This window comes from Aquarana catesbeiana, linkage group LG06 (genome assembly GCF_042186555.1).
Source record: "Aquarana catesbeiana isolate 2022-GZ linkage group LG06, ASM4218655v1, whole genome shotgun sequence".
NCBI lineage: Eukaryota > Metazoa > Chordata > Amphibia > Anura > Ranidae > Aquarana > Aquarana catesbeiana.
The window spans coordinates 340,146,955-340,256,689 of record NC_133329.1 but is presented as its reverse complement, the minus strand read 5'-3'; the positions used below and the strand labels follow the sequence as shown (position 1 = coordinate 340,256,689).

At 42.4% G+C, this 109,735-nt stretch overlaps 1 protein-coding gene across 2 annotated transcripts; it reads left to right on the top strand.

Moving 5' to 3' along the window:
* The first annotated feature begins 22,635 nt into the window (after window positions 1-22,635).
* DCAF17 (DDB1 and CUL4 associated factor 17) lies at window positions 22,636-89,498 on the top strand. 2 transcript variants are annotated; one of them, XM_073633916.1, is made up of 15 exons: window positions 22,636-22,760; window positions 34,671-34,959; window positions 36,065-36,168; window positions 37,992-38,082; window positions 38,530-38,666; window positions 40,637-40,715; window positions 44,970-45,047; window positions 54,330-54,437; window positions 62,131-62,236; window positions 66,503-66,645; window positions 75,216-75,325; window positions 76,919-77,006; window positions 83,721-83,801; window positions 84,628-84,783; window positions 89,279-89,498. In XM_073633916.1, exons 2-15 carry the CDS (start codon window positions 34,771-34,773, stop codon window positions 89,390-89,392), a joined length of 1,584 nt encoding a protein of 527 aa, XP_073490017.1. In that variant the 5' UTR covers window positions 22,636-22,760; window positions 34,671-34,770; the 3' UTR covers window positions 89,393-89,498. The 2 variants fall into 2 exon arrangements, with proteins under 2 accessions (XP_073490017.1, XP_073490018.1); XM_073633917.1 differs by lacking the exon at window positions 44,970-45,047.
* The last annotated feature ends 20,237 nt before the right edge of the window (window positions 89,499-109,735 follow it).

The window sequence follows — 109,735 nt, the reverse complement described above, 5'->3', positions numbered from 1 at the left end:
CATTGTCCATCTGCACTGTGAAGCGCCGTCCAATGAGTTCTGAAGCATTTTGCTGAATATGAGCAAATAATATTGCCCGAAACACTTCAAAATTCATCCTGCTGCTTTTGTCAGCAGTCACATCATCAATAAATACAAAAGAACCAGTTCCATTGGCAGCCATACATGCCCACGCCATGACACTACCACCACCATGCTTCACTGATGAGGTGGTATGCTTTGGATCAGGAGCAGTTCCTTTCCTTCTCCATAATCTTCTCTTCCTATCACTCTGGTACAAGTTGATCTTGGTCTCATCTATTCATAGGATGTTGTTCCAGAACTGTGAAGGCTATGGAGAAGGAAAGGAACTGCTCATGATCCACAGCATACCACCCTGTCAATGAAGCATGGTGGTGGTAGTGTCATGGCGTGGGCATGTATGGCTGCCAATGGAACTGGTTCTCTTGTATTTATTGATGATGTGACTGCTGACAAAAGCAGCAGGATGAATTTTGAAGTGTTCGGGCAATATTATCTGCTCATATTCAGCAAAATGCTTTAGAAATCATTGGACAGCTCTTCACAGTGCAGATGGACAATGACCCGAAGCATACTGCTAAAGCAACCAAAGTGTTTTTCAAGGGAAAGATGTGGAATATTATGCAATGGCCAAGTCAATCACCTGACCTGAATCCGATTGAGCATGCATTTCACTTGCTGAAGACAAAACTGAAGGGAAAATGCCCAAGAACAAGCAGGAACTGAAGACAGTTGCATTAGAGGCCTGGCAGAGCGTCACCAGGGATGAAACCCAGCGTCTGGTGATGTCTATGCATTCCAGACTTCAGGCTGTAATTGACTGCAAAGGATTTGCAACCAAGTTTTAAAAAGTGCATAACAGAGAGGGCGACCAACTCGCCTAGGAAGGAGGAAAGAGCCGTGCCACATCCAATAAATCAGTAACATAAAAACAAAGGGTTCCCCTAAATGGACTTTCCCGGCACTTGCACAAAGGTAGAGGAAATATAGGAGTGTAGACTGATATACAGTATAAAAGAATATATTTATTTGGTAAAGAAATACATATATTAAAAACAAAGTGGATATCCTAGGTAGCACAATGGTAATACATACTAAACATAGTAAACATCAAACAGTAAACAATGATGAGGTAAACAGAGAGACTCTTTTCAATTCCGACGCGTTTCGGGGTATTTAATATTTATTTGGGTCCTTCTTCAGGGGCATAGTTGAAAAGAGGGGTTCATCTGGATTAATTGAAAAAAATTGATACATGAATCAAATGTTATAATAAAACTACCATTGGATGTCTGTTCGAAGGTTTAAATGATCAATTGATCACCTACCTGAAAGGGTTTCATTGATTAATTCTAAAAAGGAGATTCTTTATGAAAAGGGAAGACCACAAGAAAAGGCAAGATGGAATGGTGGGCAAGTTGTAGTATAGTGGGTACAGGTGCTGTTCTTAGGTAGTAACGGCTAGATGTTAATAAGCAGCAATCACCACAGGAGGATGTACCAGTTCACCCATCCCGCCCGGCCCGGGCGCGCATAGGCCAAAGCGATATACTGGGGTCGAGAGAGGCACCCCTAAAAACAAAAGAATTTTTGAGGTACCATAAGTATAAAAAGGATCCGTTGTGAATGCCTTTAGAAAAAAATTAATTAATTAAGGGACAAACCAGTATGGAAGGAACTTAAAAGATGAGGTATGTGTTCAAAGTACTACAAGTACAAGCAATATTATTCCAGGCTCAATACAAAAAGAGTATACTAAATGTAAGCCAATGAGTAAAAGTTTTGTATGGCTTGTAATGCTAAAGGGCTTTACTGTATAAACAATATTGTAAAAACCAATTTCATGGGGAGTAGATTTGGTATGTGCCAATGAGCGCAAGGTATGTATGGATAGTAATGTTAAGGAACTAAAATGATGTTAACGAATAGAGCATATAAAAGCTACTGCCAAACATAAAAAAACAAAAAAAAAAAAAAAAGCAGCAAAGGGGAAATACACTGGGGACACAACAACAATCCCAGCCAGGAGGGCCCCGGAGGGGTGAGTACCTTAAGTAGATTGCCTGTAGGTTCGGCTAGCCACGCGTCCCAGCATCCGGCATGTAAAGCGCCTTAGCTGGGAATGAGTGGAGCCGAGTTAAGTACTGGACGGGCTCCAATCAGCTGGCATCGGAACGACGCACAGCTGTGTAACGGAGCCTATCAGCTGGGGAGCCCCGTAGAGTCCCCCCGAGGCGAGGATGCGCGGCGCCGCCCCTACCGTGCATGCGTGAGCGTCATGACGTTGGGGCGACGTCGCGCACACCCGCCCCACCGACACGGAAATGCCCAACCGGCGAACTGAGCATGCTCGCCGGAGTGGCAATATGGAGGCAATGGGCGTGGATGGAAGAACGCCCTGATACCTCCCATGGCGCCGCCCTGGGAACAGTCCTGGGCGGCTTTCCGTGCCGGGCAATCGCTCGGGCCACACGCCCCTCGGGGAGGGGCAGAAAAAGTTTTAAAAAGTGGATGATTGTTAATCTGTCCTTTTACTTTTGGTCCCTTAAAAAGTGGGAGGCACGTATAAAACTGTTGCAATTCCTACACCGTTCACCTGATTTGGATGTAAATACCCTCAAATTAAAGCTGAAAGTCTGCAGTTAAAGCACCTCTTGTTAGTTTCATTTCAAATCCATTGTGGTGGTGTATAGAGCCAAAAAGATTAGAATTGTGTTGTCCCAATTTGTGATGTCCTAATATTTATGGACCTGACTGTAAGCTAGTGTCGTCTAGTTCTTGGGTGCCAGGCCGTCTGTCACAGGCTCCTTCAGGGGTAGCGCTACATTACTTTGTGAAGATCCACACATATTTATCTCCCTGAAATCTGTGACATGTATTCACTATGTCCTGTGGGTAGGCACTGCTGTGTCACACCTTTCAAGGAGCCTGCCTTCTGAACTACAGAGGTGCTGAGAGGAAGAATTTCAGGATACGGAGTCTGTACAGGAATCACAGTTTGCAGGCAGCAAGGTACCACGGGATGTGTAGTCCTTAGAAATGGAAAGTAATCAGGAAATACAGGAAGTTGTGGAAATCAATAGTCAGCAGACAGGTAGCACTCACAACATGAAAGGAGATTTTTCAAGTAAGCTTATATTGGATTGTCAAACATAACTATTGTTTTGTACTGTTATTACAAGGCTGATGGTATAGAATGAAAGTGTATTCCATGACTATAGATTTCCTTTAACTAACCATTTATTACTTCATATAAATTAGCAGACCCACCTCTCAATTAAAGTGAACCCGTCACTTTGCCCATTCAGTGTAAATTAGAAGGTTCTCTTGATGGCCCACCTCTTCTGATACTTACTTATTACCCACATGTGCTTGTCTTCCTTATTGGTCTGCCAGAGCCCTAAATAGAAAGCCTAATGTTAGTTGGACAGTGCTCAGGTCTGAAGAAGAAGGGAATTGGGTCACATGATCCTTGGACAGTACTCAGGCCTGCTCGGGAAGGGAGATGGGTCACATGATGAACCATACTCAGAAGTACTGATATTTCACAGGCTCTAATTAGAAAAAAGAGTGTCAGGGGAACACAGGGAAGGAAAGTATCTACTACAGAGAAGTCAGGCCTTCAGGTGGATTTATTTATTTTCAAAGAAGAAAGGAGGGCACACCGACCTTGTTCTAATAAGATAACATTTATTAATAGGTGTAACAGCAGTAGTTATATTCACAAACAAACGTGATAAAAAGGCTTGTCAATACACTAGCAAATGGAACCGTGTCTCTAGAAACCTGCAACCTGGACCGGATGTTTAGGGGGACCAGATGGCATCGCAAACTGCTTACGTGTTTCGAGGGAGGACCCTCTTCCTCAGAGCCAAAGTGTCAGGAAAGAAACCGGAGAAGATATGCCAATATCCATTATGGCCGCGCGAATCCGCACATGCGCATTAGCAATAGGCGCGTGACAGCAAACGCACAGGGTGTTCTGCTGGCCTATATAAGGACTCCAATTGCTCTCATAAATCACTGGATTATCATCAGCTCTGTATCGTTTGTTCCTGTGTTTCTTTCTCCCGTTACTGGTTACCGACCCGGCCTACCCTGACCTGCTCTGGCTTCTCTCCTGGCTCTGAAACCGGCTTGTTTCACGGACCCGCTCTTGTCTGTTCCAGATTTACTTCCTGTGTTTGACCCCGACTTGATCACAACTACACCTCCTGCCTCTGCTTCTGACTGCCTTCCTGTGTTTGACCCCTGGCCTGGCTTTTGACGATGTCTCTGCTTTTCCACCTGTTAAGATCCGCCAGTACCTCCAGGGAATCATTGGCTGTGACCACCTTCTCTGCTCCTGGGTGTCCGCTCCTGGAACTATCAGACAGCTTCACCGGCAGGCAACCCGTGCATCTCTGGGCATAGAACTCTCTGTCTCCAACTCCAGGGGTGCTCTGCACTCAGCCGCAAGGGGAGCCCTCTCGTCACCTCAGCCTCCAGCCTGGTAATTGACACAAAGCGGTGAACCACTGGCCTCCTCCAGTTACTTGCAGTTGACAGGGGTAACTGGAGGAGTCCAGTCATTCACCGCTTTGGCTCTGAGGAAGAGGGTCCTTCCTCGAAACACGTAAGACATTTGTAATGCCATCTGGTCCCCCCCAACATCCGGTCCAGGTTGCAGGTGTCTAGAGACACGGTTCCATTTGCTGATGTATTGACAATGAAACTACCGGTGAGCTTTGATTGAGAACTTATTCTGTTACCAGCCCGCCATTAGCCTGAATCAGGAACTTTCATATCTTCAATAAGGATTGAATTGATGACATATTAACCACTGTCTTGTATATTGGAATATTAGTGTTATTTTTTCATACCTATAATACATTTCAATCCATAACTAATTATATTGAAACCCTGGGTTCAGCACAGGTGCTTTTCCTCCCCAGCACTTTCCACCCTTAATTGCACTATACCACAGATGACTGCATTCTAATTTAAACCAAAAAAATTTTTTCTTTTAGTGGATCTATTTTACCACTATTTGACTAATTGACAGCCTTATGGCCACCGAGGTATAATGCAATTCGCCCTGACTGGGTTAGCCACATGAATATTTTATGTATTGTCTGTCCAATCTGTCTTGTCGTCCGCAACCTCATATGTACCATTGTTGTGATATTAGCATTTATTCTAATGCGATTTTAATTGTTAACGTTTTCTGAATAAAATTGACCTTTTTAATAGAAACCCAGTGACTATATTGTTGCTCAAGGTAACCCCTTTCCAATCCCATCCTCATTGGGCTTATCCCCTCCCCCCACCCCCTTCCTTTTGCATGATGTATTGACAAGCCTTTTTATCACATTTCTCTGTGAGTATGACTACTGCTGTTACACTTTTTAATAATTTTTATCTTTGGTAATGCACAAGGTCGTTGCACCCTCCTTTCTTCTTTATATGTTTCAGGTCTAAGGATACCCATTGTCCCGAGGAGGGCAGCAAGACCATTAACATTCCACATTTTATCCAAAGGGTTGGCTACACAACCTACCTATAGACTAAGGCCCCAAGCGCAGGAGATTGTGTTGTGTTGTTTGGACTTATTTATTTGCCTGACAAGAGGCTCTGACCAATGTGGTCAGTTCACTCCTCTTTCATCATCTATGTGACACTTATTTTTACTTATTTATCCTTACCAATATCCAACAGATGTGGTCTCTGTTTTGTGTTTCTTCAGTTGTCTACATTCGGAAGTCAAAGACTCTTTTTCCTGGCTACACCTTAACATTACAACCGTAAAGGACTTCAATAGGGCCGCCTAGGAGACAGAGGAAGATGAGCCACATAAAAGTCTATATGGCTCTATTGCACAGGTGCAGCCAGCGAAGAGAACCCCCCACAGCTGTATGTAAACCATCAACGGAGCCCAAAACCATTGGATCTTGGTAAGTATAAAGTCAAGTCCATAAATATTGGGACATCGACACAATTCTAATCTTTTTGGCTCTATACACCACCACAATGGATTTGAAATGAAACTAACAAGAGGTGCTTTAACTCCAGACTTTCAGCTTTAATTTGAGGGTATTTACATCCAAATCAGGTGAACGGTGTAGGAATTACAACAGTTTGTATATGTGCCTCGCACTTTTTATGGGACCAAAAGTAATGGGACAATTGGCTGCTCAGCTGTTCCATGGCCAGGTGTGTGTTATTCCCTCATTATCCCATTTACAAGGAGCAGATAAAAGGTCCAGAGTTCATTTCAAGTGTGCTGTTTGCACTTGGAATCTGTTGCTGTCAACTCTCAATATGAGATCCAAAGAGCTGTCACTATCAGTGAAGCAAACCATCATTACGCTGAAAAAACAAAACAAACCCATCAGAGAGATAGCAAAAACATTAGGTGTGGCCAAATCAACTGTTTGGAATATCCTTAAAAAGAAAGAACGCACCGGTGAGCTCAGCAACACCAAAAGACCCGGAAGACCGCGGAAAACAACTGTGGAGGATGACCGAAGAATTCTTTCCCTGGTGAAGAAAACACCCTTCACAACAGTTGGCCAGATGAAGAACACTCTTCAGGAGGTAGGTGTATGTGTGTCAAAGTCAACAATCAAGAGAAGACTTCACCAGAGTGAATACAGAGGGTTCACCACAAGATGTAAACCATTGGTGAGCCTCAAAAACAGGAAGGCCAGATTAGAGTTTGCCAAACAACATCTACAAAAGCCTTCACAGTTCTGGAACAACATCCTATGGACAGATGAGACCAAGATCAACTTGTACCAGAGTGATGAGAAGAGAAGAGTATGGAGAAGGAAACGAACTGCTCATGATCCAAAGCATACCACCTTATCAGTGAAGCATGGTGGTGGTAGTGTCATGGCGTGGGCATGTATGGCTGCCAATTTAACTGGTTCTCTTGTATTTATTGATGATGTGACTGCTGACAAAAGCAGCAGGATGAATTCTGAAGTATTTTGGGCAATATTATCTGCTCATATTCAGCAAAATGCTTCAGAACTCATTGGACGGCGCTTCACAGTGCAGATGGACAATGACCCGAAGCATTCTGCGAAAGCAACAAAACAGTTTTTAAGGGAAAGTGGAATGTTATGCAATGGCCAAGTCAATCACCTGACCTGAATCCAATTGAGCATGCATTTCCCTTGCTGAAGACAAAACTGAAGGGAAAATGCCCCAAAAACAAGCAGGAACTGAAGACAGTTGCAGTAGAGGCCTGGCTGAGCATCACCGGGGATGAAACCCAGGCTGTAATTGACTGCAAAGGATTTGCAACCAAGTATTAAAAAGTGAAAGTTTGATGGATATTGTTAATCTGTCCCATTACTTTTGGTCCCTTAAAAAGTGCCTCTTGTTAGTTTCATTTCAAATCCATTGTGGTGGTGTATAGAGCCAAAAAGATTAGAGTTGTGTTGATGTCCCAATATTTATAGGCCTGACTGTACAAACAGTATGTGGGGGAAGAGGATGTGATAATTTAGGATCGAGCATGGTATATCTCTTCTGCAATAAAGGGACCGCTTGCCTTTTTGTTTTTATTATTCAGACTTTATAAGGAAGGTTATTCAGTGGTTGGATCATGCTTGCATAGCTGGCCACCTCTGGATGTCTGTAGGTACCTATCATTACATTTTATTAAAGGTTCACTTTCACAAATTAGATCATAGACAGCATTAGAAAAGCACAACCACCATGCTTTAGCTGTGCAGTAAACTGTAATACAAATCTTGCCAGCAGAAAACAATAACTCTTCTGAAAAAGAAAGTCAAAGCAAATAATAATGAATGACACAAACACATGGGAGCTCTTGTCTTTTATCGAGCAACAAAAACAACAAAAAAAGAAACAGTTTTCAAAGTAATAATTCAGCCTAACTAACTTGGCATTTGCAAAAATTCTAATATGAACTCCTAATAAATAATGAAGAAACGGGCTGCTGTGTGACTTCCATTTAAATATCAGGTCAGAAATTTTGGGCACTGTTTATGTTTTTTGTACTCTTCTCATCATTTTATGGGTTTTATTTAGTACCTGCTGCAGAAGACACACAGCGGCCATGAATCTGTATTTCAAGCAGGAGAGAAGTCGGGAAATGTCCTTGAGAGATGTGGACAGAACAATGGGCAGCAGCTACTTCTGGATTCTATTTGCATCCTTTGTCTGCACTAGACATGTATTACCCATTATTTATTTTGACTAAGTAGACGTTATTCAGTGCTAGCTCAGCGCCCCTCACTAATTCCCTGTGGCTCCCTGCACTGCCTCCCATATTACAAACACACAGCAATTTCTATTTGCAATAAAAGTGCCGTATGTTTTCCCAGGAAGGTACACAGACAGATATATTATTTTAACTGCACTGGCACATAGAGATACACGCTTCATTCTCCTGTGAATTATGCTGCAAGGGAAAAGTTCCAAACCTTAGCAGTGAGCATAGACACACAAACAGAATACATTCTTGTATAAGGCCATATATACACAAGTGATGGCTTATAGAAGACAGGTCTGAAAAAATAAAAAAAAGAGTGTCACAGAGTGCTTGAGCCCTCTCCTGGCAGGTGCAGAGCCATGACGCAGCATAGTTAGGCCTCTTGCATATAGGAGTAAAAAAAAAAAAAAAACACATTTTTTATTGATCTGAACACAGGTCCATTGTTGTCTATATAACAATGCACACAGCTGCGAAAACATCAGTAACACAGTGATGAGTACAGAGCCCTAAAAAAAAGAATATTTTACATTTCAGTGCAGTAATGTAAACGCATATGTGTGTATATGCATGTGTACGTGCGTAAATTACAACACTGGTAATTAGAAAAGGATGAAAAAGAATTTTACGTATGTATACACATAGACATATTTACATGCCTTTATGCTTGTATATATAGAGCACCCCCTTAGAAGCCAATAGTAACCTGGGTCTCAGGACCCCCATCCTGCACAGCCAGGCACCGAATCTTCACATGCACTCTTGAGTTAGAGAACAGTCCATGACTTTTTTTTTGTTATTATATGAGGGTAATAACTTGGATAGGGATGGGAGGTTATTGGATGCCCATTTGACTTCAACAACTTCAGGGATAACTCTTCTTATATACAGTCTTTATATAAAGCCCCTCTTCTTCTTCCAGCACATGCTTGCTTGCAATACCTAGTTGGAACACTGTAAATACATAGCTTCCAACTGTCCCTGATTTTGAGGGACTGTCCCTGATTTGGAGAAATGTCCCTCTGTCCCTCATTCCTTCTCATTTGTCCCTCATTTTGGTCTGATCTATAAAGTTGTATATAATATGTACTTTTTATGCATCAAAAAGTGTTTCCCAGTGCTAAACCTTTCATCTGATTTCTAAATTGCTGCATTTGTAAACTCCAAAATCCAATATAAAGGAATAGTAGTGGTAAAAAAAAGCACTTGTGGGTTTAACCAATCTTGTTTTTTGTACAATTCTCCTTTAAGGGGGCGTGACAAGGGGTGTGTCCTATTCCTGCATACTTTTGCTGATAGGTGTCCCTCATTCCCATCTCAAAAATTAGGGAGGTATGTAAATACCTAACAGTCACTCAGTCAGATGAAAGCAATGGCCCGTTACAGGCAGGAACCCAAGGCCCCTTAGGTGTGTAGCAGAATTTCAGTGTAAAGCATGCATCACTCCTGTGGCTACTGATCCCAGCACCACCTCTTCAGGCACTGCCAGCCCACCTGGCTGCAGCTGCCTCTTTCACTAACCCTCCTGGCTAACTTCTCCACCACAGTCCTCCAGACTGACACTCACCAGCCCACCCGGCTGACTCTCAGGAAATTTTCCCAGACATGCTGACCTGCTCCCGCTGTCCTCTCTCCTTGCTCCCGTGGCTTCCTCCGTGTGTTTTGGTAGGAACCTTCCAGCACCAAAGCCCCAGGTTAGAGGTCACCCCCCCACCCCCGATTAGGGGGCACCCTCAAGGGCCACCAACAGCCTTCTCAGCACTCCATCTCCATCTTCCACCCGACTGCCCCACCTATTTATGAGGTGGCCTGCCCCCTGCCAGCCCTTCACTGGGGATTGGCTGAGGCCCTCATAAATATTCCAAGCAGCTCCTCCTAACCTCCACCCATTATGTCTGGAACATTTTCCAATGTCCCAGAAAACAGGGGGAGGTACCAGAGAAACTGCTAGGATGAGTCACTCAGCCCTACGTCACTAAACCCTGACCCATGTTCATAGCTCAGGCTTAGCCCTGAGCTAAAACACATTTTTACCTACATTAACAACAAACAAATCTACATCTAGCACTCTAGAGGGTGCTACATACATGCAAAGTCTTTACAGAACATTTTACTCAGGATATTTCTCTGAACAAGATATTACATAAAGGGCCAGTTAACACCAGAACGTGGTGCGAGAATCCTGTGTTCCATGAGCCTTTCCTGCACTGCATTCAAAACGCACTGTTGTGATTTGCAGCAGGTATCAATGTTAACTTAATGACATACCTAACAGTAGTGTGTTTAGGTTTTGTGCTGCCCTAGGCCTGACTAAACTCGTGTACCCCCTAATTTAAATATGACCCACCCTTTCCTGTCAAGGCCACACCCCTTGCTGTTTAAGACCCGCCCTGAAATTTTCGAGTGGGGACCCCAGTTCTGAGGGCCTGGGGAGGGGGGGCAATAGATTACCTTAATTTGCATAGATTTCCTCTCACTTCCTGTTTGGCTATGGGTCTCTGAAATGGGACAGGGATGGTAAAAAATAAACTAACAGGGGCTATATCACTCCCTTATTCTATCCAAAATGAAAAAAAAAAAAAAAGTGTGGCCTATAGTTCTACTTTATGCACAAATTTCTAATAATTTTATGAAGAGGACTAAGAAGATATAACCAATGGTGCAGCAGAAAACATATAGCACAGCGAGGAAGGTTTGTGGTCCAGGATGATAGGACAGTCAAAATTAGAAGCAGTGCCTCCCCCCCTCACAGTTGCGGAATGCCGGCCGCATACCAGAAGCAGTGTGGCCTCTTTATGGGGGCGCTAGACTAATTTGCCTCTCAGCCCAGTCCACCTCATAAGACTGGCACTACACTAACAGTGTAGCGCAAGCCAGCGGGGACTCTTTCCATACTGCCCCCCCTGCAAAGTGCTGCCCTAGGCCTGGGCCTTGTCTGCCTAGGCCAGGATACAGCATTGATCCCTAATGCAGGTTGCAAATGCAGTGCATTTGCCTGCACTGGATCACATGGTACAGTAGTACCATGCATCCGGTTGCTGTGCGTTTTTTAAAGTAGTGCATGCACTACTTTTGGTGTGGTCCATCGTGATTTTATTCCATTCAAATGAATGAGCTAAAATCACACTTCACCTGGATCGCATGTGAATCACACAGGAACACACAACGCTTTTCTGTGCGATTCATGGTGTGAACCAGCCCACACATCAAAACATTTTTATATCCGAGTGCAAGAGGCCTAAACATCAGTAAACTATTAGGTCTGTGCACAAAAGGCCTTAGGTTCCTTGCACATAATACTAATGTATGATTGCTGGATCGTTAGGTGTAAGTCTCTATGCCTGAGAACTAGGAACGCTCCAGCCATCTGCACTTATATACTTAGTTCTCGGCAAAAGGTTTTTCTTTATGGTCGTGCTGCAGTGGTCATCCTTTTGGGGACCCTTGTGTGGGCTGTTCCGAGCTCGAATGGGATTCATCAAATTGATGAATAGACAGTGACAAACTTTACAAACTATCTCTCTAAATAAAATCTATATACATTTTTTAACATTCAACACTGAATATATTTATATCCTCTTTAATAAACGCCTCTGGGATACTCTCCTGAAACATGTCAGGCCAATAGAGGAATTTCATATTCATTCTTGAACTCGCAATATTGTATTTGTATGTGAAATCTTGTTTTTTATGTGCTGTATCAACCATGACTATGTTTCCGATACATGCCTTTTTAATATTTTTCTAAATAAATGACATTTTTTATATATACGATTTTCTTATTGTTCGCCCATAAAGTCCCACTCTACCGGGGGGTACTTGTGTCCCTTCCCTAGGGGACCTCATACAACAAATCATTAAGGGATGTTGGTAACATTATATTAGAGAATTTATTATTTTCTCTCTGTGGTTCACCATTTATATTTTATGATTGCTGGATCGATCTGGCAGAAAGTTCCTGCCCAGAAATGCAAATATGGGCCTTATAGTGTGCACATTTGCACAAATATATGTATTTATACATGCGATTAGGCTCGTAAAGTTCTTCTACCTCTCACAATGCTAAATAATATAGGGTAAGTATGATTTACATGTGTATGTGCACATATTCACATGTAAATTACTAACCAGTAATTCAGTTTTTTGGGGCGTTTTTTTTTTTTTTTTTACTGACCTAAACATGGTGCTATTTTACTGATATTAGGTGCCTGTGTCTCAATCCAGCGATGTGCACAAGGGCCTCGGCTCTCTTCTTATTGGCTGAGACCTCATTGGCTGAGGCAGTAGTGGGAGCCATTGACAGACATTGAGCCAATGAGAAGAGAAAGAGGGTGGGGGCGAGTCGTGGCTCTGTGTGTGAATGGACAGGCAGAGCAACGGCTCAGGAGTGAGCCTGCTCGGGTGCCCCATAGCAAGCAGCTTGCTCTGAGGGCACTTGGCAGGAGTGAGCCAAGAAGAGGAGGATCGGAGCTGCTCTGTGCAGGTAAGTATGACATGTTTATTTTTTATTTTTTTTATTGCCTTTAATATCCCTTTAACTGACAACAGTTCAATCTCTATTTAGGGCAAACAGAGAGGGCTGGCACTTAGGATCACAAGTACCAGCACACCAGCAGCTTTCCTTCTCTCTCTCCATGTGAGACTCTGTATCACTAACCCGAGCTTCTGCTCTCCTCCCCTCCTGCAACAGCCCTTTCTCCTGGAACATGTAGTCCCACAGTATATAATTTTGTCAGGGCTGCTTCCTGGAAACCATATCTCCCACAATCCTCTACAATTCTCTCCAGAGTCTTTAGCAGTCCACATCCTCAGTACACCCCCTAGTGGATGGAGGGCAGCTTAAAGTGATATTAAAGGATGGGCCTTAAAAAACAAAACAAAAAAAAACAAAAAATGTCATACCTGCTCTGTGTAGTGGTTTTGCACAGAGCAGCGGCGATCCTCCTCTTCTTGGGTCCCCCGCCGGTGCTCCTGGCTCCTCCCTCCTCTTGAGTCCCCAGAGCAAGCAGCTTGTAGTGGGGGCACCTGAACAGGCTTGCTCCCGAGCCACTGTACATTCACACACAGAGCCGCTGCTCAGCCCCACCCCCTCTCTCCTCTCTCTCCTCATTGGCTCACTGGCTGTGATTGACAGTAGTGAGCACCAATGGCAGCTGCTGCTGTCTCAGGCAATGAGAAGGGAGAGTCCCCGGAGAGCCAAGTCTCTTGTGCGCACCGCTGGATTGAGATGGGGCTCAGGTAAGTATTGGGGGGGCTGGGGGAGCTGTTGTACACAGCAGGCTTTGTATCTTAATGCATAGAATGCATTAAGGTAAAAAACCTTCTGCCTTTAGAACCACTTTAACACTGACTGCTTGATGTTCTTCAATCGGAGTCTCACCTGTATCTGTGCCTGCTTGCCCCAATCCTCCTCTTCTCTGGGCCCCCACCAGCTCTCCTGGTTCCTCTCTCCTGCCCCCAGAGCAAGCAGCTTCCGGTGGAGGCACCCGAGCAGGCTCACTCCCAAGCCACTACCCTGTGTGTCCATTCACACACTGAGCCACGGCTCAGACCCACCCCCTCTCTCTTCTCATTGGCTCACTGGCAGTGATTGACAGCAGCGAGCGCCAATGGCGCCTGCTGCTGTCTCAGCCAATGAGAAGGGAGAGTCCCCAGAAAGCTGAGGCTCTTGTGCACATTGCTGGTTCGAGATGTTCTCGAAGTACTTACAAATCTCCATAGGCTATGCTTTAACCAATTTCCACCCACCATATAGCAAAATGACGGCCAGGAAATGGTTTCATTATCCTGACTGGGCGTCATATGACGTCCAGCAGGATAAGCCGCCAATCGCGGTGATCGGTACTGTGGTGTGTCAGCATGACACACCGCATCTCCGATCAAGGTAAAGAGCCTCTGATGGAGGCTCTTTACCACGTGATCAGCTGTGCCCAATCACAGCTGATCACAGTGTAAACAGGAAAAGCCATGTATCGGCTTTTCCTCTACTCGCACTGACAGATGCGAGTAGAGTAGAGCCGATCGGCTGCTCTCCTGACGGGGGGTCTGCACTGATTGATTATCAGTGCAGCCCCCCTGAGGGTGCCCACCCAGGACCACTAGGTATACCCACCCATGGCCACCAGGGATGCCCACCATGTCCATCAGGTAAGCCCACTAGAGCCCACCAGGGATGCCAATCATTGCCCATTAGGGATGGTACTCTGTGCCCATCAGTGATGCCTGCCAGCACCTCTGATCAGTGCTGCCTATCAGTGCCCACCAGTGCCCATCAGTGCCACCTATCAGTGCCCATCAGTGCCACCTATCAATGCCCATCAGTGCCGCCTATGAGTGCCGATCAGTGCCACGTATCAGTGCCGCCTATCAGTGCCTATCAGTGCTGCATAAAAGTGCCACCTTATCAATGCCACCTCATCAGTACCAATCAGTACTGCCTCATCAGTGCCCATCAGTGCAGCCTCATCAGTGCCCATCAGTGAAGGAGCAAACTTATTTATTTACAAAGTTTTGTAACAGAAACGAAGAAAACTTTTTTTTTCTTCAAAATTTTTGGTCATTTTTTATTTGTAGCGCAAAAAAAACCCCCAGAGGTGGTCAAATACCACCAAAAGAAAGCTCTTTTGTGGGGAAAAAAATTATAAAAATTTTGTTTGGGTACAGCGTCGCATTACCGCGCAATTGTCATTCAAAGTGTGATAGCGCTGAATGCTGAAAACTGGTCTAGACAGAAAGGTGTATAAGTGCCCTGTATTGGAGTGGTTAAAAATGTTTACAGGTTTCCGTTTTAGAGTTACAGAGGAGGTCTAGTGCTAGAATCATTGCTCTCGCTCTAACGATCGCGGCAATACCTCACATGAGTTGTGTCAAAAAGACCCCAGATCTCTCATTTACCTTTAAAAGCAAAAGTAAAAAAAAAAACATTTTGACTTAAAAAAAGCCAGAGAACAGGAAGTGGCGTCTGAGGTCGCTCCGGTCCTCAAAAGGCATAGAGTCGAGCGGGGGGACCTCTTACCCTCACTTCTTGTCTATCTATCAAACGGATCAGATCGCCTCCGGGCTTACCGACGGCTACGGTAAACCAGAGTCTAAAAGTGATCCCATGGCAAATCCGCCGCCAGGATCACTTTTAGCAGATGCGGAATTGCCCACAGTAAAAAATGATACCAGGGTTATGGCAGCTAACTGCTGCCATAACCCCGGTATTGAACGACAAAGTAATGATGTATATATACTGTGGGAGTGCAAAAAAACACACAAAAACATATTGCAGCTGAGCGCTCTTTTTATGTGACTGAGCTATACAAAAAGATGGCAACCACCCAGGGCTTTTTTTCAGCGGGAACGTGGGGGAACGCAGTTCCGGCACCTCCAGCACTAGGGGTCTATTGTTGCTGAGTGGGGATCTATTGTTGCTTGGGGTGGGTCTTATATTGCTGGGGGTCAGTTGTTGCTGGTAGCGATCTACTGTTGAGGGAGGGGTCTATTGTTGTTGGCTGCCGTAAAGTCTATTGATGCTGGCTGTGAGAGATCTGTTGTTGATGCCACAAGTCTATTGTTGCTTGGGGGGAATTTTGTTGCGGGTGGTCCATTGTTGATGGGGGAATCTATTGTTGCTGGGGGGGGGCTCTATTGTTACTGGCAGCAGGGGATCTATTTTAGTGCTTTTCTTGTTATTATTATCAAATTCCATAAAAATTCCATACAAATTACAAAATTAAACTTGGTTCTGTATTCTCTAAAAAAGGCAGTACTGGGAGATGGGTAGGGGGTGAAACCAAGGAATGGTGCTCGTAGGTGGGTAGGGGCGGAGAAAAGAGGTGACTCAGGAAGGGGGAGTTCCTGCACCTATTCTCTAAGAAAAAAAGCCCTGCAACCACCCCAATTTATAACTAGCCTTTGCAGTAAGATGCACATGGAAGGGCATCGCACTACACAAACAAAGATTTCCCAGCACACTTACCAGCTAGCATGCGAAAGAAACAAATTGACCCTGTCCAACAATTAACGTTAAACACAAAGGTTTTGGTTGCACACATTTGCCAATATATGTGGAAGCCGCAGTGCCTATGTCAAGGCAGCTCTGTGTACTGCGGTCCTACCTCTACATTTTTGAGAGTCTCCAAATTTGAGCATATATAGCAGAGGATTAAAGGCAGGTTTGCCTGTAGGGAGACCACTCCTCATTAAAGGCACTTTAAAGGCTTTTTTATGTGACTGGGGGATGTGTGCGGGCACGAGAATGCCTGTATGTGTGACAGGCATGCAGGGCTGGGAGGAAGGAGGGTCAAATGCAGACAGTGTGAGGGGGATTTACTAAGACTGGAGCAGCTGTGTATGGCAACCAATTAGCTTCTAGAGTTTATTGTCAAAGCTTAAGGCCCCTTTCACACGGGTGCCTCCGCCGGAAACCACTTGCTCAGCGGGGGATCGCTCCGCTGATCCCCGCTGAGCAGGCAGAGGACATGTTCGTGTCTGCTCCACTGTGCAAAGCAGACACAGACACAGTCCCACTCTCCTCTATGGGGAAATCGAATGAAAACGGACCACCTGTCCGTTTCCATCTGATGCTATCGGATCCAATCCACCAGATGGATGGAAAATAGGACCACCGCCTTTCTGTTTTTGGTGGACAGGACTGGATCAGATTCCAGCGGGTGTCAGCAGACATATGTGTCCACTGATATCCGCCACTCCATAGAGGACAATGCAGGGTCCGATCAGGTCCGCTTGAAAAACTGACAGGCGGACCTGATCCGGCAGCCCCGTGTGAAAGGGCCCTAACTGAACAAGCTGAAGTTAGAAGCTGATTGGTTACCATGCACAGCTGCCCCAGATTCTGTAGGCTCCAGTTTTAGTAAATCTCTCCATGTGTGTCCAGGGCTGCTATCCTGCCCCTACACTGAATGTGTGGATAGGGGAATCCATTTTATTTTTTTTGATCAGCTGGTTGGCTTATTATAAAAAACCCCATTAGACTTACCAGTAATGGTATTTCCCTGAATCTTCCAGGACAGCTTACTTAGAGAGATGATTGGCTCCGCCCTCTACAGGAAACACAAATCAGAAAGAGTGTAAAAGGCCCTTCCCTTGCACCTCAGTTTGTATTGAAGATAGAGAGAACCTCCACTATGTGCATAAGGAAGAAAAAACACTCCCAACTTAAGAACACCTAGGCTGTGAAGCAACTTCCAACCAAGCCCTAAAAAATGAACAAAAAGAAAGGGTGGGAATATGGATGCTGTCCTGGAAGATTCATAGAAATAGCGTTACCGGTAATGGGGGTTTTCCCCCTTCATCTTCCAGGACAACTTACTTAGAGAGGGTAAGCAAGATTGCATACCTTAGGGAGGGACCACAGCCTGTAAAACTTTCCTGATGAAGGAAAGGTCCTGGCTGGAGAGCATTTGAACTCTATAGTGTCTGATGAAGGCATGTGAAGAAGACCAAACGGCTACTTTGGATATTTGTAAATAACAAGTAAGGGGGAAGAACAGTGGGAACGGGTGGGACTTTGTATGAAGCATGCAGTCTCAGGGACACCAACTACAAATAGTACAATTACTTATATATATATATATATATATATATATATATACACACACACAATAGGACCATAATCAATAAGATAAAATAGAGAAATGATAGTGGCAATATAACCCCTGGATAGGGTCTAAGATACACCTACGCATGTATAAAGTATGCAGTCTCAGGGACAACAAACTATCAATAGTATAAATATAAATGTTTATTAAGACATCATAGGACCATAATTGATAAGGTAAAAGCAATAATTAATAGTGGTTGTATATCCCATGATTTCATATATATACACATATATATTGATTATTTACATATTAAAACAGTATTTATAATGATGGGGATGACCTCCAGACTTCCTAGTCTGCCAAGTCTGATAGGGAAGAGACCCTGGTAGTGGTGTCACAATCCCATACCACACATTAGGTATAAAGTGTATTAAGTTATAATATATAGGACCAGACACGGCTTCAATTAGCTCATATGTAGATCCAGATACAGCTTCAATTAGCTCGACGCGTTTTATCATTTGGTATTCCCACTCATCAGGAGCAAAGCACATGATAATAATCTAGAACAAGATAGATAGTTATTCAATAATTGACATATAACAGATGAAATTACATACATACAGTGGGGCAAAAAAGTATTTAGCCAGCCACCAATTGTGCAAGTTCTCCCACTTAAAAAGATGAGAGAGGCCTGTAATTGTCATCATAGGTATCCCTCAACTATGAGAGACAAAATGTGGAAAACAAATCCAGACAATCACATTGTCTGATTTTTGAAAGAATTTATTTGCAAATTATGGTGGAAAATAAGTATTTGGTCACCTACAAACAAGCAAGATTTCTGGCTCTCACAGACCTGTATCTTCTTCTTTAAGAGGCTCATCTGTCCTCCACTCATTACCTGTATTAATGGCACCTGTTTTAACTTGTTATCAGCAAAAAATACACCTGTCCACAACCTCAAATGGTCACACTCCAAACTCCATTATGGTGCAGACCAAAGAGCTGTCAAGGACACCAGAAACAAAATAATAGACCTGCACCAGGCTGGGAAGACTGAATCTGCAATAGGCAAGCAGCTTGGTGTGAAGAAATCAACTGTGGGAGCAATAATTAGAAAATGGAAGACATACAAGACCACTGATAATTTCCTTCGATCTGGGGCTCCACGCAAGATCTCACCCCGTGGGGTCAAAATGATCACAAGAATGGTGAGCAAAAATCCCAGAACCACACGGGGGGACCTAGTGAATGACCTGCCAAGAGCTGGGACCAACGTAACAAAGGCTACCATTAGTAACACACTACGCCGCTAGGGACTCAGATCCTACCGGGACAGACGTGTCCCCCTGCTTAAGCCAGTACATGTCCGGGCCTGTCTGAGGATTGCTAGAGAGCATTTGGATGATCCAGAAGAGGACTGGGAGAATTTCAAATGGTCAGATGAAACCAAAGTAGAACTGTTTGGTAGAAACACAACTCATCGTGTTTGGAGGGGAGAGAATGCTGAGTTGCAACCAAAGAACACCATACCTACTGTGAAGCATGGGGTGGCAACATCATGCTTTGGGGCTGTTTCTCTGCAAAGGGAACAGGACGACTGATCCGTGTACATGAAAGAATGAATGGGGCCATGTATCGTGAGATTTTGAGTGCAAACCTCCTCTCATCAGCAAGGGCATTGAAGATGAAACGTGGCTGGGTCTTTCAGCATGACAATGATCCCAAAAACACCGCCCGGGCAATGAAGGAGTGGCTTCGTCAGAAGCATTTCAAGGTCCTGGAGTGGCCTAGCCAGTCTCCAGATCTCAACCCCATAGAAAACCTTTGGAGGGAGTTAAAAGTCCATGTTGCTCAGCGACAGCCCCAAAACATCACTGCTCTAGAGGAGATCTGCATGGAGGAATGGGCCAACATACCAGCAACAGTGTGTGACAACCTTGTGAAGACTTACAGAAAACGTTTGACCTCTGTCATTGCCAACAAAGGATATATAACAAAGTATTGAGATGAACTTTTGATATTGACCAAATACTTATTTTCCACCATAATTTGCAAATAAATTCTTTCAAAAATCAGACAATGTAATTGTCTGGATTTGTTTCCACATTTTGTCTCTCATAGTTGAGGTATACCTATGATGACAATTACAGGCCTCTCCCATCTTTTTATATGGGAGAACTTGCACAATTGGTGGCTGACTAAATACTTTTTTGCCCCACTGTATTGGTATGGGACCAGTCATATAGTAGTACTTACAGACAGGTCTGCTGTGTATAGGAGGCATGGTGAGGTGCTGGATATTGGGGGCCCACCGGTAATGTCAGGCACGGGAACTGAGGGAGCATATAGAGAGAGGTGACCCAAATCCAAAACCCCACCCACGGTGGACAGGCATCCATGGACACCGGATCCATGTAGGGCTGAAAATAAGTGTAAATAATAATGTGCCATTGAGAATAGTGTCAACAGTGACAATGATAATAATTGTATAGAAAGTATATCATAGTATAAAGGTGAAAATAGCAATGGAGATAAGGAATTGGTAGTTGACTGGTAAACATGGTAGAATCTGGGTAGTAAGGGATTGGGAAGTGAGTGGGTAACAATGAATAATTATAGTAGCATGTAGGGGGGGAGGAAAAGGAATAAATAAAATCTACTGGTAGCACCCAAATAACAATGGAGATAAGAGGTTGGATATTTCTTCCCATGAAGCTCCTGCTCGTTCTACCCATGAAGTAGCTAATGATCTGGTAGAATGGGCTCTGATTTTTTTCAGGAGGGGCCTGATTGGAAAATCTGTATGCCCAGAGAATAGTGTCTGGAATCAATCTAGCAATATAAGTTCTGGATGCTTTAGTACCCTTCTTGGGACCACTAAATAAAATCAAATGCTGAGAAGAACCCCTGAATTCTCTAGTGATTTTCAAATGGAAAACATTTGACACTTCTGACATCTAGAAAGCTAAACCTTTCTTCTTCCCTATTTTTGGGGGAGAACTGCAAAAACTAGGTAGAATCACTACTTGTGACCTGTGAAAAGAGGTAGAGACTTTTAGGCAGGTATAGGGTATCTGGCTTTATAATAACCCTGTCCTCCAGGACTCTCAAAAAGGGGTCTTTACAGGAGAGAGTTTCCAGATCCAAGATCCTTCTACCTGAAGTTACAGTTAACAGAAGAGGGATCTTTAATGTAAACCACTTTAATGTAGCTCCCTCTAGTGGCTCAAAAGGTTCCTTGGTAAGTGTGTTGAGGACTAAGGATAAGTCCCAGGGGGCCACTTGTTTGGTTGACCTCGGTGTGGATCTAGATCTTGCCAAGAGTAATCTCTTAATCAAGGGGTATTCAGCAAGCCTATTAAAGAAAACTGACAGGGCAGCAACTTGTACTAGCAGGGTCCAAATTGACAAAGCTTTGTCAACGCCACTTTGGAGGAAATCCAGGACAGAAGGCAGAGAAAAAAAATCACTCCCTCTCCTCCTCTGCCAGGACCTAAAGGTCTTCCAAATTTTCCGTAAATTTTCCTAGTGACTAATTTACGACTACTTAGTATAGTGTTGACAACCTTTTTCGTACAACGCTTCAGTTGTAAAGTTGTAAGATGCGCCGTTCAGCATCCAGGCCGTCAAATGGTAAATCCGAGGGCCTGGATGGTAAAACCGGTAAAAAAAAAAAAAATTTACAGGGTTCCCTGCTTAGAGTTACAGAGGAGTACTAGAATTATTGCTCTCGCCCTAACAATCCCGTGGATACCTCACATGTGTGGTTTGAACACCGACTTTCGTATGCGTTCGCTTCTTCAGACGAGCATGGAGGGATGGGCGCTTTACATTTTTTTTTCTTATTTATTTTACTTTTTTTTTTTTTTTTTTACACTGTCCCTTTATTTTTTATTTATAACTGTTATTCCTATTACAAGAAATGTAATAGAAATAAGCATGACGGGTCCTTTTTATTGAGAGATCTGGGGTCAAAAAGACCCCCAGATCTCGCATTTACCTTTAAAAGCAAAAAAATAAAATAAAATTACATTTTGACTTTAAGAAAAAAAAAACTCCCGTTTATCTGCCCCGATACCGGAAGTGACATCAGAAGTCGCTCCTGTCCGCCAAGGGAATAGAGCCGAGTGGGGGGCCATCTTGCCCTCACTTGACTTCCTGCCTAGCCATCTGATGGACTGGATCATTGCCGAATTAACTTACTGCTCCAGTAAAAGGGGGAAACGTCTGGTAAGCGCCCGGAGGAGGTGACTCCTCTCCCGCTGCCCATAAAAATTATCCCGTGGTGAATCTGCCGACGGGATCACTTTTAGCAGATGTCAAATCACCCACAGAAAAAAAAAAATGATATTCTGTTGTAGAAGCAAACTCTTTATTTTCAATATGAGATTAGCATGCAAAAAAAAAAAAAACAGAGGATCATTCTTCCGATAATCTCATTGTGAGTACCAGGCAGTGAATTGCGCCCTCTGTCAGGTTGTAGTAATCGTCCATACTTTATTGCTGGTCTGTTCATAGATGCCGTCACAATGTTTTATATGGAATACGTTTAAAATTAGTGACTTTCCCTGGAAAAGTGCAGCTCCATGCAGTCAGGTGATCACACCTGTATATAACAATCACTTGCATAGCAGAGCTGTGCAGTACAGAGTGTATGGCTACTGTATACAGTTTATCACATGAATAAACCCACACAGGAAATATAGAGAGTCAACAGAACTTCGTCAAACTGACAGCATAACAATCAAACCGGAAGCGTGCTTCTTTCTATCACTCCGAAGTTAAAGTAGTCCGCAATGCATGCCGGGTACTGTAGTTTTTCAGGCCGCTCATTCAGGGTGGCAGCCTTTCAGAAGACTTCATTTCCCATGAGCAGCAGGGGCTTAACCCGGAACTGGAAGATTGTTGTGTGTTTTCAGTGCTGCTGCTGGAATCGTTCCCAGTGCTGTGTATAGAAGGTGAGTGTGACTGCATAAGTTATGTGTACAGCAGGCTCTGTATTATTATGTCTAGTGGCCTTATTTAATACATTGTTGAAAGATGGGGCTGAGACTTCAGCCTGTCCATCCTGACATATAATGCAATGTTACAGCATCATGTTTTATCTGTGCAAGATGGTATAGTTTTTCCTATACTTCTAAATGGCCATTCCATGCTGAGCTGCACCTTCAGGCCTTCTGTTTTTGCTCTCTGTTTACTTCTGTCTCTCATTTACAAAATGTCAGTATTTTCTGAAATACTTTACAGAGAGGAAGGCCTCATGCACACCAGACGTTTTGCTGTCTCTCCTAGACGCCTTTCCTCATGGCAGTGGTCTTTTGGCAGAAAAAAAATGCCCGACGCTTGTAAACGCATCGAGCACTTGGGCATGAATTCATTTTATTGGCCAAAATATTACATTATTCTGGCTATTAAAATGAATTAATGCTCAAGTGGTAAACGCGCCTAGCATTAATGCGTGTTTAGACATGTTTACGGGTGCGTGTGTGTGCACGTCGGGGCATGGGGCTGCACAAATGAGTGGCTCGATAGAACCCTGCTGGGCAAAGGAGCTACCTTTAAAACAGGAAGATGGGGGCAGCAATAATGGGACCAGCCAAACAAGGAAGAAAATAAAGTTTTACAGGTGTGAAAAGCGGCGCCCCATGTAAAAGACCTGCATTGCTGAAATCTTTAAGCAAAGAATTAAGGTTTAAAATACCGTAACTTCAATCTTTCCATAAATGTTTTCCTTTCCTGGTGCCTATACATGGCAGCATACGTGTCGTTAGTGCTCTGCCCTCACTTATATGCTGCTATTAAAGTGAATCTCCACCCATATGGGGAAGCTCCACTTGTTCGCACCCAACCCCCCCCCCCCCCCCCTCCTTTGCCATATTTGGCACTTTTTTTTTTTTTGGTGAGGGGACATGGTTTTGACAGGAACCCGCTCCCACTTCTGGGTAATATTGCCACCCAGCGATCTATGACATTTCCAGCCCCTCCTCCCGCTGCTTTCTGGATCACCCAGAGGTCCCAGAAGTTGGCGGGACCATTCAGAAAGCGCAGCGCGACTCGCGCATGCACATTAGGAAACGAGCTGTGAAGCCGTGAAACTTCACTTCCTGTTTCCCTTACTACAGATACTGCCGCCTGCACCCGAAGCCGATTGACGAATCGGCTAGGGGTACCGACATCACGGCATTCCTGGACTGGTAAGTGTCCTTATAGTAGTAGTGTCCTATAGTATTTGTAGCTGCTGACTTTTTTATTTTATTTTTTTTTTTTTTTTACAGACTGGAACTCCTCTTTAACTAATTTTATTGGCCATATTAATTATTTATTCTGGCCATTAAAATGAATTAATGCTCAAGTGCTAAATGCTCCTAGCATTATCATGTGTTTAGACATATTTACAGGTGCATATGTGTGTGCGCATGTCGGTGCAGGCATTTTCCCCACATGGGGCTGTAGTCTTTTGACATGCACAAAAGAGTGGCTCGATAGACCCCTGCTAGGCAAAGGAGCTAACCCTTGGGGCAGCAATAATAGGATTTTTATAACAGCTTACCTGTAAAATCCTTTTCTTGGAGTACATCACAGGACACAGAGCACCATAGTAATAACTGTGGGTTATAGGCCACCTTCAGGTGATGGACACTGGCACACCCAAGACTGGAAGTTTCCTCCCTATATAACCCTTCCTATACCAGGAGTACCTCAGTTTTTGTAGCAAATGGAAAATTGTTCCTCTTGCAAGGTATACCATGGACCTGTTTAGGTCTATACCCTAATAAACACCTAAATTTCATCTAAACTCACACTCCTCATACTCCTTATTACTTTTGAGTAGGTTCTTCTTTTAAAGTCCCGCAAGAGGAACAATTTTCCATTTGCCTAGACACATTTGGGATGTGGGTTTATCCTACTGTCTAGACCAACTTAGCACCACCCTTATCTTGTTACAGTTTTTGTAGCAAAGAAATATACATATATCCCAAAAGAGGGGAGGGACCTCTGTGTCCCGTGATGTACTCCAAGAAAAGGATTTTACAGGTAAGCTGTTATAAAAATCCTATTTTCCCAAGGCGTCTTTCAGGACAGCACCTGAGATAGTGACTCCTCCCACCGGACCATAGGAAACACCTTCTTCCTCCAGAACTTATACCTCAGTTTTTGTGTTTCCTCCGGCCCGGAGGGAACACCTATGGGAGTGGAGTCAAGATCTCTTGGGTGCTCCTGAGAGACAGGGCTTCCTTCTCTTTTTTCCTCCGCTAGAGACCCACTGTCCTCCCGTCCTACCCAGGCATCTTCAGCAGTAGTAATCGGGCTCCTCTTCCCCTCCTGGTGCTTAGTGAGAGCAGTAGATTCGGTGACCCGCACAGTCTTAGGAAGCGGTGGCGCGAGTGCGTCGCCACCATGTTTTCCTGCGGCCGCGCCGGAAGTGACAGAGCGGGTCACCGGGACGGCGAAAACGTCATTTCCGCTGTGGACACAGGGGGGAGGAGGTCCGGTGCAGAGGCACTATGGGAGTCCGGAAGCGGCGGGTGAAGCCACGACTGGAAAGCTGCATGCCTGCTATGGAAAAGTTGGCATATGCAGCAGTGGGGACAGGCACAGGCACCAGCAAGGCTCAGGTAGGAGGCAGCGGTTAAAGTCTGCCTTTTTCTCTTGCCTGTGTTTGTGGTTTTGGTCTCTCTCCTTTTTTCTTCTCCTTAGTGGCAAGGGGCCTGTCTGGGCACTAGAGGCTGACTGGTTTCTTCTTAGTGCACCTGTGTGGTGGTCCTTTTTAAAGCAGAGACTGGGTCTCACTAAAAGGTCCCCTGGTTTTTTGTCCCCTTTTGTTTTTCAGGCTAAAAGCTCTGACCCAAAAAAGAAATGTCCTTCTTGCAAGGCCAAAATGTGAGACAATTGGAAAAAAGCCCTGTGCAGGGCTTGCATTACTTCTTTAGTCAAGGAGGAATCAGCTTCTGTTTGTGATGACCTGGTTGCCTTTGTAAAGAAGGAACTATATGCCACGATTCAAACTTTTCATGACTCTTTAGTTAATCCAGCTGCTAGTCAGCAATCCACTTCAGAGTCTTCCCAGGGTTCCCTTTCTATCCCGTGGTGGAAGCTCTACCTGAAGACCCTTCAAGCAGGGAAGAGCAGTCCCCTGCTCCTTCCGTTAAAGACTCGGAAGAGGAGGCTGAGGTGGCCCCCCTCCAAATTTAAGCTATCCCTAGTAGAGGTAGATGGGCTCCTTAAAGCTATTCATGTTACGCTTGGCTTAAGTGAAGAAAGGAAGGAATTATCTCTTCATGACCGCATGTATGCAGGGTTAAACGAGTCTAAGGGACGGACTTTCGTGGTCCATTCGGTAATTTCTGAAGCCATTACAAAAGAATGGCAGGATCCAGAGAGAAAACCTTTTTTTCCAAAGCCCACAAAAGGTGCAAGACCAATTCCTTTATTGCGCTGATCTTTGCCTGGGGCAAAAACACCCTTCTCTGGTTTGTGTCTGATCAGACTTAGGTGCTCCAGCCTTTTTAGTTGTTTTAAGATAGATTTTTCTAGGTTGAAAATCCAACCTAGGCATTCCAGATATTTGACCGTGCTGACCACGTATTTTTCCAAGCGGGCTACCGTCCGATCTACCAGCAGCAGGTCGTCCAGGTATGCCATGACTGGTATGCCATGACTGTTATACCCTGCGCCCTTAGTCTGGCTAAAGATGGGGCCAAAACCTTTGTAAATACCCGGGGTGCAGTAGCTAGACTGAAGGGCAAAGCTACAAACTGAAAATGGTGCAGTTCTACTTCGAATCGCAGATACTTCTGGTGAGCAGGAAAAATAGGCACATCCAGGTATGCATCCTTGATGTCGATTGACGCCAGAAGTTCTCCTCCTTGTGGGATGGAAACTACTGACCTGATTGATTCCTTGCGAAAGGAGCCGCCACTCGGGAACCGATGCAGATCCTTGAGATCTAGAATCGGTCTGGCATCCCCATTTGGTTTGGGCACCGTGAAGAGGTTTGATTAAAACCCCAAACCTTGCTCCTCTGCAGGAATTTCCATGATCACCCCTTGAGACATCAACCGATCTAATGCTAGAAACAGAAACTCCTTCTCTGGATCTTTGGGGACGCTCGACCTCAGAAAACGAGGTGATGGGAATTCTCGGAACTCTAGTTTGTAACCTAGGGTTATTGTGGAGATGACCCATCTGTCCTGAATCTTTTCCTGCCAAACTTCTGAAAACAGCAGAAGCCTTCCCCCCACCCGAGCGAGCGGGGGCGCCCCTTCATAAGGAGATCTTGGAATTCTGTTTTGTAGGCTTCCGCCCCCAGGACTTCTTTTGGCCTGGGCTTGACGTTGTGGTTTACCTCTTGAACCTGACAGCGGGGGGCCATTGCGACTGCCTAGAGGCTGATGCCCCTGGCCCTGGAGAAGAGGCTCGTTTAAAGGAGGGACGTTTACTCCTGTATTTGACAGGTAAAAGGGTACTTTTCCCACTTGAAATCTTTTGGGTGTATTTATCCAAATCATCCCCAAACAGCCGTTCCCCATGAAAAGGAAACCAAGCCAGGAGCTTTTTGCATGGATCTTCGGCAGACCAATTTTTCAACCACAGGATCCTACGCATATGCACTAGCAAGAGCGTAAGGCGAGACGCCTGATGAATAGAATCCTTAATTGCATCAATTGCAAAACATAATGCCCTTGGTAGCTTGGCTAAGTCCTGGGCCTGCTGGACAGGGATCTCTTTGAGAACCTGTTTAAACTGGTCTTTTAGGGATTGACAAATGCCTATTGCAGCAACTGCAGGTTGAGTCACTGCACCTGCCAAGGAAAAAGAGGTTTTCAGTAAAAATTCCAATCTCTTATCTGTTGGATCTCTAAACATTTGAGCATTGTCTACTGGACAAGTTAAACTTTTATTCACACAGGATATAGCAGCATCAACTGCTTGTATACTCCATTTTTTGGTGAATTTCTCCTCCATAGGATAAAGTGCTGAAATCTTTTTTGGAGGGAGATAATGCTTATCTGGGTGCTCCCATTCAGCATATAAAATTAATAGATGCATAGGAAAGGCATGCAGAGCCTGAGGGGGTTTTAGAGACCCCAAAGAAGTAACGGACCTTTCAGCTGACTCAGTTAGGGGCAGCTTGAATGCAGAGCGGACCATTTCTGTAAGGAATTGCACCAGCAATTTCTCAGAATGTGAGGCTGAAAAGGGTTCTTCCACAGTGGTTTCCTCAGAAGAGGAATCGCTAGTCTGTCCCTCTTCCTGATTCCCTAAGGGTAACTCATCCCTCTCTGCCCACTGCTCCCTTGTTAGAGGGGCGGGGGAGGGGGATCCTTTCGCGTTTTCTCCCACTTTGGGTAGAAGATGCGATTAAAGCAGCAAACCTTTCTTCTAACCCCACCAGGGCTGAGGATAAAATGTCCTCAGTTACATAGACAGGGGCTGAAATGTTGGAAACAGCTGCAACACCTAATGGTCCCAATGGCTCACCCTGACCAGCCACTTCTAGTCCTTTAGGCTAAGATTGCATTGCAGAGGCGTAATTAGGGTCCTCAGTGCCCGAAGGTGATGCCCTTTGTCCCCTTTTGGAGGTGTTTGCACCCCCCTTCCTGGAAGGCATAATCCTAAGCACAAAAGCGGAGGTACTAAAAGTAACAAACGCACCACCTGCTGAGCTATAGTCCAGCGAATATGCTGCTATTAAAGTGGAGTTCCACACAAAAATGGAACTTCCGCTTTTCGGAACCCTCCCCACCTCCGGTGTCACATTTGGCACCTTTCAGGGGGGAGGGAGGTGCAGATACCTGTCTAAGACAGGTATTTGCACCCACTTCCGGCATAGACTCCCATGGGAGTCTATGCCTCTTCCCGTCCCGACCGCGCTGTCTGCTGGGAACACACAGCTCCCAGGAGAGAGCGGGGACCACTAGGGATGCGCAGCGCGACTCGCGCATGCGCAGTAGGGAACCGGGAAGTGAAGCCGCAACGCTTCACTTCCTGATTCCCTCACCTAGGATGGCGGCGGCAGCTGGACCCTGGGACAGGTAAGTGGCCATGTATTAAAAGTCAGCAGCTGCAGTATTTGTAGCTGCTGGCTTTTAATATTTTTTTTTTTGGCGGTGTGGGTGAACCCCCGCTTTAAAGCTCAGCCTGATGCTGAGTAAATGTGTCCTGGGAATGCCTGAATGCACCAGCCTTACATGATCTTACTGCTCCTGTGTCCATTCAGCCAGCTGCACTGTATGCTTAGAGACTGATTTATGGGCTCAGCAGCCTTGCGCCGTGTGTTTCAGGTGGACACTGGGTCACATACACGACGCAGCGGTAAGCCACGCCCCTTTCCCTCCCCCAACACGCCCATCTCTTTCATTTAAAGAAATGTGTTTCCCGCGGGCGCCGTTCGGATCTGCTGATCAGCAGATCCAGTGTGGGGAGGGGGGGGGGGGGGAAGAGAGAGAAAAACGGGGAGCTGCCTTGACCCCCACGGGGGGGGGGGGGGGGGGGCGGCGGTGAGTCTGCATAACTCTAGAGAGTACACACCCCACTGCACGCTGCACTTTGCTTTTCTTTACATATCAGCAAGTTCACTTTTAGTGCATCCCACGCCTCCATAAGGCTAGCTTTATACTCATCCAGATTGGGAGTGTCACAGCACGATTTTTAAATTACTTTTGGATCAGCGCAGCACCACATTTTATATCTAGTCTATTGTCTTAATAGGGGGTAGTTAGGACCCTAGTCGGTGCAAGCAGCTTTTCCCGTGTCATTTCATTATTTCTTACATGGTAGCGTGAATAAACACTCTAGATTCTATAACACACATAGTTATTACTATGGTGCTCTGTGTCCCGTGATGTACGATAAAGAAAATGGGACCAACCAAAAAAGGAAGAAAATAACGTTTTAAAAGGGTGAGAAAGCAGCATCCCATGTAAATGTAGACCTGCACTGCTGAAATCTTTACAAAAGAATTAAGGTTTAAAATACCGTAACTTCAATCTTTCAATAATTTTCCTTTCCTGGTGCCTATACATGGCAGCATACATGTGGTTGGCGCTCTGCCCTCACTTGTATGCTGCTATTAAGACACCAGGAAAGACACACACACACATACACAGAATAATCTGGTCTTTACACTTACCAGTTTTGGGATTCTGGGATGAATCCATACCACCCAGAATAAACTTCAGAGAACCAAACCTTGCACTCCAGTTTCTGTAAACTACTTTGGCATATACTGGCATCATTTAAATGACAAAAAAATAAGTAAACAGAGCAGTGATGCAGAGATTAATAAATTAATAAAATGGACTTGTCCTCAGAAAGTGAAACTTTGATATATCATAGAGAACATTGAGAAATATTAGCAGCACAGTGAAGGATTTCTGGTTTTGTCCTACAATCTTCCTGAAAAATAGCAGTGTACTTCATGTGCCTAGGCACTCCTGTATGTTGAGATTGAGGCACTGCTGCCTTTGACTGCTAATGTCTTGAGATTTGGTAATGTCACCACTCACTGTTATCCTTGCTGGAGAGGAAGAGTACCAGAGGTCTTGTAGTGGCAGCATCTCACTGCTTCTGCTTGCTTCATTCTGTTGAGTTGTGCTTTCTGAACTTCTCCTGCTACTTCTTGAATATTACCTCATCCATCACCATATCACCAGCCATTAGGGGGAAATTCTGACGTGTGGAAGCAAATCCCTGCCTGTACCAAGATAGCTGCCAACACACAGAGACACGGTGCAGAATATAGCATTAGGAACAGGTAGAGCTGCACGATTAATAGTAGGGCTGTTACTGATTAAATTTTTCGTGTTTGATTAATCGATTTTTTTAATTTTCTAATTTTTTTTTTTTTGAATCGATTAATTGACGAATTTCGATTAATTATAAGGCACGTACAGATCATGGATAAATCTATGTAAAAAATGGGTTTTGTGCAGTATGGCATAGAATGAGAATAGGATGGATTTGCTCATATTGTCCATCTGAAGGAGAACTTATTTTAAATTTCAGTCATTTTTCTGCAGTATTTGTATTTCATTGAACCTGATGAATAATGCAGTTTTTATGACTGAGTATTCCTCCACTGGTACACCGCTGTTTTAGCTCCCCAGTTCTCAGCAGTCCGGGAAGACCGAACCCCCTGGTTGGTGTGTCAACCGGAAGCGAGGTCGGTGGAGCACAACACGCACAGCGCCTGCGCCTCATCGTCTAACACTTCCTAATGGCTAGATAGCAAATAACGCCAATCACAGAAGGACAAACCTCCGTGATGACGCATCAGGCGGAAATGATGTCGGTGGAACGCAACGTCGATGTCCGTGACGTCACCGGATTTCCGACGGAACTCCCTGAAGACCCGAAAGCCGGCGGAGAGGTGAGTACCGATCAAAAGAATTTTGATCGATCAAAAAAATTAATCGATTAATTAATAGTTAATTTCCACAGTCCTAATTAATAGTCAAAGAATCAGATTGCGATTCTTCCCCCCTCGTGTTCTTAACAAAGCATTTTTCCGATTCTATGCAGCGTTCTCTGCTCACAGCTGACAGCTGTCTAAAAATAAAAATAAAAAATAAAAAACAGGCAGCCTGCCAAGTTAATGACATCATCCCTTCGACAGAGGTAAGGAGAAACATTGTAACATGTCCTCCTTTTAGAATAGATCAAAGGAATGAACTTTGGTCTGTAAATGAGGGAAGTTTAACCACTTAAAGGCTAAACCTTTTTATGACACTTGTTGTTTACAAGTTAAAATCAGTATTTTTTTGCTAGAAAATTACTTAGAACCAAATATTATATATATATATATATATATATATATATATATATATATATATATATATATATATATATATATATATATATATATATATATATTTTAGCAGAAACCCTAGAGAATAAAATGATGGATGTTGCAATATTTTATGTCACACTGTTTTAGTGCAGTGGTCTTTCAAATGCAATTTTTTGGGAAAAAACACACTTTAATGAATTAATAGAAAACTAAACAGTAAAGTTAGACCAATTTTTTTTGTATAATGTGAAATATTTTGTTATGCTGCGAGAATCGTGATCTGTATTCAAGGCAAAAAAATTGTGATTCACATTTTGGTCAGAATCGTGCAGCTCTAGGAATAGGGAACAGGTCAGCTGCAATACTGGTGATTATTAGTAGCACAGCTTCCACAGTTCAAGTTTTCTTTAATGAAGTTAATTTTGACTTTCTGGCCTCTACCAAAAACTTAAATATCAGTGTGGTCCTGAATATCAACATGTTGACAACATTACTGTGCTTGTTTTGTGGTTGACATGTTTCTAAAGTTGGCCACATACAGTTAGTTATTCTTTCACCCAGCGGACTGAATGTTAACTTTCTCAGATTCTTCCATCCACAGAAACTAGGTGGATGGAGGATCCCTGCCTCCCCTTTCCCTACTGGGGTAATTTGCACTGATCACAGTTTGATCACATGTGCCTTTGACAGAACTCAATGACATAATCGATCAGTCTCTTGGCTAATCAAAAAAATCCCCCCAAAAAACTGGGTTATCTATGGCCAGCCTTGACTTGAAAAAGTATTTATACCCCTTGAAATTTTCTACATTTTGTCATGTTACAACCAAAAACGTAAATGTATTTTATTGGGATTTTATGTGATGGACCAACACAAAGTGGCACATAATTGTGAAGTGGAAGGAAAATGCTAAATGGTTTTCACAATTTTTAAAAAATAAATATGTGAAAAGCGCGGAGTGCATTTGTATTCAGCCCCTTTACTCTGATACCCCTAACTTAAATCTAATGGAACCAATTGTTTTCAGTAAAGCACCTAATTAGTAAATTGAGTCCACCTGTGTGTAATTTAATCTCAGTATAAATAGCTGTTCTGTGAAGCCCTTGGAGGTTTGTTAGAGAATCAGTGAACAAACCACATCATAAAGGCAAAGGAACACACCAGACAGGTCAGGGATTAAGTTGTGGAGAAGTTTAAAGCAGGGTTAGGATATAAAAAAATATCCATATCCCAAGCTTTGAACATCTCACAGAGCACTGTTCAATCCATCATCCGAAAATGGAAAGAGTATGGCACAACTGCAAACCTACCAAGACATGGCCGTCCACCTAAACTGACAGGCTGGGCAAGGAGAGCATTAATTAGAGAAGTAGCCAAGAAACCCACGGTAACTCTGGAGGAGCTGCAGAGATCAACTATTAGTCACGCACTCTACAAATCTGGCCTTTATGGAAGAGTGGCAAGAAGAAAGCCATTGTTGAAAGAAAGCCATAAGAAGTCCCGTTTGCGAGAAGCCATGTGGGGGACACAGAAAACAAGTGGAAGAAGGTGCTCTGGTCAGATGAGACTGAAATTGAACTTTTTGGCCTAAAAGCAAAACGCTTTGTCTGGCGGAAAACGAACACTGCACATCACCCTGAACACACCATCCCCACCATGAAACAAGGTGGTGGCAGCATCATGTTGTGGGGATGCTTTTCTTCGGCAAGGACAGGGAAGCTGGTCAGAGTTGGGAAGATGGATGGAACCAAATACAGGGCAATCTTATGCCGCGTATACACGGTCGGAATTTCTGACAACGAATGTTCGATGGGAGCTTGTTGTTGAAAATTCTAACCGTGTGTAGGCTTCATCGGACACGTCGGAATTTCCAACAAACAAAATTTGAGATCTGGATCTCAAATTTTCCGGCAGCAAAATCTGTTGTCGGAAATTCCGATCATGTGTACAAAATTCCACTCATGCTCGGAATCAAGCAGAAGATCTGCACTGGCTATTGAACTTAATTTTTCTTGGCTCGTCGTACGTGTTGTAGGTCACCGCGTTCTTGACGTTCAGAATTTCCGACAACATTTGTGTGACCATGTGTATGCAAGACAAGTTTGAGCCAACGTCCGTCGGAAAAAAAACATGGATTTTGTTGTCGGAATGTGCGATCGTGTGTACACAGCATTAGAAGAAAACCATTTAGACCCTGCAAAAGACTTGAGACTGGGGCGGAGGTTCACCTTCCAGCAGGACATAGACCCTAAACATACAGCCAGAGCTACAATAGAATGGTTTAGATCAAAGCATATTCATGTGTTAGAATGGCCCAGTCAAGGTCCAGACCTAAATCCAGTGGCGAATCTGTGGCAAGGCTTGACAATTGCTGTTCTCAGACGCTCCCCATCCAAGCTGACAGAGCGTGAGCTATTTTGCAAAGTAGAATGGGCAAAAATTTTACTCTATAAATGTGCAAAGCTGGTAGAGACATCCCCAAAAAGACTTGCAGCTGTAATTGCAGCGAAAGGTGGTTCTACAAAGTATGGACTCGGGGGCTGAATTCAAATGCATGCCACACTTTTCAGATATTTATTTGTAAAAAATTTTGAAAAGCATGTATTTTCCTTCCACTTCACAATTATGTGCCACTTTGTGTTGGTCTATCTCATAAAATACATTTTATGTTTTTGGTTGTAACATGACAAAATGTGGAAAATTTCAAGGGGTGTGAATACTTTTTCAAGGCACTGTAGTTTGAAATTGAGCTTGGCATTGAATAGTAGGCACCATGAGGTGCTGAACATTCTTGGACTGGACCGTGCAAAAGTTTCTAATGAGTACTGGCTTTCTAAAAATGATTTGCATAGGTTTAGCCTTGAACCCCTTTTTTGACAGTGTTTGAGCCTGCCATCATATCATTAGATGACATGGATGAATGTGCGACTTTGCTTTGAATATTATAAATTAATTTAAATAGTGTTTTCGGTTTATAGTACTTAGATGCAGTGAAGATCTGCTTTAAAATCTGTGTCCTAAATTAGGTTCTTGTGCTATATGCTGCTAACATGATAATTCTTGATATTCATTACAGGCCATGTGAAGATTTGGCAATGTGGATCCACATAGGATTGTGAAATGCCTGCCTAGTTTTTAAAGTTTGCATTTGCAGGCTATCGGTGATGTAACCAGCAATGAATTCTGGCATAGGCCTAAAGCCACCCACATCTCTTCAAATTACCAGTGGAAGACTTTCTTCAAGGGCTGATGATGTGAAAAATGTCTGCGTCCTTGTCACCAGAAAGACTTTGGGCTCCTTCCCAAAGGGTGCCTACAATATCCACAGGATTAATATGAACATTTTAAGAAAAATTGTATGTCAGGTAATGTGAAAGAAACAAAGGAAATGAAAATAAAGAAACAATGAAAATAATAAGGCTTACCTGTAGGTACAGTGAATATCTCCTAAACCTGTACAGTTTAGGAGATCTTCACATTGCATGCAGCCAGTGATGTCACCAGCACATGTGCTCTGAAGGTCCGGCATACCTGTGCAGTCCCTTTAGACCTCCGTGCCGTGGTCCGTGACCCATGTGCGGGAGTGATGTGATCACGGCGCGGCCAATCAGACGGGCCAGAGGACGCAAACCCGGAAGGATAACCGGTCAAAGATGGAAACCCTGTAAGCAGTGACAGCTGCTGGAAGGCTTCGTTCTAAGGTAAGTATTTCATAATGTTCTAGTATGCAATTCATACTAGCACATTATGAAATTATCTTGCAGGGTTAAAAAAAAAAAGTGTGGTATACTACTGCTTTAAACGAAACACCAACCACCCAACTAATTTGCTATTTACTGTCCTCTAATAGTGATGGCCTCCTGCAGTGTTGGCATCCTCTGCTGAGAAATCTTTTTTCCCCACCTGTGCAGTAACTTTCCATAGACTTGAATGGGACTTTACTCCAATGGCTCAAGTATGGCATACTTTAGTGGGTAGCAGAGGATGTAAATGCTGCAAGAGGCCATTGAAGAGAGGCAAGCGGGCACTTGGGTAAGTTTTAAGTCGTCTAGAGTGTGTGACACTTTTTTCAGTATCAGGTGGGTAGGAACAGATGTGGCAATCTTGCAGCCCTATTCCTCAATATAGAGAAAAAAAATTTGTTTCATCCCACTGGTTCCTAACTAAAAATTAAGTATATGTTTTAAGCCTCACAGACATTCCTTCTAAAGTTTTCCTGAAGAGCTCTGTCAGATCTCTGCCATTAATTCTGCTGCTGATTTGTGCCGAACTAGCTATCAAAGAATGCCTATACTTGTTTTCAGCTCGCTATCACGCAGAGCCTCCAGTGATGACCGACTGCTGGACTCATCTGCTGTTAGAAGTCATTTGTGTCCCTAGTGCCTAAAAAAAATAAAAATAAATAAAAATTAAAAAAAAAAACACTTGAAAATATAGTTGATATTCACAAATTGTCTTTTCTTTCTTTAGAAAACCACAAAGTTTCGCAGAGTTTGGACAAAACATTCAAAGTCTGCCATCAACTATGTCAATGGAAGAATTTATTTTGCCAACTTTGGGTGCTGTTACAGCAGGTAATGAGTTAATTTATTGATGTGTGTAATCATATAATGCATTGTATGTACTTTGCAAGTTCAGCATTACAGTATGGCTGGGTGAGCCATGGTGCCCGGTCACCATTGTATAGGTCTACAAAGGTTATCACTGAGTGCCTGAGAGGTGACTATGTCAACCAGCGCCCTGAATTTTTCACTGTGGCATCTGTCTGACCGTAATAGAGCAGTGCATCACATACATACCAAGAGGGATCTGAGAAAAAATTCAATCAAGGTTCAGAGATGACATGTTTATTCAGTTCTAGGACATTTTTTTTTTCTTAAAGGGTAGCCACTGCACTCTATGGTAGACGTGAATGCCCAGGTGCTCACCCACAAACAAATCCATATAAATCCAAAACTGGTTTAGAGGCACTCATGGGTCTTGCAGAGGAGGAAGACAAAACAGTAGTGTTTTTATTGTCCATGTTTTGATGAAGCTCAGTCCATCTTTCTCTAGGGAGATGGACATCGAAATATTGACAATAAAAACACTGCTGTTTTTGATCCATTTCCTCGGCAACATGAATGCCTCTAAACCAGTTTTGTAGATATCTTATGTTGTTATATACACTTGCTGCTACACATGACAAAGGTTTTTTTTCATTCCTCCTAGCCTGAAAGGTCTGTGACCCTACTTTCCTAACTGCAGTTAAGGAGTAAAAACAATGATAAAGCAACTGCAAAATGATGATGTGAAAAAGCAAAGCAATAGACCTCTGACTCGCCTTTGTATTATGCAGGGAGATTCAGGAAATAAAAATAGATACATTCTGGTAACAAGTTTTATATTAAAAATAGATTAAGGCCCCTTTCACACGGGCTGTCGGATCAGGTCTGCCTGTCAGTTTTTCAGGTGGATCTGACCGGACCTTTCACTCTTCCCTATAGAGCGGCGGATGTCAGCGGTGACATATCCGCCGCTATCTGATTCAATCCTGTCTGCAAAATCCAGATGGATGGTGGTCCTATTTTTCCATCTGTCTGGCGGACAGGATCGGATGAAAACAGACAGGCAGTCCGTTTTTTACCCTATTTCCCCATAGAGGAGAGCGGGACTGGGTCTGTCTCTGCTCTTCACAGTGAGCGGACATGGACCTGTCATCCACCTGCTCAGCGGGGATCAGCGTTCCGATCCCCTGCTGAGCAAGCAGAGTCCGTCAGGTGGAGGCGCCCGTGCGAAAGGGGCCTTAAGTTTTTTTTTTTTTTTTTTTTTTTTTTTTTCTTTAACACATATTTGAAGATGGTGAAGTTCATCCTTTTAACTGTGGGTTAGTATACCTTTTTTGAAAAAAGTTAAACTAACGCCATAGACCTTTCACATCCACCCTAGTTCGCACGATACTTGGTGCTCAGTGTGTGCTGAACTGTCACTGCCGACACAGCCAGTTTTTTGGAAATCCCCACTCTTCTCCCTCTTATTAAAGCGCTTCCAGGATGAATCACAGATTCTCTATGCTGTTACTGACCCATCAGAATCTCTTTGATCCATCCCAGTAGCCCTGCAGAGAGAAATATGAGTAGAGCGGGGTTTTCAAATCCCCCAGACTGATGCACCAGCTGCATGGGCACTGACAGCTCCTCATCCACTGAGGGAAGTAGATGGTGTTCTGAAAAGGTGAACTTAAACTTTAAAGCAACCAATCAAATTTTAACCTAGCAAAGTAAAAGGTAGTTTCTGGTTGGTTGTTATTGCTCACTTTGGCTATTGTTTGTTTTTTGGGGTTATTAAATAAGACCTGCCTGAGTCAAAAAAATGCAAAATAGAGTGGTAATTATTAAGTATTTATCGTTTTATGCAGTATTTCTTCAAAACCACAGCAACTTTATGAAATGCCCAGATGTCTAAAATCAGAGAAGATTGAAGATGCAATGTTATGTGAAGGTTCATTGGTAAGTACCTTGTAGTAGCAAGGGAAAGGTTCACTTTAAGGCTGGGTTCACACTGATGCGAATTGGATGCAGGTTTTCCCCACACCAAATTCGCATGGCAGGAGAGTGTGACGGGCTCTCAATAGAGCCTGTTCACACATCTCTGGGGCAGCTGTGGAGCAGATTGCACAAGGGTTCAGTGCATCTTTGGCTCCGTTTCAGGCAAAAATGTGGGCCTGATTCGTCCATAAAATGGAGAACAGGGACACACCGGACCCCTACTTTGAGCCGCATCCGCACACAGTGTGAACCCAGCCTCAAATAACAATGTGCACGTCTAGGTTTGGTTCTACTTTAAGTCTACATCTACAGGATAATCCCTGCTTTGGTTTATGATTTTCATGTCAACTATATTACTCTGATCACTGAAAAATCTGGATGACTATATAAATATTTTTTATTGCTCAGGGGGAGGCTCTTCCTCATCCATCAGACTATACCTCCTCGTTGCTTGCCATAACTGGTCACAACTGGCTGTTGCGTATTGCTGCTGACACCGGGGAGACATTGCAGAAGGTCTACCTTGGGTCATACAGAAAATTCAGGTAATGTCTGCTAAAATCCGATGCATAATCCAGTAACTAAACTATCAACTGGGAAATCCATTTTACAGAACGTGTAGTCTGATTCCAGCTGTTATATGGCATATTAGGCTACCAAGTCACAAAATTGCAATTATCGGCAATTAGAGGTCATAGCAGAACTACTGACACTTCTTTTGTGTGCGTGTGTTTTTTGTTTTAATTTCAGGTATGTATAGAAAAGCTGCTTCTTCCGAGGTGTATTCTATTGCCCAATCGCTGCTGTGTTTTTTTCGTATAATTACATTTGTTTGTGTCGGATACTACAGTTCCTGCTGTAGTTTTGGTATGCTGCTAATATGAGAGCTGTGAATCACTGTGGCTTTGGCTATTCACATAACTCCTTGTGTTTGGTAAATGGTTCACAGAATACAAGGTTTTCTGTGAATGGACAGGGAGAGGAGGCACAAATAAACATCACTAGCTTGCTAATTTGCAATAGATTGTATAGTGACAACTGGGTAATAGCGTACACCTCAGAAGAGGTAACTTCTCTATACACACCTGAAATAAAATGTGCCTGGCATAAATGCATTGAAAAGTCTTCACTTCAGGCATTTATTTGTTTTCCAGCAAACTTAAAGTGGACCTTCAGTCCTTTCTTCAACTTTCCATCTTTTAAAACTTCTGCCTTTGTTTTAACTTTGGATAGTATAAAAAAAATCTGCCAGTAAATACCTTATGCAGCCCACTTCCTTTTTCTTGTCTGGTAAAAAGCCTAGGCTTATGACATCATGCACATATCTCTCTCTCTCTCTCTCTCTCTCTCTCTCTCTCTCTCTCTCTCTCTCTCTCTCTCTCTCTCTCTCTCTCTCTCTCTCTCTCTCTCTCTCGAGAGAGAGAGAGAGAGAGAGAGAGAGAGAGAGAGAGAGAGAGAGAGAGAGGGGATAAGTCATGAGGGCCAATCAGAGCTGGAGGTGTCCCTCTGTGTGTCTGTGTAAATCCAGGAAGTGAACAGGCAGCAGCTTCAGCTGCCCACAGTTAAAATGGTTGCAACCGGACTTGGTTGAGGGAGATTTCTGCAGCATATTTGGCAAGTACAGAATCACTTGTATAAAAGAATATGCAAAGTGGTTGGAGGGAAGCTTCAGAGTGGTAAATATGTTTTTGTTTTTTTTATGTGAGCAGACTGCAGTTCCTCTTTAAATGTAATGAAGATGTCGTCTGTTCCAGGGACAGCTCTCTGAGATGGGAAATCTACCTCACTATGGTAGATTTCCTCTTAACTTCTTGATGTGTTACTGGGGCAGGAAGTCAAGGGAAGTTTCCTTAATGGTACAGAAGAGCAAAAAATAAACTGGCAGGGTGTTCTCTACACTGTCCACACCAAAAAAGTTTTGGCTATACATACACTTTGAGTAATCAAGAATATGCACATCAGTCCTGGAGTATGCACCTTAAAAAAACAAGTTGACAATGACAACTTATTTATATTTACAGTATATGAATTTGTTGTCCAATGAGCAGGATGTAAACAACAAGGTAGCTGCAGGAGAAAAAAAAAGGAGTGTCACCTACTGCAGCAGATATGTGTACATCACAAAACTGGTTAAACAGAATTATAAATCTTTGGCAGTTAGAACAAAAAATGTAGGTATGTCAAATATTTTATAGGAGATTTCAAATATCTAAAGGGGGGGGAACATTGCTTGGCACTGGTTGTTTATCTCATGACTCTTTGTGTATCGCAATGAGCTTGGGCGTCTTCTGAACTACAGATATCTTGTACTCCAATAAGCTGTGAGTGGGACATTTCCTGCCTGCAGTTTACATGAGCTGTGGAGCGGGGAATGACCCAGTCCGCAGCGCATTGGAGTACAAAATAGCAGACGTTTGGAGTTCAGGTTAGAAATGAGTTCGGAAGACACTCAAGCTCAGCTCTAGCTTCAAAAAGCTATACACATACATCTTATAACTCTAATTTTTTACAACAGGTATATTACCTGGGATGTTCCACAGGAGACTTTAGTGGTCAAATCTATCCAAAAGAGTGGTGTATCTGAAGACCAACAGGTGTGTGTTTTAACAAATTTTGTGTACGACACAAAAGAGAAACAAAAATGCTTGTAGGGGTATACGGAAACTACAGTAGTTTCAAAGTGACTTAAAAAAAAAAAAAAAAAAATATATATATATATTATAGGAACTTATAATTTTTTTTTAAACTTCCCTCAGTTGAATGACAACACTTTTGCACTCCCTAAATTCTCCATAATCCCAGTATGTATCCGCCCTATTTCAGAGCCTACACTACAGCATAACACCATGCCATATGCTACAACATGGCCTGAATCTTACAAGTACCCACAGCCTCCCTTCTTCTTTGGAACGCTTTTCTTGCCTGCACACAACTACCCTCTGCCGCCCCTGCGGTCTATTGCAAAACAACCCACCCAAATGGCTTCCTACTGACCCTCCCACATGAAACACCCATATTTCTGGAACAAAAAGAATGCTGGGAAATGTAGTTTTCTAATTTTTGTTTTATATGTGTTCCAGAACACAAAATTAATTGCAAGATATCGCTTTCTATTTCTGCAGCATGCCCTTTAACCACCTCAATACAGGGCACTTACACCCCCTTGCTGCCCAAGCCAATTTTCAGCTTTCAGCGCTGTCGCTGTTTAAATGACAATTGCGCGGTCATGTTACACTGTACCCAAACAGAATTTTTATCATTTTGTTCCCACAAATAGAGCTTTCTTTTGGTGGTATTTGATCACCTCTGCGTTTTTTTTTGTTTTTTTTTTTTAAACAAAAAAAGACCTAAAAATTAAAAAAAAAAAAAAAAAAAAAGTTTTTCTTTTGTTTCTGTTATAAAATTTTGTAAATAAGTAGGTTTTTCTCCTTCACTGACGGGCACTGATAAGGCGACACCAATGAGGCGGCACTGACGGGCACTGATAGGCGGCACTGATGGGCACTCATGGGTGGCACTGGTGGGCTCTGATAGGCGGCACTGATGGGCACTGATACGTGGCACTGATGGGCACAGATATGCGGCACTGATAGATGGCATTGATGGGCATCACTGATAGCATTGGGGATGGGCACTGATTGGTAGCTGCTTGGACACTGATTGGCAGCTGTCTGGTGGTCTAGGGTGGCATACCTGGTGGTCCAGGGTGGTGCCAATCCCTGGTGGTCCTGTCGGCATCCTGGTGGTCGTGGGTGGGCATCCGAGGGGGGCTGCGCTGATTAAACAATCAGCACAGACCCCCCCCCTGTCAGAAGAGCAGCCGATCGGCTCGCATCTGCCAGATGCGAGTGAGGAAAAGCTAATCAACTGCTCTTCTTGTTTACATCGTGATCAGCCATGATTGGACACGGCTGATCACGTGGTAAAGAGCCTCCGTCAGAGGCTCTTTACCGATATCGGTGTAGCGGTGTGTGTGACTGACACACCACACCACCGATTGCCACGATGCGCGCCCCCATGGACGCGCAAGAGTGGTCGTTTTGGGAGGCCATCATATGACGGCCTCCTGGAACGAGATCTGCGCTGCCTAGCCGTCATTTGACGGCCAGCAGGCGTGAGGTGGTTAAAGGACCATTGGTTAGGTGGTGGTCACGTAGCAGTTTCGCTCTGTTCACTCAGCCATTGCTACATTTTGTAAAAGCAGGTAATGCTCAAAAGAATCACAGGGAACTATTTTAACAATTACAAACACATATATTACATGTTTTTATTATTATTTTAATAATCAGTTAAGGTTCCCCCTTACTTCTCGTGATCTTAAAGTTCAGACAAGCAATCGTACAGGGGTGTAGTTTAGAAGATTACCTAATTTACATATTAGCAGGTCTTTAGGTGTATTTTCACCTTGGCAGGCAAATTTGAGAAGCCCTCACTATGTGCTTATTTGTTTCCGGTTACTCACCATACCATAAAAATAGTTGAAAAAAATATTTCTTACTTTCTGGTTGTTTCTATAGAGTAGGTATATACATTGGATTCTATAGGCAGCTTGAATTGTTCATAAAAACTTGCTGAACAATACACTATAGGAACACTTTAGGGACTTTTTTTAAGTGAATTAATTGTACAAGATGCCACCCAGGCCTTGAGGTCTTTAAAGTAGAACTATAGGGAATTTCTGTAAAAAAACAACTTTTAAATCTTGTCTCTACTGTACTCCCCGTTACACTGCAATACATTGTCTAATAAATTACAATATACATTTTTAAATTGATTTTTATTATGTGGCTCCTGAGCACTAGCTTTCACTCCTCTCTGAGCAACTGGACCAAGTGCTGCAGTTGCTGGGAGGGAACTCTCTCAGCTAATAGTGGCTTTCAGCAATGGATGCTGACAGGTGACATTACTGCTCTATGGAATTCAGCCCTGTTGTTCGATCTTCACATTACACATATAAGTCGGAGCTTTGCAGTCATATAACCACATAGAAAAACAGTAAAAAAGGTATAGTTTATTACAACAATTATGTGGAGCAATGGGGAGCACTATGAAGGCAACTTTTTAAAAATTGGTTTATAGTTTAGCTTTTGTTTGTTCTTTAAATATGGTAAACTTCCTTCCCCAGCCCACTCATAACATTACATAGAAACAAAACTAAGATTTTAATATGTAATATAACTGGTAATCCCGCGCTGTTCACTGCAGTAGACACCTAGTTAGCTGATCCTTGGCAGATAAACAAGTGAATGGGTAGAAATGTGATGCTGCGCTATGAACTCTCTGACGAGTGATAAGAATCGCTATAATAAAGTGCTGATTACAAAAGTAACAGTGTAACAAACGAAAATAAAATCAGAAAAAACTATAATAAGGTGCCAATGAAATGGCCATGAAGTAAATCATGAACTATGGCACACATCACAAAGTGGTTAGTGCTAACGTGCAAAGTGAAACAGTTTCTAGGTACAGCAATCCTAATAATCAGCACATAGTGAAAATGATAACCACTAAATGATAACACAAATCCAATTGCAAAAAATAAGTGTTAAAAGTGCAAATATCGCTGGGTGCAATCTTGAATAAAGAAATATATTAACACATGATGATGTTGGTAAACAAAATAAAATGTCCAGTGAACCACCCTGGGCCCTGATGAAGTCAAGAATGTGACGATACGCGTCGGGATTGGAGCAATAGGTGGAAACCGGAAGTGACGTAAACATACAAGTTCGGCGCTCGTGGAGTGTTACCTGAGTGTTTTTATATGCAAGTGAGTGTATCTTCTTTGTCCACCTTTTAATAAATTCTAATTTTAAGCGGTATTATGCTTTTGGGATCTTTCTTCCATTTTTTTTTTTTTTTTTTACCATTGCAATTGAGCTAACTGGAGGCAAAGGCTGTATCCATATCTTTGATCCATTGCTGCATTCATCAAAGAAGGACCCTCTGATGACCCCTGTTTGAAGAATCTGATTCATTCATGCTGTAACCTTACAGCAGTAAGGTGAGGGGCTCCTGCACATTAAGGTGTCACTGCAGCGGATTGGCCTGACATTGGCCGTTTTATCTCGCGCTGCACGATGAAGGGAAAATACCACGTTTCACATTCTGGATTGTCAGTTTTTTGGGACTGTGGTTTTTTTTTTAGATCTTTATATTTTGTCATCAGGGTGGCTCACTGGACGATTTATTTTGTTTACCAACATTATCATGTGTTAATATACTTCTTCATTCAAGATTGCACCCAGTGATATTTGCACTTTTAACACTTATTTTTTGCGATTGGATTTGTGTTATTATTTAGTGGTTATCATTTTCACTATGTGCTGATTATTATGATTGCTGCACCTAGCAACTGTTTCACTTTGCACTTTAGCACTTACCACTTTGTGATGTGTGTCATAGTCCTTGATTTACTTCATGGCCATTTCGTTGGCACCTTATTCGTTTTTTCTGATTTTATTTTCGTTCATTACACTGTCACTTTTGTAATCAGCACTTTATTATAGCGATTCTTATCACTCGTCAGAGAGTTCATAGCGTAGCATCACATTTCTACCCAAGATTTTAATATGATTTTCCAGCAAATAAATAGAAGCCGCAGTTGTGAATTTTTTTTTTTTTTGTTTTTTACGGGTGTGCTATGTGAATGGAAACACATATCAAATATAAAGAAGATTTAATCCCAATGTGGCTGCAAAAGTGGAAAATACCCTTTTCATCTTCAAAAAATAAAAACTTTTATTTAGCCTGAAATTCTTTTTTAAAAACTGCTACATATGTTAGTTTCTGTAAACCATTTAATTGATAATTAGTTGACTTTTATAATCTTTCTTTTTGTATTTCAGAGCACAGTGCTGTTTTATTTTGCAATTTTCAATGTTTTTCCTCTGAAATTAGTAGGCGTAATGGAGATTGATAAAAAAGTATGTATATTTTGTCCTTTTTCACAATTTTTTCTTTATGGACCGTACTCCAGAATGGGGGGGGGGGGGGGGGGAATACTGTGCAAATACAGTATATAAATATAGCATGCAAATAGTGCAGCACCCGAAAAAAAAAATTATACCTTTGCATATATGTGTGTGTGTGTGTGTGTGTGTGTGATATATTTATTGTATAGCAATATAAATTGTTTTGGCACAGCTTGTATGCTATAGTTATATTATGGTGGTCACCTATTGAGCGCCAGCTGCCTTTTTTCTTTCATTTTTTTTTTTTTTTCCTTCATTGTATTTTTATTAGCAGGCTGAGCGCTCGATCTTGTTTCCTTTTTTCACAGTATATAAATATAGACTGTGTGTGTGTGTATGGCTCTGTCAGGATCCTTCATCAGCTATAACAACCATTATTTTTATACCTGATGAAGGATCCTGACAGATCTGAAACTGTTGTCATTTTATGAGTTTGTAAATTTGCAAGGTGCTGCAGATTGGACTTTTTTGTTTTTCTATACATTGGAGTTTGGGTGACCTCCGTTACCTGCTTTGCACCTGAAGGATACATTTTTTTTGCTGGATGTGCCCTGACCAGCTTATACGTTTTTTTTTTTTTTTTTTTTAATACACACGCACACAGTATCTCACAAAAGAGAGTACACCCTCACATTTTTGTAAATATTTTATTATCTTTTCATGTAACAACACTGAAAAAATGACACTTGCTACAATGTAAAGTAGTGAGTGTACAGCTTGTATAACAGTGTAAATTTGCTGTCCCCTCAAAGCAACTCAACACACAGCAATTAATGTCTAAACTGCTGGCAACAAAAGTAAGTACTCCCCTAAGTGAAAATGTTCAAATTGGGCCCAATTAGCCATTTTCCCTCCCTGGTGTCATGTGACTCTATAGTGTTACAAGGTCTCAGGTGTGAATGGGGAGCAGGTGTGTTAAATTTGGTGTTATCGCTCTCACTCTCTTACTGGTCACTGGAAGTTCAACATGGCACCTCATGGCAAAGAACTCTGAGGATCTGAACAAAAGAATTGTTGCTCTACATAAAGATGCCGTAGGCCAGTGATGGCGAACCTTGGCACCCCAGATGTTTTGGAACTACATTTGCCATGATGCTCATGCACTCTGCAGTATAGTTGAGCATCATGGGAAATGTAGTTCCAAAACATCTGGGGTGCCAAGGTTCGCCATCACTGCCCTAGGCTATAAAAAGATTGCCAAGACCCTGTAACTGAGCTACAAGACAGGTTTCACTCAGGCCTTGAGTGCATGTGCTCAGCGTCCTATCAAGAGGTTGTCTTTGGGAAATAGACGTATGAGTGCTGCCAGCATTGCTGCCAAGGTTGAAGAGGAGGTGGTGGGGGGGGGGGTCAGCCTGTCAGTGCTCAGACCATACTTCGCACACTGAATCAAATTGGTCTGCATGGCTGTCATCCCAGAAGGAAGCCTCTTCTAAAGATGATGCACAAGAAAGCCCGCAAGGAGTTTACTGAAGACAAGCAGACTAAGGACATGGATTACTGGAACCATGTCCTGTAGTCTGATGAGACCAAGATAAACTTATTTGGTTCAGATGGTGTCAAGCATGTATGGTGGCAACCAGGTGAGGAGTACAAAGACAAGTGTGTCTTTCCTACAGTCAAGCATGGTGGTCGGAGTGTCATGGTCTGGGGCTGCATGAGTGCTGCTGGCACTGGGGACCTACAGTTCATTGAGGGAACCATGAATGCCAACATGTACTGTGACCTACTGAAGCAAAGCATGATCCCCCTCCCTTCAGGGACTGGGCTACAAGGCAGTATTCCAACATAACGACCCCAAACACACCTCCAAGATGACCACTGCCTTGCTAAAGAAGCTGAGGGTAAAGGTGATCGACTGGCCAAGCATGTCTCCAGACCTAAACCCTATTGAGCATCTGTGGGGCATCCTCAAACAAAAGGTGGAGGAGCGCAAGGTCTCTAACATCCACCAGCTCTGTGATGTCATCATGGAGGAGTGGAAGAGGACTCCAGTGGCAACCTGTGAAGCTCGGTGAACTCCATGCCCAGGGGGGTTAAGGCAGTGCTGGAAAATAATGGTGGCCACACAACATATTGACACTTTGGGCCCAATTTGGACATTTTCACTTAGGGGTGTACTCACTTTTGTTGCCAGCGGTTTAAGACATAAATGGTGTGTTGAGTTATTTTGAGGGGACAGCAAATTTACACTGTTATACAAGCTGTACACTCACTATACTGTGTGTGTGTGTGTGTGTGTGTGTATGTATATGTGTTATGAGATTGGGGAATTAAACTCAAGTACAATGAGTACAAATCATTTACAATGAGCTGCACCAGTCCAAACTGTAGTTTTAGGGCGTGGCAGCCCACTTTTATTGAAAAAAAGGAAAGTTCACTTAAATATCAGTTGCCCATGCAGGGGATTCTTCTACATAACATGAATTAACGAAAATACCAAGCCACCTGGCCCACATGTTGGCAGCACGGCTGCTCCTTTTACCAGTCCTTTGACTGTGTCATTAAGCTGTCTCAGAACACTTGGCTCTCTAGTCTTCTGTCGCAGTGCCCTGCTGCGTGGCCCACCTCTGGCTTAAGGATTGGGGTTCTCCTGGCACCCTTGATAGGAGCTGACCTAACTTCTGGGACCAAGACCTGCTGTCTCATGGCTTCTGGGTGGGCCCTCTGACCCCAGGTGAGACCTGCTGTCTCCAAAATGAGAGCTTTGAGCAATTCTCAGACCTGACTATATAATGACCCTGCACGCCTGTGTAGTGAGCCAGGTTGCAGGCCTCTAGCAAAACCTGGACCCAGGATTGAATGTTCTGATTCAGAATTACAGAATCTGAAGAGATGCTAGTTCTGAACCTTGCATTAACCCTTAATGAGACTCCTGGGTCACCTTTTCCTATAAATTTATAGGGACAGAGCCTCTCTCTCTCACATACCTCCCCCTTTGTTTCCAACCGGAGGGCAGGAGACACACGCTTCTAACTCTGGCACCATTAAAAGGGAACTCTGCTCCTAACTCCTTTTCTTCCTGACATGCTTCCACAAGCACTTTTGAGACCTTAACAAGGTTCTCCTACCAACCTTCGATCGTAGGGTCTTAAGAATACCTTCGTTTTCTTGGTGTATTTTTTCCCAACTTATTGATGCTGTAGGGAACCTCCTGTGCTTAACCCCAAACCCCTTTCTTTCTCATTTGTATCAACTTCAACCACTCTTGATGTACGTTTTTGGATTCATTAACCATTTTGGGGTTACTCTTGGTAACCAATACCTCATTTGCAACAAGGTGCAACATCAGTTCATCGATTTTCCCTGTTACCATTACCAACACTGTTATTTTCTGTCAGAGTGTCTCCAGGTACCTCAACTTGTACCTCTTTGTGGGTGATGGACATAATCGCCGCTACTGCCGCGTCTGCCTTCCTTCACATGAGGCCTAGTGGTTGAGACAGTACATGCGCCATGTACCAACCACTGCTCAGCCGCACCTTGGACCGCACCAGCAGGAATGCACCTCATCACATCACCATACGGAGAAACTTCCACTACGTCTGTCGTTTTTGATTGCTCTAGCAGATCCCCTGAGCGCCTTCCGCACACAACTGCCACTGGAAGGACTCTCGCAGAGAACCACGAGACCACTTTCTACAAAAGTAACCCATGTTGTAGTAACCAATACTAATTTCTATCAAGATTTCTTAACATCGCATGTACCCTTTGGGCCCTTTCACACGGACATGTCCAGGCTCCGCTTTGCTCAGCAGGGATCGCTCCGTCGAGCCCCGCTGAGCAGGCAGATGACAGGTCTGTCTCTGCACACTGTGCAGAGACGGACCTGTCGGATCACCTCTATGGGGGATCGGATGCAGACGGACCGTAGAGTTCGTTTTCATCTGATCCGCCAGGCGGATGGAAAAGTTGGGTTTCCATCCGTCACACTTCAGCGGATCGGAGCGGGTCGGATGTCAGCGGACATGTCACCGCTGACATCCGTCGCTCCATAGACCTGTATGGAGCGTTCGTTCAGGTCCGCCTTAGATATATATATAATCTCTAGATTACAAACGCACATAAAATGTCTTGAACCTCAGAACAATTTCCACTGAATTACTGCCGTTTTTGTGGTTTTCTTTTATGCAAAATGGCTGCCTCAACTATGTCTGTAATATGTCATTTTGTGGGTTTGTCATTTTTATTTTGCAGTAGCTTTTGTGTTTCATGAAGATGACCACTAGAGGGCAGGTTTAAATCTGATTTTTCTTCATCAGTCAACTATGATTATAACATTTTGTTAGTGTTTTATCTAGCAATCCTAATTGTATTAAAAATGTTGAATGTCTTTAGGGAAAAAAAAAACAAGAGTATAGGGCATATTAAGCCATAATCTTGCAGAGGAAATATAAATGTATACTGTGTGTGTGTGTGTGTGTGTGCGCGTGTGTGTGCATATAGCATTAATGCTTAGTAATTTTTTATATTGTCCTTAAAACCTAAATTGCATGTTGCTTTATGTAAGAAAGTGGCTGTTTGGCTGGCTAAGGCTGGCTAAGCCTAAAGACAGATAACTTTTGATGCCCAGATTAGCTCCCCTCTTTTACATAGAACATCCTCCTTCCTTTTTTTTTTTTTTACTGGTTCTTGCCCAACTTAGAATATTAAGAGCATATGTAAATAAACTCAGGTGACTGTCTGTCTTTAAATTTCGTCAATGATAGTAACAAATGTGTGGCCCCTAAACATCAAAAAGTCACTTCTTTTCTTTTGCTGCCTATAGTCACAGGCCCAAAGCTTCTAAAGGTACCCTTGCTCTACAAGTGCATATGTAGAACATCACACCTGTACACACAGAGATTGAAACAGCTAGTAGAGTAAATAAATGACTTTGCAGTTGAACTCAATGACGTGCAGGGTAACCAGATTTTCTTTCTAACTCCAAGAAACCTAATAAGTATCCCTTGCTGTGAGGCCGTGCCCTCACTGCAGTGGTTAATTGCTCATTTAGTTCTAGGGGACATGGAAAAGAAGGTTTACTTACCAAATGTCCCACTCCACTGGTCCCTTTAGCATCTTCTCCCCCATGTTCCAGCAGTCTAAGGTCCTGACCTCATCCAGACCAATGCAGGCACATAGCCCTGCATTGGATGTGATGACCGTGAGGGACAGTCCACCACCAGAGCATGGGGGAGCGCCCTCTGCTGGGGGAGCGGAGGATCAGGTAAGTTAAAGTGATTGTAAAGTCTCATAAAAAAAAAAAAAAAACAAACATGTTATACTTTGTGCATAGAGCAGCCTGGATCCTCCTCTTCTTGGGTCCCTCTTTGCTGCTCCTGGCTCCTCCCTCTTGTCGAGTGCCCCCACAGGAAGAAGCAGCTTGCTATGGGGGCACCCGAGCCGAGACACAGATTCCCTGACCCGTATCCATTCAGACACGGAGCCCTGACCCGGCCTCACCTCCTCACTCCTCTGATTGGCTAACTGACTTTGACAGCCTGGGGAGCCAATGGCACCCCTGTTATGTCTCGGCCAATCAGGAGGAGAGACTTGTGGAGAGAGATGGGGCTCAGGTAAGTAATTAATGGGTGCTGGGGAGGCTGCTACATACAGGCGGCTTTTTATAGAATGCATGAAGATAAAAAAACCTTCTGCCTTTACAACTCCTTCAAGTGCAAAAGCTCTTCCCTAAACTAAATGTGCAGGTAACCCTTGCAGTGCATATGCAACCCACTGCAAGGGATAATTCCTAAAGTATAACTAAACGTTATTAGTTTTGGATAAAGTGGAGAGGGATTAAAACAACTATCAGGTTTCTATTGCGTATGTTTTTTCCTGTTAAAGAGATTCACCCTCTCTACATGTCCTGTTGACTGTTATCAAACAAAATGAAATAAAACCCAACATTTTGGGCTGTCACCAGAACAGAAATAGAGGGGAAATCTTCCAGTGGAGGGATTTACGCTCACTTCCTGTTTGTCTTTGAAGGGAAATCTCCCCAATGGGACAAACATGGCAAAGAGAAACTGGTAGGGGTTTTATCCTTCCCTTATGCCATCCAAAATGAAAAATGTTTTGTTCTACTTTAAAGTGGTTGTTAAGCCACTCTAACATGCATGCACCATTGGCGCTGTTTCCTATTGTAGTATACCCCTCTGTGTGTGATTTATACACAAAATGCCTGTAAATACCTAATTACAGAGCCGAGATCACGATTGCATGAGCGGCCGGCTTTCTCCTTTCTTCCTCTGACAGATGCAGTGGGAGAGGCAGAGATTCCCCCGCTGACGTTAGTCAAGAGGAGAGAGCCGGCAGGTCATATGTTCGGGATCTCGGCTCTGAAATGAGGTATTCACAGCATTTATTTTTATAAATCGCACACAGAGGGGGACACTACAATAAGAGGCAGTGCTGATGGTGTATACAAGTTGGTGTTATGCAAGCAGCAGGATGGGGGGGGGGGGGGGGGGTAGCACTGTCACAAGCTGACGGGAGGGGGGGAAGAGGACACAGGAGCAGAGAAGAAACAGAGAGCAGGGCTGCAGATGACAGAAGCAAGTAAACTGACCACGGTGTCAGGGCTCAGCAGCCATGATAAACCGTGGTCAGTTTACATAGGGGAGGGCAGAAACTGACAGGATCAGCCAGGTTTTTTACAGGGGCCAAATGACTCAGGACAAGCACTGTGCTGTATAACATGCTTAAAAAGAGCAGGATCAATTTTATTTATTTTTTGGTTAACAAACACTTTAACTTTCCTGGAGCTTAAAGGAGAAGTCCTGCCTGAGCTTTTTAGGCTGGGCTTCTCCTATGGGTCACAGAAGTGCAGTTCGTTTTGCACTCCTGTTGACCCATTTTCAGCAGAGAGCAGTCTGAAGTCCGCTCTCCGCTGATGTCACTGCCATCAGTCGAGGCAGCGAGTCATCCCGACTTCCAAGTCTAGATCCCCCAGCTGCCTTGATTGATGGCAGTCTCAGCGAGCCGCTGAGACAGCCTCTTCCCACCCCGCCCCGCCACAGCTCAGCGCTCCAGTGAGCGTGGAGGGTCAGAGAGGAGAGACTCTGACTGACAGTCAGCAACTTTCTTCTCAGGGATCACTGATGGCTCGGTTCTCTGTGCAGAGACAGCGGGGGAAGGCTGCAGCATCGGTCTGATGCTCCATCCACCTAGGTAAGTATGAATCAAAAAAAAAAAACATACTTCTCTTTTTAACTTTAACCATTCCCTTTTTCTGGTACCTATGCAAAATTGATATATAATTATTGGATGGAGTTGTCCATAGACTGGTATTGGCCAGCAGAGCCACATGATCCAGTATGATCAGTCATCCCCTAATAGGGAGCTACCTGCAGGCTGAGGAGCCCCAAAAAGATTAGATGGCCTTCTTATCCAACCATCATTAGGTGCAGGCTACTAAGGAAAAATATTTTAACCATTTCTTGCCTTTTTCTGACATTTTGTTGCTTACAAAATAAAATCAGTATTTTTTTGCTAGAAAATTATTTAGAACTCCCAAACATTATATATGTTTTTTAGCAAAGACCCTAGAGAATAAAATGGTGATCGTTGCAATATTTTATGTCACACGGTATTTGCACAGCGGTCTTTCAAATGTAATTTTTGGGGAAAAAATACACTTTTATGAACAAAAAATAAAAAAATGAACAGTTAAATTAACCCAATTTTTTTGTATAATGTGAAAGATGATGTTACGCCTAGTAAATAGATACCTAACATGTTTTGAAACATGCTTTGAAATTGCGCACACTCGTGGAATGGCGACAAACTACGATACCTAAAATTCTCCATAGACGCCGCTTTAAAAAAAATGAACGGTTACCAGGTTAGAGTTACAGAGGAGGTATTTTGCTAGAATTATTGTTCTCACTCTGACGATTGCGGTGATACCTCACGTGTGTTTTAAGCACCGTTTACATTTGCCGGTGCAACTTACGTATGCGTTTTCTTTGCTGCGCAAACACGCAGGAATGGGGGGGGGATGCTTTAAAAAATTATTTTTTTTTTTTTCTTATTCCTTTTTTTTTAGGTTGTCCCTTTTAAAATAACTAAATAAATCTGATCACTTTTTTATTGCTTTCATTAGGAATGTAAACATCCCTTGTGACAGTAATAGGTGGTGACAGGTACTCTTTATGGAGGGATCGGGGTCTTTTAGACTTTAAAATTGGCGATTCTGAATACTGTCTATTTTCTTTAATCGGCGCCATTGGCATAATTTCAATTATTTTATTTATTTTTTTTTTTATGCAATGACCATTTTGTGAAATTATTATACAGGATCTCTATAGCGCCAACAGTTTGCACAGCGCTTTACAATGTTAGGGCAAACAATACATTTACTATTCAAGCCCTTTCACACTGGGGCGGGCGTCGGCGGTAAAGCGCCGCTATTGTAAGCGGCGCTTTACTGTCGGTATTCGGCCGCTAGCGGGGCTGTTTCACCCCCCGCTAGCGGCCGAGAAATGGTTCAAAACCACCGCAAAGCGCCTCTGCTGAGGCGCTTTGCCGGAGGTATAGCCATGCCGTCCCATTGATTTCAATGGGTAGGAGCGGTGAAGGAGCGGTATACACTCCGCTCCTTCATCGCTCCGAAGATGCTGCTAGCAGGACTTTTTTTACCGTCCTGCCAGCGCATCGCTCCAGTGTGAAAGCCCTCGGGGCTTTCACACTGGAATGAAAGCAGCGGCACTTTCGGGTCGGTTTGCAGGCGCTATTATTAGCGCAATAACTCCTGCAAACCGGCCCAGTGTGAAAGGACCCTACAATTCAATACAGGAGGAATCCGAGCACTGCTCATTAGAGCTTACAATCTAAAAGGAAGGGTCAAGTGATACAAAAGGTAATAACTGTGGGGGTTGAGCTGATGGAGAAAATAAAAGTATTTGTTAGGTGGGGGCAGGATAGGCTTCCCTGAAAAGAAAAGTTTTCAGGGATCGCCTAAAAGTGGACAGAGTAGGAGATAGTAGGACAGACTGGGCTAGGGAGTTCCATCGGATGGGAAAGGCTCAGGGGAAGTCTTGAAGGCGAGCATGGGAGGTGGTGAAGAGGAAGCTAGAAAGCAAGGAGGTCTTGGGAAGAACGAAGAGAACAATTTGGTTGGTATCTTGAGACCAGGTTAGTGATGTAGCTGGGGGCCGAGTTGTGAATGGCTTTGTAAGCTATTAATATTTTGCATTTAATAAACTGAAATAAACGGTTTTATTGTTTGATTTTTTTTTTTCCCCACAGGTCTTTGGCTCGAATGTAGCTGATGCCATGATTTCTAATGGGATGCTGATTGTAATGCACAGTGCCGGACTAGTCCGCCTCTACAGCTTTGAGAGAATAGCTGAACAGGTGTGTAATAAAACATTATGTACTTTTAAAGTAGATTAACCACTTGCTGACCACCCTATAGTGTGTGTGTGTGTGTATGTATATGTATGTGTGTGTGTGTATATATGTATGTATATATGTGTATATATATATATATATATATATATATATATATATATATATATATATATATATATATATACATATATATATATATATATATATATATACATATATATATATACATACATACATATATGTGTATATATATACATACATACATACATGGTATTTATCGGCGTATAACGCGCACCCCAAGTTTAGGAGGGAATTTTTAAGGAAAAAAATGTTTTAAGGAAAAAAACTTACATTAAATGCCCATCAATGCAGCCTTATCAGTGTCCATCTGCAGCCTTGCACAGCGTCCATTTGTAGCCTTGTCAGTGTCCATTTATAGCCTTGCCCAGGCTGCAGTTAAACTGCAGTGACATGTCAACGTCACTGCAGTTTGAAAATGGCGCCGCCGAGTACACAGAGGCGGTCCTGTGTATCTCAGCGGCTCTTGGTCGCTTTCGACTCCTCTCGTTGTCCTGCCTGGGATGGGCATGACTGTGAGCGGAGCCGAGCGCCGCCCATATACACAGATAGCCTCGGCTAGGTTCGGCTAGCTCCGCTCACAGTCACGCCCAGTCCCTGTGTCCATCATAGGGCGGGACTGGGCGTGTCTGTGAGCGGAGCTAGCCGAGTACACTCGGCTATCTATGTATATCGGCGGCCGTCGCTCACTGCACACTCAGTCAGCGGGGGATCGGCGTATAACATGCACCAGCGATTTTCCCCTGATTTTAAGGGGAAAAAAGTGCGTGTTATACGCCGATAAATACGAGTTCATCTAAGGCACTGCTGTTGGTTTCCTATCACATCCCTTCCCACGTCAGAATGGCAATATGCCTTGTTTATATTGGCAGATCCCTGTTCTGTGTAGTTTACTGACGATCGGAGGGTGCCGGAGGATATATATATATATATATATATATATATATATATATATATATATATATATATATATATATATATATATATATAATTATTGTGTGTGTGTATGTATATATGTATGCACCAGAGGTGGGGGACTCGAGTCACATGACTTGACTCGAGTCGGACTCGAGTCACCTGTTTGAGGACTTGCGACTTGCTTGACAAAATTAAATAAATGACTCGACTTGACTTTGACTTGCCACTAATGACTTGCGACTTGACTTTGACTTGGGCTATTTGACTTGCAATGACTTGCAATGACTTGGCACCACCAGTGCTGTGTCAAGAAAAAAGCACTAAGCAGTTTTGTTAATGTTGAAAATGAAACAAAACCTTTCCTGAAAACTGACTTTTAACTAATTTTAAGGATGGAAATGGGGTAGATCAGTATTTTGACTTAATTTGTGACTTGACCAAAATAAATGACTTGACTTGACTTGCTTGACTTCTAGCAGGGACTCGACTTGACTTGCTTGCTTTTCGCCACAGTAACTTGGGACTTGCTTATGACTTGAAGGTTAAGACTTGAGACTTGCTTGTGACTTGCACATGTGTGACTTACCCCCATGTCTGGTATGCACCCTCCGATCGTCAGTAAACTACACAGAACAGGGATCTGCCAGTATAAACAAGGCATATTGCCATTCTGACGTGGGAAGGGATGTGATAGGAAACCAACAGCAGTGCCTTAGATGAACTCTCCCTGCAAATATGCAGCTATGAGGCTCGGTACACACTGACGCGACCTGAAAGTCGCAACTATGCCAAACGGCTTGCCAATGATTTTCTAGCGACTTGAGTATGACTTGATGCGACTTTCAGGGAATGCCTGGGTAATCTTCCTGTAATGTCGGATCCAAATCGCATCAATATAGATGAGGATCTGACTTGGAGGCGACTTCCATTAAAGTCTATGGACCCAAGTCTAATAGTCGCCTTGAAGTAGCGCAGGAAACTTTTCTAGGAGTGAATTGGAGTTGGAGCAAATTCAGTAGTGCTAATTAACACTTACCGACCGGGTCCTGTACATATACGTCGGCACTTTAAAGATGGATAGCTCGGTAACGGCAGCAGCTGCTGCCACAACTAAGGTATCCATCTTTTCGGCCAGCGGTTCTGTTTACGATAATGGGGGTCTCTGCGGCGGTTTCGCCACGAGATCACGGTTATCGACGGCAGGAGAGGGGCCTACCCGTGGCTGGGTATGGAGACGAGTGAGGGGGAAGATGGCCCCCACCTGTCTCCATACCATAGCAGGGTGGAAGCGACGTCATAATGTCACTTCCGCCCATACGTCTTAAAGGGCCATTTTTTCAAATGACAACTTTTTTTTTTTTTTTTTTTTTTTTTTTTTTTTTTTATTGCATTTAAGTCCAAATATGAGATCTGAGGACTTTTTGACCCCAGACCTCATATTTAAGAGGACCTGTCATGCTTTTTTCTATGACAAGGGATGTTTACATTCCTTGTAATAGGAATAAAAGTGACCCAATATTATTTTTTTTTTTTTTTTAAAACAGTGAAAAAATAAATAAAATCAAGTAAAATAAGAAAGAAAAAAAAATTTTAAAGCGCCCCATCCCGACGAGCTAGCGCCCGCATATGAAAACGGTGGTCAGACCACACATGTGAGGTATCGCCGTAATCGTTGGAGCGAGAGCAATAATAACTCAAAACCTGCAACCTGTAGAATTTTTTTTAAACGTCGCCTATGGAGATTTTTTAAGGGTAAAATTTGACGCCATTCCACGAGCGGGCGCAATTTTGAAGCGTGACATGTTGGGTATCAATTTACTGCGTAACATTATCTTTCGCAATATAAAAAAAATTGGGCTAACTTCACTGTTGTCTTTTTTTTTTTTTTTTTTTTTTTAATTAAAAAAAGTGAATTTTTTCCAAAAAAAGTGCGCTTGTAAGACCGCTGCGGAAATACGGTGTGACAAAAAGTATTGCAATGACCACCACTTTATTCTCTAGGGTGTTAGAAAAAAAATGTATTATGTTTGGGGGTTTGGGGAGTCATTTTCTAGCCAAAAAATTTGTTTTTAACTTGTAAACATGGAGTCTGAGAAAGAGGCCCCGGTCTTTAAGTGGTTAAGACAGCTCTCATTGACTAACATGGGATTTCACATTACGCGACTTGGGGTCTCACGTGTCGGATCCCAAGTTGTGGCAGTGTGAACCAAGTCTGAGGCTGATTGCACCTGAGTGTCTCGGCACAGGATGTGCACTGCTATTTTTCAGGAAAATTTCAATATCTTGGGGTACTGCTTAGGCACTATTAAAAGCTCTCCTGTTTTTTTCATTTTGAGGTGTGAAATATAATACAGAGCTCTTTATAATGTAAAGTTTTAATGACATTATTCTTTGTGTTTAATTTATAATTTTGGCTACAATTAAACTAATGTAGAGCAGTGTTGTCCTGTAACTTTAAAGCTTTTTGTAGCAATGATTACAACAGACATTCCATAGCTGTGAGTTTCCTAGAAAAACAAGGTACAGCTGCCATATGTTGCTGAAATGACTTACTGAAACAATTGATGCCAGATTTCTGGGTACTGTATGTTTGATTTTATTTTTCTTTTAAGTAGCAAGAGACCATCATACGGTTTTCACATAGTTATTGATGGCCTAAGGCAGCAGCAGGCAAATGCAAGCACTGATGGCACCCACTCATTTTTAATCACTTCTAAATGGAATGTTAACATTTTAGTCTTTCAGGAGGGAGCTCTGCAAGAGGGGGGGTTCTGGGATGGAGGGCTCTGTGATATGGGGGGATCTGTGATGGAGAGGAATCTGTGATGGGGGCTTTGTGATAGAGAGGAGTCTGTGATGGGGGGGGGGGGGGGGGGACTGATGGAGGGCTCTGTGATGGCGAGGAGTCTGGCCCCCCAACAGTCTGAGGGACAGTAAACTGGCCCCCTGTTTAAAAAGTTTGAGGACCCCTGCTCTACAGCCTCCTGGCTGTGCCGGCTCACATGGACTTCTTCTCAGGCTTGGACCTTCCTCTGTCCCAACCTGACCTTGATGCATGGCAGCATCTCACGTGGTTCCTCTCAGACATACTGACCTCCCTCAGGAGGGTGGGGGCCCTGAGCTCTAAGGCCCTTTTCACACATATGGACCGTTCATTTCCTCAGTTCAGTCAAGTCAAAGGGGATCAAGCATTCATCAGTTTTTCATCTGTTCTCATCCGCTTTATATCTGTTTATTTACAAAACAAAAAGTGACTGAACTGAACATCAAACACTGTATAAAGCTGGTTGCTAAGGAGGGGGCTGTGAAGTTGGTCGCTGCGTCCTTAACCACTTCAGCCCCGGGAGGATTTACCCACTTCCTGACCAAGCCCTTTTTTGTGATACAGCACTGCATCGCTTTAGCTAACAATTGCGTGGTCGTGCGACGCTGTACCCAAACAAAATTGATGTCCTTTTTTTCCCACTAGTAGAGCAAAACATAGCCAGGATTCGGTAATCAAAGCCGGTAGTCAGTGCAAGCCAGTAAATCAGGAAACCATAGATCAGCGTAGACGGAAACAGCAAACAGGATCAGGAACCAGAAGGGATATCAGCCAGGCAAGTCTTTAATAGGAGCACAGCAGAGAATCTTCAGATATGTTTACCAAGGCGAAGGCATGGGAGATATGAACCAGGCAGTTTAAATAGCCAGAAGGAGCTGGCTGACGTGCAGGAAATGATCACCAGGTGAGGCACTGAGGAATGATGAGTGCTGGCAATTAACCGACAGCTGAGCACTGAGAAGGGAGGGCTGAGCCCAGCCCTGACACTTGCCTACAGTCAAGCATGGGGGTGAGAGTGTCATGGTGTGGGGCTGCATGAGTGCTGCCAGCACTGGGGAGCTACAGTATGAGGGAACAATATGTACTGTGACGTACTGAAGCAGAGCATGATCCCCCTCCCGCAGGGCAGTATTCCAACATAATGACCCCGAACATACCTCCAAGACGACCACTGCCTTGCTAAAGAAGCTGAGGGTAAAGGTGATGGACTGGCAAGGAATGTCTCCAGACCTAAACCCTATTGAGCATCTGTGGGGCATCCTCAAGCGAAAGGCGGAGGCACGCAAGGTCTCTAACATCCACCAGCTCCGTAATTTGTCATGGAGGAGTGGAAGAGGACTCCAGTAGCAACCTGTGAAGCTCTGGTGAACTCCATGCCCAAGAGGGTTAAGGCAGTAGTGGAAAATAATGGTGGACACACATAAAATATTGACACTTTGGGCCCAATCTGGACATTTTCACTTAGGGGTGTACTCACTTTTGTTGCCAGCAGTTTAGACATTAATGGCTGTGTGTTGAGTTATTTTGAGGGGACAGCAAATTTACACTGTTATACAAGCTGTACACTCACTACTTTACATTGTAGCAAAATGTCATTTCTTCAGTGTTGTCACCTGAAAGTATATAATCAAATATTTACAAACATGTGAGGGGTGTACTCACTTTTGTGAGCTACTGTATATAGCATTGGCAGCAAGCTTTCTTAGTATTTTTATATACGGTATATATTTAATGTTCATAGTCTGGGCACAGGTACACTTGAATATTGCATTAAGCTCACTAAACGTGCAATATGTTTTGAATTAAAGAGGATTTGTTCCCCAAAAAAGATGTCTTGCACGTGTATTAGTGTTGCATTCCCTCAGGTAGCCATGCGGACAGCAAGGTAACAGATTTGCACAATTAATGGTAATGTGCATTTGGAATTTTTTATGGGCTCCAGAACTTCCTATGGTGCAGAATATAAATCTTCTCCCAGCAGGAGCACATATTTTATATGGTGGGTTTGTGTGGATGTAGGGAGAGCCTGATGGTGGAGCAGACTGTGTTGTATGATTGCTAGTTTGTCTACAATACAGATGAACATTCACATTTGGTATAGCAGTATAATGGGCAAATACAGTGGTGCTGATAAGTTTACATACCCTGGCAGAATTTATGATTTCTTGGCCATTTTTCAGAAAATATGAATGATAACACAAAAACTTTTCTTTCACTCATGGTTAGTGTTTGGCTGAAGCCTTTTATTATCAATCAACTGTGTTTACTCTTTTTAAATCATAATCACAACAGAAACTACCCAAATGACCCTGATAAAAAGTTTACATACCCTGGTGATTTTGGCCTGATAACATGCACACAAATTGACGCAAAGAGGTTTGAATGGCTATTAAAGGTAACCATCCTCACCTGTGTGTGTATAAAAGGTCAATGAGTTTCTGGACTCCTGACAGACCCTTTCATCTTTCATCGGAGCTGCACTAACGTTTCTGGATTCTGAGTCATGGGAAAAGCAAAAGAATTGTCAAAGGATCTGCGGGAAAAGGTAGTTGAACTGTATAGAACAGTAAAGGGATCTAAAAAGATATCCAAGTAATTGACAATGGCAATCAGTAGTAATCAAACTCTAATCAAGAAGTGGAAAATGAGGGGTTCTGTTGAAACCAAGCCACGGTCAGGTAGACCAACTAAAATTTCAGCCACAACTGCCAGGAAAATTGATCGGGATGCAAAGAAAAACCCACAAATAACTTCAGGTGAAATACAGGACTCTGAAAACATGTGGTGTGACTGTTTTTAAGATGCACAATAAGGACACTTGAAGAAAGATGGGCTTCATGGTCAAGTCGCCAGAAGAAAGCCATTGCTATACAAATGCCACAAAGTATCCTGCCTACAATACGCCAAACCGCACGGAGACAAGCCTCAAACTGCTGGCACAAAGTCATTTGGAGTGATGAGACCAAAATTGGACTTTTTGGCCACAACCATAAACGCTATATTTGGAGAGGAATCAACAAGGCCTATGATGAAAGGTACGGAGGTGGATCGCTGATGTTTTGGGAAAGTGTGAGCTAAAAAGGCACAGGAAATTTGGTTAAAATTGTTGGCAAGATGAATGCAGTATGTTATCAAAAAATACTGGAGGAACATTTGCATTCACCAGCCAGGAAGCTGCGCGTGGGATGTATTTGGACATTCCAACATGACAATGATCCAATACGCAAGGCCAAGTCGACCTGTCATTGGCTACAGCAGAATAAAGTGAAGGTTCTGGGGTGGCCATCTGTCTCCCTGACCTCAATATCATTGGGCCACTCTGGGGAGATCTCAAATGTGCAGTTCATGCAAGACAGCCAATAATTTACAGGAACTGGAGGCTTTTTGCTAAGAGGAATGGGCAGCTTTACCATCTGAGAAGATAAAGAGCCCCATCCACAAATACCACAAAAGACTTCAAGCTGTCATTGATGTTAAAGGGGGCAATACATGGTATTAAGACCTGGGGTATGTAAACTTTTGATCAGGGTCATTTGGGTAGTTTCTGTTGTGATTTATGATTTAAAAAGAGTAAACACAGTTGATTGATAATGGCTTCAGCCATACACTAACCATGAGTGAAAAAAGTTTGTGTTATCATTCATATTCTCTGAAAAATGGCCAAGAAATCATAAATTTTGCCAGGGTATGTAAACTTATGAGCACAACTGTATGCTGTAAAGATTGCAGTCAGATTTATTTTTTCCCAAGTCTGAACAATCAAAGCTGGTTGCTGTGGGTTTATGCAATGTACAGATTTCTGGTACCCTATAAAGTAATCCCAACCTTTTATAGTCTGGTTGAATACATTGTAACTGTTTCATTTATCACTTTCAGAATATGCAGCAGATGTGTGTCTTGGGGGAGACATGCACTTGGAAAGGTGAAGCTGGGACTGTTGGAGACTTTCCATTTGGCGTTCCTTGTAACATCACCTTGACAGGTATTTGTATACGGTATTTTGCATATGGAACCTGAACTGCTGGTGCATTTAGAAGAAATTAAAATACCACCATGAGGCCTATTTAATGACTGGTGCAATGTGATTTATAGAGAACCTGGAAGCTACACTACTACAGTCTGATGATATTTACCACTGCATATAGAGATATTTAAGAATAAATTGCCTTTTTTTTTAAACTTTACATAGTAACTAAATTATACACCACGCTTTAAAGTTATTGACTGATTAATCAATTAATCGAAACAATAATCTGCCAACTAATCGATTATGAAAATAATTGTTAGTTGCAGCCCTAATGCTGACTAACAGTGGGTGTGCATGCTCCTTTATAGACCAAAGTGTGTGGCTGGAACCAATCAATCAATCACCTGTCAAAAAAGAAATGTTCAACACACCATGTGCAAATAGCACGATCCATCAAAGGAGACATGCACACCTGGACAAATCATGTATACATATATAATACAAATGTCAAAATGTCACAGGAAATAATTAATCACATACCTATGTAAAATAGTATAAACATTCAAAAACATGTATAAAGGGGTTAAAACGGTATACATATAAGAATGTATACGTTCAAAAAACAAACACATAACACCAAAGAGAGTGATGGAATCATGGTAGAAGGAAACTCATGTGTAAGGATATATAACATATGTATACATGAAAAAATCGCCTCATGGACCAGAATTTGCCAGTAGCCTAATACAGTAATATAGAAAAATCCAAAAAGAAAATGCATATAAGCATATGTATATAATTATATTTATATTTGTAATTGGAGGCACAAAAGTAAATAAAAGGTTGCATGAAAACAACACTATACTGACACCATTAAAATCTAAACCGCCCACACATTTACAAAAAAACGAGAATGGAATAGTCCTCAAACAAAGAAAAGTATATATGTTCCATGTAAAACAAATATGTATGCATGTATATAACTGAGCCCATAAAGATAGATACTAGCCGAGAAAAATCAAGAAAGCCAGGCAATTGTTCAAAAAATCACATCAAAAAAATGTTTACATCAAAAAAGACCGAGAGCAGGAGTTTAATAAGAAGGACAAAAAATATATACGAAGCACATTAGAATTACTCAAATAATGGGAAACATCCCATTCATAATTTATGGGTACTCAAATAAAAAATCCAGTAAACATCCCTCCTAAATAAATCTCCCCCTCTGGCTGAGAGTTTAACCCTTTCTACTATTTGTACTTGCACCAGACCAGCATTACCACCATGGTGGTTGTTAAAATGCCTCGCTACATTAGTGGATTTTTCTGTTCAAATGTCGCTTAGGTGTTCACGGATGTGATCGCGTAGTCTGCGAGTGGTGCGTCCCACATATTGGATATTGCATGATTTGCAAGTAATGACATACGTGGTATTGCAATTAAAAAAATGTTTTAAATGAAAGATCCTGCCATTACTGCTGGACGTCACCTGCTGACCTCCAGAAATATGCGGACAGCCAGGACAATCCCTGGTCCCACACCTGACGTTGCCTTTAAAGTGTAACCATGTGGTTGGTTGATTTGTTTTTAGGCGTGGAACGAAAAACAGCTAGGAGAAAGGGAGGTTCCTAGGGACCGTGCCTTCCTAGGGATAACGTTTATCCCCCCACTTAGAATCTTCATCAAAGACTCAACCTCAAACAAGAGGGGCAAATACTTATTAACCATTTCTCTAATCTGATAGAATTCCTGGCTAAATGGTGTAACTACAGTGGGTTTGTCATTATATCTATTTTGGGGCCGTTTTTGTTTAGAGAGAAGATCCTCCCTGTTCTTATTTTTAGCGATGCTCAATGCACGCTCTAACATCCAAACAGGGCAACCCCATTGTTCAAACCTATTGTACAATGCTCCTGCCTCCTCAAAATCTGTATCCTCACTGCATATGCAATGTAGGTGAATGAATTGTCCCACCGGGATCCCCTTAATAGTGTGTGTGTGTGGGATGATTGGACTGTGCCATAAGAAGGCATTTGCCAGCCAGGGATTTCTTTATAGAGGTGTGTAATAACACGATCCCCAGTGGAAACCAATAGCACGTCCAAAAAACTTTCACTTGTTCTCATTGATCCTGTGAATGACAAATTGTTAGTCTTTAAATTCAAATCGGTCAAAAAGGATTGCAAATCCCCAATTTGTTTGTCACAAACAAACAATAAATAGACTATATAGAGAAAGAATGCACGAATATGTGGTCTGAAAGGGTTGCATTCTCCATAGATTCAGGTAAAAGTGATCTGGGTAGCTGTTGAGCCACCTGATCACTTTTATGGGGCTCTAAAGGTGCGGAACATCCTTTCCCAAATTCCCCCTGCGTCGAATGAACCAGGAAGCAAATGTGCATTATGTCGCTTCTGGGTCTAGAGCTGTCATTCAGATATTGAGATAGCAATAACGTTTTAATAAATGATAAAAAAAAAATTGTAAACACACTCCTAATGCAAACAAACAGCTTAGGGCATACATGTGTATGTAAACACAAATTGCACCACACATGAGGTGTATAGTCATGAATATCAGTGAGCAATAATTCTAGGGGGTACCATAGTTATTTCATAGGTACAAGTAATTTTATGGCTTGACATGTTTTTATATCCTTTTACTTAACCCCATTTAATAATTTATTATCAATCAATTGTGTTTACTCTTTTAAATCGTAATCGCCACGATACTACCCAAATGACCCCGATCAAAAGTTAACATACCCCAGTTCTTAATACAGTGTATTGCTCCCTTTAACATCAATGACAGCTTGAAGTCTTTTGTGGTATTTGTGGATGGGGCTCTTTATCTTCTCAGATGGTAAAGCTGCCCATTCCTCTTGGCAAAAAGCCTCCAGTTCCTGTAAATTCTTGGGCTGTCTTGCATGAACTGCACGTTTGAGATCTCCCCAGAGTGGCTCAATGATATTGGAGGTCAGGAGACTGAGATGGCCACTCCAGAACCTTCACTTTATTCTGCTGTAGCCAATGACTTGGCCTTGTGTTTTGGATCATTGGCATGTTGGAATGTCCAAGTACGTCCAAATGTAGTTTTTATGGTTGTGGCCAAAAAGCTCAAATTTGGTCTCATCACTCCAAATGACTTTGTGCCAGAAGGTTTGAGGCTTGTCTCTGTGCTGTTTGGCGTATTGTAAGCGGGATGCTTTGTGGCATTTGCATAGTAATGGCTTTCTTCTGGCGACTCGACCATGCAGCCCATCATTCTTCAAGTGCCTCCTCATTGTGCACTTGAAACCGCCACACCACATGTTTTCAGAGAGTCCTGTATCTCACCTGAAGTTATTTGTGGGTATTTCTTTGCATCCTGAACAATTTTCCTGGCAGTTGTGGCTGAAATTTTAGTTGGTCTACCTGACCGTAGTTTGATTTCAATAGAACCCCTCATTTTCCATTTCGTGATTAGAGTTTGAACACTGCTGATTGGAATTCTCGATTCCCTGGATATCTTTTTATATCCCTTTCCTGTTTTATACAGTTCTACCTTTTCCCGCAGATCCTTTGACAATTCTTTTGCTTTCCCCGTGACTCAGAATCCAGAAACATCAGTGCAGCACTGGATGAAAGATGCAAGGGTCTGTCAGGAGTCCAGAAACTCATTGACCTTTTATACACACACACACACACACACACACACACACACACACACACACTACAAGCAAACAGATCACAGGTGAGGATGGTTACCTTTTTAATAGCCATTCAATCCCCTTTGTGTCAACTTGTGTGCATGTTATCAGGCCAAAATCACCAGGGTATATAAACTTTTGATCAGGGTCATTTGGGTAGTTTCTGTTGTGATTATCATTTAAAAAGAGTAAACACAGTTGATTGATAGTGTTTTGCTGAAGCCATTTATTAACCATTAGTGAAAGAAATGTTTTTGTGTTATCATTTATATTTTCTGAAAAATGGCCAAGACATCATAAATTCTGCCAGGGTATGTGAACTTATGAGCACAACTGTATGTTCTAGCAAAAAAAAAAGTTTTTTTCGTATGTGTAAAAATTTGAATTTCCCCAATATAGTGGTTAATGTAGTTGTCATCATACAAAACCTGTATTTTCCACTTCCTTCTTGCAATATTACCCTTAACTAAAGCTCACCCTTGTACTGACTGTCTGACTGAAGCTGAAATCTGGCTGCTATGGGTTACTGCACATCATTGTTCTCTTACGTCACGTCCTGAAATGAAGCTTGATTTTCATTTTTATTTTCTGTAGAAAGACCTCCAATTCTCTTTGAAGTACCTTGCCTAGAAAATGCTTTCCAAGTGGGTGGCTATCCCTGGCATTATATAATTACACCCAACAAGAAAACACAAAAAGGAATCTATCACATCTGCTCCTTGGATGATCACATCCTTGTAAGTACTTTATTAGCCTGTGTTATCAGTGTTTGGTAATATCAACCCTCTGCTTTGGTTTCATTTTAAGCAACCACAATACTGCCTCAAGCATGATCTGGTCCTGAACTGAAAGCTTATATCAGCATCTCTGTATGTGCACAAATCTAATAACTAGAGTTGCATCGATTATTGGTATCAGTGCCAATACCGAGTATTTGCACGAGTACTTGTGCAAATGCTCCCGAAACCGATACCTTTCTGGTCAATTTGAGCTCATACAAAATGAATGGGCTCAGATCACACTGCAAAGAATCGCATGCGCTGTCCCCCACCGCTCCTGTGTGTGTGAACCCAGTATAGAAAGGGAAGCACCATCTTGTGCAGTGATGGGCAGTTTATTAAAAATGTTATAACAACTCACATTAAAGTACAAATCTCATTAAATCCAAATCTGCATAGTGTCCCTGTCCCGCCTATGATAGAAAACCATGGCTGCTGGAGGAGATGTATAGGCATTTCACCCCCAAGCTGACATTTCCACCCTATACCCACAGGGGTCCCAGGACTTCTCCTCCAACCCTGTGAGGACCTACAGCGGCCGTGTCTTTCTGTCATCGACAGGACGGGGACGCTACGCAGATTTGGATTTGACGAGCTATGTACTTTTTAACCACTTCAGCACCGGAAGGATTTGCCCCCTTAATTGACCAGAGTTTTTTTTTTGCGCTACAGCACTGCGTCGCCTTAACTGACAATTGCGCGGTCGTGCAACGTTGTACCCAAACAAAATTGACGTCCTTTTCCCCCCCCCCCCCCCCCCCACAAAGCTTTCTTTTGGTGGTATTGATCACCTCTGCCGTTTTTTTTTTTGTTTTTTTAATTTTATTTGCGCTCTAAACAAAAAGAGCGTCAATTTTGTTTTCTTTCTGCTATAATACATATCCCCCAAAAAAATATTAAAAAAAAACAAATTTCTTCATCAGTTTAGGCCTATTTATATCTATTCTTCTACATTATTTTGGTAAAAAAAAATCGCAATGGGCGTATATGGATTGGTTTGCGCAAAAGTTATCGCGTCTACCAACTACGGGATAGATTTAGGGACTTTTTTTTATTTATTGTCTTTACTGTTAATGGCAGCGATCTGCGATTTTTAGCGGGACTGCAACATTTCGGGTGGACAAATCTGACCCCAAATGACACTTTTTCGGGACCAGTGACATTATTACATTGATAAAAAAAAAATGCAATGATCAATGTAAAAATGACACTGGCAGGGAAGGGGTTAACACTGGGGGGTGATCAAGGGGTTAAGTGTGTTCCCTCAGCGTGTTCCAACTTGGGGGGAGGGGTGCTTACTGAAACATGACAGATTACTGTTCCCGATCACTGGGAGCAGTAGATCCCTGTCATGTCACTAGGCAGAACAGGGAAATGCCTTGTTTGCATAGGCAGTTCCCCGTTCTGCTTCTCCTCGCTGTGGGTGCGCGCCCACTATCCTGCTTTTACACGCAGGAGAGCCGACCTGCCGCAGGATATCTGCGTGAGCAGGTCGGCAAGTGGTTAATGTGGTGGGTGGGTGTGTGTGTGTGTGTGTGTGATATATCTAGCAGGGATTTTTTGTTCACATATATTGCAATGCATGTTTAGACCCCTTTCACACTGAAGGCGGTTTTTGGGCATTTTAGCAATAGAAATAGCACCTGAAAAATGCGCTCCTAAACTGCCCCCGCCCATTGGAATGCATGGGCAGCGCTTCGGACGCGCCACAACACGGGAGTGTTTAACCCTTTCTTCGGTTGCTAGGGGGGGGTTAAAAGCGGCCAAAAAGCGCTGTTAAAACTACAGTAAAGCCCTGCTAAAACGAGAGGCGCTTTGCCGCTAACACAGCAGTGCTACAGTGTAAAAGTAGCCTTAAAGTTATCTTAAAACCAAAAATGTTATATATTGCAGCTTACCAATCATTACATGTAGTGGCTGCATTAGTTTTCTTTTGTTATTTTGCTATTTTCCCCTCTTTTTTCACATGGTTATTTGGCCAGATACACACCTCCTGTGTTACAGTATCTCCACTCTGGATACTGGAGCACAAGAGGCATCTTTGAACAGCAGCATTGTTAGTCTGTAAGCAGAGGAGTGTTAGGCTGGCCATTAGAGACGGGCTCGGGCATGTTCGAATCCCGCCAGGAAGCCGACGCTGCACAGCGCTAATCACAGGCAGTGAGACTTTTCCCAGTCCACAGCTGCACAGATCAGGAAATGTCTCACTGCCTGTGATTACCGCTGTGCAGTGTCTGCTTTCTGGTGGGATTGGCCATGTGGGATTTCGAACACGCCTGAGCCCATCTCTACTGGCCGTAGATGGATTCTTTCCTGCAGCCACCGGGTTGCAGGAAATGAATTTGCATGATTCAGCATAGACAGCGCTGACAGGGGAATCCCTCCTGCAGAGCAATTGTCTGCTCTGTGGGGGGGAAGCTGTCCCTTCCGGGAGAAGACAGTGATTGTTGCTAGTGGCTATAGCAGCTGCTAGCGATAATCGTATGTGAATCCAGCAGGGATTTTTGGTACACATACATTGCAATGCATGTCTAAGCAGGTCTACTGTGTCAAAGCAGTGGCGGCCTGTCTTCCGGTTTCCATATGTTAGTGTTGAACCAGAAGTGACGTCGGCAGCTCCGTGGAATGCACGGCCTGAGCGGAGCTGCCTGTAGGGTAAGTAAGACTCAGTCAGCACTGTGGGGTTTTCCAACAAGTTCCCAGTCAGACTGAGGCTGCGTTTGATGGAGTACAGTGAGGCTGCGTTACATAGCACCTACACTATGCTACATATACACTGTACTACTCTACCTACAGTACTCTACACATCACTACACTACAGTAATCTACTTTACACTACACAACGCTACACATTACTACAGCACATGACACGACACTACACTACTCTACTTTACACTATGCTACACTACTCTGCACTACACTACACTACACTACGCTTCTGTACATGACACCACTAAACAAAATTACTTTATATAACACATTACACTATTCTACACTAAACTACACCACTCTACATGACACTACTCTATACAACACTACTCTGCACAATACTACACTACACTACTACACTACACTACTACACTAAACTATTGTACACTGCTCTACTTTACACTTCTCTGCACTCCATTATATAGCACTTCTCTACAATACACTGCACTAAACTACACTACACTATACTGCACTGCACAACAATACACTACTCTACTAGACACTTACAGTACTGTACGCTACACATCACCACTCTACTGTACTATACACTACAGTACTCTACATGACACTACTCCATGCAACACTGCGCTATAATCTACAACACTAGTACATTTTTTGGTTTTGCTTTAACTTTTTAAAGAGTAAATAGGTTAAATATTCATTTACAAAAAGATAAATGGAGAAAGATCTTTCCTCTGTCAGACTTTTGAGGTAGGTGAAGTGGAATTCCTGGGAGCAGAGTGGCACAGTGGTAGGGTTGTCACCCTGTTCTTTGCTGTCTCAGCAGACACTCTCCAGCTTGTTTGGAAAAAAAAACAGGATATGTCAGTTAAACATAGAGAACCCGATGTTTGATTCCATTTTTATCTATCTCAAAGGAAAACGGAAGGGCCATAAATTCTACAAGGCTTAGGTAAGGTAACTCCCATTAATAGATCCTCCGATGATTGGGCTGAGGAGAAATGGCCCGGCAAAGGGGACAGAGTAGAGCTCTGCTCCATCCATCGTCTGATGCATCCAGTGTGGAACTGATGGGCGCACGGCAGCATTGTAGTTTCCTCTCTCATGTCCCCTAAGTAAATGCTGCAGATCGGCTGCTCCTCGCTGGCTGTTGGTCTGTGCGGTGACGGGTCTCTCGCAGAGTGACTTCTGTGAGAGGATCTGGCATTCTGTTGTCGCTCTCGAAGTCGTGCCCTAGAACGTGTCCTGTGTGCTATAGGAGGTTCTTGGCCTATAATAATAATTACTAGAGTTTTTTTTTTTAAAAGGAACACCACACCATATAGTGCAGTGCTATAGTGCTAATACATCCCACTAACAGTGTGTAAAAAAGACTGTACATATAAATATCAATATAAATAATCAGAGTGTCCACACTCAATGTCTAGCATTTCAATTATGAGTTTCAGTTGTTCCACCCAAAATTTAAAAGATTCTTAGTCACTCCGCCCAAAACTGAAGATATTACAAACATCCCATATACAGTGTCACTTTCAAAACTCATAATAACCAAATGGCAAGGTACTTCTCAAATGGGTCTTCAGTCCATGCGGCTCCACTCAAAACTAAAAGCATTATAAATGTTCTATGCATCCCATATAACTGTCACATTCGAAACACGTTGAGATCCTTGTGAATATCCAAAAGTTCAATGGTGATTCTCAGTTGTTCCAGCCAAAATTGAAAACATTCTTAATTACTCCACCAAAAACAGAACACGTTATAAACATGCCACGTAGGTGTCACATTCAACACATAATATTCAAATGACAGAGTGCTTCTCAAGTGGGGCTTCCATTTATGCAATTCCACCAAAAACTGAAGATACTCCAAGATGTTAACGCCACTCTCAACAGAAACGTCACTTGTGCTCTTACCTGGTTATATGAGACCTAGTTGCTTATAGGTACTTAAAGTGGTTGAAAAACTCAATCTTTGACCTGTACCTATAGGTAAGCCTATAGTTAGGCTTACCTATAGTTATTGTAAATATCTCCTAAACCTGCACCGTTTAGGGGATATTTACTATATGTGCAGCCGGTGGCTCCCTCGTGCATGCGTGGAAGTGACATCATTGCGGCTCCGGCCAGTCACACAGGCAGAGTCCGCAGACCCCAAAGGAAGACGAATGAAGATGGAAGTGGCCTCCAGCGATGACAGCGCATCGCTGGAAGGCTTCGTTTTCAGGTAAGTTTCACATAATGTGCTAGTACTAGCACATTGTGGATTTACATTGCAGGTCAGGAAAAAAAAAAAAAGCACCCAGCGGTTTACAACTGCTTTAACAGTGCTTTTTTCCCCATCAAGGGTTAATGAGTATACCGGGTCCAGCCGAGTCTAGAAGCGCTTTTTTCTTTCTGGAGGTAGCAAACACTTGTGGCTTTGCCTCCCCAGATAATACAAATCAGAACTCATAGTGCTTCCCATATCATCATCATCATCATCATTTATTACAACTTATATTAAAAGCACTTGTTAAAACAAGCACGCTCTTTAATACAAAAGCATTGCTGTGTTGCGACAAAGTCCACAACATAACAGATAGGGTGATGCCACTGGTGTGGTCTCTGTTTGACGGATTCCATGCAAAGGGGCAGTGAGAGTCAAAGTGGTGTATTGGTGATGGGAGCTGTGAGCAGCCACATACAAACTACACGGCAATGCTTTTGTATTGAAGCCCATACTGGTTTTATACAATGTGAGTGCTTTTAATATAAGTTGTAATAAATTATGGTGTTATAGGAAGCACTATGAATTGTCTCTGATTTTGTATCATCTGGGGAGACAAAGATACAAGTATTTGCTTCCTTCAGGAGGAAAAGAGTGCTTTTAGACTTGTCTGGACCTGGTATTATCTTTAACGTTTGATGCAGGAGAAAAAGTGCTTTTAGAAACAGGGAAACACTTGGGAAAAGAAAAGAATGCTGCACACCCCGAATGTGATCCGAGAAAAAGGAGATGATCCCCCAAATGGGAGGGGTTTTCTAGGCAGCAAAACGATGAACAAATGATATCACATTATGAAAATATACAACTTTATTGAGACAAAATATCAAAATAGACCGTAAAGTAAAAATATGAGCTGTGGTACAGAAGATGTAAAAATAGTGTAACCACACATGGAAAACTAAACACGTTGTACAAAATGTTCAAGCGCTTGGATAGATCTTGATGCGTTTTCGACCCCATCGGGTCTTCAGAGATATCGTATGTGCTGTAGAGAAAATTGCATGCATAAAAAATACATCAATATATCTAGACAAAAGTGTAAGTAATAGCTATAGGGGTAAAATCACTTTATGGCATAGTTACCAATCACATGTGTATAGCTGTTACTCCTGGACCTGATGTTCTCTGGAACTCCCACCACTCAATTCCGGCCGGGGACCCCCCAGCACCCCAGTGGAGAAAGCCAAGCACAATTGCGTGACTAGCTTTAACAGTGAGAGTTGATTAGATACTTTAGGGTTACTGCTTATTGCTGTTCACCTTATCAACTCAACTAGCTTTAGCATACTAAGACTTGTAAGGTCAAGCAACATTGTAGTGTTTGTAGATGAGAGTACCAGTGGTGTTCATTTTCAACTATGCCAGAACAAAGTATAATTTGCTGACAGATGTAAGACACAAAGCAAACAGAAAAACAGTGGATACATTTATTGTAATTAAAACACAATGTTGGGGACAGTGCCAGTTATGATGGCTATGTAAACCTTTTTCTTACCAAGTTAATTGTATTAACATTTTAGTCTGATGTTAAAGCAGACCTATCTCTAAATTTGAATACCTGCTTATTTTAAGATGTAGCCATCTTGGTATTGTAAAATATGCTCCAACCAGTTCCATTTCTGTAATAAAGGTTCTTTTGAATCCATCTGGTACCCAATCATATAGCCAATCCTGAAGCATTGGCCATGTGGTTTGTACATGAGGATCTTGGGGGACTAAAGTTAGGCAGGTCTGGGAAGTCAGGCGCTCCTCCAAAACAATCTCTAAATTTTACCTTTCTCAATCTTTCTCACAGTGACTAATACTTCAACTCTGGTCATACATGAGAGATGTGGATCTAACACTCTTGTGAAAAAACGGTAGAGTCGTGTAGTTTAACCACTTGCCGACCTGCCACAGCCATTATACTGCTGCAAGTTGGCACAGCTGCGCAAATCGTCCGCTTTAAGAGTAATAGGAGGCGCCGGAGCTGATGCGCGCGGCCGTGATGTCCGACGTCCACCAGCATTCACTCCACAGAGAGCAGGAATGGGGATCTGTCAGTGTAAACAAACAGATCCCCATTCTGACAGGGGAGGAGAGAGATCTGTTGTTCCTAGTGATCAGGAACAGCGATCTCTCTCTACTCCCTGTCAGTACACTCACCCCACCTCCCTAGGGAACGCTTAACCCCTTGATCGGCCCCTATTAACCTCTTCCCTGCCAGTGTCAATTGTACAGTAATCGGTAACTATTTTTAGCACTGATCGCTGTATAAATGTCACTGGTCCCAAAAAAGTGTCAAAAGTGTCCGATCTGTCTGCCCGCAATGTCGCAGTCCTGCTAAAAATCGCTGATCACCACCATTACTAGTTAAAAAAAAAATGTAATAATAAAAATGCCATAAATATATCCCCTATTTTGTAGACGCTATAACTTTTGTGCAAACCAACCAATATTCGCCAATTGCGATATTATTTATTTTTTTTTTTTTACCAAAAATATGTAGAGGAATACATATTGGCCTAAACTGATGAAGGAATTTGTTTATTTTTTTGGGATATTTATTATAGCTTTATTATAGTCTTTTTTTCTATATAGCGCAAAAAATAAAAACTGCAGAGGTGATCAAATACCACCAAAAGAAAGCTCTATTTGTGGGGAAAAAAAGACATCAATTTTGTTTGTGTACAATGACGCGTGACCATGCAATTGTCAGTTAAAGCGCTGCAGTGCCGTATAGCAAAAAATGGCCTGGTCATCAAGGGGGTAAATCCTTCTGGGGCTGAAGTGGTTAAAAAACATTGCAGCACAATTTTTTTTTTCTTGTTCAAACATTTTATTTTATTAGACATTCCAGCACAATTCAATTGATGTGACTTTGTACATTTCCTAAGCTAATACATTAAGTGGTGGTTGGATGTGTAATCTGTTTTATTAGGTGGTTTCCTAAGTCTATCATTTCACAATTCTGCACACTCATATTTCCTGAACATGACTATGCACATAGGAAAGTGATCTGATGATGCTGGTAACCACCTGAAAGCAGCTATTAAGGCAAATTGAGGAAAAATAGTCTTTAATCCAGTTATGTGTACATTAAAAATAGAATATAGGCATAATGCTCTAAAATAAATCTTTCAGAGCACTAGCTACAATTAAGACCAGTACAAATCCATGGTAGTTTATGGAGGCTCGTTGCACAGCCCCAGCAAGCACTGAAAAAAGAAGCAGGATAGGGGTTTCTAGATTGGTTTGGGAAAGGGGGGCTATGGGGGTTTTCTAATGTAGCTTTTTTCCTAAAAGTGAACTAGTCGTTTAAAGGTACATGTAAACCTTGGCAATAAAAAGAGCAAAGCCTGCCTGCCAAATAGATGGGTTTCTCACCCAAACACTGCTGTACTTTACTGTCCACCCACTGTTTGTTTTTTGTCTGTAAAAGTGGTGATCCTGGAAAACACCTGCTGGGGATGCTGGAATACTCCTCCTCCCTGCCTATCACTCAGACAGCTAGATGTTTTCACTGGTTGCCTAGAATATGCTCCTTTTTTTTTAACAAGTCTTTTTTCCTGTTTTTTCTCTGATCTTATTGTGTGGTATATTTACTGCAGGCAAAGAATGGCATACGTGACCTGAAATACTGTGCGCTGGAACCTGATTGGATTCACTTCCATCCAGATGCATCTGAAAGAATAATCCATGTTGGACCAGATCGGATCAGGTGAGGAAAGGTGTTTGGAATCTTCCAGGGTATGAACACTGAATATTTTTCCGTCTGGTTATTGCACAATCGCGCTGTAGATTTCCGATAGCTGATTGAAAGCAGCATTTATGGTGAAGCGTTTTAGCTAGCCACAACTTAATAGCTATGATTCGTTTGTACACCTTCATGCTGTCTCTTGAATGACAAACGCACCGAAGACTGGTTTAGATGCCCCCATGTTGAAATTACGATTTGGGACCACAATTGTGCAGGCTAACTACTTATGTCATAAAGTGACAATTTGTAGTCCCTCTGCAGCCACTGTCGTGAATAGACATGGTCAATGTCAAGCAGGATAACATATCATACAGCGTTGCATGACCGAGCAATTGCCAGTTAAAGCAGCGCAGTGCTGAATAGCAAAAAATGGCCTGATCATGAAGGGGGTTAAACCTTCCGGAGGTCAAGTGGTTAAACGCATGGGACATTTTCACTGTTGGTCCTGATGTTTGCAACAAGTTTGTTTTTTTTGCAACATCTTTACTGTCTGGTGCTTGTGTTGTGACAAATGCATAATAAAATCCTGCCATATCAGTGATAAGAAAAATGGAGGTAAACAAGACCGCTTCCATGTTGGAGTAAATTGTGTTGCACATGTATTGTATTGCAGATAAAATTCTGTCTGAGGCAATTCTTCAACAGATTCTTGTACACCTTACCAACATGTACATTAAAGGGGTTGTAAAGGTAAAAGTTTTTTCACCTTATGTGAAAAAACATCCGACAATACCAGCCCCCCCCGTTTTACTTACTTGACCCCTCAAAAGTCCCGCACTCGTCCCCGACATCCTCTTTGCCACTCACCCTGACTGTTGATTGGTTACAGTGTTGTAAAGCGCTACGTAAACTGTTGGCGCTATATAAATCCTGTATAATAATAATGGATTGAAAGCAGCGCAGCCATTGGCTCGTACTGCTGTCAATCACATCCAATGACGCGGTGCGCCGGGGGGTGGGGCCGAGTGATACAGTGAGCGGCTATGGCCGCCGGCTGTATCACGGGAGCGCGCCCGCAAGCACTCAACACCATGCGAGGGAGCTCGCATGAAGGTGTTGAGTCTTTGCGGGAGGGGGAGCGGAGACAGCCGCCGAGGGACCCCAGAAGACCAGGTTCGGGGCCACTCTGTGCGAAACTAGCTGCACAGTGGAGGTAAGTATAACATGTTTGTTATTTAAAAAAAAAAAAAAAATATTAAATAATCTTTAGTGATCCTTTAATCTGCCATAATTTGTACCATTTATTGGACTACCATGAGACAGATTTCTAATGGAATTATATATACTCCTAATGAGTTTCATAGATTATTTTAAGTGGTTTGGTAGTTGGACACACATGGAATAGCATGCATATGAATGTTTTTGAGTTTAATGTGACATAACTTGCACAAAGGTATAGCACCATATACTGTAGATCTATACATAAACCATATGTGATCAGTTTGCTGTAACAATCCGTTCCCTTTTTTTCTTTTTCAGGCTTGGCTGTTGCCAAATAGAGTACTGCCCTTGTGTTACATAACTTTGTGTTTACTTCTTGGTATTTTACTGCAGTGTTTTACGGCTTAAAGAGCTGGAAAATGATTCATACCAATATGGTGTCATAGAAGAATTCAACATTCTAGCCATGCGAGACCGTACGGTAAGCACAATTTGTATATAGCACCTGTACCAGTCTGAACATGGTTTTCACTTGCTAATGGTGCAGAGAACAATACTGTGCTGTTATTCAGGGGAACCAGCCAGTCTACAGCTTTCAGCTTTTTCATATAAGGCAGTCAGCCTATTGAAATATAGTTCTGGAGTGGCTTTTTTTTTGTGTTCTTCTTTGTGTCCTGCTTCTGACCTTCCCTTTTTAAAAGGTATACATAAAATCCACCCACGAGGATCTATCCTGGATAAGTTCACCTTGTGGGGAAAAAATAATAAATGCACATATTTTTGCAGGAAAAAATATGTGCTTTTGTTTTTTTGTTTTTTTTCTCTAAGGAGCCTGGAAAGCATTGCACCAATGATCAGTGGATTAGGGATGCAATGCCACACTCCTACAGACAACCCCTGCATCTTTCAGCTTGTACCTTTTTATACAGGCTAGCTATTTACAAAGCTGCAGGACTTGTGAATGGACTACAAGGCTTCTAATCAGCGACCTCGCAGTCCATTCAGAACTACAAACCGGCTGCAATGGCTGACTGTAGTTGTAGTTTGTACATTTACAGGAAACTGAATGAAGCAGCCATGTGGGCGGAACCTCGCACGGCTGCAGTATTTTTAAATAGTGACAGTGGGCGCAGGGAGCAGATCCTCTGCTCGCTGTCACAGGTTAGATAGGGGGAGAGGCTGCAGCTGCTGGAATATGTTTCGTGTTCCAACCTAAATACAGGTGGAACATGCAACATGTGTCAAAAGGTGAACTTCTTCTTTAACCACTTCAGTTCCAGAAGGTTTACCCCCTTCATGACCAGGCCATTTTTTGTGATATAGCACTGGGTTGCTTTAACTCACAATTGCGCGGTTGTGCGACAATGTACCCAAATAAAATTGATGTCCTTTTTTTTCCCACAAATAGAGCTTTCTTTCGAAATGTTTTGATCATCTCTACGTTTTTATTTTTTGTGCTAGAAACAAAAGAAGACTGACAATTTTGAAATAAAAAACAATATTTTTTACTTTCTGCTATAAAACATACCCAATAGAAAAATGTAAAAAATCTAATTTCTTCATCTATTCTGCTACATATTTTTGGTAAAAAAAAGTCCCAATAAGCGTATGTTGATTGGTTTGCGCAAAAGTTATACCGTTCACAAACTATGGGATATATTTATAGAAATATTTTTTTTTTTTTTTTTTTTTTACTATTAATGGCGATGATCAGCGTTTTTAAGCAGCACTTGGACATTGCGGCGGACAAGTCTGACACTACTTGACACTTTTGGTGACACCAATACACCTCGGGGAATTTTTCTGTACTTTTGGTGACACCAATAAAGTGATCAGTGCTAAAAAAAAAAACACTGTTACTGTACTAGTGACACTGTCAGGGAAGGGGTTAACATTAAGGGCGATCAAAGGGCTAAATGTGTCCCTAGGGAGTGCTTGCTAGCTGGGTGGGGGGGGGGGGGGGGTGTTTTAAATGGGCGAAGACAGAGATCTGTGTTCCTGCTTAGCTGAAACACAAGATCTTCATCTTCCCCTCTGACAGAACGGCGATCTGCCTTGTTTACATTGGCAGACCACTGTTCTGTCTGCCTCAGAAACAATCGACGGGTCCCAGCAAATATCAGGTCTGCTGGACCTGCTGATTGGCTCCCACTGTGTCCAATTGGAGCGGGTTTCCGGCGGCGCGCATGCGCGCCTCTGACCCAAAGAAAGAAAGAAAGAAAGAAAGAAATTGCGTACAGGTATGTGATTTTCACGCTGAGGAGTTGCCCTGCCGCAGTATATATGCCTGGGGCGGCCCTGAAGCAGTTAAAGAAGTAGTATGAAAATGTTAAATAAAATGAACAAAATACTTATCTACTAGAGCATTGGTCCATTGCTGCAGCTGTCCCCTGCCGGCTCTAAGACTGAGAACTGAGCGATCTAATGTGGTGACTCTCTACTCTGCCTCTCATTTATTGTGGGGAGTCTAGAGTACGGCTCTGTGACGTCAGCCGGCAGTGGACTTTAGCTTGTTGTTCTTGTTTGAATCTAGGTTACAGAAGAGAAGTATGGCCAAAAGCGCTTTTGCCATACTTCTCTTTTAACCAATTCCGGACCGCCTACCACATATACAGTGGGGACGGAAAGTATTCAGACCCCCTTAAATTTTTCACTCTGTTATATTGCAGCCATTTGCTAAAATCATTTAAGTTCATTTTTTTTTCCCTCATTAATGTACACACAGCACCCCATATTGACAGAAAAACACAGAATTGTTGACATTTTTGCAGATTTATTAAAAAAGAAAAACTGAAATATCACATGGTCCTAAGTATTTAGACCCTTTGCTGTGACACTCATATATTTAACTCAGGTGCTGTCCATTTCTTCTGATCATCCTTGAGATGGTTCTACACCTTCATTTGAGTCCAGTTGTCTTTGATTATACGGATTGGACTTGATTAGGAAAGCCACACACCTGTCTATATAAGACCTTACAGCTCACAATGCATGTCAGAGCAAATGAGAATCATGAGGTCAAAGGAACTGCCTGAAGAGCTCAGAGACAGAATTGTGGCACGGCACAGATCTGGCCAAGGTTACAAAAAAATTCTGCTGCACTTAAGGTTCATAAGAGCACAGTGGCCTCCATAATCCTTAAATGGAAGACGTTTGGGATGACCAGAACCCTTCCTAGAGCTGGCCGTCCGGCCAAACTGAGCTATCGGGGGAGAAGAGCCTTGATGAGAGAGGTAAAGAAGAACCCAAAGATCACCGTGGCTGAGCTCCAGAGATGCAGTCGGGAGATGGGAGAAAGTTGTAGAAAGTCAACCATCACTGCAGCCCTCCACCAGTCAGGGCTTTATGGCAGAGTGGCCCGACGGAAGCCTCTCCTCAGTGCAAGACACATGAAAGCCTGCATGGAGTTTGCGAAAAAAACATCTGAAGGACTCCAAGATGGTGAGAAATAAGATTCTTTGGTCTGATGAGACCAAGATAGAACTTTTTGGCCTTAATTCTAAGCGGTATGTGTGGAGAAAACAAGGCACTGCTCATCACCTGTCCAATACAGTCCCAACAGTGAAGCATGGTGGCAGCATCATGCTGTGGGAAGATGAATGCGGCCAAGTACAGGGATATCCTGAACGAAAACCTTCTCCAGAGTGCTCAGGACCTCAGACTGGGCCGAAGGTTTACCTTCCAACAAGACAATGACCCTAAGCACACAGTTAAAATAAGGAAGGAGTGGCTTCACAACAACTCCGTGACTGTTCTTGAATGGCCCAGCCAGAGCCCTGACTTAAACCCAATTGAGCATCTCTGGAGAGACCTAAAAATGGCTGTCCACCAACGTTTACCATCCAACCTGACAGAACTGGAGAGGATCTGCAAGGAGGAATGGCAGAGGATCCCCAAATCCAGATGTGAAAAACTTGTTGCATCTTTCCCAAAAAGACTCATGGCTGTATTAGATCAAAAGTGTGCTTCTACTAAATACTGAGCAAAGGGTCTGAATACTTAGGACCATGTGATATTTCATTTTTTTTTTTTTTAATAAATCTTCAAAAATGTCAACAATTCTGTGTTTTTTTTGTCAATATGGGGTGCTGTGTGTACATTTAATGAGGAAAAAAATGAATTTAAATGATTTTAGCAAATGGCTGCAATATAACAAAGAGTGAAAAATTTAAGGGGGTCTGAATACTTTCCGTCCCACTGTATACTGCGGCAGGGCGGCCTGGCTGTGTAAAATCATGTACCTGTAGGTCTGGGGTGGGCCGGCGACCTACTCGTGCTGTGATTGGACAAAGCAGGTCTGGCAGCCGCAGTCGTTCACAGGAGAGGCAGAACGGCGGTCTGCCTATGTAAACAAAGCAGACCGCTGTTCTGTGAGGGAGGAAAATTTAGATCTTGTGTGTCTGCTAGCATAAACAAGGATCTCTGTTTTCCCTCCAGTCACAGCATCCCCCCCCCAGGTAGAAAGCACTCCCTAGGAGAGCACTTAACCCTTTGATTGCCCCTGATGTTAACCCCTTCTTTTGCCAGTCATTTATACAATGACAATGCATTATTGTTAGCACTGATCACTCTACTGGTGTCACTGGTCACCAAAAAGTGTCACTTGGTGTCAGATTTGTCCACCGCAATGTCGCAGTCCTACTAAAAATCGCTGATTGCCGCCATTACTAGTAACAAACAATTAAAAAATAAAAAAAAAAAAAAGTCCATAAATCTATCCCATAGTTTGTAGACACTATAACTTTTGCTCAAACCAATCAATATACGCTTATTGGGATTTTTTTTTTACCAAAATTATCTAGCAGAATACATATTGGCCTAAAATGATGAAGAAATTCGATATTTTTTTTTTATTATTGGATATGTTTTATAGCAAAAAGTAAAAAATATTGTTTTTTTTCAAAATTATCGTTTTTTTTTTTTTTGTTTATAGAGCAAAAAATAACTGCTGAGGGGATCAAATGCCACCAAAAGAAAGCTCTATTTGTGGGAAAAAAAGGACGTCGATTTTATTTGGGTACAGCATTGCACGACCACGCAATTGCCAAAGTAACACAGTGCCGTATCTCAAAAAATGGCCAGGTCAGGAAGAGGGTAAAATTTTCGGGGGCTGAAGTGGTTAGCCACTATGAACTAGAACTATGGCTTCCTGTTAAAGAAAAAATATGTGCTGCAACAGTTGCAACTACTTAGCGCCCGACCGTACGCACATATGCGGCCTTGGCTTTAAGGGGTTATACTGGGATGATGCATGCAGCTGCATGCATCACCCCGGTACAGTTTTTTAGAGTGGGCGGTCAGCTCTTCAGGGATAGAAGAGGGGATGAGAGGGGACATTCCCCCCTCCCCCCCTCTTGCCGCCTTCCGCTGCTCTTTCCTGGCCTCTTGCCCCACCGGGAGACCCGATCCATGATGCGGCACTTCCGCCGGCTAGAGTAAGACTGGAAAGAAGCTGGAAACGGCTTTGTACCAGTCACCTATGTGTAGGGCTTTTTTTCAGGGGGAACTTGGTGGAACTCAGTTCCACCACCTCTGGCTTAGACCCTTGGGGGGGCCTGCTCACCACAATCACTTGTAAACAAAGAAGTCCGGTTTCTGTGTTTACAAGTGACAGCTCTGCACTGTGTGTAATGCAATCCTGGTATTTAATGCCCCTTTAAGACCCTCCTACTGTTTGTGAAATTTGACTGACCACACCCACTATTTGATGTGATTTGGAGGGTGTGTGTGGGTGGAGCGGTTTTGGGGGGTCGTGGTTGAGTTCCAGCACCTATTGTTTGAGAAAAAAAAGCCCTGCCTATGTGTAAGCACGGAAGCAACGTAACAAAGTCACTTCCGGTTTACTCGGCTGCCAATGGCACTGTTTTTAAAAAAAATGACTGTATTCAGAATCGCCGTTTTTGGCGATCTGAATACTTTGAAGCACAAAGGGGGGATTTAGGGTCTTTTAGACCCCCGATCCCTCCATAAAGAGTACCTGTCGCCACCTATTACTGTCACAAGGGATGTTTACATTCCTTATGACAGCAATAAAAGGGATCAAATTATTATTTTCTTTTAAGTGACAATGAAAAAAAAGAAAAATAAATAAAATAAGGATAAAAAAAAAAATTTAAAGCACCCCCGTCCCCGCGAGTTCACGCAGCAAAGAAAATGCACACTTAAGTCACGAATTTGAGGTATCGCCGCGATCGTCAGAGCAAGAACAATAATTCTACCACTGGGCCTCCTTTGTAACTCTAACCTGGTAACCGTTCCTTTTTTTTTTTTAAAGCGTCGCCTATGGAGATTTTTAGGTACCGTAGTTTGTCGCTATTCCACGAGTGTGCGCAAATTGGGCTAACTTTACTGTTTAGTTTTTTTTTAATTCATGAAAGTGTATTTTTGCACCATTTTATTCTCTGCTAAAAAAAAATATATATATATATATATATATATATATATATATATAATGTTTGGGGGTTCTAAAGTAATTTTCTAGCAAAAAATACGGATTTTAACTTAAAAAACAAATATCAGAAATAGGCTTAGGCATGAAAGAGATAAGTGCATCTGCACTTCGATGTTCTTAGTCAAAGTTCCATAAATACTTGTTGATCCTTCCAGTGAAGTTCTGTGATGGGGTGTGGCAACGATGCTGCACTGCTCATGATTTCAGAGCAGAATTGTCACTCTCGTGTATGCTGGCACTACAATGGAATGAAAAAATATTGGGGGCGTGGCTATCAGCATTGGTACTACTGATTCACAAGCCTGTAGCTTATCAATCAGCATCTGGCCACACCTTTCTGGATTGACAGAGCTTCTTCTGTTCCTTAACACCCCTCATGTGATCTGCCTTGTCTGGAAGTTGGACATGTATGATTTGTATGGGACATGGAGGATTTGGCTCAGTCAGGGAAGGTAAATAAAGTTTTTGGTTACTTATATGAAGCTTGTGCATTACATAGTAACTGGATTTGGTACTTCAGACAGTCGGACAGGAGCCTTAAGTTGTACTGTGGTAAGCAGGATAGGTGGCATGGGGGTGTACATTTTTAAGCATAGTTACTGCTGGTCTGGAATTCACACTTTAATGCCTTTGGATTAACAGCTGCCTGGCAACTAGCATTTTCGAAAGGAAAATTGGGCAATGTGAGCCTATCTATCTTCAAATATAAAAATATTTAAAAAAAATTTTTTTTTATTTTTTTAGGTGAACAGTAAGGTTACCGTGACTGCATTTGGGAGGTTGGTGAAAAGGCGATATGATCAGCTGGATGATTCAGAACGAGAGGTAAATATAACTACAATAAACTCTATGTATATAGAGGATTTAAAAAAAAGCTATTAGTACATACAGTGGCTGTAACTACTTGTGTGTGTGTGTGTGTGTGTGTGTGTATATGTGTATATATATATATATATATATAATATTATATATGTGTGTGTGTGTGTGTATATATATATATATATATATATATATATATATATATATATATATATATATATATATATATATATATATATATATATATATATATATATATAATATTATATATGTATATATGGGCTTCTACTGAGTGCTCTGGTTTCTCTGGAAGGCCAAAGACCTCCTGCTAGATTCATTATCTTTTTCCTCATTTGACCAAAAAGTGATTGAGTTTAAAAAGGATTTGAGTTTTATGCTTCACCGGCCAGAACAGAGCCTACTGTAACTTCTACAGTGTACTTGTTTCAAGCACTAAGCAACACATCAACTATACATGAAGAGGTGAATACAAAAACTTTATTTTCTACAATAACTGAAATCACTCTTTCTCAATAATTCACACAGCTTTCTCCCTAAAATTCATTCATTCATTTTCCAGATTCCGTTACAAAAATAGGTAAAATCTCTGATAAATAGATCAGTATTCTCTAAAATGGCCAGTCCGTATAGTTCTATTAAAATTTTAAAAAAAGTAAATTTTGTATTTCATATATGTGAAAATGTACATATTACACATGAAAACTTATAAGGAATAGAGCAAAACATTTTGACTCTTCGAAAATGGCTGATGCCTATAGCATGGTCTACAGTTAACCGTCTTCCTGTGCCTTTTTGTTCCTGGCCACACCAGACATTCGAGGCTGTAGTATATGAAGATGAGCTGGACTTGCTGACGGTGGTGGCTGTGACCCAAACAGACTCTGAAGGAAGAGCACATGTTAATCTACACTGCAATGAAACAGGCAGAGTACTGAAGAAGACCATACTCCAGGAATCCTGGGATGTGGTAAGATACGCATTTGCATCCATGTTTTATTTCCTGTTATTCTTTACTGCTGTAAGCAGGATAGGTATCTACATACTTCTACATTTATATTACTGGACTTCTGTTATGCTCTGCCCTATTTTTCAATTGGAGCGTCATTAGTGGTTGCTGGATCACTCTGATTAGTGAGGCGATGGGTTTCAGCACTAAAGGCGGAACTCAACTTTAGCGTTAGGACACAAAATAAAGACAAAAAAGTACAAAACACTAGGTTATCCTCTGTGCTACCAGTAATGTGTATATAAGCAAGCAACAATATACCATGCTTGTTGCAGCTAGATCACTGACCTGCATTCCTGCACCAATCAGATTTTATACACGTGAATAAATGCAGTGTCACACTATGCCATCAAAAAAGTCACAAAAACAGTGAAAACGTGTATCTTCATATATACATTTAGATGTATGCAATAATCATAAATACAGTGGCTTGCGAAAGTATTCGGCCCCCTTGAACTTTTCAACCTTTTGCCACATTTCAGGCTTCAAACATAAAGATATAAAATTTGTATTTTTTGTGAAGAATCACCAACAAGTGGGACACAATTGTGAAGTGGAACGAAATCTTTTGGATTTTTGAAACTTTTTTAACTAATAAAAAAATGAAAAGTGGGGCGTGCAAAATTATTCGGCCCCCTTGCATTAATACTTTGTAGAGCCACCTTTTGCTGCGATTACAGCTGCAAGTCACTTGGGGTATGTCTCTATCAGTTTTGCACATCGAGAGACTGAAATACTTGCCCATTCTTCCTTGTAAAACAGCTCGAGCTCAGTGAGGTTGGATGGAGAGTGTTTGTGAACAGCAGTTTTCAGCTCTTTCCACAGATTCTCGATTGGATTCAGGTCTGGACTTTGACTTGGCCATTCTAACACCTGGATACGTTTATTTGTGAACCATTCCTTGGTAGATTTTGCTGTATGTTTGAGATCATTGTCTTGTTGGAAGATAAATCTCCGTCCCAGTTTCAGGTCTTTTGCAGACTCCAACAGGTTTTCATCCAGAATGGTCCTGTATTTGGCTGCATCCATCTTCCCCTCATCTTCCCTGTCCCTGCTGAAGAAAAGCAGGCCCAAACCATGATGCTGCCACCACCATGTTTGACAGTTGGGGATGGTGTGTTGAGTGTGATGAGCTGTGTTGCTTTTACGCCAAACATATCGTTTTGCATTGTGGCCAAAAAGTTCGATTTTGGTTTCATCGGACCAGAGCACCTTCTTCCACATGTTTGGTGTGTCTCCCAGGTGGCTTGTGGCAAACTTTAGACGAGACTTTTTATGGATATCTTTTGAGAAATGGCTTTCTTCTTGCCACTCTTCCATAAAGGGCAGATTTGTGCAGTGTACGACTGATTGTTGTCCTATGGACAGACTCTCCCACCTCAGCTGTAGTTCTCTGCAGTTCATCCAGAGTGATCATGGGCCTCTTGGCTGCATCTCTGATCAGTCTTCTCCTTGTCTGAGCTGAAAGTTTAGGGACAGCCAGGTCTTGGTAGATTTGCAGTGGTCAGATACTCCTTCCATTTCAAAATGATCGCTTGCACAGTGCTCCTTGGGATGTTTAAAGCTTGGGAAATCTTTTTGTATCCAAATCCGGCTTTAAACTTCTCCACAACAGTATTACGGACCTGCCTGGTGTGTTCCTTGGTCTTCGTGATGCTCTCTGCGCTTTCAACAGAACCCTGAGACTATTACAGAGCAGGTGCATTTATACAGAGACTTGATTACACACAGGTGGATTCTATTTATCACCATCAGTCATTTAGGACAACATTGGATCATTCAGAGATCCTCGCTGAACTTCTGGAGTGTGTTTGCTGCACTGAAAGTAAAGGGGCCGAATAATTTTGCACGCACCACTTTTCAGTTTTTTAATTGCTAAAAAAGTTTAAAATATCCAATAGATTTCGTTCCACTTCACAATTGTGTCCCACTTGTTGGTGATTCTTCACAAAAAAATAAAATTTTATATCTTTATGTTTGAAGCCTGAAATGTGGCAAAAGGTTGAAAAGTTCAAGGGGGGCGAATACTTTCGCAAGCCACTGTATCAGCGCTCAAATTGCATAAAGGACTGTGGTGCAATATAAATAGATATTGTTACACTGAAGACAGATTTAATCACAGTGGTGATATATGGACATTTATTTATGCAATTTGAGCATGGATATTTATGATTATTGCAGCTATCTGAATGTATATATGAACATACACATGTATTCACTGTGTTTGTGACTATTTTTAATTCGCTAATTTGAAGAACCTCAAAATTCATTGATTGTTTATTGATATAAAATATTACACAGCAGTCATCATAGAAGCACTTTTAACGTATTTTGCACTAACCTACCTACTCATAATCATCCTGGAAGTGCCTTTAACACATCTTGTAGTAACGCATTTACTCATAAGGCTTCCCCAAAATACATTAGTTCAAAATGTGTTAAGACCCCTCTGAGATGACTGCTGTGTATTATTTTATACCAATAAACACTCGCTGGATTCTTGAGATCCTCTATACTGAAACGTTGTCATTTTGTATCCTGATATTGTTGCACTATAGGCTATAGGTTGCACTGCAGGCTGTGGCTTGGAAGGATGCCAGGGAAGAGGTGCTTTTGGATTTCTCAGTGTGATAGTAGATGTCCTTAAATCTATGTAGAAGTTTAGCTTTGCTATGTCTGCTGAGCTGGATTTTTGCCTTTTAATTTTCTGCTGCATTTCCCCATAGGCTAGGTCTGTCCTCTGGTACCATTCTCACTTCACACAGACCATAAGTAAATCAAACTATACTGATGACTCACTGTTATTCACTGCCCCTGCTTTGTACCTCTCCCACCAGGTACAGCTCACTGGTGTCCTAGGGTAGAGCATGGCTCAGTGCAGTGAGAGCCTGTGGACATCTGGTGACTGAGATATATTCCAGTCCCTCATGTGCATCCACACTGGCCAATCTTCCCTAGTCCATTACTGGGGGGGGTTCTGAAGCCAGGAAAACTTTGTACGCCGTGGCCTATTGGAACTGGGTCCAGTAGAACCGTTTCTTTCCAAAACGTTCACTTTGTTGGTAGAGGGATATAGTGAGGTCCTCCTTAATGTTAATATCATTGAATGCTTTGACAGAGTTCATCTTTAAGTGAGACTTACAGGAAACCTATGATTAAAAATATTACATTTCATATGAAGCAATAGGACACATGTCGGCATTATTAAATCACTTTATAATTTAGAAAAAAAAATTACCTCTCTCTAGACATGGAAATAGGGTGTTACCATGAGTTCTACCTTTCACTTACAGCCTAGGCAGAGATGAGAGTGCTTGCACAATAAGCAAATATGCCCCCCCCCCCTCATTTAAAAAAAATGTGGGAAAAATACGTTTTTTTTTTTTTTTTTTTTTTTTTTTTTTTTAAACTTTATTATACTTGATAATATTTGCATTTAGTATACAGTACAGGTAAAAATCGGTTAAAAACCTGAACCTACAAGGAGACATGCAGATGCCTGATAGGAGGAGAGAGCAGAATGAAAGAGATGGGCTCATAAATGTGCTGCTTTTCCTTGCACTGTATAATAACAGACTAGGTGGGTGGGGAAAGGACCAGCAAGCCTTAGGCAGCCCATACACTGATCATCTTTTTTCGTTCAACCAGTGGGTTAAACAAAAAAAAAAATTATCCGGTTCCCCCATCCACACATTTGATGTGGACGGGGGAATTCTTCCTGCTGTGGTTTTGTATTCCCTGCCTTTGGAAAACAATGATCAGTGTTGCTGGCTATACCCAGCAGCACTGATCTATCTGGAAAAACCCAACAGGATGGTTGTACACAAGCTGGTCGATAGACTTGTGTCCAACCATTCTCCCCATGCATGGATCAAAGATCAAAATTCATCAGGTCCCTGCTCAACCAGATGAATTTCTATCCATGTATGCCTGGATTTACTGGACTACAGCAGTGAAAAGTGTAGCTCCTGAACACATGCTGTTTTGTGTGCATACACAAAATGTGCAAAAAATGAGTGTTGTACTTTGAGTACAAATTATTGTTAATTGCACTTCGATCGCACCAAGAAAGGAGAGCTTTTTTGCACGCACAACAAACACATGGTTAGAAAACACGCAAAGCTCGAAGCTCAAAAGGTTCAGGAGATTCTTTGTCGTGCGTAGGACAGCCCATTGAAATGAATGAGCTACCCTCTGCTTAAAACATAATAATATGCGAAAAACAAGTTTATGTGCGATTGCCTGATGACGCACTACAGTAGTGTGAATGAGGGCTCAGGGGATAGTAGGTGGAGGGATGGAAGTCAGTTATGGTTTAATTTATAGTCTGCTTAGATCAGTTCTAACTTGTACTATTTTTGTTTTCCTCTTCTGTATAGAGCCTGGATTATATTTACTAGTGACAGATTATCAACTCTTATTTGAAGTCTAATTTTGGCATTTTTTTCTCTTTCAGACTCACAGCCACGCCTTAGTGTTTGATCGTGACACTCTAATACACATAGAGGAAAGGCCCAACCACAACTTTTCATGCTATGTTTACAAAATGCACTGTAACTTGGAGGATTAATGTTGGATATGAAAGACTTTTTAAACTCTGAAAACAAATGTGTGATCATGTTTGGTTTAGTATTTTGGTTCATAAAAGCAATAAATGTATATTTTTGGACGGCCAAGTTTTATAATTGAAATCCTTTACTTTCTGATCTTTAAATCTTCAGGGTGATAACTTTAGAGTACTAACTGCAAATACCAAATATGCTTTCTGCAATATATTATTGAAAAGTACACTCCAATCAGACATGGTATTCTTGCCTTAAAAATACAGCACAGCTTACATACATAATAACTTTATATTTTCATTCTTACCAACATTCTCTGTCCCTAGATCACCTGTTAGATAAAACACTGTAGTTGTCAGTATCCTCATCTCAATATCCCTGGGTCTGACTTTGGGGAAGGCATAGAGGCCATTGGTATCTATGCTATAAGCATTGTACTTTCTTAGAGCCCACCAAACTCATGATGGTCTGATTTTCTACGTGTTGGTTTCGGACCACATACTGATTCCCAGATAGCTAAAAAAATCATTTCTTTATCGTACAGCATGGGACACAGAGCAACCATAATAATGACTATATGGGTTATACGCCCCCTACTGGTGGATGGACACTGGCAGATAGTCAAAACGGAAGTCCTCCCCTATATAACCCCTCCTACACAGGAAGGACCTCAGTTTTTTTTCGCCAGTGTCTGTAAGGTGGAATGATCACTGATGTGATGCATGTGCTCTTGGCTCTATTTAGAATCACGATCTTCATTCGGATCCATTCGAAAAAGTTGTCAGCCAAAATGGGTGGTACCCAAGCCTCATTGGAAGGAGAGAAGATTCCTCAAGGTTTTTCCTGTAATGCAGCCTTATGGCGCTGAACCTTGTGCAGTGTTTGTTCTGACCAAGTTAACTATTTTCATTGGATTTTCCAGTTAATTATTCGAGTCTATGGCTTCAAATGGCAAGGTCCCCCACCCCTTTTTTTGGTAAAAGCGCTCTCTACCAGGTGTGTGGGGGCATCTTGGGCCATCCGCCATTAGGAGTCAGTGGCTCAGGATTTAAGGCCATTACATGGTCTTTTGTTCATACATTTACAGAGTTTTACCAGATGGATATCAAAGCCATGGCGGATACTGCTTTGGCTGCAATATATTTTAGGCAGCAGAAGGAGTCCTTCACAGGTTACAGTTTCTGTGATTGTGTCTCCCTCCCCTCAAGTGCATTGCTTTAGGAAATCCTATATGTGTCCCGTGATGTACCATAAAGAAAATAGGATTTTTTCGTCATACTTGCCTGTAAAATCCTTTTCTTGGAGTACATCATGGGACGCAAAGGTCCATCACATCTTTTTTGGGATATTCATTGCTTTTCTACAAAACTGGGGTCCTTCCTGTGTAGGAGGGGTTATATAGGGGAGGACTTCCTGTTTGATTATCTGCCAGTGTCCATCCACCAGTAGGTGGCGTATAACCCATATAGTCATTATTATGGTTGCTCTGTGTCCCGTGATGTACTCAAAGAAAGGGATTTTGCAGGTAAGTATGGCGAAAAAATCCTATTTTCAGTAGAATTATGTAGGCAAAATGTCACCAACAGTGAAATCGGGAATTTCGCAACAAAATAAGTTTTGTCAAACTCACTCGCTTTATCCCTAATTGGAGCTGGATCCTTTATTTGTTTTATTTATTTTTTTACTCTTGTTCAGGCCTATTCAGCTATGCCATGGTGAGGAAGATGATTAACTGCAAAAAAAAAGGTTTAAATATTTGCAAATGGCACTGGAAATGTGGATTCTGCAGAATAGCAAACTTTTTTCCGGGTTGTAGCGATGCTGAAATAATTATTTTGATTTGTCCATTTTAGATTTAAAGTGGTTGTAAACACCCATTCATGAAATCTGACCTAGGCACATATATCTGTAGTGTTTATTTCTCTCTCTCCAAAGCTTTAAAGAGGTTGTACGCTCTCAAAAAAACAAAACAAAAAAAACCTGTAAGACAAAGCCATAATGAGCTAGTATGCATCGCACACTAGTTCATTATGAAATACCTTAGAACAAAGGCCTCTCAGCAGCGCCCGCACACCACTGAGACAGCTGACCTCTTCCCCGGTGTTTCTTCTGGGTTCGTGGGCTCCGGCGCTGTGATTTGGCCGGAGCCGCAATGATGTCAGTCCCATGCATGTGCACGGGAGCTGCCGGTCATGGCACAGGGCCCTGAAGAAACGGCACGGGCAGCTGTTCCTTCAGAACGCATGCGCCGAAGACGTAATTGGCGCAGTGTATAGTAAATATCTCCTAAACGGTGCAAGTTTAGGAGATATTTACAGTACCTATAGACCTTATTATAGGCTTACCTATAGAAACAAACAAGAGGAGTTTACTTCCTCTTTAGTTTCTGTGTCTTTCTGCTGCTGAATTCCTCTGTTATCAGCATGATGACTTCTGACAAGTTCTCTGACACATGAGATAAAAGCAGCTGGACATTTGTGTCAGGGAGGGATCTTTAGAAGTAGATTAGCAGAGCTTGTCTATTCAGACTACAGCTTTGCAAGTTTCTTCGTTCTTCTACCTATATGCGGGGGGGGTTATTTTCGGCCAAGCCAAGACACCACACCCACTACTGGAAGAGGAAACAAGATTTCTAACAGATCTGCACTTTCTAAAGAGTGTAGAAAGCAGAAGACAGCAGATATATATGTAAAACTTATGTAGGGAGATTTGTTTCATCTCTGTGTATCATCTGAGGCTGTTCACTTCACTGGGTATATGGAAATGTTTACATCCACTTTAGGTATTGTATTGAGCTTTTATTTTAATGGCATTTAGAAATCAAAAGTATCTTGGTCAATATTAAATACCTCCCAGCTTTCTGATATGGGATAGAAAAAGTTTAGGCAAAATGTACTTTCTTGACAGACGTTAGGTCATATATTGGAGTATGCAACCCCCGCAAAACACAAGCCCATCAATACTTCATGTACAGCATACACAAATGTATGCATTTACAGACACCTATGTCAGGGCTGGCCTCAGCTCTTCCTTCTCTGAGCTGGCCGCTCAGCTGTCGGCTAATTGCCAGCTCCTATCTCTCCACAGTTACTCAGCTGTTGATGATATCCTGCTCGTCAGTCCTGCCTACTTAAGCCGTCCAGCCCAGAGGATCTCTGCCTTCGCCTTAATCAATATCACGGAGAAGCTCTCCTGCATTCTTGTTAAAAGACTTGCTTGGCTGACACCCCTTCTGGCTCCAGATCCTGCTTGCTGTTTTACTACGCTCATCTCCGGCTCCCTGACGTTTGGCTTGTCTGACTATCAGTTCCGGTTCCTGAAATCTGGCTATGTATTGACTACGTTTGTTCTATTTACTTTTATTATTAAACAAGTGTGATTTAACTGTACTTCTGTCTCAGTCTGATTTCATGGTTTCGGACAACCTACAAATGTCATTGCCATCAACAAACTGATACTACAGGGGAGATAGCAGCAACACTTCACTGGGTGGACTGTAACCTAAAAGAGGAATACTCTTACATTGTTATCTCATTTATATTTTTATTTCAATTTTAGTTTAATATCTGTGTAAGTTTTGAAGGTAAGAGGGGCAGGGGGAATCTGGGTCCAGTGGAGGGTTGAGAGCTGTTATTGCACATCAAATGTGTGGGCAGTTTTGGAGGCTGGTCAATGCTGATGTTCCAGCATTTGAACTACATTTTAGTCTCATTTTTTTATCGTAGAAATTTTTTTAAGCATTTTTTTTTTCAAATTACAATCCACATTGTAACACAGTGTAATACGTTTGTCAATACAAGTACAGTATTGCCTTGTAAAGCATGACTTGACTTATAACAAGGAATCCAAGGCAATTATTCCATGTGGAATGCGTTACGAAACCACATAGTATATAGACCATGAATTACGCTTGTATCAGTGTGTGTGTGTATATATATATATATATATATATATATATATATATATATATATATACACACACACAGTATCTCACAAAAGTGAGTACACCCCTCTCATTTTTGTAAATATTTTATTATATCTTTTCATGTGACAACATTGAAGAAATGATACTTTGCTACAATGTAAAGTAGTGAGTGTACAGCTTGTATAACAGTGTACATTTTCTTTCCCCTCAATATAACGCAAACCCAGCCATTAATGTCTAAACTGCTGGTAACAAAAGTGACTACACTCCTAAGTGAAAATGTCTAAATTGGGCCCAAAGTATCAATATTTTGTGTGGCCAGTCCACCATTATTTTTCAGCACTGCCTTGACCCTCTTGGGCATGGAGTTCACCAGAGCTTTACAGGTTGCCACTGGAGTCCTCTTCCACTCCTCCATGACAAGATCTTGGAGTTGGTGGATGTTAGAAACCTTGCGCTTCTCCACCTTTCATTTGAGGATGCCCCACAGAGGCTCAATAGGGTTTAGGTCTGGAGACATGCTTGGCCAGTCAATCACCTTTACCCTTTAGTTTCTTTAGCAAGGCAGAGGTCATTTTGGAGGTGTTTTTGGGGTAGTTTTGTTGGAATACTGCCCTGTGCCCGAGTCTCCGAAGGGAGGGGATCATGCTCTGCTTCAGTATGTCACAGTACATGTTGGCATTCATGGTTCCCTCAATGAACTGTATATCCCTAGTGCCAGTAGCACTCATGCACCTCAGACCATGACACTCCCACCACCAAGCTGGACTGTAGGCAAGATACACTTGTCTTTGTACTCACCTGGTTGCAGCCACACACGCTTGACACCATCTGAACCAAATATGTTTATCTTGGTCTCATCAGACCACAGGACATGGTTCTAGTAATCCATGTCCTTAGTCTGATTGTTTTCAGCAAACTGTTTGCAGGCTTTCTTGTGCATCATCTTTAAAAGAGGCTTCCTTCTGGGATGACAGCCATGCAGACCAATTTGATGCAGTGTGCGGCGTATGGTCTGAGCACTCACAGGCTGACCCCCCACCCCTTCAACCTCTGCAGCAATGCTGGCAGCACTCATACGTCTATTTCCCAAAGACAACCTCTGGATATGATGCTGAGCACGTGCACTCAACTTCTTTGGTCGACCATGGCGAGTCCTGTTCTGAATGGAACCTGTCCTGTTAAAATGCTGTATGGTCTTGGCCACCATGCTGCAGCTCAGTTTCAGGGTCTTGGTAATCTTCTTATAGCCTAGGCCATCTTTTTATGTAGAGCAACAATTCTTTATTTCAGATCCTCAGAGAGTTCTTTGCCATAAGGTGCCATGTTGAAATTCCAGTGACCAGTATGAAAGAGTGAGAGCAATAACACCAAATTTAATACACCTGCTCCCCATTCACACCCAAGACCTTGTAACACTAATGAGTCACATGACATCGGGGAGGGAAAATGACTCCTAGGGCCCAATTTGGACATTTTCACTTAGGGGTGTACTCACTTTTGTTGCCAGCGGTTTAGACATTAATGGTTGTGTGTTGAGTTATTTTGAGGGGACAGAAAATTTACACTGTTATACAAGCTGTACACTCACTACTTTATATTGTATCAAAGTGTCATTCCTTCAGTGTTGTCACATGAAAAGATATAATAAAATATTTACAAAAATGTGAGGGGTGTACTCACTTTTGTGAGATACTGTGTGTGTGTATGTGTATGTATGTATATATATATATATACAGAAATCTTGAAAATATCAAATCTAACAGAATGTAAAGGCATAAGATGAATATTTACTACCAAAACATATTCCTAGAGTCATTTTTTTTTATTGATAATACCAGTATTTATTTCAGCAATGTCAACTAAAAGAGGTCCAGGGCTCCCACTGTTTGTAAAAGCGGGTTGTGATTCCCTCTCTGTGAGCCATAATTTGCTCATATCTGTTTCATCTACCTGCTTAATGACTTCACTAACGTTTGTATTGTAGTCCCGTTTTTAAGACATTATTCAAAAATACAAAATATCTATATACTTTTGCTTACTTGCTGAATCATGCACCTATGGCATTACCAAGTTACTGTGTTACGCAAAGTTTGAATACATTCCAAATCGGTTACACAATGTCCCCTGTTTACATCTGTTTTGTTTTTTTCTTTTTCTTTTTTTTTTTTTCAGTCTGAAGGATTCTTCCAATCTGCTGCTTCATACAGCATGCTTTTGTAGCAGTGTTTCTGGAAGAAATTATTTCTGCTTTTTTATGACAAGCAATACTGTTGCAAACTGTACATTTCAAAAGTAGAATCACCCCCCCCCCCCGACTTGATGCACCCGCCTCCCCCCATCGCCCCCCCACTGTGCCTGTGATATATTTTTTTTTTTTTTTTTTTTACACTCACTTCTTGAACCTCACTATAGTTAAAGGCAAGTTCACCTTTTTGTAAAAATATATACATTACTCCAAAGACATGCTGGTAGGTTAATTGGATCCTGTCTAAATTGTCCCTAGTATGTATGAATGTGAGTTAGGGACCTTAGATTGTAAGCTCCTTGAGGGTAGGGACTGATGTGAATGTACAATGTATATGTAAAGCGCTGCGTAAATTGACGGCGCTATAAAAGTAACTGAAATAAATAAAATAAATACATTTGTTATTTTTTTTAGACTGCAGCCTGTAAAACAAAGCACTTGCAATCAGTGTATCATGGGTGCAATTGCAGACTTTTGGTATAGCTGTCTGTGTGTACCGCCATACAGTTACTGAATTGCAGGAACATTAAATGAACTTCGAGAGAGATAGAATTGAGAACTACGAGCCATGTGCCATGGTGGAAGACGGGACTTCATTCATTAACAGATCTGTGTGAATGAATAATGCAGCTGTGTGGGCAGAACCCTGTGACCGACCCATTTTTAAAATTGTGACAGGAGAGGGTCCCCTGCCCACTCTCTCAGCAGGGCATCGGGGTACGGGGACTATAGCACAGTACGATGTTACACCCTTTATAGGGGTGTAACAAATTACAAACAGTGAACCCATCCTTGAAAGGGTTCAAGAAGACCTAAAACCAAATGCCCCCCTCTGTTACCCTTATGTTTTTAGTTGAGAAAATATGATGTATTGCATGTGAATATTTACCACATGCAGCCACCAGATGGCGCACTTGAGGGTACTCTGCAGCTCTTTACCATCAGATGTACTGATCTGTCGTAAATAGTCAGGAGTTCACATTGCACAGGTGAATTAATCAGACGAGGGATACATCACCGACATAAAAGAACCTGTATGGGTGTTTTAATTGGGCAAAGATCGTGAATGCTCTGGATTTTATTGATACACAAGCTCTATGTAAAATAACCTAAATGTCCAGACCTTGTGAAGTGCGAACATCATGATCCCGCAGCTGGTTTACCACCTTCATCGGATCCATTGGTTTGTGTTAAGGCTTGATTTACACTGCTGCGACTTGGGATCCGACTTGTCGCATGACATGTGAAATCCCATTTTTAGTCAATAAGAGCAGTCTTAATTAGCACTACTGAAGTCGCTCCGACTTTAGAAAAGATTCCTGTACTACTTCAAGGTGACTTCTATTCAACTTGTGCCCATAGATTGCTTCCAAGTCAAAACCTCATCTTAATTGATGTGATTTAGATCCGACATTACAGTAAGATTACACAGGCATTCCCTGAAGTTGTGTGACTTGTGAACCGAGCCTATGGGGTTTTAGTGGCAGACTGCCTGTGCTAGACATGGAAGTGTAAAATATTCCCCCAAAAAATTTTAAAAATGCAGGGATTATTCCTTGAATGTACGTAAAGGATGTAAAGGCAGCATGCCAAAGAGAAAGCGTATATGTCTTCGGTAGCTGACAGCATTTAAACATACCAACCAACACCCGTGCCGTAAATAAGAGGAAAGAAAAGGCCCCATGTAGGGGTTTCAGCTGGAACATATGCCTACAATCAAACTAGGATATATAATTCTACTGTTCCACAAATGTAAATTGTAACACCTTATAAGTAAAATCCAAAGCAAGAAATTAAAAAAAACACAACATTGCCATAATAGTCTTATTTCATATTCATAAAATGTAACTTTCATCAAATAATCCTCTCTTTTCTACACTAGGAAGATAGATTCACAAAATACATTTTTATTCCCTTACGTTAAACTACACTTCGAATAATAATCAGTGAGATTCAGTGACATTGCAGAAATCTTTACATTATTCAAAAAATTTTCTGTACATACATTGCCCTTATTATCTCAGAACCTACTGCACTGCTTATGCATATTAACCACATCAGCCTCGGAAGATTTTACCCCCTTCCTGACCAGAGCACTTTTTGCGTTTTGGCACTGCATCGCTTTAACTGACAATTGCGCGGTCGTGGGATGTTGTACCCCAACAAAATTGATGTCCTTTTATTTCCCACAAATAGAGCTTTCTTTTGCTGGTATTTGATCTTCTCTGCCGTTTTTATTCTTTGCGCTATTAACAAAAAAAGAGCGACAATTTTGAAGAAAACGCAATATTTTTAACTTTTTGCTATAATATGCAATGTCACTGAACCTCACTGATTATTATTCGAAGTGTAGTTTAACATATTTTGTGAATCTTCCTAGTGCAGAAAAGAGAGGATTATTTGATGAAAAAAAAATATATAAAAAAACAATTTTTTTCCTCAGTTTAGGCCGATATGTATTCTTCTACATATTTTTGGTAAAAAAAAAAAAAAATCACAATAAGCGTGTATTGATTGGTTTGCGCAAAATTTATAGCGTCTACAGAATAGGGTATAGTTTTATGTCATTTTTATTTTACTTTTTTTTTTTTTATTAGTAATGGTGGCGATCTGCGATTTTTATCGGGACTGCGACATTTTGGCGGACAAATCAGACATTTTTGACACCATTTTGGGACCGTTGTCATTATACAGCGATTGATGCTATAAAAATGCATTGATTACTGTGTAAATGACACTGGCAGTGAAGGGGTTAAGTGTGTCCTAGGGAGTGATTATAACTGTTAGGGGGCTTTACTTTAACACACAGGACAGTGATCCCTGCTCTCGATGACAGAGAGCTGTGATCACTGTCCTGTCACTAGGCAGAACGGGGAAATGCTTTGTTTACAAAAGCATCTGCCCATTCTTCTTCTCCGTGACACGATCGCGGACATCGAGTCCGCGGGACCCTCAGTCATGCGCCAGCAACACCGCTTCTTAAAGGGAGCGTACCTGTATGCCATTCTGCCTACCAGCGCCATTCTGTCAATGTAAATCGCCGTGCGCTGGTCGGCAAGCGGTTAAATCTACTTATTGGTATAAAAATTCATCTGTCTTCCAAGACAATATTTACACTCTTCTCTCTTCAAATATTGACTTGGAATGTGAAGACAATGCTAAGCCTTGCAGCGTTGTCATGCACTTCTTCTGTTGGCCATAGGCTGCCTATCAGGTTTATCAGATAGTTGGCATCCCAGAGATAGAAAACTTTGGTACAGATTCTCAAACAACTATTGTAAAACTGTATACAGTGATGATACCAAACATGCTGAAACAAATTCAGATACATTAACTGTATATAAAGACTAAAGCTAGGAAAGGGTTTAGGACCTCTTTTTTTTTTCTTTGATGTCCCCGCTCAGGAGATTCAACTTTCCTATTTGTCTTGATGACCACGTCTTTTTGTGCCTCTGGGACAGGAAGTAAAGAAAAATCTCCAGATTGGGACACAGATGGCAAAACCCTCCCTGAGCAGCATTGCTGATTGGGGCAATGTGTTGGACTGCTGGGGACCTGGACCACAGTGCTCTCTGTGATACCAGCAGTACCGCTCTTCTGTTTGCCTGGCAGCATAGGGACGAATTTTGGGCTGAATTCGCACCAGAAACGGACCAAAAGACGCACAGCGTTTTTCTGCAAAACACACCGGACCTGCTGCGGAGATATGTGAACCGGATCCATAGAGAGCCGGTCAAAATCCCCTGCTATTTGCGAATTGATGCAGAGATTCCCCATCCAATTCGCAATGGGGTGAACGCAGCCTGAAAGTGAAAGTGACAACAGAACAGCAATAGAGGGGAAATCTTCCAATGCGGACACTATATTTCTGGTGACCCTGTTAACACCCTAGGATTTCCTGTTTTGGCTATGGGGCAGGAAGTGAAAGCAAATCTCCCCACTTGGACACAAATGACAAAGGAAAAAAAACTTGCAGGGGTGATAACCCTCCCTTATGCTATGGAAAATGAAAAGAAAAAGTTTATCCTTTAGTTCTGCTTTTACTAGAGCTGAACAGTTTTTACTAAAAAAAATAAATACTATTTGATAATCAATAAATATTTGAGGGTTTTTTTTTGTTTGTTTTTTTTGTGTGTTTTTTTTTTTGCAGTTTAAGCATTGTAGGTGTAATAGGTAATACACTTTTATGGTGTTAAAACACAAAGTTTACCGTATTTATCGGCGTATAACACGCACATTCATTTTAAGAGGGAAGTTTTCGGAAAAAAAAAACACTTTAATTAAGGAACTTGGAGGCAAAATAAGGGTCAGTGCCCATCTGCAGCCTCACCATTGCCATCAATGCAGCCTGATCAATGCCCATCTGCAGCCTCATCAGTCCACATCAATCCAGCCTGATCGATGCCCATCTGCAGCCAAGAGGGGACAGAGAGGCAGGCGACGTTTACATACAGGGAGAATCTCCTATGATAGACAGAACAGTGGTCCAATGGCGGCCCAGGAGACGGGACTTCCTATTACAGAGGCCGCTAAGTAAACAGGAGATCCTCACTGTATGTAATCTGACGGCACTCGTCCCGCCCCCTCTCTGTCCCCTCCAAGGCAGCTAAAATTGAAGTATTGGCGTATATAACACGCACATGCTATTTGCACCCAATTTTCATGGTGAAAAAGTGAGTGTTATAAGCCAATAAATACAGTATTTCTTTAAAAAAAATCTCAATTGTATCCATAAAAAATTAAAAATATTTAAAATATATAATCTATTCATGGCAAAACATTACAGCTTAGTATATAATCAGGTTATCAGATATACACCATTATATCTACCCTCAACCTTCCCTCTATACCAGTGGTTCTCAACTTTTCTAGTGCTGTGACCCCTTGATAAAATTTCCCAAGTTGTGGGGACCCCTAACAGTAAGATTATTTTTGTTGGTCGCGTTTGCTGGCACAGTGACGGCGTTTGCTGGCACAGTGGCGACAATTGATGGGCACAGTGGCTGCACAGTGGCGATGTTTGCTGGCACAGTGGCGACAATTGATGGGCACAGTGGCTGCGTTTGGCACAGTGGCAACAATTAAAGGACACAGTGGCTGCATTTGATGGCACAGTGGCGGTGTTTGCTGGCACAGTGGCGACAATTGATGGGCACAGTGGTTGCATTTGATTGCACAGTGGCCGCGTTGCTGGCAGTGGCGACAATTGATGGGCACAGTGGCTGTGTTTGATTGCACAGTGGCGACAATTGATGGGCACAGTGGCTGCACAGTGGCGACGTTTGCTGGCACAGTGGCTGTGTTTGGCACAGTGGCAACAATTAAAGGGCACAGTTCCTGCGTTTGATGGCACACAGTTGCGGCGTTTGCTGGCACAGTGGTGACAATTGATGGGCACAGTGGCTGCATTTGATGGCACAGTGGTGGCGTTTGCTGGCACAGTGGCGAAAATTGATGGGCACAGTGGCTGTGTTTGATGGCACAGTGGCGACAATTGATGGGCACAGTGGCTGCATTTTATGGCTCAGTGGCGGCGTTTTAATGGGGGTTTTTTTTTCCGATTTTTTCAGTTTGTTTGCGCCCCCACCACTGATTTATATATAAACGTCCCAGTTGGTTCCTCAAAAGTGGTTATTCCGTGCCAGTGCTAGATATACAAAGTGTATAGCACCAAAACATGTATCTAGCACTGGCACAGAATAACCACTTTTGAGGAACCAACTGGGATGTTTATATATATAAATGATATGTACAATAATAAAAAAAATGTTGTCATGTCAGCATTTACTGTGTTTCTGACTTACCAAAAGTCACAGGTGTTCTTAGATTCAGCAAGTGATGTTTCGTCGCCGCCCTCTTGGTACGCTCGTCCGCAGCAAGCGGACTTCCGTTTGCCGACTTCTAAGTGTAGCCTTACTGCGAACGAGAGTACCAAGATGGCGGCGACGGAACGTCACTTCCGTGCGGTCTCCCCTCTCCAGGAAGTGACATCTCGCTGGCCGAGATGGACAGACTCCGGCAGTAACTTCGGGTCCGTTTTGGCCAGCATTCGCGACCCCCTGGCGAAACAGCAATCCCCCAGGTTGAGAACCGCTGCTCTATACAGAGTCTATATTTTGGGGGAAACAAGAACCTTCCAGAATATGCAGATAATCAATAGTAGGAGGGGGGTAGCTTCTCATAAAGCTGTGTATGCTTCTTCAGAGGAGTACAGAAGAATATCTGTGGAAAATATAACAATGGGATGAACATACAAACATATTTACAACAGTGTATTCATTGCAGGGGTGCTCAGCCTGTGGCCCTCAGAGGCCTCTGATGTGGCTCTTAACCTCAAACCAGGGAAGCACATACCCAGGGTTGCAACCTGTTGATCGCGATCTGGGCTTGATGACTCCCAATCCCAGAGTGTCAAAGTGCATGGAGCTGGCGGCGGCAGGGGAGGGAGCAGGCAGTCGCGGAGAAAGCAGGAGCCGCATAAGCCGATGCTTCCTCTGTAGTGCCAGCTGATGCCACATTAAACACCACATACACTGTGCTTTTGCAATAAGCATATTAGCACCTATAAAAGGGTTAACAACTATGAGGCTGCTTTCACACTGATCCTGCAACTTTCTGCAGGTCAGCTGCACCGAGTCATAGACTTCTAATATATACTGCAGGTTTTGTGCACTTTTTGTGCACTTTCTGAAATTGCACCAAAACTCCTGAATACAGGTTTTAGTGTGCTTTCAGAAAATGCACCGCACTCGTAATATATAATAGAAATCTATGGCATGTATACATTCCCCATTGTATACGTGCGGCAACAGGACAGGGAATGCCTCAGCCACTCAGAATTAGCCCATACAGTAACAGCTTTCAGGTGGGTTCACACTAGGATCCAAACATGCCTGAGCTTTGCTCTACTCCCAAGACCTTCTGCTCTCTAATGCCCTCATCACCTCCTCCCATGCTTACCTCCAGGACTTCTCCAGAGCCTCCCCCATTCTCTGGAATTCCCAATCCCAATCTGTTTGGCTATCTCCTACTTTGAGACTGGTATAAATGTAGAGCTAAAAGATGAAAAGCAATAATCAATAACAATATACCAAATAATGTATAAAAAGAGTGCAAACATATGATAAAATCAATCACAAAATGAAATTAACATGTGAAGTTATATATATATATATATATATATATATATATATAGTGTATAGAAACACAAGTGTAAAGTCCCAAAGGTGGAAAGACCTTAAGGTAAAACTAGTCCACCACAAATAAGGTTGTTGCTCAGAAGTGGGGTACAACGGCCTTGGCAGGCATGTAGAGAGCCAGGGATAATGTGTCCTCCACCCAAGTTGAGGGGAATGTACCCTTGCCGGAAGTAGTGGACTCAAGTGTCAGTGACAACAATCACACAAGAATGGTCCAATCAGCGGACTTCCAGACACGATCCAGGGAATCCAACTAACTCCAAGAAAGGATCCAGGGAATCGTGCAGATGAATGTGAGGCTGGAACTCAGCCGGAGTGGGAAGCCAAAAACTCTCATCAGAGGGGAGATAGAAAGCAAAAAGGCCTCTATATGGTTTAGGTCAAAAAGGTGGGTTTTATTAACCACTTCAGCCCCGGAAGGATTTACCCCCTTCCTGACCAGAGCACTTTTTACAATTTGGCACTGCGTCGCTTTAACTGCTAATTGCGCGGTCATGCAATGCTGTATCCAAACCGAATTTGCGTTTTCTTCCCACAAATAGAGCTTTCTTTTGATGCCATTTGATCGCCTCTGCGTTTTTTATTTTTTGCGCTATAAACGGAAAAAGACCGAAAATTTTGAAAAAAAAATGATATTTTCTACTTTTTGCTATAAAAAAAATCCAATAAACTCAATTTTAGTCATACATTTAGGCCAAAATGTATTCGGCCACATGTCTTTTGTAAAAAAAATGTCAATAAGCGTATATTTATTGGTTTGCGCAAAAGTTATAGCGTCTACAAACTAGGGTACATTTTCTGGAATTTACACAGCTTTTAGTTTATGACTGCCTATGTCATTTCTTGAGGTGCTAAAATGGCAGGGCAGTACAACCCCCCCAAATGACACCATTTTGGAAAGTAGACACCCCAAGGAAATTGCTGAGTGGCATGTTGAGCCCATTGAATATTAATTCTTTTTGTCCCAAGTGATTGAATAATGACAAAAAAAAAAAATACAAAAAGTTGTCACTAAATGATATATTGCTCAAACATGCCATGGGCATATGTGGAATTACACCCAAAAATACATTCTGCTGCTTCTCTTGAGTATGGGGATACCACATGTGTGGGACTTTTTGGGAGCCTAACCGCGTACAGGGCCCGAAACCAAGCACCACCTTCAGGATTTCTAAGGGCGTAAATTTTTGATTTCACTCCTCACTACCTATCACAGTTTTGAAGGCCATAAAATGCCAAGATGGCACAACCCCCCCCCCCCCAAATGACCCCATTTTGGAAAGTAGACACCCCAAGCTATTTGCTGAGAGGCATGTTGAGTCCATGGAATATTTTATATTTTGACACAAGTTGTGGGAAAATTACAAACTTTTTTTTTTGTTTTTTTTTTTGCACAAAGTTGTCACTAAATGATATATTGCTCAAACATGCCATGGCCATATGTGGAATTACACCCCAAAATACATTCTGCTGCTTCTCCTGAGTACGGGGATACCACATGTGTGGGACTTTTTGGGAGCCTAGCTGCGTACGGGGCCCCGAAACCAAGCACCGCCTTCAGGATTTCTAAGGGCATACATTTTTGATTTCACTCCTCACTACCTATCACAGTTTTGAAGGCCATAAAATGCCAAGATGGCACAAACCCCCCCAAATGACCCCATTTTGGAAAGTAGACGCCCCAAGCTATTTGCTGAAAGGCATGTTGAGTCCATGGAATATTTTATATTTTGCCACAAGTTGCAGGAAAATCACATTTTTATTTTTTTTTTGCACAAAGTTGTCACTAAATGATATATTGCTCACACAAGCCATGGGCATATGTGGAATTACACCCCAAAATACATTCTGCTGATTCTGCTGAGTACGGGGATACCACATGTGTGGGACTTTTTGGGAGCCTAGCCGCGTACGGGGCCCCGAAACCAAGCACCACCTTCAGGATTTCTAAGGGCGTAAAGTTTTGATTTCACTCCTCACTACCTACCACAGTTTTGAAGACCATAAAATGCCCAGATGGCACAAAACCCCCCAAATGACCCCATTTTGGAAAGTAGACACCCCAAGCTATTTGCTGAGAGGCATGTTGAGTCCATGGAATATTTTATATTTTGACACAAGTTGCGGGAAAGTGACCAATTTTTTTTTTTTGCACAAAGTTGTCACTAAATGATATATTGCTCAAACATGCCATGGGCATATGTGGAATTACACCCCAAAATACATTCTGCTGCTTCTCCTGAGTACGGGGATACCACATGTGTGGGACTTTTTGAGAGCCTAGCTTCATACGGGGCCCCGAAAACCAATCACCGCCTTCGGGATTTCTAAGGGCGTAAATTTTTGATTCACTCCTCACTACCTATCACAGTTTCGAAGGCCATAAAATGCCAAGATAGCACAACCCCCCCCCCCAAATTACTCCATTTTGGAAAGTAGACACCCCAAGCTATTTGCTGAGAGGCATGGTGAGTATTTTGCAGCTCTCATTTGTTTTTGAAAATGAAGAAAGACAAGAATTTTTTTTTTTTTCTTTTTTCAATTTTCAAAACTGTGACAAAAAGTGAGGTCTGCAAAATACTATACCTCTCAGCAAATAGCTTAGGGTGTCTACTTTCCAAAATAGGGTAATTTGGGGGGGGGGGTTGTGCCACCTGTGCATTCCAAGGCCTCCGAAACTGTGATAGGCAGTGAAAAGTGAAATCAAAAATTTACGCCCTTAGAAAGCCTGAAGGCGGTGCTTGGTTTTCAGGGTCCTGTACGCGGCTAGGCTCCCAAAAAGTCTCACACATGTGGTATCTCCGTACTCAGGAGAAGCAACAGAATGTATTTTGGGGTGTAATTTCACATATTCCCATGGCATGTTTGAGCAATATATCATTTAGTGACAACTTTGTGCAAAAAAAAAAATTGTCTTTTTTTTGGTGTCACAATATAAAATATTCCATGGGCACGACATGCCTCTCTGCAAATAGCTTGGGGTGTCTAATTTCCAAAATGGGGTCATTTGGGGGGGTTTGAACTGTCCTGGCATTTTATGCACTACATTTAGAAGCTTATGTCACACATCACCCACTCTTCTAACCACTTGAAGACAAAGCCCTTTCTGACACTTGTTGTTTACATGAAAAAATTTTTTTTTTTTGCAAGAAAATTACTTTGAACCCCCAAACATTATATATTTTTTAAAGCAAATGCCCTACAGATTAAAATGGTGGGTGTTTCATTTTTTTTTTTCACACAGTATTTGCGCAGCGATTTTTCAAATGCAATTTTTTGGGAAAAACACACTTTTTAAAATTTGAATGCACTAAAACACACTATATTGCCCAAATGTTTGATGAAATAAAAAAGATGATCTTATGCCGAGTACATGGATACCAAACATGACATGCTTTAAAATTGCGCACAAACGTGCAGTGGCGACAAACTAAATACATTTTTAAAAGCCTTTAAAAGCCTTTACAGGTTACCACTTTAGATTTACAGAGGAGGTCTACTGCTAAAATTACTGCCCTCGATCTGACCTTCGCGGTGATACCTCACATGCATGGTGCAATTGCTGTTTACATTTGATGCCAGACCGACGCTTGCGTTCGCCTTTGCGCAAGAGCAGGGGGGGACAGGGGTGCTTTTTTTTTTTATTATTTTTTTGCTTTTTTTATCTTATTTTTAAACTGTTCCTTTCATTTTTTTTTTTTAATTTTTATTGTTATCTCAGGGAATGTAAATATCCCCTATGATAGCAATAGGTAGTGACAGGTACTCTTTTTTGAAAAAAATTGGGGTCTATTAGACCCTAGATCTCTCCTCTGCCCTCAAAGCATCTGACCACACCAAGATCGGTGTGATAAAATGCTTTCCCAATTTCCCAATGGCGCTGTTTACATCCGGCGAAATCTAAGTCATGAAATGCTTGTAGCTTCCGGTTTCTTAGGCCATAGAGATGTTTGGAGCCATTCTGGTCTCTGATCAGCTCTATGGTCAGCTGGCTGAATCACCGGCTGCATTCTCAGGTTCCCTGTTGGGCAGGAGAGCCAGAGAAAAACATGGAAGACGGGGGGGGGCATTCCCTCCCACTGCTTGTAAAAGCAGCTGCTAGGATTGCTTTTACATGAAAGCCGACCGCTGGCTGAAAAGAATGATACCAAGATGATACCTAAAACTGCAGGCATCATTCTGGTATAACCACTCAAAGTCCAGCAACATACCAGTACGTTGCTGGTCCTTGTTGGGCATATATTGTAAACTTTTTTTTCATGCAGCCTGTGGGCTGAACGAAAAAAAGATATTGATCGGTGGGTATGCCCACCATTAGAATACCTCCCTTCATCCACCCACTTCTAATGATGGGCATACATGCACCGTTTATATATGCCGAAGCATGGGGGCATCCTCCCGCAAAAGGTAGGAGCAAATCGCTCCTCCACCCACTGCTGCCACCACGCCTCGGCATATATGCTGAAGTATGTAACTGTGGTGGTGAAATCACCTCCAACAGCGCTGGAGTCACGGCTTTATGTATCGTGGGAGCAAACGCTGTTGCTGTCAAGATAAATAAATCCGCGCTGCAACTGAATGGCGTACCTGCTAAGCAAATGATGGTTAACAATAAAACAAAGTAACATTACAGTATAACAGTAAGACTTACCATACCTGCAAAGCAAATACAAAAAAAACATAGTAAAAAATAAAACATTTAACGCAACCTGTGCCTAAAATATATATATGCCGAAGCATGGGGCATCCTCCCGCAAAAGGTAGGAGCAAATCACTCCTTCACCCACTGCTGCCCCCATGCTTCGGCATATATGCTGAACTTTGTAACTGTGGTGGTGAAATCACCTCCGACAGCGCTAGAGTCACGGCTTTATGTATCGTGGGAGCAAACGCTGTTGCTGTCAAGATAAATAAATCCGCTCTGCAGCTGAATGGCGTACCTGAAAACAAAAAAGTGGTTAACAATAAAAAAACAATAAAGTATAAAAAAAATTGCATACCTATAAAGCAAACATGATAAAAACATAATAACAATAAAACATTGCAGTAAAAAAGAGCAGAACAATAGAGAGAGAATAGAGAGAGAACAATAAAACAACAACTATTTTTGGTTTTTTTATTTTATATATTTTTTTGTGTTTTTTTTTTTTTTACACTTTTTTTTGTAACTTTAACTTTTTAACTGGTACCAGGTTTGGGTCTCTAAAAATGCGATGGCATCTTGGGAAAGTGTGTCCTAGTCTGTGCAGTGCTGTACCCTACGCTAATACCCAACTAGTGTATGGTAGCATTCAAAACATTCACCAATGCAAAGACCAGGATTGTCAGGACAGGAGGGACAATAATACCGGGTGTCACGCCTATATCCGCGCTTGCTGCAGACACAACATCTTTTTTGGGGGGCTCGTTGGGTAGGGGTACTCGGGAGGACATAACGAAAATGCCTCTCATGCAGCCGGCTTACTGCATTTGGTTGGCGATGGTGAAGTGGAGCACCGTCTGGAAACAGAAGGGCTCTGATGATCTCTTCCTGGAATTTAAGGAAGGATCCAGTCTGTCCTGAAGCTCTGTATAGCACATAAGCGTTCAGCAAAGCCAATTGAAATAAATAAACAGATACTTTTTTGTACCAGCGTCTGGCCTTACGGGCAACTAGGTACGGCGCCAACAACTGGTCGTTGAAGTCCACCCCTCCCATGTTAAGGTTATATTCGTGGACACAGAGGGGTTTCTCCACAACACCAGTCGACGTAGTAATTTGGACCGTCGTGTCTGCATGAAGGGAGGTAAGAACAAAAAACATTCTTCTTATCCCTCTACTTCATAACGAGCAAATTATTACACTGCAAGCAGGCTCTCTCCCCCAGCCTAAGACGGGAATCTACAAGCCACTGGGGAAAGCCCCGGCGATTAGGTCACACGGTGCCACATGCTCCAATCTGATGATCAAAAAGGTGACTAAATAGTGGCACGCTCTTGTAATAATTGTCCACGTACAAGTGGTACCCCTTTCTGAATAAGGGTGACACCAAGTCCCACACAATCTTGCCAGCGCTTCCTATGTAGTCAGGGCAGTTTGTCGGCTCTACGTGACTATCTCTTCCATCGTAAGCCATAAAACTACATGTATAGCCTGTGGCCCTGTCACAGAGCTTATACATCTTGACCCCGTATCTAGCACGCTTGCTGGGAAGGTACTGTTTGAATGACAAGCGGCCAGAAAACTTAATCAGGGACTCATCAACGCAGACAACTTGATGGGGAGTAAACAAGTCTGCAAAACGTTGGTTGAAGCGGTTTACGAAAGGCCGAATTTTGTAGAGCCGATCGTATTCAGGGTCTCCACGATGACGACAGAGTTCATTGTTGTTGAAGTGCATGAACCGCAAAGCTGCTCGTATCGTGCCCTGGCCATGGAGGCAGAGAACATGGGCATATGGTGAATTGGGTCAGTGGACCAATATGTCTGCAACTCACTCTTTTTATTTATGCCCATGTTGAGGGAAAGGCCCAGAAAGATCTTACATTCGGAAACCGTAATTGGTTTCCAATCTCTGGCAAGGGAGGACTGGGGAATAGTGGCGATGTGTTGACCAGCATACAAATTGCTTTGGTCCACAATAGATCTATAGAGATCTTTGTTGAAAAACAGTGAATAAAAATCCAGTGACGTAAAATCAACTATTTCCACCTGAATGCCGGGTTGGCCAGTGAATGGGGGAAGTACGGGTGCTGCAGAAGTGGTGGGTTCCCAATTCGGATTGGTGAATGCAGCAGGAAGGGCACTATGGGCATGACGGGCCTGTGTTCATCATCTTGGTGGCAGCGGGACACTACTTGTGCTTGCCACCTCGCCAGCTTGAACTGCACTTATGGGACTCGCCACGTCACCAAGTGTTACTGCAGTGCTGGATGTACGACCAGGGTGTACTAGGCCGCTGGTGCTTGCCAGTTCACCAGAAGGAATAGCGGCGCTAGT

Excerpts from the sequence above, each read along its gene's own strand:
- DCAF17 (XM_073633916.1), top strand. The coding sequence starts at position 34,771 with ATGAATTCTGGCATAGGCCTAAAGCCACCCACATCTCTTCAAATTACC. Across the intron at positions 54,438-62,130 it reads TTGAGAGAATAGCTGAACAG|AATATGCAGCAGATGTGTGT; the intron begins GTGTGTAATAAA and ends TATCACTTTCAG. Across the intron at positions 75,326-76,918 it reads GTTGGACCAGATCGGATCAG|TGTTTTACGGCTTAAAGAGC; the intron begins GTGAGGAAAGGT and ends ATTTTACTGCAG.